Genomic DNA, 144179 nt, shown 5'->3' with positions numbered 1-144179 from the left:
TCCTAAAATTAACATGTTTTATTTCAGTTTATTGACTGACCTGAAATGTTTTGTTTTGAGTCAGTCTAACAGTTAACTGCATTTTCCCATAATGGTGCATTGGCTCATGGGGCTTCTATTTTGGGAGACTGATGCTCCCATTCTTTGATATTTTGGGGCTTTCAAGGCTGACACCTTTTCAGTAGTTGCAGTGTTGGATTTCTGTATGAAAAAGACAGCTTTGTGCTATCAAAAACCTTTACAAACCTAAAGGAAAAATCTCATTCTGATACTGTAGTAAAGGAACTGATACTCTGAGGTGCTGAACTAATTCCCATTTATTTCAGTTAAATAGTTTGATTCAGTGGAACTTGAGAGTGGCAGAAGGGAGGAAAAATGGTCTTATGTTTAAGGCACTGGATTAACACCAATTTCTGACTCAGTCACAGACTTCCTGTGTTACTTCCTGTGTTACTCTGTGCTGCTGTTTCTCACCTGTAAGATACTTCACTAATGTCATGAATTTACATTCATTAATATTTGTGAGCTACTAAAGCCATTGAGGCCATATAAATATCTGGATGGATGGATGGATAGATAGATGAATGGATAGATACCTTTCAGGAGGTACTCATAGGATTGGGACTAACATCTATGATTCTATGATTTACAAACTACTGGCAAGTTCACAATATGTGGTGAAAATTCATTGTTTTTTACATTCTATAACTAGTCATGAAATCTCTGTTTTGCTGCATGCATTTGGCAAAAACAAACCAAAGACCCTGGATGTTTTTCTTTCCTTGTTCTTCCAACAAGAGAGTCGAAGACTAAACAACACAATGTGGTTCAGGCAATTTTCCCACACATTGCCACTCAGTCACTGCAATGGGATTTACAAATCCCATACTGAGCATTGGCAGAAGGGGGAGGAGAGTCTTCACCGCTTACAGGCAGCCAGGTTGATCACACCCCAGCACAACTTCCAAGAACTGCCCAGTCAAGGAGGCCTGCACCCCCAGCTGAGATCAATAGGGAAAACAAGCCCAGCTATAAAAGAGGTGGAACAGAGCAAGATTGAGGAGGAGGCAGAAAGGCCCAGGATAGTGGGAAGCAACAGCCCCATACCAAGCTGCCTCTAAGAAACTGACAGGGAGGCAAAGGAAGACTGCAAGCCCTTGTGGTTACGTTCCGATTCATTTTAGGTTAAGTTGATGGCCTGGGCTAATGAATCAAGGCAGACGAGTTAGGAGGAAGCTGGGAGCTCTAGAGAGACTGCCCCAAGAGCAGTTGACAACATGGTACTGGAAGTGGGACTGACTTTAATGGTTCCTGCAGAAAAGAGAAGCTCAAAAACAAAACAAAAATCATTTCTGTATGTTCAGTTTCTTGAGATAGAGATATACATGCAAGAGAGCTAGGGAGGTGACTTGGCTCCTGCACTGGCTGGCTGACTCTCAAGCACAGCAACAACAGAGGCAGCAACAACTGTTCGAACAGATGGTGTCACACCAGCCACAGTTGTTACAACAGATGGCAGACCTGATACTGGCTGCTATTCCTCAGGGTCCCACCATTGCAGGGAATGCATCCCCTGCACTTCAGAGAACTACTCTGACCCTGAAGCTTCCCAAGATGAAGGCAGACAATGACCTGGAGTCCTTCTTAGTAGTTCTTAAAAGGGTGGCCCAGGCTTCCCAATGGCCCCCAGATCAGTGGGCAATCCTGCTTGCTCCACTCCTCACTGGGAACAGTCAGCATATTGGGGACTAGACAGTGCAGCATGCCAGGACTATGAACAGGTGACAGCTGCCACCTTGGACTGGCTAGGTCTAGATGAAGAAACCTACCGTCAGCATTTCTGCCACAAGCGCTACCTGCCCCCAAAGCACAGTCATGGTTAATCGCCCAAAAGCTAAAGGTCTTCTTCTGGCATTGGTTAAAGCCAGAGACTCTAACAGGACCCCAGATAGCAGAACTCATGGTTATGGAGCAGTTGATACAGATCCTTTCACCAGCGGGCCGAGATTGGGTTTGTAGACATCAACTGCTAACCCTATAAGGACACTACCTGCTGCAGAAGCACCTACTCCAAACAAACACACTGAATATCCGAGGGTGGAGTTAGCCCATATTGGGTAATCCCCAAGAAAATCCAGATCAGGTAGGACAGTTGACAGGTGCCCCTCTCAGTGTCCATGGATAAGATTCCCAGAAGACATCAGGCCCATGACTTTAAACACCTTGTCAGCCCCATGCCAACACAGCAACAAGAGCCCAGTGAAGTTCAGAAAGAAGACAAAGCCATTAGAAGACAAGGGCCAAACTTGATAGTCTGTTACTCCTTTGGAAAACAGGGATACAGGTTTTGCGACTACATGGAGTGTAATTTCAAGCAGGTGTGGACAGGAAAAAATAGGGCCCAAAAGGAAGTCCCAGGGAAAATCATGATTCCAGTAGAGATGAACGGTCAAGAAACACTGGCCCTCACAGACTCAAGGTGTGGCCGGACATATGTTAGGTAGCAGATATTGGGACAGTAGGGAAGCCTTCCACATCCAACTCTAAGTCGGAAGTTTGTATGACAATGACAATTTTCTGTCAGGAGAAGTAGCTTTCACTATTGTTGGCCTAAAGGGGGAGGATACGTAATAGGGTTTACAAACTACATACCGAGCACAGGTAGAAAAGAGAGGAGTCTTCTGGATTTACAGGCAAGCAGGCTGACCATACCCCAACCCAGCTGTCAGAAGTACCAGACATGGAGGCATGCAATCACAGCTGGGGTCAGTAAGGAGAACAAGCCCAGCTACAAAGGAAGAATAGAGAGAAAGGAGGAGTCAAAAAGGTCTGGGGCAACAAAGATGCAACAGCCCCATGCCAGGCTGCTTCTAAAAAACTGACAGGGAGATAAAGGAAGACTGCAAGCCCAAGAGGTTAAGGACTGATTAATTAACCTTAATTAGGTTAAGTTGATGGTCTGAGCTAATTTGAGATGAATCAAAGGAGACTAGTTATGAGAAACCTGGGATCTTTAAAGAGACTGCCCCAAGAGCAGTTGACAACCACCCTGTTCATGAGTGGCCTCACTGTTGCTGACCAAGATGTAATATGTGCAGGCTGTATTACAAAACAAAGCTATTTCTATGGTTTAATCAAAGCCGGGGATTCCTTCTGCCTGCGGTTGAAACTCATGCTGAAATGTACAGTTAAATAAACCCTTCCCAGATACCAGCAGTGTATTGCCATGTATTTTTTATTTCTTTGTTGACAAATGTCATGCAGACAACACCCCCACCTGGTCATACAGAAAAACAGAAGAAAATGTCAGAAAGGTATAGAAATCATTTATTTATAAATAAAATCCTTATTCCATACTCAATGTTGGAAAGTCCACTGTATGTTAATAAGTTACAGGTGAAATCATACAGGCACAGTAGAGAGATTCAAAGTTATGGATATTGTAGCAACTGCAGACCACAATACACTGGGCCAGATCTCCACTCACTTACACTGGGAGAGGCCCATAGTGTTCTATATAAAGTGTTTGTTAACATGTACAATATGTGTATTCTAGATAACTTTAATATTTTAATACCTATGTGCAATGTAACTGGATTACATTTCATGTGAGAGAAGTTCTTCCTTTTGTTCATGTATCTCATGTGAGCCAGTGGCCTGGATGAGCTCTCCCTGCCATCTGCTGATGGGCTGAGGGAAAAGACCACAGGAGCAGTCTGTATTTGCATAGAGACACCTACTTTGCCTAGCTGATCAGCAGCCAGAGGTGGTGTTTAGTTTTCCCAGATTTCTGGGTGGGAACTTGAGTCAGTTGTTTTCTAATGTTAAGAGGAACTCATAGATATTGAACCTGGCCCTTGTTGCTGCTGACACCTGGCAGAATGGTTGCACTCAGTTGTAGCATTACAGAGTAGCTAGTGCAGTAGGGTGACCATACATCTTGTTTTGGTTGAGACAGTCCCTTTTTTAAGCCCTGTCCCAGCCATCCTGACTTTTTTGGCAAAAGTGGACATTTGCTCAGTTGGCAAGAGCAAACGGGACAAATGCCAACTTTTGTAAAAAAAGTTGGGTTCAGAGAAACATGCAGGAGGTGAGCAGCAATGCCAGCTCCATACAGGGGGGGCAAGCAGGGCTCAGACAGGGGGCAGGCAGGGCTCGGGCAAGCAGCAATGCCAGCCCCAGCCTCACACGGGGAACAGGCAGGGCTTGGGTGAGCACCAACCCCAGCTCCACATGAGGAGGAGAGGCAGAGTTCAGGCAAGCAGCTCGGGCAAGCCCTGCACCAGGGAGGGCAAGGGCGGGGGTGGGGGAGCCTTGGAGCCCTCCCTTTATTGATGCAGGCTCACTGCAGTCCTTCCAGACTGCACATCTATCCAAGCAAAGATGTGATCATGTCCTCAATACTGTTCTCATTTGGGTCCCCCAGGATTTAGTGAGTGCCATTTACTACCCTGGGTAAAACTCAACAGATTGGGACTGTTTTTGACCCACGCCACATCAGGCCTGTCTGTAAAGGCCTATACTTTAAGAATTTAGGTATATGTTTATCATTTAGCTAGTTATAGAGGTATAAAAGAAAGAATCTGTGTAAGGGACTTCTCTCACTGTGACAGTCTGAGGCCCTGTTCTTAAGCGAAGGCCTTTGGCTAAGCAGCAGAGGCAGCCATAAGCTGGGAAGCGTACGGTCACATCCTCACATTCCAAACTAGTCATATTGAAATAAGGCAATCTGGGACTGTTAGAAAGGTGATCCGAACTATCACCTGCAGATAAAGGGAAGAGCCTAGAAGATGTAAAAGGAAATTTAGTTTGATAGTTTTCTGTTTGGTAAGAACTCACTTATCAATTGACACAGCTGGGAAACCCTTATGTCTTTATGGATGTAGTTGTGAAATCCTCACTTCTGTATTGTTTTGTCATTATAGTTCCCACTTTGCTATTGTTTATTTGCAAGGTCTGTGTGATTCTGTGATTGTTTCTGTCTGCTGTATAATTAATTTTGCTGGGTGTAAACTAATTAAGGTGGTGGGATATAATTGGTTAGCTAATCATGTTATAATATGTTAGGGTTGGTTAGGTAAATTTCAGTAGAATGGTTGGTTAAGGTATAGCTAAGAATATTACAATATAAATTAGGGGTAAACAGGAAGTAAATTGGGATTTGAAAATAAGGAAAAAGGAACTTGTATTTAAGCTTGCTGGAAGTTCACCCCAATAAACATTGAATTGTTTGCACCTTCGGACTTCGGGTATTGTTGCTCTCTGTTCATGCAAGAAGGACCAGGGAAGTGAGAGGGTGAAGGAATAAGTTCTCTAACAGTACAGTGCTCACTTTATTTTTTATTACAAATATTTACACTGTAAAAAACAAAATAAATAGTATTTTTCAATTCACCTAATGCAAGTACTGTAGTGCAATCTCTTTATCATGAAAGTTGAACTTACAAATGTAGAACTACGTACAAAAAATAACTGCATTCAAAAATAAAATGTAAAACTTTAGATCCTACAAGTCCACCCAGTCCTACTTCTTGTTCAGCCAATCGCTCAGACAAAAAAGTTTGTTTACATTTGCAGGAGATAATGCTGCCTGTTTCCTGTTTACAATGTCACCTGAAAGTGAGAACAGGCATTTGCATGGCACTGTTGTAGCCAGTGTCACAAGATATTTACATGCCAAATACCCTAAAGATTTATATGACCCTTCATGCTTCAACCACCATTCCAGAGAACATGCGTCCATGCTGCTGACGGGTTCTGCTCAATAGCAATCCAAAGCCATGCAGCTCAATGCATGTTCATTTTCATCATCTGAGACAGATGCCACCAGCGGAAGGTTGAGTTTCTTTTTTGGTGGTTTGGGTTCTGTAGTTTCCACATCAAAGTGTTGCTTTTTAAGACTTTGGAAAGCATGCTGCAGAGATTTTAGAAGGCACTTTAGATACTTAAACCTTGGGTCGAGTGCTATAGCTATCTTTAGAAATCTCACATTGGTGCCTTCTTTGCGTTTTGTCAAATTTGCAGTGAAAGTGTTCTTAAAATGAACATGTGCTGGGTCATCATCCGAGACTGCTATAACATGAAATATATGACCGGATGCAGATAAAACAGAGCAGGAGACATAGAATTCCCCCTCAATGAGTTCAGTCACAAATTTAATTAACATTTTTTTTTAAAAAAAACAAGCATCATCAGCATGGAAGCATGTCCTCTGGAATGGTGGCCAAAACATGAAGGGGCATATGAAAGTTTAGCATATCTGGCACGTAAATACCTTGCAATACCAGCTACAAAAGTGCCAAGTGAATGCCTGTTCTCATTTTCAGATGACATTGTAAATAAGATGTGGGCAGCATTATGTGCCGTAAATGTAAAACAAACATACTTGTCTTTGTGATTGGCTGAATAAGAAGTAGGACTGAGTGGACTTGGAGGCTCTAAAGTTTTACCTTGTTTTGTTTTTGAGTGCAGTTATGTAACAAAAAAAATCCACATTTGTAAGTTACACTTTCATGGTAAAGAGATTGCACTACAGTTCTTGTATGAGGTGAATTAAAAAATGCTAATTCTTTTGTTTATCATTTTTAGAGTGCAAATATTTGTAATAAAAATAATAATATAAAGTGAGCATGATACACTCTATATTCTGAGTTTTAATTGAAATCAATACATTTGAAAATAGAAAAACATCCAAAAATATTTAATACATTTTACTTGGTATTCTGTTGCTTAACAGTGCAAGTAAAACTGCGATTAATCAGGATGCATTTTTTTAAGCGCGAATAATTTTTTTGAGTTAATCAGGTGAGTTAACTGTGATTAATCGACAGCCCTAGTAATAAACATTCCAGTCACACCATTTTGTAATAATTACTGATGCAAATATTAACTAGTATCATAATTATAATACCTGTGATTAATAATAAATGTGTATATTGTTGTGAAACTCACTGCTGTCCACTCAGCTTCTTATTTGTGATTTATTAACTTCTTAATCTCACTTTCTCAGGCTCTAACTAGGGAGGTAGTGTCCAGGAATCCAATTCAATTCCCATTGAAGTCAGTCCCATTGGAGTTTTCCCATTGATTTCAGTGGAATTTGGATTGGGCTCCATGTACGTAGTCTCCTTTGGTTAAATAATGGTGATTGACTGTCATAATAATTAATAAAATAAAAGGGTCATGGAAATTAGCAATGCAAACAGCCCTAGAAACTCATCTACAGTCTAATGAAGGGTGATCACTAGAAAGCCTATTGTAAGGTCTTTGTCCAGTTTCACTTTGACAGTCTGATGGAGTTTCCATTGTTTCCCTTGAGAAATTATTCCTGTCTCACTGGTAGGAAGTTTTCCCTGATAGTTAACCTACGTTTTTATTTTCTTAATTTTACCAAGAAGATCTGTCCAGTACTATGCACATATTAGATACACACATGCATGCAGAATTTTCACTTTCTTTTGAAAGAAAAGCAGACAACAAAATTGTCTAGGAATTTAAAATCAATGAGGCCTATTTTATTGACAAAGAGCTCAAATAAGTCATAATTGGATCCTAGTTAGGATTCCAACAAACTCTTAATTTCTTTATTTGTCGCTGAGTGCCATACAAGGAGGTACAGAATTATTTGGCTTCTGGTTCTAGTCCTGAATTCCTTAATCAGTCTTTACTCTCAGTGACTTCATGGGAATTGTACCTGAGTAAGGATGTTAAGTAAGGTCTTCAGGATTGTTTCTGGTCTTGAACAGATGTGCATGAAGATGCAAGGAGCTTCTCCACCCTCCATCCTTTTCTTCCCTTTGAGCAAGGGCTATTTTTATGCATTTGTATTATAGCAGCATCCACAATGGGCTAAATGTTCTCTAAACAAGTGGAAGCTCACAATCTGTGAAGACAAATGGGAGAGAAGAGGAATAAAACATGCAGTGTATTATGTTTAATGTAAATATCAAACATGCCCAGCTGCCCTCTATGTAGCCATTAGCTAACTAGGTGGGTGGGGGTTTTCTTGGGACAGGGGAAGAGTTGGTTTTTTTGTAGGTGCCCTGGTAGAAGTTGGGATTTGAAGGATAGGAGGGTGGAGGCCTTGCAGACTGAACCAGGAAAGGCACTCCAGGCCTGGGGACAGTGCAAAAGAAAGTGAGAGAAGCGCTGTGGGAGTGGTGGGGAAATGGGAGTTTGAGATTGGCATAGGAGGTGTCAAAGTTCCTTCCCCACTCTGAACTCTAGGGTACAGATGTGGGGACCTGCATGAAACACCCCCTAAGCTTATTCTTACCAGCTTAGGTTAAAAACTTTCCTCAAGGTACAAACTTTGCCTTGTCCTTGAACCCTATGCTGCCACCACCAAGCATGTTAAACAAAGAACAGGGAAAGAGCCCACTTGGAGATGTCTTCCCCCCAAAATATGTCCCCAAGCCCTACACCCCCTTTCCTGGGGAAGGCTTGATAAAAATCCACACCAATTTGCACGGGTGAACACAGACCCAAAGCCTTGGATCTTAAGAACAATGAAAAAGCAATCAGGAACTTAAAAGAAGAATTTTAATTAAAGAAAAAGTAAAAGAATCACCTCTGTAAAATCAGGATGGTAAATACTTTACAGGGTAATCAGATTCAAAACATAGAGAATCCCTCTAGACAAAAACCTTAAGTTACAAAAGGACACAAAAACAGAAATATACATTCCATTCAGCACAACCTATTTTACCAGCCATTTAACAAAAGGAAATCTAACGCATTTCTAGCTAGATTACTTACTAACTTAACAGAGGTTCTGAGGAAGTATAAAGAGCATTCCTGATCTGTTCCCGGCAAAAGACAGACAGACATACCCTTTGTATGCCTCCCCCCACCCAGCTTTGAAAGTATCTTGTCTCCTCATTGGTCATTTTGGTCATGTGTCAGCAAGGTTATCTTAGCTTCTTAACCCTTTACAGGTGAAAGGGTTTTGCCTCTGGCCAGGAGGGATTTTATAGTTCTGTATACAGAAAGGTGGTTACCCTTCCCTTTATATTTATGACACGCCCCCCAAATCACAGATAGGGTGAAACACTGGCTGTGATTTCTTCCTGGAGCTCTAGGAGAAAACAGAGTTAATAAGACACATGCACCTCTAAATATACTACCAAGTGTATAAAGACTAACAATATTTTCCACATCTCAAGGACGATTTTAACCAGTTGATTCTTGGAAACTTTCACGGGAGAGTGCATCAGCCACTTTGTTAGAAGCTCCTGAGATGTGTTGTATGTTGAAATCAAAACCTTGGAGAGCTAAACTCCACCGAATAAGTTTTTTGTTATTTCTCATGGTGGTATGACGCCACTGTAGCACAGCATGGTCGGTTTGCAGGTGGAAATGCCGTCCCCAAATGTATGGGCATAGCTTTCCAGAGCGTAGACAATGGAGTAACATTCTTTTTCACTGACTGACGGGTTGCTTTCCCTCTCAGACAGCTTCTTGCTGAGAAACACTACAGGATGGAATTCTTGATCCGGTCCTTCCTGCATTAAAACTGCTCCCACACCACACTCGGACGCATCTGTGGTTACTAGGAATGGTTTGTCAAAGTCTGGGGCCCTTAGCACAGGGTCAGACATGAGTGTCGCTGTAAGCTGGTTAAAGGCCTTCTGACGCTCTTCGGTCCACTGAATGGCATTTGGCTGTTTCTTTTTGGTTAGGTCTGTCAGCGGGGCGGCGATTTGGCTGTATTGCGGTACAAATCGCCTGTAATATTCGGCCAAGCCTAAGAAGGATTGGACCTGTTTCTTTGACTTTGGGACTGGCCACTTTTGGATAGCATCTCTTTGGCCTGTAGGGGGTTGATAGTTCCTTGACCCACCTGGTGTCCAAAGTAAGTCACTCTGTTTAGGCCTATTTGACACTTCTTAGCCTTAACAGTTAGTCCTGGCTCCCTTATGCACTCAAAGACTTTTTGTAGATGTTCCAGGTGTTCTGCCCAGGAGTTCAAAAATATGGCCACATCGTCAAGGTAGGCGACTGCATATTCTCCCAATCCTGCTCGTAGACCATCTACAAGTCTTTGGACGGTGGCGGGTACATTCCGCAGCTCGAAAGGGAGTACATTAAATTCATACAGCCCGACATGTGTGGTGAAGGCTGACCTTTCTTTGGCGGATTCATCTAGTGGTACCTGCCAGTACCCCTTGGCTAAGTCCAAGGTAGAGATGAACTGGGCCCATCCCAGTTTCTCCAATAGTTCATCTGTGCGTGGCATTGGATAGTTGTCTGGGTGAGTTACAGCATTTAGCTTATGCAAAAACGTATCTCCCCATCTGGTTTGGGAACTAGAACCACTGGAGATGCCCATGTGCTGCCAAACAGGCATATTACCCATATCTGTAGCATATCCTGGATCTCCCGTTCTATAGCAGTTTTAGCTTGAGGAGACACCCGGTAAGGTTGGGCTTTAATTGGGTGAGCATTGCCTGTGTCAGTGGAGTGGTATGCCCAGTCAGTCAGTCCTGGGGTGACTGAGAACGTTGGTGCATAGCTAGTGCACAGCTCCTTGATCTGCTGTCGCTGCATACGCCCAAGGGTCATGGAGAGATTCACCTCTACCACGCCACCAGCACTTTTCCCTTCATAGTAGACACCTTCAGGCCACTCAGCGTCATCTCCTCCCTGGGCTGTAAACTGACAAACCTTTAATTTTCGGGAATAAAAGGGCTTTAGAGAATTAATATGGTACACCTTAGGCTTTTGGTTGGAGGTGGGGAATGCTATGAGATAATTAACAGCTCCCAGGTGCTCATGGACCGTGAATGGCCCTTCCCATGATGCTTCCATTTTATGGGCCTGGAGCACATTTAAGACCATGACCTGGTCCCCTACTTTGAAGGAACGCTCTCTGGCATACCAGGCTTTTTGCTCTTTTTGAGCATCCTGTAGGTTTTCTTTAGCAAGGGCTAAAGAGGTTCGGAGGGTGTTTTGTAGGTTGGTTACAAAGTCCAGAATGTTAGTTCCTGGAGAAGGTGTAAATCCCTCCCATTCCCTGCCAACTGTAATGGCCCCTTAACCTCACGGCCATATACAAGTGAAAACCCTAAACTGGGATGTGGTACAGCTCTATAGGCAAAGAGCAACTGCTGCAACACTAGGTACCAATCATTGGAGTGCTCATTTTCAAATTTACGTATCATAGCTCCTAAAGTTCCATTAAATTTCTCCACCAGGCCATTTGTTTGATGATGGTAAGGAGTGGCAACCAAGTGATTCACCCCATGAGCTTCCCAAAGGCTTTCCATAGTTCCTGCCATGAAATTAGTCTGTGAGGATGTCGGAGGGCCAACCTACCCTGGCAAAAATGTCTGTTAGTGCCTGGCACACACTTTTAGCCCTGGTATTGCTTAGAGCTACTGCTTCTGGCCATCGGGTGGCAAAATCCATGAAAGTCAGTATGTACTGCTTCCCTCTGGGTGTCTTTTTCAGAAAATGACCCAGAATATCCACAGCTACTCACTGAAATGGAACCTCAATGATGGGGAGTGGTTGGAGAGGGGCTTTGACTTGGTCTTGGGGTTTTCCCACTCTTTGGCATACCTCACAAGACCGGACATAGGTAGAAACATCCTTGCCCATTCCCTCCCAGTGGAATGACCTCCCCAAATGGTCTTTGGTACTGTTCACTGCAACGTGGCCACTAGGATGATCATGAGCTAAGCTCAAGAGGTTGGCCCGGTATTTAGTTGGAACTACCAACTGTCTCTGCAGGTGCCAGTCTTCCTGGTGTCCACCAGAAAGAGTTTCCTTGTGTAAAAGTCCTCTTTCTACAACAAACCTGGATCGATTAGAAGAGCTGAGAGGCGGTGGGTTGCTCTGTGCCACAGTCCAAGCTCTCTGGAGGCTTTCATCTGCTTCCTGTTTGGTCTGGAACTGTTCCCTTGATGCTGGAGACATCAGTTCCTCATTGGATTGTGGACCTAGGCTTGGTCCCTCTAGAAGCAATGTAGGGGTTGACTCTGAACCGCTCTCTGCTGGTGCACTATGTTGGGGTTCAGGCTCCGGCTGAGCCTCTTGTGTAGGGGTATCGGCTGCTGCCGGTTCAGGTTCGGTGAGGCCCTCTGGTGTTGAGGTTGCAAGTACTGGATTCAGTGCTGGCAATGGGTCTGGTGCTGGTTGTTCCACCGGTTCCGGATCTGGGACTGGGTCTGTCTGGGTCTCTGGGACTGGATCCACTACTGCTGTTGCAGACATTGGCATGGGGTCCGGTTCCATCACCTCTGACCGAGTCCTGGTAGAAGTTTCCAGAATAGATGTGACAGCTTGCTTAGCCTGGATGTAGGTGACCATTCCCACCCTCTTGGCTAGCTTCACATGATTGGCCAAGTGTTCCCCCAGCAGCATGGGAATGGGATAATCATCACAGACTGCAAAAGTCCACGTTCCTGACCAGCCCTTGTACTGGACAGGCAACTTGGCTGTAAGCAAATTGAAAGAGTTGGACTTGAAGGGTTGAATCATCACTTGGATCTCTGGGTCGATTAAATTGGGGTCCACTAAAGAAGCATGGATAGCTGACACTTGTGCTCCGGTGTCCCTCCATGCAGTGACCTTCTTCCCTCACAGTTTCCCTCTGCTCCAAGGGGATCTGGGAGGCATCTGGGCCTGAGGACCTCTGGGTTGATTCCAGTGCAATGAACTGTAATCTGTTTGGGTTCTTGGAGCAGTTGGCCTTCACATGCCCCAGTTTGTTACATTTAAAACATTGTCCAGCTGACGGGTCACTGGGGCGAGGTGGGTTGCTGGAGAATGGTGTGGCAGGACGATAAGGTGACTGGAGTGTTCCTTGGGGTGTAGCTGGGGCCTTGGTCTGCCCCCCGATAATAGGGTGTGGTCTGAGGTTGTCCCGTCTGGTATCCGCTCCAGCTGCGACTAGTTTTTTTTTTTTTATGCCACCTCCACCCATTTGGCTCCAGTCTCCCCTGCCTCAATTACAGTTGTGGGCTTCCCATCTCAGATGTATCTTTCTATTTCCTCAGGAACACCCTCTAAGAACTGCTCCATTTGAATTAGGAAGGGCAAATCTTCTGGAGATTTAACACTTGCTCCTGATATCCAGGCATCCCAATGTTTCACAATGTGGTAGGCATGTCGGGTAAATGACACATCTGGTTTCCACCTTAGGGCTCTGAACCGCCGATGGGAATGCTTGGGTGTTAGCCCCATTCTGACTCTCGCCTGGGTTTTATACAGTTCATACTTGTTCACGTGTTCCCTAGGCATTTCAGCCGCAACCTCTGTTAAGGGTCCACTGAGCTGCAGCCTCAACTCTACCATGTACTGGTCTGTAGAGATGCTGTATCCAAGGCAGGCCCTTTCAAAGTTTTCTAAGAAGGCCTCAGTATCATCGCCTGCCTTGAAGGTGAGGAACTTCCTGGGGTGTGAAGCGGTACCTAGAGAAGGATTGCTATTCTGCTGAGCCTTTGCCTTCTCCATCTCCGATGTATGCTTACTTTCTTTTTCCTTTTCCTCCAGTTCTTTTTCCCTTGCCTCCACAGCTCTCCTGTGGGCAGCCTCTTGGGGTTTTTCTGCCTCTTTCGCTGCCTCCAGTTCTCTCCTGTGGGCAGCCTCCCTTTCCTCCTCAGCATGCTTCCATTCTTTTTCCTTTACCTCCACAGCTCTCCTGTGGGCAGCCTCTTTGGCTTTTCCCCCTTGGATTCTGTCATCTTAGCCTCTATGTTTTTAACTAACTTTACACCCCAGAGTTAATAAAAACAAAAAACTTGGCTTGTAAAATTTTGCTGTGCTGTAATATGATACCTATGTTCTCTGATATCTATTCTCAGCCTACAGAAAAATCCTATAAAAAAAACCTAACACCTTTGTCTCCAGGCAAATAGACAGAAAACCCCTCTAGCTGCTCTTAGCTTAAAAAAAACACAAAACAAAAAACCCAAAAAAACAAAAAAACGCACCTCTTCAGGTCTGTGAAAAACGTGTGAATTTCCCTGCAGGAGGTTAACTACCCTGCCTTCAGGTAGAGAAAACTCCAGCTCAAAAAAGACAAATCCGTTTAGTCTCTGCTGCGGCCCCCAGGCAGAGACAAAATAAACCTCTAACAGCTTTCAGCTTAAAACTTGCTTCCAAGCAGCCCAAAGGAAAAAAAATGTCCTTTTAAAATCCTAGTGTGCTTCTGCTTCAAAATGATCTAAAAAAAAAATCTCAATTATCCCACTGCTCTGCCACCATGTCAAGGTTCCTTCCTCACTCTGAACTCTAGGGTACAGATGTGGGGACCTGCATGAAAGACCCCCCTAAGCTTATTCTTACCAGCTTAGGTTAAAAACTTCCTCAAGGTACAAACTTTGCCTTGTCCTTGAACCCTATGTTGCCACCGCCAAGCCTGTTAAACAAAGAACAGGGAAAGAGCCCGCTTGGAGTTTCCCCCCAAAATATGTCCCCAAGCCCTACACCCCCTTTCCTGGGGAAGGCTTGATAAAAATCCTCACCAATTTGCATAGGTGAACACAGACCCAAAGCCTTGGATCTTAAGAACAATGAAAAAGCAATCAGGATCTTAAAAGAAGAATTTTAGTTAAAGAAAAAGTAAAAGAATCACCTCTGTAAAATCAGGATGGTAAATACTTTACAGGGTAATCAGATTCAAAACATAGAGAATCCCTCTAGACAAAAATCTTAAGTTACAAAAGGACACAAAAACAGGAATATACATCCAATTCAGCACAACCTATTTTACCAGCAATTTAACAAAAGGAAATCTAACGCATTTCTAGCTAGATTACTTACTAACTTAGCAGAAGTTCTGAGGAGTTATGAAGAGCATTCCTAATCTGTTCCTGGAAAAAGCATCACACAGACAGACCCTTTGTTTCCCCCCCACACACTCCGGCTTTGAAAGTATCTTGTCTCTTCATTGGTCATTTTGGTCATGTGCCAGCGAGGTTATCTTAGCTTCTTAACCCTTTACAGGTGAAAGAGTTTTGCCTCTGGTCAGGAGGGATTTTATAGCACTGCATACAGAAAGGTGGTTACCCTTCCCTTTTTATTTATGACAGGGGGTCTTGTAGAAAAAATAGTACATGATCCTGTAATTACAGACTGTAATATAATGCATATTTTCAACAGTGACAACATTTCTTTCACATAGGGTTTTTTTGGTTTTTTTTTTGGTTTTTTTTGCATGTAATGTGCTGTTTTTAAAAAAGGAAGCTGAAAAAACAGAAATACCATCATGTAGCATCACATGGTTCATCAGCGGGATTGGAACTTTCAGAGCACCTCTGCCACTTGTGTTGACCAACTAACTAATGTCAGCGGTTCTCAACTGGGGATCCACAGCCCCTGGGGGGCCTCAATCCAGCTTCAGGGGGTCCACAAAGCAGGGCCAGTGAGAGACTGGCTGGGGCCCAAGGCAGAAAGCCTAGAGCCCTGGCCCCACACAGGGCTAAAGTCCCAAGCCCTGCCCCACAGCTGAAGCCTGGAGCCCTGAGCCCAAGAACCCTATGGGGCAGAAGCCCCAATCTCTCTCCCTCCCCCCCCCCCACTGGGCTAAAATCCAGGGTCCCAAGCCCCACTACCTCACAGGGGCTAAAGCCCTGAGCTCCCTCAGTCCTCATGGCTGAAGCGCAGAACCCTGAACCCACAAGGCAGAAACCCCTAGTCACACTAAGCCCTGAGCTCCCCAACCCCTGCTGCTGAAGCCCTGAGAACCCACCCTCACACTGCACCCTGGAGTTTTATTAGCATGTTTTGGGGACTCAGAAAGAAAAAGGTTAAGGACCCCTGTTCTGTGTGGACCAGCACTAGAGGGCAGTGAGACAGACATTTTGCCAGTGGGTTTCATTGATATTTGCTAACAGTAGAGGAATCTATCCCCTATGCCTTCATTTCCTTCCCTGGCTCCAGTTTCAAGCTCCTTGCCCAACAAACCAGTTGAAATCTCCACCTTCACACCTCTGCAGTCCCAGTTCCCCCCATCACCTCTCCTCCATCCCCACTGGTCCAGTCCTTGTGACTTCTGCATTCTAATCTGACAGGTTCCTCCTTCTTACTACTTGGGACTAGCAAGGGGTGGAGGTGTGGTGGGCAGGCAGGGATAGCACCAGAGAGACAGTCTCTCCCTGTTTTCAGTTCCAGTGTCCAGTTCTGTCCCATTCCCTGGTCCCAGGCTCATTCTCAGCAGCTCAGACCCACAACTGTAGGACAATCCTACTCAGCCTTGGACCAGAGAATGCTCAGTGCAGATGGAATCTTTGGGAAATTTAGATACGAAGCTCTTTCTAGTCTCCTGAGCTTGTACAAATTGCAATTTTTCAAAGGCTTACAACTTGTCTAAATTCGGGCTGATCTTCATGGGGTTGGCAAAGGACACTTGCCTGACACACAGGTTACCATCCTATCAAATGTCAAGTCTTTGCCCCAAAACCCTGGTGGCACTAGAGTTTTTCCAAGAGAAGGCTGCCAGAGGTCTTTAACTTATTTTTCTCTAATCTTTTTTTCAGAACAGCTGAACTGTTTTGGCTGAAATTTTCCAAAAATCAGTCTGAGACAGACACCCAGCATGGAAAATTTTGGCTTAAACAATTAAAGTTTGGCAAAGGTATAAGCAACTAAAAACAGGGTTTTAGGATGGGATGTGTCAGACAACCTTAAAAATAGACAGAACTACCAGCCTGCCTATAATGATTACTGAAGATTTAACAACATGACTTGAGAGATTTAAAAACTATGTAATATGCTACGGGCCTATTATATGTGGTAGGCAATGAAGCCTAATAATTGTAATCAACAGAGATTTATTGGCTATATGATTACTTTCCTATTAATTCTAAATTAAATGTTTAGTTAAGGTATAGTTCAGACATTTTGTTATAATTTAAAGGGTTGCTGATATTTCTTTTCCTATTGGAAAAAGATTACCACTTATTGAAAAGGCAATAAAGCAAATCTGAAAATCTTTAAGCCTGGAGTTCATCTTTCTCACGTAGCCCATAGTGGCATCAATAAAACATGTTGTGGACAGCTCACTGCTAGGCAGAGCTGAGGAGGACTATTAAAAATAGCAGGTATTGATCATTTTCTGTCCTGACCCGTCCTAACAAATGTTTTACTGTTCACATTGCTCTTGGATCACGTCTCACTTCTTTAGGACATGTCAGTTCAGTATCCATGCAGCTGCCCTAGCCAGCATTCCTAACATTACTTGAGTCAAGCCTCACGGGCTGAGATTCTTAAAAAGCCACTTTAACTGACAGGGTACAGTATGAAACTCCCGGTTTGTCTAATCTGTTGCATGAAGTAGTTTCTGGGCTAGGTGGCCTTGCTTTATTGCTCTTGTAAACCATAAAGTACAAGTTACCCCCCCCCCCCCAGGTAATATTGAGTAGCATGAGAGAGGACAAGGGAGTGGTTAAATCTCTCACTAACTGAGTATTAATTCTTACAAATTACTTTGAATTTGCACATGTCCCTCTTCCATATTCAGTGCATATTACAGTCCTATCCTTTGCAAACGTGGTGGTTCCCTTAGCATTATGGGATTTATGCTCAGTGCAGATCTGTATCTCTCAGCCAAAATGATTTAAACGTATTCACTACAGCACCTAGAAACAATGCATTGTTTTTTGACTCAAGCTGGAATTGGCAGAGGAACTTCAGGGAGTGAGGTGTCCAGTCCCCACAATTTTAATGGGAGATGGGTGCCTAACTCCCTTAGGTCCCTTTGAAAATTCCAGCCTTAAATGCTAAAATTTTCTCTCCAATGTACACAATCTGGGTGGGATTTCCAAAAGCTCCTAAGTCACTTAGGGGAACAAGTCCCATTGACTTTCATTTGGGACATCTGAAAGTTAGTGGACCTATTTTCCTAAGTAACATAGGGCTGGTCTTCACTACGGGGAGATGCTGCTGCAATTGATGCAGCAGGGATCAATTTAGCATGTCTAATGAAGTCCCACTAAATCAATAGCAGAGTGCTCTCTGGTCGACCCTGTTACTCCAGCTCTGCGAGAAGAGTAAGGGAAGTCAACCAGAGAGCATCTCCTGTTGACGCAGCACAGTGAAGACACCAGAATAAGTCGACCTAAGCTACGTCAACTCCGACCCATAACCACTGGCCATGCCTCTTCCTGAACCCACAACCATACTCCAAGCTGACTGTTTGTCCAGCACCTCGCACAATTGGATCTTGCCTTCTGAGATACGAGGCAGAAGCCAGGGTCCTCAAATGGGCAGCAATAAGCCAACCAGGTGTGAATCCACTGAGCTACAATACATTGTAGTCATTCCTCCACCATTTAGAAGAACGCTGCTGTTCCAAGTGCAAGTTCACAGACACATCTTCCCAGAAGTAGAATATTCTCCTCCTGTTTGTAAGGTCTGCTATTATTAATATTGATATACAATGATTCTAATGTTTTAAATTTATTGACACCACATGCCCAAGGCATGAATGAATAAAAGAACATAGTTAAGAAATAAATTATGTACCCTAGGATTGGTTTGTTTAAAGTTCTGATTCCTTATGTAGCATAATTAGGTTTTGGTGTTTGAGGTCTTACTCAGAATATATAATGTTCAATTTATTTGCAAGTTAAAATCTTCCAAGAAAATACATTAAAAAGCAGTGAACCTCCCAACTATGAAATGCCTTTGATAATTCACACTGTTGTGACACAAAAGGGAATTGCTGCCATTTCATATGTTATACTGAATTTGGTTTGGTTCACAATCTTAGGGATATAGGATAGCCTAAAGTGGACCCAACCTTAGGAAACTCATATAACTCTATTCTCTTTTGAATTTGAAGTTATTCTCACAGTATTTTATGTTCCAAACATTGTACGTATTTAACTTCTTTAAAAACTGTTTTCTTTTGTTCTTATTTTTCCGCCTTTTGCAGTTTGCTTTACAATGCAACCTCCATGTTATGAACTGTCTCCTAAATTTTGATGAAACCCAATGCTCTTTTAGTTGAAATTCATGTATCGCTGTTACAAATACAGAATAAGGGCCTGCTTCCCTTCTGTTGAAATCAGTGGGAGCAGAATCAAGCCTTACATTTGTTATCGAGAAGGAAAATAGTGAACAGAGACATGTAGGGTTTATAGAACAAAACTTCTCTATAAGGTTGGTGTTGATTTCTCAAGGTTCAGAGATCATTTCTAGCTTTAATAAAGACCCCAGTGAAAAGTTATTTTGTCAGCCAAAGAAGTAGAAGAGCTTTTAAAATTAAATGCAAATTAGGGAGGGGTCCCTTTGGGGGGTAATTGGGGGTCAGTGTGGATTTCATTGAGCCCTAGGGGAAAAGATCCTGAAAAGAATTAGGTGTTTTTTTTTTAAAAAATAAGGATGATAAAAGTATTGGGTAAAAATAATGAATGCAAAGAGGAAAAGTACATGGGTCATGGAGCTGGGACATGGCATTCATTTCCAAGATATGTCTGTTCTGCACTAAAGGGGACCTTTGCTGTATGTTTAAAGAACTTAAAAGTTGCCCCCTCTAACCTTGCAGGAAGTTGTGTGTAGCTTTTCACAGTCCATAATTTAAATGATCCCACTGGGGGGGAAGGTGGTGGGGGATGCATGTGTGCATGCATGCCCTTGGAGCCCTGTCACTGATGGGAAAAAGATTAGACCTGCTTGCAGAGACATGGAGCAACATGATAGGGAAGATAACTCAGCAGAAAGTCTATCCCAAAATGATTTTACAAAATTGCAGCAGTTATAAGGAATGTTTGTCTCGACAGCCCCCCACTAAACTGGGATTAGCATCAAAGCTGCAATGTGGGAACAGCTCCAGAGTGACCAGTACTGAAGACAATAGACAATGCTGCTTTCTTTAATCTTATGGCTAGTGAAACAGACCCTTGACAGGTGATGGATTAGCAGAAACTAACACAACTTCCTAATGTCTTCATAGAACACTGTATGGTTTATCGTCAGGCACACTGTAGCCATTATACTGCCTCTCACAGTCCCGCTTTCTCTAATCCTACTCTTTCCTCTTGCTGCTGATTCCTTCTCTTGGTTTATCCTCCCCTCCAAGCCCCCCAGAATCCCCTTAATCAGCATCTAGCCGGCTGCTGTCACAGCAGGAAAATTGATAGGATCTGCATTGCAGATGAATCGGTAGAGCCAGATTAGCTGCTGATGCTGATGATGAGGCATCCTCTCTCAGCACCGCTGCTCTCTGCAGTTTCCTTTGTCTTCTACTGTCTGTGTGCAGTTAGTCAGATGCTTTCAGCTGCTGGTGCCAGCTAGTTGCATTCCTGCTGACAGATGGCCCAGCCTCTGATACAGCAGCACCACCTAGAGATCAATACAGGGTATATTATGACTGGTAATTTGCACATCTGCTGGATGAGAGGAAGCAAAAAGGGAAAACAATCAATCTCAGCTAATACAGGAGAAAATGGTATATATGTCTCTAGCCTCTGGGGTTTGCAATGCAAGGAACAGAGAGACACCATTCATAGTAAGAGGAAATTAATCTAAAAGGCCTGTGCATTAGGACCCCTAAAAGGGCAAAGTGAGAGATGCTGTTGCTGCTCCCAAGAGTTTCAGGGCCCTTGAGAAAGAGATCATCATGTAGTGGCTTGTATAGACTGAGCTGTGTCACTAATGTGCAATTCACAGTTATAATTCAGGAGGACTTGTGGCACCTTAGAGACTAACAAATTTATTTGAGCATAAGCTTTCGTGAGCTACAGCATCCGATGAAGTGAGCTGTAGCTCACGAAAGCTTATGCTCAAATAAATTTGTTAGTCTCTAAGGTGCCACAAGTACTCCTGTTCTTTTTGGGGATACAGACTAACACGGCTGCTACTCTGAAACCAATTATAATTCAGTACTTTCTAATCACCTTAAGGGAAGCCTTAGGTGACAGATGCACATCAGAGGGATCTAAGCCAAGAATGTCAGACTAAGTAAAGGGCCTCATGGTTTAGGTTCAAAGTACAATTCATTTCAAGCATTTGGTATCACTTGGCTTGTAAGGGAAGGTAAATATCAAATAGGGACTACAGCTGTGTGCAAGTTGTCTGATGAATAGTTTGACCTAAAACTGCATTTTCCTGAGAATCAAAACTATTAATCGATTCAGGCTGAATTCAGCAAAGAGCTTTAGCAAAAAAATATTTGATTGTTTTAAGTCAAAGCATTTGTTTTGACATTTTCAAAAGGAAACAGTTCAACTTTCAAAACATTTCATTTAGAAAATGAGCTAGATTTATTAAAAAAAAAAAAAACAAACAACCAAATAGGTAATCCCTTCCCCACCATAACTGGGCCAGCTGCTTCTCACACATCCCCTCCTGTCATGCTATAGGCAGTCTGTCTCAGTTTCCACTCTTGGACTGTTCAAACAAACTTCACTTCAGACTTTGTCTTGGTCAAAAAATACCCCTACTTGGGGACTGGGTTTATTAAAGTAAAATAAACTGTAAACAAAACTCAAACCCACAAAACAAAGTCCATTCAGAAGTCCACACACCTAACCCAAGGTTTCTCTTCCTACTCACAGACCTTCCAGCCTAGGTTCTTTGCAGTCTCTCCCAGGTGTCTCTAGGTAGAGTACTAGCCTCACTCTGCAGATTCAGCCACAGCTTCCTGAACTGCCCTCTCCCCATATGCTGCAGTGTTCTGTTCCTTTTATATTGAAATCACCTGATTCCTCTCAGATAAGCCTATTCCTGTCATCACAGTAGGTTTAGTGCCAGGCTTTCCAGCCAAGCCACCCTGTTACACACCCATTCCCTCCCTCACCCTGCCCCGCAACCAAATAAACTGGAAAAAAAAATAGTCCAAGTCGAGCAAAATCTCTAGTTAACCCAAAACAAAACAGAAATGTTTCATTTCAAGTTGAATTTAGAATTTTGTTCAACCTGAAACATTTTTCCCCCCAGTTTTTTGTGTAAGTGAGAAAAACTGAAAAAAAAATAAATGGACACAAATCAGATGTCAAGAATTATAACATTCATAAACCAGTCGGAGAACACTTCAATCTCTCTGGTCACTCGATTTCTGATCTAAAAGTGACTATTCTTCAACAAAAAGACTTTGAAAACAGACTCCAATGAGAGACTGCTGAATTGGAATTAATGTGCAAATTGGATACAATTAACTTAGGCTTGAATAGAGACTGGGAGTGGTTGAATCATTATACAAAGTAAAACTATTTCCCGTTGTTTATTCCCCCCCACACACTGTTACTCAGACGTTCTTGAGGAACTCCTGGAAATGTGCGGGAAATGGCCGACCTTGACTATCACTTCAAAAGGTTTTCTCTCCCTCCACTCCACTCTCCTGCTGGTAATAGCTCCTCTTAAGTGATCTCTCTCCTTACAGTGTGTATGATAAACACCCATTTTTTCATGGTCTGTGTGTATATAAATCTTCTCACTGTATTTTCCACTTTATGCATCCGATGAAGTGAGCTGTAGCTCACGAAAGCTTATGCTCAAATAAATTGGTTAGTCTCTAAGGTGCCACAAGTACTCCTTTTCTTTTCGCGAATACAGACTAACATGGCTGCTACTCTGAAACCAGGTAAGGTGAGCTATTACCAGCAGGAGAGTGAAAAAAAAACCCTTTTGTAGCGATAATCAAGGTGGGCCATTTCCAGCAGTTGACAAGAACGTGTGAGGAACAGTGTGTGTGTGTGGGGGGGGGAGGAATAAAGATGGGGAAATAATTTTACTTTGTGTAATGACCCATCCACTCCCAGCCTTTATTCAAGCCTAAGTTACTTGTATCCAGTTTGCAAATTAATTCCAATTCAGCAGTCTCTTGTTGGAGTCTGTTTTTGAAGTTTTTTTGTTGAAGAATTGTCACTTTTAGGTCTGTAATCGAGTGACCAGAAAGATTGAAATGTTTCAGAGTAACAGCCGGGTTCTCTGACTGGTTTTTGAATGTTATAATTCTTGATGTCTGATTTGGGTCCATTTATTCTTTTATGTAGAGACTGTCCAGTTTGGCCAATGTCCATGGCAGAGAGGCATTGCTGGCACATGATGGCATATATCACATTGGTAGATGTGCAGGTGAACGAGCCTCTGATAGCGTGAGTAGCCCCACTGATTTCATTGGCATTACTCATGTAAAGCTTTACCTCATGGCCCTGCACATGTATAGGCATTATATACCCTATTCTATTATTTTTAATTTTTGGTCCTGTGCGTATCACTATGGTATCTGAGAAACTAACTGCCCATTACCATAATATCTGAGCACAACCCAAATTTTAATGAATTTATTCCCACAACACACCTGTGTAGTAGAGTTTTACAAATGGGGACACAGGCACACAGTGATTTAACAGATTTACTCAAGGTATCTCAGGAAGGTAGTATCCTACCTGACAACTGAATCCAGCTCTCATTAGGTCTAGTCAAGTACTTTAGCCAGTGCTCATACCTCTTATCTAACTGGACAAGTACTATGTATCCTGCACTGCAAGCATTCAATTGTCAAGGTTTCTATTCCCTGCCGAGCTGCTTCCATAGGAACAAATGCCTACTACATACCTTTACAGAAGCTTGGTTCGTACTTCAGAGAAACAGACGTTAACTTAGAGCACTGCCCTATGGTACTTGAAGTCCTCTGGGATATAGCACTTCAAACTGATATGTATTAATTAAACAAAAGAATTTAAACCTTAGCTGTCCTCTCTGCACAGCAGTGACTTTACTTTGTGAGCTAAAAAAAGCAGATCTGACAGGAAAGCAGGAAGTTCTGAACCATTTAACCTGGATTATTTCACCAGGTTTCTATTATGTTTCAAATAATGAGACAAGAAAGACCATGTGGGATTAAACAGAGATGTTAGAGGGGAGAGATTAACAGTGTAATTAGTTATAGGCCTTCAAACTGGGTACAGGGAGGCTAGAACTGTATGATGGACTTAAGGAGTAAGTGATGTTTACAAAGAGCTGTTTTTAATGGTGTGTTTTATATGTACAGTTTGAGAGTATGCACGTGTCCATGCCCTTTAAGAATAGTATAGAAAGGTCATTATGGTGCCCTTCATTTATGTTTTAATATAACTGTGTGTTTTCCCTGCAAACACAATTACTAAGTACAGCTACCTTTTCTTTCCCTTGCTTAGTCATAAATCACAGAGAGGACTCAGTGTTTTGTTCTCTGTCCATATGAATGATGGAGGTGGATGATTATTCAGAGGCATAAAAAGCTTGTGGGGGAAAGCAGTGAAAAATAATCCATACTTGTCCCTGATAGACCTTGATTGAGCAGCCATGTATTTTCCTAGTATTCCCAGCATTTCCAAGTCAAGTACACAAAGACTAACACTTCGGCGGAACAGAGCAAAATTGATTAATATGGAAGCCTTCCAGTCAATAGAGCTATATAGCTGACAGGTTTATAAGTCCAAACTTTCAGTCAAACCATGAAAAATGTGTGCTGTGGCATTGCTGAATAATATACTATGATGCTGAACAAGAATGTAAACGATAGCTGGATGGACTGGGGGAAAAATGAAATGGCAGTGAATACAGCTGAGTCGCCTAGGCTTTTAAAGGGAAATTGGCAACTTATTTCTGATTATTAGTTTTCAGAGGATTTCCTTCTAAACTTAGTGATGGCAGCACCTCAAAAGGCTGACAGGGCTGTTTCTGACCAACTGTATGAAGAACATGGCCCTCTGCCATTAGTGTCGATGTTTATATTTCATAGACCTACAATAATTGTATAAAACTGTATTTTGAAATTAGAAGCTCGCCTGCAGCCATGCCACCTCCAATGCTGCTGAAAGAAGTTCAACAGAGTTGGGCTTGGTCAGTCCTTAGAAAACTCAGGTGCTGGTAGAGTTGACTTAAGTGTTAGTCTTCTCATGGAGGGCCCAGTTCTGCAACCATTTATCACCCTGGATAGTAGTTACCTATGCAAGTAATCAGTGAGTTTATTCAGGTAAATTGAATGACATGAGTCAGTATTGTGGCAAGGGGATGGTTAACAGCTTTCTTGAATCAGGGCCTAATTCCCCAATACAATGTCAAGGGAGCTGTAGGACTGGAGGTGTTCTCTTATGGCGCAGTTGTAAATCTGAGGCCCTGACAACGGCGCTCATGAAAAGTTCCCCATGGCACTTTTCATAAGATCAGAGGCCTGGTAAAATTCCAATCTGAGTGATCATGTTCTACCAAACTGTGATTTTAATTGGAGAAATTGGTCTCTGGAGGAAGGATGGTCCAGCAGCTACATTGCTAGCTGAGGAGATAGGTATCTGAGTTCAATTCTCTGCTCTGATAAATAATTCTTGTGTGACTTTGGGCAAAGTCATTTCATTGCCTCAATTTCCCCATCTGCAAAATGGGAATAATAGTACTTCTGTTCCTCACAGGGGTGTTGTGAGAATTAATACTTGTAATGATTCTGAGGTGCTCAGATATTACGGTAATGGTATAAATACCTAAGATGTGTTCCTTCTCAGAGACATTTCAGTAATATGTCAGGGATCCTCTCTATATTAAAGATATATGGAGAGGACTTGATCTTTAAACAGGTTCTCAACTCGTCTTCCCTTTCCCCCAGTGTTCACTCACCAATAAATGTTGGGCAAAGTTGTTTGCAGGAGCAAAAGGAGAGGTTGTTTTTTTCTAAATCAGGTCTACAGTCTTTAAAGTCCTTTGGAATCCAAGCTGTCTTGATATTCTTCAGCAGGCAGAACTGCCACTGAAATAGCCCAGTATAAAGTTACTAGGTTAGATTCTGAAATCCATGGTACTTTGCCTGCCTCAGTAAGGACTGCATAGAACTGAGTCAGGATCTCAGGGTTTGCTTCACTATTGTTACTTAATTAAAGGGACACAGTGAACACGACTATCAGATGTAGTTACAACACAAAACTAGTCTGAGGGTATGTCTATGCTACAGAGTCTGCACCGGCGGAGCAATACTGTCAGAGCCCTGTAGTGTACATCAAGCCTATACAGACAGAACGGTTTGTGGGGGAGGGGGGGTTGTTATTGGTGTAGGAACTCTACCTCCCCAAACGACATTAACTATGTCAACAGAAGCAACATTCTGTCAGCCTCACTGGGTCTGCACTGGGGGTTATGTGACTGCTGCTTCTGATTTTTTCACACCACAGACTGACGTAGCTATGTTGATACAAATTTTAAGTATAGACCAAACCTAATACAGCTCACTTAGCACACAGAAAATTGCAATAGCTTAATTGAAACCACTCACATGAGTGAGGTGAGCAGTATTTTCCCCATCTTTACCTTTGTTACTAATAACATTAACTTATTACTATAACATATTACACCCTATTTAATATTATGAAATCTGTACCAATGTAAGGTAAATTGCATCATCATTTGTGCCAAAGATTAACATAACAAAATCCTTCCCATACAAGCATTCAGATTTCAGCATTTGATTTCACTAGATTTCACCCATCCATACTTGATGGCTTTTTTCAGTTCTCTTAGTCCCTGAAGTAAGGTTTTCTCATTAGTAATGCAAAGGCAGCAATTGCCTCCGTGATTTTTTTTTTAAATCTTATTAGATTTATTTTACCTGATGGAATTACAATTCTCTCTAAGTACATTGATCAGGGAAACCTCAGAGTGGTATTTGGAAATGTTTTTTCCTTGGCTTGGAACAAACCTCCAGCAGCCTTATTGTGAAATGTCTCTGAGGATGACCTCACAGTTCTGCAGCAGATGATACTGAGTAATGCTGAGAAAGCACAATTAGAACAGGTTGCTGCAGGGAGCTGAAAGCTGCTTTCTCCTTCCTCACCCTTATGCTCCCACATGTGGAGTGCATATGATTCTGTGGACTGCCAAGAACTGTTAAGGACAAAGAAAACTAAGGTGGCAAAGGGGTGAGAGAATATAATCCCCCAAAACCACACTGAACTTTCTAGCACTTGTTTATTAAACCCCTGTGCTGATCTCCCCAAAACGTTTCCCCCGCACCCCACACGGTTGAAATTGACATATCTTCATTGATTTCAATGGAATCACATTGCTTTACATCAACTGAGAATTTGGTCCTATGTTTTCCACATTCTCAGCTTGTTATTGATCTTGTGAATTATGTTCTTTTTATGCCATGCATGGTATAAATTACCAGGAACTAGGGGACAACAATTTTTCAAAGCAGGATACTGAATACCAAGGGTGTTTCACTAGCTGACATTTGGATTTGTTCAAGTTCTTATTTGAGTTGCTCCTGGGTCAGCTTGATATTATTTAGCACCTGACAGTGGCTTTGAAATAAAAAGGCATTGTAATATCTAAGAGAAAGAAGAATAAGTTGGAGGGATGAGATACAAGCAGAGATGATATTTCCCTACCTTTACAATTGTTTATGAAGAGTGATCTGCAAAAGGATTTTTTTTTTTGGTGTCTTGTTTATAAGACTGCACAAGGAGGCAGAAGTGAGGTATCTAGCTTTTGTTTAGAACAGGCCCAGTTTGTCCCTGGTCCTTGCACTGATGTGAGGTAGACACATGGAGGCAAGACACCGTCCTCCCCTTGTGCACTCAGTGCTTTGACCAGGGACCTGGGCAAATCCCAGAACCTGGTCTCAGGGTTGTGCAAAGACAATGTGGCCATAGGGATGCACGTCAGGACAAGGAGAAGCTAGGAGAAAGCAGAGTCTTGGGAGTGCATCCCCTGTTATGCCCCCAGAACTGGCCAGGCAAACTACGAAAGCAACCTACACAATCCCATTTCAACCAGATCCAGCTAGAAGCACTGATTAGCAGATCAATGTACTTAGTTCCGGTCTGATGACAGCAGCAGCTGTCAGTAAGAGCAAGGACAGGTGAACAGAACAGAACAGCCAGTATACCAGGTAGCATTTATTCAGTGGATTAAATGCTGTGTGTGGTTTATCCATCCCTGGTTTCTGCTGTTCCTGCTCTAAGGGTCAGAACATAGGATGCTTCCATTCTGTTTATGTCTGAGAGTGCCCCTAGGGATGATCGGATATGTGATCCCAAATATCTGCAATGCTTTTCTTAAAATCATTATACATGAAGTTTGGACCGAGAGACCAAAATGTATAAAAATGTTTATTGCCTTGCTAAAGTTGATGATGTTAAAACCCATCCTGCAGTATCTGACTGTAGCTCCTGGGGAATCTGAAGTATTTGGCTGCTATTGACTGGGTTTAAGCACAATGTTATTGTGGGACTTAATCCCCTTTCATTTATCTTCATTTTGATGAGGAGGAGGAGGAGGAGGAGGAAGAGGCTGCTGGTGCTTTGGGTTCCTATTCATCAGGCAAGCCACTGATGGTGTCAGCAGTTGTGAGTTCAGTGCTCTCTTAGGATCAGATTTTTAAAGGTATTTAGAGGCTTAACACCCATTGATTTCACTGCCAGGAACCACTTTAGGAAAATATTTCCCTGACTCCCAAACCCATCATAGAATCATAGAACCATAGGGTTAGAAGGGATCATGAAGGTCATCTAGTCCAGTGCTTCTCAAGCTATCTGATGTGGGGGACCGGCAATTTTTTTTTCCAATGTGTGTGTAGACCGGCAGCCGATGGCTCGCAGACCGGCACCTGTCCGCGGACCACCACTTTGAGTAGCACTGATCTAGTCTAACCGCCTGCCAAAATGCAGGATTTGTTGTGTCTAAACCATCCAAGACAGATGGCGATCCAGCCTCCTTTTGAAAACCTCAAGTGAAGTAGCTTCCACAAGTTCCCTAGGCGTTGTCGTACTGTTCTTACAGTTAGGAAGTTTTTCCTCTATAGCTACTATGCTGTAGTTTGAACCTGTTGCCTCTTGTCCTGCCCTCTGTGCCTAAAGAGAACAATTTTTCTCCATCTTTTTTATGCCAGCCTTTCAAGTCTCTGAAGATTGCTATCATGCCCCCACCCCCTTAATCTCCTCTTTTCCAAACTAAACCTACCCAGTTCCTTCAGCCTTTGCTCATATGACTGCATTCCATCCCTTTGATCATCTTTGTCACTTGCTTCTGGATCCTTTCTATACATTGTTGACCAAAACTGGACACAGTATTCCATCTGAGCCCTAACCAGCACCAAGTAGACTGGTACTGTCACCTCCCATGACTTGCATGCTGTGCCTCTGTTAATGCAACCTAAAATTGTATTTGCTTTTTTTTTTTTCGTAACAGCATTGCATTGCTCACTCATATTGATGTTGTGATCCACCACAACTCCCAGATCCTTCACAGTAGTGCTGCTGCCAAGCCAGTTTCCCCCCCATTCTGCATTTGTTTTTTTTCTTTCCTAAGTGCAGTAATTTACATTTGTCTTTGTTGAATTTGATTGTTGACTATAGCCGGGTTCTCCAGTTTATCAAGATCCCTCTAAATTTTAGCTCTATCCTCCAAAGTATTGGCAAAAAAAAAAAAAATCAAAGTCCATAAAATCTGTCACCTCCTGTGCCCTGTAGATTTTTGCCATTTTGTTTTATTTTATAGTCTAACACCAAAAATGTTTTTAGGGCACCTATATTGCTGCACAGAGAATTCAATTAAACTATAAACTGACATACTCTTCAGAACTGAATGCTATACTTCTAAAGCCAGATTCTCAGCTGGAGTAGATCAGCATAATCCCATTAAATTCAATGAAGCTATCTTGATTTATGCCAGCTGTGGATCTGGCACAAGATGTGCATCTGATGCAAAGAATGACACGTGAGACTGGAGCACAGGGTCCTGGAAGAATACAGGCAGAAGGTGTAGTAAAAACACCCTTCAAAATTCTGTATGGGAAAGTTCCTGGTTTGAGTGTGTCTGACTAGCGCTGCAAAAAATGCCCACCTGGATACTCCAAAACTACAAATCTTAGGCCCAGTATACATCAAGGGCCTTATTCCCAGATACAACCCTTCTTTTGTGTGTACATAATAACATCAAAGTGTGCATGTTTTGAACACCCTAGATTCTAACACCTGAACGTGTAAGAGGAAAAATGTATGTACACAAAACCCACTTGTCTAATGAAGGTGTTATAATCTGGCAGCTAGGTGTGCAGGTATCTGTTAATACAGCATTACGCAGTCACAAAAGGAGAGTGGGGGAGGTGTTGGTAGAGGGTCTTTTTTTTTGTTAATTCTACCCCTTAGAGCAGTTGTCCCCAAACTTTTTCCATCATGTCCCCCCTTCCTGTAATGGAATCTGTCCATGCTTCCCCCACACACCCTAAGCCTGCCCCATCACTGCACTTTTAGCCTTTCTGTGCATAAAAAGTCCTTGTGCAATGCACGGGGAGCACAGAGACACCTTGCGCATCTGCTCCACTGGCCTCTGCCGCATGCAGCCCCATGGCAGTGTTTAAATTGTGCCCTTACATCTTGCTGAATTTGACTGTAGGTCAGCAGTTTCAATGGAAGATGAGCAAGCCAAATTGATGTGTAAAAGCAGATCACGGCCAATTTATGGCTGAAGGTAAAAAATCTTGCAGTATCTAACTCCAAACAAGGTGAGCTAAGGCCACTCTGCCTACCCTGGAGGCATCCATACCCTACTCTCCACCTCTTTTAAGCCTGGTACTGATTTCATCACAGAGTGGTGTGTGACTGGGTCTGCACCCTATAGAGTATTGGACACCTAGATCATTATGCTGAACTCTGAAAGGAGACTTGCAACTAGCATACTTAGGCTGTGCACCAGACTGACCATCTTGCACACGGTGTGTGGTTTCCCTCCATGGGACACTTAAGCAACAGGATAACCTGCAGAATTATAAAGCCAGATTCATACCTCTTACACTGATGTCAAAATAGTGTAACCCTGTCATGAATATAGGGGGAAGGGTAGCAATGTTTATGTATCCTTGGCAGCTGTACTGGATTGCCTTACCTGTAAAGGGTTAAGCAGTTCAAATAACCTAGTTGGCACCTGACCAGAAGGACCAATGAAAAAGAAGATACTTTGAAATCTGGGGGAAGGATTTGTTTGTTGTTCCCTCTCCGGATGGAGGGAGAAGCCAAGCAGGTACAATATCTCCTGAAAATATACCTTGAATAATCCATCTAAAACCACAGAAACTGTGAGTAGGGTAGGGAAATGTATTAGGTTATCTTTTGTTTTGGCTTGTGAATTTTTCTGTGCTACAGAGGCAGTTTCATTCCTGTTTTTGTAACTGTGAAGCTGAGCCCAGAGGGGAATCCTCTGTGTTTTGAATCTTTTTATTACCCTGTAAAATTAGCTTCCATCCTGATTTTGCAGGTGTGATTTTTTTACTTTTTTCTTTTTAAATAAAGTTCTTCTTTTAAGAACCGGATTGATTTCAGTGTCCTGAAAACAAAGGGTCTGGTCTGTGCTCACATTGCTAAGGGAACTGGTTGGTAGTTTATTCTCAAGCCTCCCCAGGAAAGGGGGTGAAGAGGCTTGGGGGGATATTTTGGGGGGTTAGGGATTTCAAAAGTGACCCTTCCCTAAATATTTTGTATAAATCACTTGGTGGTGGCAGCAATACCAGTCCAAGGACAAGGAAAGGGATTTGTGTCTTGGAGAAGTTTTAACCTAAACTGGTAAAATGTAAGCATAGGGGGTCTTTCATCCAGGTCCCCACATCTGTACCTTAAGAGTTCAGAGTGGGGTGGGGGGAAACCCTGACAAACCCCATTAACTCCAAGGGACTTACTCCAGATTTACATTGGTGTAACTTACAGCATCCGTTGCTCAAAAAAATCACATTACAAAACAGTTGCAGCACAATCACTGCAATTTCAATTGAATTCATTTTCTTCTTCACTTCGTGTCCTAAACTGTTGGGTGGCTTGCTGCATGCTGTTAACTGGCTGCCATGTTTCAGGCTAAGGCTGGCTGCATTTGAGTGGTTAATGGGATGACCATCCTGTGTATCATAAACATGGACATGAGAGGATATGGGCAGGTCTCACCGCTGTCAGCCGGAGGAAAGGAAATAACCCTTTTGAGGTGCACACATTATTATGTATAATACAAGATCTCACCATGACCATGCCACGTTCCTAATTAGTGTACAAACACACAGTAAGTGACACTTCTTGCCCTAGAGAGTTCATAGTCAAAACGTACAAGATAGAGAAAGGGTGGGAGAAAGGAAATAGTATTTTCCTCAATGTAGAGACAAGGAACTAGGGTACTGAGACATTAAGTGACTTGCCCAAGGTCACACTGGAAACCTGTGGCAGACCAAGGTGTTGAACCTAGATCTTCCGAGTCCCACTCTAGTGACTTAATCACAAGGCCATCTATCCTCTACTGCCTTGCTTACACAATCACTTTCTCAGGGGTTTGCTGTCTTTTTTACTAACTGAAGCACTGCTGTGTTCAGTGTGAATATTGTAAACTGTAGAGGGATCCTTTGAATTAAAAGGTACTATAATAACATATCATACACTATTATTATTATGATTGGATTGTGCACTGCTTGTATTTGGCCACACAGTACCTACTCCCTCTGCCTGCCCCTGAACACTGCTGTATAGCCACACAGCACCTTCTTGGGTCCAGGAGTAGTGGGGAAAAGGGAAAAGCAGGAGCTACACATCTAATGCCATATCCCCTTCCTGTGTGCAAGTGGACAGGGAGCAGATGGGACAGGGCAGAGCCATGTCTTCAACCACCCACACACTGGGTAGCAGAGTTGGTTGGCTGTGATGGAGGGACATGTTCTGCCTGATTAAGAGTTTACTCAGCATACTCTTCCCACAGCAGATAAGGGGAGCTCCAAAAAGGAGTATCTCTGAGGCACAATTACTTCCCCATGCTTCTGCTGGGGATTTGCAACTACATACTGCTAGACATGGGGCTGGACCTAACAGTTCACTCTAGTCCTAATTAGAATCATTGAATTGTAGGACTGGAAAGGACCTTGAGAGGTCATCTACTGCAGTCCCCTGCGCTCATGGTAGGAGTGTGTATTATCTAGACCATCCCTGACAGGTGTTTGTCTAACCTGCTCTTAAAAAATTTCCAATGATGGAGATTCCACAACCTCCCTAAGCAATTTATTCCAGTGCTTAACCACCCTGACAGTTAGGAAGTTTTTCCTAATGTCCAACCTAAAGCTCCCTTGCTGCAATTTAAGTCCATTGCTTCTTGTCCTATCCTCAGAGGTTAAGAACAATTTTTCTCCCTCCTCCTTGTAACAACCTTTTATGTACTTGAAAACTGTTATGTCTGCCCCCAGTTTTCTCTTTTCTAGACTAAACAAACAATTTTTTCCAGTCATCCCTCAGAGGTCATGTTTTCTAGACCTTTAATTATTTTTGTTGCTCTTCTCTGGACTTTCTCCAATTTGTCTATGTCTTTCCTGAAATGTGGCACCCAGAACTGGACACAGTACTCAGTAGAGGCCTAATCAGTGTGGTAATTGTTTCTCGTGACTTGCTTACAACACGCCAGCTAATACATCCCAGACTGATGTTTACTTTTTCTGCCACAGGGTTACACTGTTCCTTTCTGCAGTTCTCCTTTCCAGGCAGTCATTTCCCATTTTGTATGTGTGCAACTGATTGTTCCTTCCTAAGCAGAGTACTTTGCATTTGTCCTTACTGAATTTCATCCTATTTACTTCAGACCATTTCTCCAGATCATTTTGAAATTTAATCCTATCCTCCAAAGAACTTGCAACCTCTCCTAGCTTGGTAGCATCTGCAAACTTTATAAGTGTACTCTCTATGCCATTATCTAAATCATTGATGAAGATATTGAATGGAACTGGACCCAAAACTGATCCCTGCAGGATTCCACTTGATATGCCCTTCCAGCTTGACTGTGAATCACTAATAATTACTCTCTGGGAACAGTTTTACAACCCACCTTATGGTAGCTCCATCTAGGTTGTGTTTCCCTAGTTTATTTATGAGAATGTCATACGAGACAGTATCAAAAGTCTTACTAAAGTCAAGATATACCATATCTACTGCTTCCCCCCTATCCATAAGGCTTGTTACCCTGTCAAAGAAAGCTATTAAGTTGGTTTGACATAATTTGTTCTTGACAAATCATGCTGAGTATTACTTATCACCTTATTATCTTCTATGTGTTTGCAAATCGACTGCTTAATTATTTACTCCATTATCTTTCTGGTTACTGAAGTTAAGCTGACTGATCTGTAATTCCACAGGTTGTCCTTATTCCTCTTTTTATAGATGGGCACTATATTTTCCCTTTTCCAGTCCTCCAAAATTCCTCCCATCTTCCATGACTTTCAAAGGTAATTAATTACTAATAGCTCAGATGTCTGCTCTGTCGGAAGAGACTCTCAGGATTATCTGTGATCAGGACCAGATTGTCTTCATAGGTCAAAATATTCACCTTGTTGCTGTACACATTGAAATTGAATAACTGATGTACATTACACATGGATTAATTAACCTCAATATCAGAATCATAGGACTGGAAAGGACCTCGAGAGGTCTTCTAATCCAGTCCCCTGCACTCATGGAAGGACTAAATATTATGTAGACTATCCCTAAAAGGTATTTTTTCTAACCTGCTCTTAAAAATCTCCAATGATGGAGATTCCACAACCTCCTTAGGCAATTTATTCCCGTGCTTAACTACCCTGACAATTAGGAAGTTTTTTCTTATGTCCAAACTGCCCTTGTGACAATTTAAGCCCATTGCTTCTTGTCCCATCGTCACACGTTAAAGGGAACAATTTTTCTTCCTCCTCCTTGTAACAACCTTTTATGTTCTTGCATCATGATCAGTGGTTTGTTTCTGATAGTTCAAAATATGCTTATGAAACCATTAGAGGACATCTAGGATTTAGTTCAGTTCCCAGATTTCTATAAGAAAGAAAGTGTTGATCTTTAGAGCAGAGTTTAGTTTGGCCTGGCTGGCCCCATCCCACCCCTCTTTAACCCACAGTCTAGACAGAACTATTGAGTATGCCAGGAAGTGGAGTTTGAAATATATAGGTTGCCTTTATAATTCCCTTATAAATAGATTAGATAGATTCATATTTGACTGAAGTCACTTCTAAACATGAACGGATAATGGGCCCCCCTTTGATTCTGCATGAAGGCTTTGTGCATTAACCTGGAAATGGTGTAGATTGTTCATTCCAGCCAGACCAAAAATATACCTTAGCCTTGCATTAAGCATCATTAAAACAAAATGTAATAAGTAAATATTATTCATTCCCTAGTGCCCATTGGGGTCATAGGTTATAAATTCTTATATGAACCAGGGGTTGGAAAATGTATAATAAAGGTTCTATTCCATGTTTCTAGGACTAGGATGAATTAAGGAGCTGATTCTGCAAACCTTTACTCACTTAAGTAGTCAACAGGAAATGTAAATCCTCAGCACGTCAGAAAATCTATAATGAAGTGTCACCAAGAAAGTGCAGAACTCTGCACTTGTCCTTCTTGAACCTCACCAGATTTCTTTTGGCCCAATCCTCTAATTTGTCTAGGTCCCTCTGTATCCTGTCCCTACTCTCCAGCATATCTACCACTCCTCCCAGTTTAGGGTCATCTGCAAACTTGCTGAGGGTGCAATCCACGCCATCCTCCAGATCATTAATGAAGATATTGAACAAAACCGGCCCGAGGATCGACCCTTGTGTCCAGACTGCTGCCTTAATGGATCCTATGCCTGTGGAAAATTGGCATAGCTCCATCAGTCACTCTCTCCACCCCATATCCCAGGGTAGGAAAAATAAGTCAGAACCAGCATATCTATGCTCAATCTTTCCTCATGCCAATGGAAGTTTCTGCTGGGAATTTGTGGCCATGGTAATATTTATTTACTTATACGAAGCGGAACAGTTCCAAAAGGAGATATTGAGAGAGATTCTCCCTTCCAATATCCTGTTGCCTGGTGAGCAGGGCATTTCCCTGGGATGTGGAAAACCTTGGCTCAATTTCCTGCTTGAAATCAGGCGGAGTGGCAATTCAAACCTCGGTCTGCCATGTCAGTGCCCTGGTCCACTGGATATTCTGGGTGGGGAAACCCCTGCAGACAGACCCCAAAATTTCTGATTTGATTACTCCAACTGTCTTTTGTACTCCTTAGGTGTACTCTGAGCATGCCTGCCTGATCAGGTCCTACTGGTGAGACAGATTGGGGAAAACAACCAATCTGAGAATCCCACCAAGGCTTAGGCATGAACTAGGGCTCCAAGGAGTTTGCTAGCTGTGGAGTAACTTCAGGACTTAGGTGGCTTTCACATGACCACCAGCATAAATTTAGACACCTATGGGACATTAGGAGGCAGCTGAACAGTGGTTTTGAGTATGCCTATGACACCTAAATTTTGGATTTAGTTGTTTATATAGACAGAAATAATAAGTTGAGACTTTTGCTCCAATGAAGTTTTGATACACTGTAATGAAAGTTATGGAATTCATTATCTACAACAGATCTATCCATTGAAATCCAGGCCCCAAATTTTTCATCTTTATTCATGTGGAGTAGAAGTCCAGGGGAAAGGAGAAAATATGACTGAAGTATACATGGTAACAGAATGAATGCAAATGCAATTTTAGGTTGAATTAACAGAGGCATAGCATGCAAGTCACAGGAGGTTATAGTACTGTTCTGCTCAGCACTGGTTAGGCCTCAGATGGAATACTGTGTCCGGCTTTGGTCACTGATGTATAGAAAGCATATAGAGAAAATGGAAAGGATCCAGAGGCGAGTGACAGGATCAAAAGAATGGAATGCAAGCCCTATGAGCAAAGGCTGAAGGAACTGGGTATGTTTAGTTTGGAAAAGAGGAGATTAAGAAAGGACATGATTGTGGTCTTCAGGTACTTGAAAGGCTGCCACAAAAAAAGATGGCAAAAAGTTGTTATCTTTGCCACAGAGGGCACTACCAGAGGCAATGGGTTCAAACTACAGCATAGCAGATTTAGATTAAATCTCAGGAAAAGCTTCCCAATTGTAAGAACTGTAGGACAACGGAATAGACTGGGTAGATAGGCTGTAGAAGCTTCTTCGCCAGCAGTTTTCAAAAGGAGGCTGGATACTGGATAGCCATCTGTCTGGAATGGGTTAGACACAAAAAATCCCGCATCTTGGTAGGGGGTTAGATTAGATGACTGTTGCGATCCCTTCTAGCCCTATGACTATGATTAAATTTAAAGAAATCTAATTGTGTCTCATACAATTTGGAGGGATACCTGCCTCCAAAAGGCTTGCTTCTTGGAACCGTTTCTCTCTAAAGATATCCTCTTCTGGTAATGGAAGAAAGAAACAAGATTTACCTTTAGCAGAGCAAGATATGAGTGCAAAAAGACAACTAACTATCTTCCTAGAGGTTTGGGTAAAGGAAAACATGATGCCATTTACCTTTTCCCTCTAATGAAACCATCTGATTTAAAATGTAAGGGTTGCTCCATGCTGTACTTCTAGATGCTACTATAAGTACTAAACAATACCTCTGAAGGGTTTAAATGGCACTGAAAGGATACACAGGCTTTCCATTAGCTTCTGGGATGAATATCACCTTTTGTGCCTTATTTTCCCCATCCATAACATAGGGATAATACTAGGCTTGACCAAGGTCATCAGTGGTTTAACACCAAAGTATATGAAAAGACCTCAGGGATGAAATTTGGCCTACTTTCCTTATTTGATCCATCTTCTTTATTCCTAGTTCCACGAGAGTGGTGTGCTACAAATGTTAATTATAATTAATATAATCTGGGAATGTTGTAAAATAAGTGATACTTATAGGCCAAACCTATAATTATTATTATCTACCAGTCAAAGTAATCAATCCAAAAATAAAAGGAAATCCAGTAACTATAATGATGGATTTAGTAAGCATGGATGCAGTATAAAAGCTAAATTATGTGAACAAATCTTTACTTTCATCTCTGCATTCATTGATTTGACCTGGAAAAAAATAAAAAAAAAAAATCTTTCCCTCTTTAGACTAAGTCATTGAGCACAAATATATTTGAAAGCAAGCACTGAATCCGATATGAAGGGCTTTTTTATTTTCTGGGAATCTTTTTTAATGTACCTATAGAGTAAAAGCAAGGACATGTGAGTTACTGCTGACATAGGCTAGACGCTAAACCACCAACCTCACCACCCTGTGGTTTGCTCAGCGGCCAGGGATATAAGGAGCTATTTAGAGAAACTGGTAGGCCTTGCCTGGTGCTGATGTAATGATGCATTCCTGTGGTTTGCAGGCTGTTTTAGAAGAGAGATATGCTGTTCATGTGCAGAGGGGTGGGAGCCCAGGCTCTGCTACATCCTGCCCAGAGGCCAAAAAAGGAAACACAGCAGCAGTAAGAATAAAAAAAGAGAACAGGCAGCATATAAGATTGGGTGGGTGGGGTGGAAAAAAGAGAAAACAACCTTTGAGTGAGTTGGAACAGGGAACAATAAAACTTTATGCAACCCACACTCCATAGAAGATGATGTGCGTATGGCTTAGTGAAGGGTTTTCCTTAACCAAACCCCTCTGTAAACACAGTTTAATGGGCCTGATTCTCTTCTCCTTCACATCAGTTAGATTTTAGTGTAATTCCACTGGCTTTAATGCCATCGAAATGCAATACCCTAAAAAGCACCCCAACCCCCTACAAAAACAAAATACTCCACTGCCCACACATTCCCCCCTTCCCTCCTGGGAAGGAACAAGACAACATATCTCATGTGATAGATGTTCACCATGCCTCTTAATGCACTATTGGAAGGTGCTCAGGTACCATGGTGTTGCGGGAGGTGTCAGAGCATGGACCCAGCCCCAAAGTCACTATCTTGATCAACCTCCCACTCTCTTCTGTGGGAGTTCTGCCTGAGTAAGGATTCAGTACAACCTGAGCCAGGATCCTAGTATTTGGCTAATTATGAATGTACAAAAGGGTACGTTAGAGCAACGCTTCCAGTCAAAGACTCTTAACTGTTCAACTTCATACTTTTTAACTGAAAAAGGAAATACACTTAATAAAACTGGAGACAGTAAATAAGACTGTTTCTAACAGTGTGTAAATATTAATATTAATTTATTTATTAAGTGCTGGCCAAGGGCTTGGTGCTGCCTTGAAGGATGGTCCCTGTTTTAGGGGATTTATAATATAGTTAGAGGGGCGAAACAGTTCAGACACAAATATTACACAGACATAGGAGCAAGATGGTGCAAAGTGAGCCCACAAGTCATCACAGAAGCAAAGTGTGTTGTAAAAAGCAATCACATCTTGAGGCCCATCAGCGATGCTCACAAGAAGTGAATTTAGCAGTAATATTAGACAATAGTAATGAGCCCCAGCTAAGATTTTCCCACTTGCATTCAGTCTTCTGAATGGATATTTGAGAAAGGTCGCGCTTTGGGTGGGGACTGTCTGTTCTGTACAGTCACATGCAATTTTTGGCACTAAATACATTTTTAAAAAGGAAAGGACTCTCTGGGCTAGATTGTTGGAACCTTTGCTCAGCCACACAAGGGAGTACGAAGGAAGTGAGGTGTGAGACCTCCCTTACTTCTTTACTCCAGCTTGCTCAGATGGTGACTCTGGCTGTGGGGTAGAGAACAAAAGCCACTTGCCTGATACTCCCTGGTCAAGAAGCACAAAGAGTGGAAAGGTCTGGGAGATGCTTGGCTGAGCAGATCAGGGTAATAAGCTGCTGCATGAAAAGTGACAAAGTAGCTTATTCCACTTTATTCCCTTCAGCAAGGGGCAGGGGCGCAATTGTGAGTGTCAGTTCATTCTGTACTTTTTTCTGGGGAGGTACAGTTAGGCACCACACTCTATTCAGGGCACAGTGTACAGTTAGTCTAGCCTGATAATATCCTAGTTATATATGGTATATTGTACTACGTACAGCTGCTAAAAGGAGGGATTCCCTCTTCTGCCTTTGAAATCTGAGCTCAAGCATCCTGAATGTCCACCCTGCCCAGATGCCAATATGTTGTCAGATATGCTAGGATTTCACAGTGATGAATACTGTTCAGCCGATGCACCTGTTCGGTGCTGCAGGGGATTCATGTACGAATCAAGATATGTTGTTTCAGTCCAGTATTTATAAACAGGGGCCCGGTATGTAAATGATTGTTCTACCTCCTGGTCATATGACTCATTACAGTTTTAGGTGCCAGTGTTTTGCACAGTCCTGGAAAGTACGACTGTGTGTGTAAGAAAAAAAGATGTAACTGAATGATGGATATTGTAAATCATGAAGGGAAGGTTGTATATATTGGTCCTGCTTCTGCTCCTATGGAAATCAGTTTGACTAAAATGGGTTCAATGTTGAGTTCTGTGCGCTTAAATGATAAGAGTAGCTAGTTTTTTTCCCCCCACTTAAAAGGCTCAGACAATGTTAGAATTTGCAGGCGCCAAGGTGGTTCTACTAAGCCCCAATTTCTCGCCACTACTGCCAGTTTTAAAAAAAAGAGATGGAAACTGTAAAAGGGTGGAAAGAGAGCAGTACTTTCTGCAGAACAAACTGTCACCACTTTTCAAAAACACAGTGGGCATTGGGCATTAATTTAAAAGAGTTTGTTGAAATTTTATTGGCTTACATTTTTTTCTTTAAAATACAGTATGCCTTTTACCTTACTTTTTCTTCCTACAAAGGTCATTCATTTTAGGGAAAATGATCAAAAAGTTACTGGCATTTATGATTATTAAAATAAGTAATTACAGAAAAAGACTTTGCATATTGTTTTCCTGATTAAAATATGAATGCAAACTATATCAGCAGTTTTTTTATGAGCTCCAAGTGGGCTATTATCATAGTATCTGAGTACCTTCCAGATGAGTTTCATGCTAAGTTCATTTCAGGGTTGGGTCCTATCTACCCAGTCCTATTCCCACTGAAGTCAATGGAAGTTTTGCCATTGATGCTAACGGAAGTAGGCTCTGGATTTATTTTAGTTTCCAAATCATTAAAGGACAGGAGGCTTTAAAATTACTTTAATAGGAATATGGAAACTGGCATATCAACACAGAGCAGCGGTACATTTAGGCTAATATACCTAAGATGTTTATACCCGATGTTTCAAAGCAAAGCATAACATCTCCATGATTTACTTAACTGTGTGATTCAGTGTCCTGGGGAAGTGCTGCCTGACCTCTGTGAAAAGCTTTTGCCTGAAAGTATGATGGTGCATAGTTATATTTATCGTATGTAATTTAACTACTAGGACTGTGAATTAATGGCTGTTTAATCACAGCGTTAAGAGTGCAAACAAACAATAGAATACCAATGGAAATTAAATATTTTTGGATTTCTCTCTACATTTTCAAATATTGATTTCAGTTACAACACAGAATACAAAGTGTACAGTGCTCACTTTGTTTTTTATTACAAATATTTGCACTGTAAAAATGATTAAATAGTACTTTTCAATTCACCTCATACAAGTATTGTAATGCAATCTCTTTATCATGAAAGTTGCACTTACAAATGTAGAATTATTTTTGAATGCAGTTATATTTTTTGTACATAAAACAATGTAAAACTTGAGAGCCCACAAGTCCACTCAGTCCTATTTCTTGTTCAGCCAATTGCTAAGAGAAACAAGTTTGTTTACATTTACAGAAGATAATGCTGTCCACTTTCAATTTACAATGTCACCTGAAAGCAAAAACAGGCATTTGCACGTCACTATTGTAGCCGGCACTGCAATATATTTATGTGCCATATGAGCTAAAGATTCATATGTCCCTTCATGTTTCAACCACCATTCCAGAGGACATGCGTCCATGCTGATGACGGGTTCTGCACGATAATGATCCAAAGCAATGCGGACCAACAGATGTTCTTTTTCATCATTTGAGTCAGATGCCACCAGCAAAAGGTTGATTTTTACATTTAATCATTTTTACAGTGCAAATATTTATAATCAAAATATAAAGTGAGCACTGTACACTTTGTATTCTGTGTTATAATTCAAATCAATATATTTGAAAATGTAGAAAAAACATCCAAAATATTCAAATAAATGGTATTCTATTATTGTTTAACAGCACATTTGTGATTAATATTTTAATTGCTTGATAGCATATGTAGTTACTAGGGCTACCATTATTCATTTAAACATTTTATCTATTTTTAATATCTTATTCAGCTATTTGCCTCAAGAATATCCTATTGTAGTGAGTTCTACAGGGTAATTACATATGACATTAAAGTAGTTTTCTATTTTAAATTGGGTACATTTTAGTGTGTAGGTCCCTTTTGTTTTTGTAATATTACAATTGATTTCAACCTTTTCACTATACATAAACACACTGATGGTGCTACTTTTTCCTACTACCAGTATCTCCTTTGTGTCTTTGGTCCATTTTAATGCCCTTTAAAATCTTGTAGCCCTTTAATATTTTCTTCTGAGATAGAGCAAGTTTCTTTTTACTTTGAATTTAACTACCCTCACTTACATTGACATAACTCTGGAGTAAATTCTCAGGTTAACAGAGTTTTATTGGTGTAATGCTGGTGGGGAGAAGAATCAGGCCCTTTGTTTCTATGTATTAAATAAAAGCTAAATGGTTTTGCAAAGCCTCCCGAGTTTATTATATAGCTCTAAAGGCTTTGTGAAACCCAAAAGTCTCTATGTTCCCTTGTCCGTAGTTGCTTGCATTCACATTTCACATTCAGATTTCACTGCATAAAGGGCAAGGAAAGTTTACTGAATGGAAAGACCTTCGAGTCTACAATATCAAACAGTTGAGTGACCTCAAAGGAAAACATATTTCATTTAAAAAATAAAAAAAAGGTTTCATTGCAAATCCTGCTTGTTTTACCCACCCAGCTCTGACTCTTTGCTGCCTCTGTGGTAACACATGTTTTATATGAATCAATATAAAGATGAATTTTAACATACAAATAACTAGATGCAGCTATGCAGTAGGAAGGAATTCCTACAGGATGATGTCAAGCTTTTTAAGCAGTAAAAATTCAAAATAGCGCATAAAACCTGACCAGTCAACTTGGCTTTGAACCAAGTCAACACATTTGGGAAACATTATCAAGTTTATCAGGGGTAATGTATCGCAGAAAATCTGCTTCTGTTTATATACCATTTATTATTCATTTTTGACATTTTCCTTTTTTCCTTCAACCTTTTTCCCCCCTAAGCAAAGCTATGCTAGACTGAGCTGAAACATGAGATAACATAATGGCTTTTTTCCCTCCTTCTACATAAGACAAAAGCAGATCTGACTAGAAGCAGAAACTCTTAAGTGAAAAGTTATGATTTGCTATTTTTCCCTTCTAAGAAATAACTGCAGGAAGCACATTTGGGTTGACAGGGAATATCATTTGGTAATAAAGGAGAAAACTGACTCAATGAAAAACCTGACGAAAAATCAAAGGCTTAGGTAGGTGAGACTATAGATCATAGTGTATAATATTCAGTAGCATCTGTAGCAAACGTTTCTTTTTCTACAGTGGACCACATTCTACCCTGCTCTATGCTATGATATATGTATATATGATATACCGTATGACTGACACAGAGCTCATTGTCAACCTCTTGCTCATAGGAGTATTGACATATTTTAGTCAAGATGTCAAATTCTCTGCTGGGGTAAGTACTTTGAGTTCAGTGGGGTTATTTCAGTAGAGAATATGGTCCATGAGTTGCAGGAGTTTTACAATAAGAAAAGGTTTTTAGGAGACAGGCCTAAGTCAGAGCAGAATGTGACCCAATGAAAGGAAGTTACCAACATGGTAAACACCTTATTTAGACTTCATGGGCCCAATTTACAATCCTTACTCAAACAAATTCCCATACTTTTAATGGGAACTTTGCTGGAAAATATGCAAAATTCATTGAGGACCTGATCCCAATCCAAACAAGGTCAATGGAAAAAACTCATTTATTTCTCAGGCTTTGGAGCAGGCTCTACTTTCATCCAGCTCTACTATGAAGGCTGACCAGAAAGCGAATATAAAATCTGAGTGTTTAATCTCAGTAAGGCAATTTGTCCATCAATGGATCATAGTTTTCTTCAACATTCATAATTCAAAATTATTCACCTTTTTTAAAATAAATAATTTGACGGTAGCTTGTGAGCATTTTATTGCAAATGTCCAATATTCAAATTTCAAGTCGGACAGCATGAGGTGTTTCCTGTTCCCTGTAAGGATGAGCAGAAGTCTTAGAATCAGATTTTTGGAGCAATTCCTCATAATTAAAAAAATAAAATTCACTTTCTATGAATATTCTAAAAAACACAGTCCATAACCCTATCCACAGACATTCTTACCAGTAAACTTGTTTCCCAGAAAGATAAAGCAAAGCATATGCAACAAGGGGCATGAAAATGACTGAGGCCAATTTATTTTGAAACTCAAATATTCTCAGAACATTTTATTCAATATTTGGAACTCTACTGAATGCTGTAGGGATGATATAGTGGGTTGTTTGTTTGTTTTTTAAATCAGGAATAAGCATAGTTCCTTAAATATTTGGTGTGATGTGTTCTCTTTGCTGATGGGGAAAATAGATTAACTGATTTTCTCTATTTCTTTTATTAAACCAGAAAAATTCTCAAAGATACTTAAAATTATGATGTGTGATGAGTGTACACATTCATGTTCAGATTGCTATTTGGGGTATTTTTGGTCAGCTCTAAACAATTATGGCTGGTTATAAAACTTGTGCTGCTGCAAATGGAGCATGTCTTAAAACATAGTAGCATTGGACAGGATCTCTGTTCAAAGCGGACACAGATGGAAGAGAGACCCAGAGAGAGTAAGTGAAAAGGAGTTCCAAGTAACCCAGTAAGGATGAACTGCTGAACCCTTCTGGAGAAGCTAGCATTGCTGGTTAACCTGTCAGGTAGCCTGTTGCCACCAGAGAGAAAAAGGAAGATTCATTGGGGTACATGAAGAATAAGCAAAAATGTTAGAACTTGAAATAACTGCTTTTTAGTTGTGTTTTCTTTTTAAAGTTCATAACAGGCTCAGTCCAAAACACATTGACTTCAAGGGGCTTTAGATCAGATTCTAAGGAAACAGCTACATGGGAGCCAGGTCACTGGCTTTATTGTCCGTTGTTCCCACTGTGATCCAAGCGCTTCTGCTTTGGCAATTGCTGTCACCTCAGCCTGGTAGGACTCAGAGTACTAGGCGCATATACACCAATCATTTTGGGGGGGAGGGTGTCTATGTATTATAATTGTTAATATGTGCTGTTGGTTAAACACTAATCCAATCATAGTCATGAAGTTCCATCCATCAGCTTGCAGGAGAGCAGCCCAAGTTTCAGACACACCAGGGTGAGTGAAGGTGACCAGTGTAGGTGAGTTTGCAGTCATGGTACATTTTCCTTTGATTGCACACCCACAATCAGTTAATTCAGTCTGTCATTTAAATGTGTCCCTGACTTCCTCATTGATGCTAAGCTGTTACATAGCAGTATCTGCACGTAATGCTTTCCACCATCTCTACGTGGCTAGGGAAGGAGATTCCATCCCATCCTGTTATACACAGCTTTGTCACCTCCCATCTGGACTCCAGCAATGCAATGTACCTGGGCGTGAAGCTGCCAACCCTTAGCAAACTCCAACTACCTCAGAATGGAGCAGCACTTCTCCTCAGCTACTCAAGCTACCAACAGCACATCAAGCTTGTCTACCGCCATCTATACTAGCTTCTTAGGCATATAGATTAAAGTTTAAGCTCTCAATCCTTATTTTAAGGCACTCCATGGCCTGGGCCCAGCATATCTAGAAGATCAGCCAAAGCTCTGGAATGAGGACCATAGTGGAATGTCTCTGCTTCTTTGGGCACAATGGGACTTCCTACCATAAGAATATAGCTTATCTGCGCAGGAGAGCGCCTCCTCAGAGGGAGATCAGCTTGCAGAACAACATTTCACAGGAACTCTCGTCACAATCCTCCCCTCCTGCTGCTGCAAGTCCAAGGTGCACCTCTTTGGCCTGCCTTCCCAACACATATGCAGAGTAGCATGTACATGAAAAACTAAAAAACAAGACCTCTCCAACAACAAAGAAACCGACTTCCCTGTGCACACAATTCTCTTCCTGGGGAGAGAATGAGCCCCCTGGTAGTCACATCATTTAATGCATTTCAGGAAGGTGCTCAGACATGATGATAATAAGGATGGTTAAGACCCTGAATAGAATGGAAAAGAAAGGAAGAGACAGCATGAGAAAGGACAGACCACCAAACAGATGCTCCGATTATGCATGGACATATCTTAGTGGATATCTTATTTATTTATTGTCAATAAAAGATAATAAAGCTAGACTTAACATAAGAACGGCCATGCTGGGTCAAACCAATAGTCCATCTAGCCCAGTATCCTGTCTTCTGGTGGTGGCCAGTGCCAGATGCTGAAGAGGGAATGAACAGAACATGGCAATCATCAAGTGATCCATCCCATTATCTAGTCCCAGTTTCTTTCGTTCAGAGGTCTAGGGTTACCCTTATCATGGGGTTGTGTCCCTGACCATCTTGGCTACCAGCCATTGATGGACTATCTTCCATGAACTTATGTTTATTTTAACTCAGTTATACTTTTGGCATTCACAACATCCACCGTGCTTCCTTAGGTTTTAAACCTGCTGCCTATTCATTTCATTGTGCGATCCCTGGTTTGTGTGAAGATGTGAAGCGGTAAATAACACTTCCTTATTCACTTTCTCAACACCATTCATGATTTTATAGACCTGTATCTATCCCCCTTTAGTCATCTCTTCAAAGCTGAAGAGTCACAGTCTTTCTAATCTCCCCTTGTGCTGAAGGTATTCTGTACACCAAATGATTTTTGTTGCCCTTCTCTGTACTTCTTCCAATTCCAATATGCCTTTTTTGAGATGGGGCAACCAGAACTGCAGGCAGTATTCAAGGCGTAGGCATACCATAGATTTATATAGTGCCATTATGATTTTTTTGTCTTATCGTCTATTCCAGTGCTAATGATTCCTAACATTGTTCGCTCTTTTACTACTGCTGCACATTGAGCAGTTTTCAGAGATCTATCCATGACGGCTCCAAGATCTCTTTCTTGAGTGGTAACATCTAAAAAAAACCATATCATTTTTATGTACGGTTGGGATTATTTATTCCGGTGTGTATTTCTTTGCACTTATCAGCATTGAAATTGATCTGCCATTTTGTTGCCCGGTCCCCCAGTTTAGTGAGATCCCTTTATAACTCTTCAGTGTCAGCTTTGGACTTAACTATCTTGAATAATTTTGTGTTGTCTTCAAACTTTACTATCGTACTGCTCACCCCTTTCCCCAGATCATTTATGAATATATTGAACAGCACAGGTCCCAGTACAGATCCCCATGGGACCCTACTATTTACTTTTCTCCACTGCAAAAATTGACCATTTATTCCAACCCTTTGTTTCTGGTCTTTTAACCAGTTACTTATCCATGAGAAGACTGTCCTTCTTATCTCATGACAGCTTAGTTTGCTTTAGAGCCTTGGGTGAGGGCCCTTGTCAAAAACTTTCTGAAAGTCCAACTACACTATAGCTACTAGATCATTCTTGTCCATATGCTCATTAATCCCCTCAAAGAATTTTAATATATTGGGGAGGCTTGATTTTACTTTACAAAACCATCTTAACTTTTCCCCAACAAATTGTGTTCATCTATGTGTCTGATAATTCTTTACTGGAGTTTTCAGCCAATTTGCCTGGTAGTGAATTTGGCCTATAAGTACCAGGATTGCCTCTGGAGCCTTTTTTAAAAATGAGCATTACTTTAGCTATCTTTCAGTCATCTGGTACAGAGGCTGATTTAAACAATAGGATACATTCCACAGTTCGTAATTCTTCATTTCATATTTGGGTGAATACCCTCCCCTCCTGGTGATTTATTACTGTTTAATTTATCAATTTGTTCCCAAAAATCTTCTCTGTTGACACCTCAATCTGGGACAGTTCCACAGATTTGTCATCTATAAAGACTGGTGAAGATGTGGGAATCTTGCTCACATACTCTGCAATGGATAATTCATTTAACTTCTGCGCCAGGGCCTTGTCTTCCTTGAGTGGTCCTTTACTACTATGATCGTCCAGTGGCCCCACTGATTGTTTGACAGACTTCCTGCTTCTGGTGTACTTAAATATTTTGCTGTTAGTTTTTGTGTCTGTTGCTAGCTGCCATTGAAATTGTTTTTTTGGCTGCCTAATCATACTTTTACACTTGACTTGCTACAGTTTATGCTCCTTTGTATTTTCCTCACGAAGATTCAACTTCCAATATTTAAAGGATGCTTTTTTGCTTCTGATCACCTTTTACCCTGCTCTTTAGTTTTGGTCCTCTTACTCCAAATTTAAAAAAAAAATGTATGTTTAGTTTGAGCCTCTGTTAGGAAGTTTTTGGTAGTTTCTATGCAGCTTGCAGGCATTTCACTCACGTGACGATTCCTTTTAATTTCCACTTAACTAGCCTCCTCATTTTTGTGTAGTTCCTCTTTTTTGAAGTTAAATACTACTGTGGTGGGTTTCTTTGGTATTCTCTCCGCCCCTCTTAAGGATGTTAAATTTAATTACATTATGGTTGCTATTATCAAGCAATTCAGTTATATTCACCTCTTGGACCAGATCCTGTGCTTCACTTAGCACTAAATCAAGAATTGCCTCTCCCCTTGTGGGCTCCAGGACTAGCTGCTCCAAGAAGCAGGCATTATAATGGGGTTTAGAAATTTTATCTCTACATCCCATCCTGAGGTGACATATTCCCAGTCAATATGGGGATGGTTGAAACTCCCCATTATTATGGAGCTTTGTTTCTGTAGTCTCTCCCATTGACACACACCGGGGGGATCTGAATGAACAGAGGGATTATTATGAGAGGAAATTATGGAGGAGAGGGCAACAGTTGTCATGGTGCTAGTTATGGCTGCCTGATTTGATGGGCCAGTCGATCTTAGAGACAGTTCTAACATATGCCAGTGGATCAATAGGGTGGAACAGAGCTCTGCTCTTCCCCTGATATATCTTCTCACATCTTTGATGTACTCCCTATGCTGTGCTGGAGGTGGGGCAGTTATCACAGGACCCAATAAGCACAACAGGATGCCAGGAATGTGGTTTAACTGGGCTGCCATTTTATTAATTTATGCATTTGGCAATATCCAGCATAACTCATCCAGTGCAGGTCCTCCTTCCATTCCACCTGCTAGAGTGGCAGCCATCAGTCCCACACCCTATTAACCTGGTCCCAGCACCATTGGTGAGCCCCTATTACCATCCCTTTATCTGAAGACTAAGGGAGTGAGGAAAAACCCTCTTCCTCACCTTCTTTAGGAGATGTCTTCCTCTAATCCACTTCTAATTCCAACCCCTTCTTGAACAAGTACCTGCAGTGGGCACATGCCAACTTGCAACAAAATGAATATTACAGCCTCACCTACTCACAAGGTCTCTGGGCTGCTGAGTTGAAGGCAAAAAACCCCCACCCCTCCCAGACTATTCTGGCAGTGAGGAAAAATTCCCTTCCCAGCCCCGAAAAGGCAACTAGCATGATGCTCACAGCAAAGGAAAAAAAAAAAAACAGTCCTATTGTAATCCCAAGGAGGCAAAAGGTTTTATAAATCCTCCCCTTGGGTGCATAGGAGCTAATAGACTTATGCTGAATCCTTCTGCCGAACCAATCAGCCTAAGCCATCCTCCTCAGGCCCATGAGGAGGGGTCCATGAGGAGGGGAGGAAAACAAGGGTCTGAGTGCCATCTGTAGAGAGGCCAGGGGGTTTCTTTTCCATGCTGACCCAGACAAAGCCACCTCTGAGTCTGCTGGGAGTCCAGGAGGAGAGGGCCATTCCCAGAATTGTGCTGATATTGGTGCATAAACAAAGCAGGGAACAACCACAGTTAGGGTTCCCCTTTTGTGCTGGGAATCATATGTAATATATTTCATGCGATGTCTTTTGCTGGCAGCATTCAGAAGTATAGACTTCCAAGGGTTCACTTCAGTTCCCTTGGACATACTGCAAAAGAGGACTTGGAAGAAATAAACCCTGCACCAGATGACAAGGAGAGAATAGGCCAGGGAAAGGGGTTTTATTTTCAAGTTTTTAAGTGGAGGAGGAGGAGGCAGCTAGTAAAAATAATATTAAATCCCATTAAAAAGTAGTTGAGAGAATGTCTTTTTAACTGCTCTCCTACCAGCACTCTGGCCATGAATTGTTTTCATACTGCTTTAGAGATCACAGAGGTAAGTGGCCACCACTGTAGGGGTTAAAACACTATCTTTCATTTTTATGCTTCTTGACCTGGGAAGTCAATAAAAGCTATGTCAAAGGAGTACACCCAGCAAGAGGCAGTTACAATTACCATAGTGTGTAATACAATGGAACAAGAACCCCATGAAAAATGAGCTTCCCAGGCACACACAGAGCCTTAAGAGAGTTTCCGCACTAGGATAAAAATTGCTATTTCACTGGGAGCTGTGCCTACTTACTTGACTCTTGTTTCACACTGAATCTGATAAGATATGAAAGAATCCTCATCTGAATTAGTCTAAATTCAGCATCCCCTATCCTGCTAAGGAGTATCGATTCTTCTTTTCCGCTTGTTATTCTTCAGTTACGATATGTAAAAAGAAAGCAAGCTGCAACTTTCACTCAGCTTAATAACTTTGATGGCTGATTACTTGTAGGCACCATACCTGATTGATTCTTGGGGAGGGATTTGAAGGAAGAGAAGCAAGAAGCTTTGCAGACTAGCTGAGGCTGTATCTACACTACAGCCTATGTTGGCATAATTTAGATTACTCAGCGGGGTGAATAAACCACTCCCTCTGAGAGACGCAAGTTTCACCGACATAGTACTGTCTACATCAATGCTTGTCTGTATGACAACTTCACCTGCTGACATAGCTTCTGTCACTCAAAGAGGTGGTTTTATTATGCTGATAGGTGAGCTCTCTCTCATTGGTATGGAGATGTGATGCAGAGGCATTGTATGTATAGATGTGTCCTGAAGGTATGTTTTATATATTCCCTGACAGAGCCATTGTTTCAGACTCCCAGCAAACTCAGGCAGAGAGCACTTATAAAGTTTGTGCCACAACCATGAGGACTAGAAGCTTTCACTCCTATAAAAAGTGACATCTTAGATTCTGCAGAATAAATGTGAGCTACATAAATACTAGTGTTCATTGAAAAATTTTAATGGAAAAGATATTATGGTTACAGACTGGGCTTTCTTCAAAAGCAATATTTTCCATGAAAATATTGTTGACACTCAATTCTCGATTTTCACACAAAAGGTCTCTTTCCACAGAAATTCTCATTTCATTTTAAATCTTTTTTCTGACAAAGCAAAACTGAAAATTTTGTTCCCTTTGCTGGTCAAAGCGGAAAGCTACTTAATTGTATTTTTTCCACAGAGAATACTATCTATACTGAATTACAATCCTAATTCAGAATAATAGCTGCTGACTGTAGTGGCTAAAATAAGGACTTGTGTCAGAGAACCATTATGGTGCCTCCTCCTGGTTGCTCTGGAGAACTTTGCTCCTTTCAGGGCTGATACCCCTTTTTGCCATCTCTCTCTGTGACTCAAGGTATTCTCTTCATGGCTTGGCCCTCCAGCTAGGTCACTATAGTCCTTCTCTTCTAGGGTAGAGAAGTCCTATTAGACAACAGTCCCAGGCAATCTTCTTCTCCACTGCCCAGTCTGTACCACTTGCCCAGTGGCTGGTAGGAGAACCCAGGCCTACCCTCTATTACAGGTTCTGTCCCAGGGACTCTGTGTCTAGCAACTGTAGTCTGTTTTTTTCCCCCCAAACCCTGTTGTTCTTTCCCTGGAATCCTTCCTACATCTTTTGGCTCCCTGGGTTTACCAGCCCAAATCCCAAGGAGTAACTACTCAACTCCAAAGCCCTAAAACACACCTCTCTTCTCCCAAAGGTTGACTGAAAACTACTTCCTTACAGCCTTTTTTACTGCCAACTTCCTGGCTTTATAGCAGACCCACCTGTTCCTCCTCAGCTGGACTCCATCATGAATCAGTCTTTCAATGGCTGGCTCTCCCCAGGTGCAGCCTATCAGATTAATTAACCTACTTTAACCATCTCTGCCTTGTGTGGAGTGGACACCTCATCATAGTTTCTCTACACAATTAGTTCAATGCAAGCTGGGTGCAAATCTACCCCACACTAGCCTTCTTTGGCTTAGTTGTGTGTGTGTACCCCACATGTTAACAATTCATTAGAGCACTTTGAGCCAGTCCTGTTTCAAAGATGACTAGATCAAAGTGTTCTAAAGAGCTGTTAATGTGCTTCAGAAGGGTGCAGGTGGTCAGTTGGTCCGCAGCAGACTACTGCAGAGCAGATTCACACCCCAGCTTGCCACAAACTGAATGTGCATGTAGGCAAGTCCTAAATGTTTACTGTATTTTACTCCTGTTCACTTTGTGTAGCCAACACATGTACTGTGAGCTGGATTTTATTCCGATTTGTGCATTATCCACAGACTTGTTTATTAAGTTCCATTCAGTTACAGCTAGACAAACCTATTGAAGGCAAAAATGCTTTAGCACTGTCTCACAAGACCTAGTTGTCATTCCAAAGTCTAATAGTGTAAAAACTTCATATAACCTAAACAATGGAAACAAGACTGTTTTATTATCAGTTAAAAAGCAAATGACAACAAGGAGATCATTAGTCACATCAAAACTGGAGCCATAAGATCTAATTCTGATATCGCTCACACCAGTATAAATCAAGAGCATTACCACTGATGTCAATGGCCAAATGGCCATTGATTTCAATGAAGCCAGGAACTTACACTATGTAAAATGTCTGTAAGTGAGAGAATTGGACCCCACACATCCTCATGTGCACTAGACTCTCAGTATTCAGAGTGGGCCATCAGTTATTAAAGTCATTAATTTCTCTTTTCTATATAACTTTGGCTGTATTATCTTAATGCTAGCACCATAAAAAACCCATTGAGAACAAACAGCAGGAAAGCAGGCAGAGCCACAAGGTCAATGCACTTATAAAGGGGAGTAGCTCTTTATTTTTTTATTGGGTTCCTATCTACTATTCATTACCAAATGTAAAATCCTTGACATTTAATTATCTCTAGATGTTCTGATATGAATCATTGCCACTGTAAAATAAAAAAGACTGGTGGTAGCTGGTTTGACCTCAAATCAGCTTAAATTATTTGGGTCAAATGTAAATTGAAATAGCTTTATTCACTTCACTGGCACAAGAGCAATTTGCATCAGTTGAGGATCTGGGCAATTATGTCATGAGTGATAAAAATAAATATTAATTATTCAAGCGTAAATGCATATCCCACTAAATTAATTAAAATAATCATAGCTGTGCAAGATATCATCAGAATGGTAAGCCTTAACATGAAACCATTGAACAAAGAAATCTTCATTAGCTTATTTAACTCATTAATTAATAAAACAAATGTCATTTTGACAGATTAAATTAAACAAATGTGGCCTTTACTTTGTAATTTTAAAACACAGCTACACAGAATTGGCTGAGCTAGGAGCTGGAAATAATCTTTAAGGGTATACATATTAAGATATTATTATGAACAAATATTTCAATAAAAATGTATGCAATCAAAATATCAACATAATGAATACATACTTTTAATCTAATACACATAATAAGAATTTAATGTAAATCCTAATAAGGTTGGTCTGGGGTCACAAAAGTTTTGTTCCACAATTAGTTATTACTTTTACAAGCGTTTAAATGGCTGACCTCACCATGGCATCTATCACCTTAGAAAGCATAAACTGAGCTAGCCAAATATCAGTAACTGAGACCAGATACACTATTTTCTGTAAAACTCATATAAGATCCTGGTCCACTCTAAGGAATCCTATGTTAGAAATCATAGAATCATAGAATACTGTGGTTGGAAGGGACCTCAGGAGGTCATCTAGTCCAACCCCCTGCTCAAAGCAGGACCAATCCCCAACTAAATCATCCCAGCCAGGGCTTTGTGAAGCCTGACTTTTAAAACCTCTAAGGAAGGAGATTCCACCACCTCCCTATGTAACCCATTCCAGTGCTTCACCACCCTCCTAGTGAAAAAGGTTTTCCTAATATCCAACCTAAACCTCCCTCCCTGGAACTTGAGACCATTACTCCTTGTTCTGTCATCTGCTACCACTGAGAACAGTCTAGATCCATCCTCTTTGGAACCCCCTTTCAGGTAGTTGAAAACAGCTATCAAATCCCCCCTCATTCTTCTCTTCGGCAGAATAAACAATCCCAGTTCCCTCAGCCTCTCCTCATAAGTCATGTGTTCCAGTCCCCTAATCATTTTTGTTGCCCTCTGCTGGACGCTTTCCATTTTTTCCACATCCTTCTTGTAGCGTGGGGCCCAAAACTGGACACAGTACTCCAGATGAGGCCTCCCCAAATAGAGGGGAATGATCATGTCCCTCGATCTGCTGGCAATGCCCCTATTTATACATCCCAAAATGCCATTGGCCTTCTTGGCAACAACGGCACACTGTCGACTCATATCCAGCTTCTCGTCCACTGTCACCCCTAGGTCCTTTTCCGCAGAACTGCTGCCTAGCCATTCAGTCCCTAGTCTGTAGCTGTGCATTGGGTTCTTCCGTCCTAAGTGCAGGACCCTGCACTTATCCTTATTGAACCTCATCAGATTTCTTTTGGCCCAATCCTCCAATTTGTCTAGGTCCTTCTGTATCCTATCCCTCCCCTCCAGCGTATCTACCACTCCTCCCAGTTTAGTATCATCCGCAAATTTGCTGAGAGTGCAATCCACACCATCCTCCAGATCATTTATGAAGATATTGAACAAAACCGGCCCCAGGACCGACCCTTGGGGCACTCCACTTGATACCGGCTGCCAACTAGACATGGAGCCATTGATCACTACCCGTTGAACCCGACAATCTAGCCAGCTTTCTACCCACCTTGTAGTGCATTCATCCAGCCCATACTTCCTTAACTTGCTGACAAGAATACTGTGGGAGACCGTGTCAAAAGCTTTGCTAAAGTCAAGAAACAATACATCCACTGCTTTCCCTTCATCCACAGAACCAGTAATCTCATCATAAAAGGCGATTAGATTAGTGAGGCATGACCTTCCCTTGGTGAATCCATGCTGGCTGTTCCTGATCACCTTCCTCTCATGCAAGTGCTTCAGGATTGATTCTTTGAGGACCTGTTCCATGATTTTTCCAGGGACTGAGGTGAGGCTGACTGGCCTGTAGTTCCCAGGATCCTCCTTCTTCCCTTTTTTAAAGATTGGCACTACATTAGCCTTTTTCCAGTCATCCGGGACTTCCCCGGTTCGCCACGAGTTTTCAAAGATAATGGCCAATGGCTCTGCAATCACAGCCGCCAATTCCTTCAGCACTCTCGGATGCAACTCGTCCGGCCCCATGGACTTGTGCACGTCCAGCTTTTCTAAATAGTCCCTAACCACCTCTATCTCCACAGAGGGCTGGCCATCTCTTCCCCATTTTGTGATGCCCAGCGCAGCAGTCTGGGAGCTGACCTTGTTAGTGAAAACAGAGGCAAAAAAAGCATTGAGTACATTAGCTTTTTCCACATCCTCTGTCACTAGGTGCCTCCCTCATTCAGTAAGGGGCCCACACTTTCCTTGGCTTTCTTCTTGTTGCCAACATACCTGAAGAAACCCTTCTTGTTACTCTTGACATCTCTGGCTAGCTGCAGCTCCAGGTGCGATTTGGCTCTCCTGATATCATTCCTACATGCCCGAGCAATATTTTTATACTCTTCCCTGGTCATATGTCCAACCTTCCACTTCTTGTAAGCTTCTTTTTTATGTTTAAGATCCGCTAGGATTTCACCATTAAGCCAAGCTGGTCGCCTGCCATATTTACTATTCTTTCGACTCATCGGGATGGTTTGTCCCTGTAACCTCAACAGGGATTCCTTGAAATACAGCCAGCTCTCCTGGACTCCTTTCCCCTTCAAGTTAGTCCCACAGGGGATCCTGGCCATCCGTTCCCTGAGGGAGTCGAAGTCTGCTTTCCTGAAGTCCAGGGTCCGTATCCTGCTGCTTACCTTTCTTCCCTGCGTCAGGATCCTGAACTCAACCAACTCATGGTCACTGCCTCCCAGATTCCCATACACTTTTGCTTCCCCCACTAATTCTACCCGGTTTGTGAGCAGCAGGTCAAGAAAAGCGCCCCCCCTAGTTGGCTCCTCTAGCACTTGCGCCAGGATAATTGCCAATGGCTCTGCAAATACATCTGCCAACTCCTTTCGCACTCTCAAATGCAGCACTTCTGGCCCCATGGATTTGTGCTTGTCCAGCTTTTCTAAATAGTCCTGAAACACTTCTTTCTCCACAAAGTGCTAGTCACCTCCTCCCCATGCTGTGCTGCGCAGTGCAGTAGTCTGGGAGCTGACCTTGTTCGTGAAGACAGAGGCAAAAAAAAGCATTGAGTACATTTTTCCACATCATCTGTCACTAGGTTGCCTCTCTCATTCAGTAAGGGGGCCACACTTTCCTTGACTTTCTTCTTGTTGCTAACATACCTGAAGAAACCCTTCTTGTTACTCTTAACATCTCTTGCTAGCTGTACCTCCAGGTATGATTTGGCCTTTCTGATTTCACTCCCGCATGCCTGAGCAATATTTTTTAAATATTTTTAGCAAGGATTCTTTAAAATACAGCCAGCTCTCCGGGACTCCTTTCCCCCTCATGTTATTCTCCCAGGGGATCCTGCCCATCAGTTCCCTGAGGGAGTCAAAGTCTGCTTTTCTGAATTCTTCTATTGGGGATAGGGTGACCAGATAGCAAGTGTGAAAAATCGAGACAGGGTGGGGGGTAATAGGTGCCTATATAAGACAAAGCCCTGAATATCAGGTTTATCCCTATAAAATTGGGGTATTTCATCACCCTAGTTGGGGAGGATGATTTCTAAGGCCCTGATTCTGCAAGGGTACTTATGCTTGATTTAACTGGAACAGATTGAGGGACGTGATCGTTCCCCTCTATTCGACATTGGTGAGGCCTCATCTGGAGTACTGTGTCCAGTTTTAGGCCCCACACTACAAGAAGGATGTGGAAAAATTGGAAAGAGTCCAATGGGGGGCAACAAAAATGATTAGGGGACTGGAACACATGACTTATGAGGAGAGGCTGAGGGAACTGGGTTTGTTTCATCTGCGGAAGAGAAGAATGAGGGGGGGATTTGATAGTTGCTTTCAGTTACCTGAAAGGGGGTTCCAAAGAGGATGGATCTAGACTGTTCTCAGTGGTAGCAGATGACAGAACAAGGAGTAATGGTCTCAAGTTGCAGTGGGGAAGGTTTAGGTTGGATATTAGGAAAAACTTTTTCACTAGGAGGGTGGTGAAACACTGGAATGCGTTACCTAGGGAGGTGGTGGAATCTCCTTCCTTAGATATTCTTAAGGTCAGGCTTGAGACAGCCCTGGCTGGGATGATTTAGTTGGGGATTGGTCCTGCTTTGAGGAGGGGTTGGACTAGATGACCTCCTGAGGTCCCTTCCAACCCTGAGATTCTATGATTCTATACTACTATCTCTGTGTGCACTATAAAACAGTGAGTTTAATTCAGGTATGGAGAAACTTGGTTGTAATACAATTCGCTCCAGCTTGTGTTGGTTGGGCACAAATAAGTTAAAACATACATGTTTTAACCGATGTCTGACCTAACGATGGGTGAATCGTGTGATAGGCCGATCTAGGTGCTGCTCATATAGTTGAGGAATATTCAGATGTGGAAAAAGTTGTAACAGAACTAAACAGGAGTAAAATATGAACTACAGCAGAGAAGAGAAGAGTTAGTGAACAGGACATAGCAGCAGAGGTGGTAAATGGAGATGGCTGGGAGGTGGAGAGTAGGTAATCTACTCGATACAGCTGGTCAAAAAATGTATTTCCTTCCCTCCAGCACCCGGAAAGCTTTGACAAAAACTTTTTTGTTTTTGTCAAAAGTTTCACTAGAAAATCTCAACTTCAGTTGACAAGTTGCTGAAATGTTTTCAGCAACCAAAACCCCAAAATGTTCACCCAAAGTCTTCTGAGAACTTAAAAAAAAAAAAAAAAAGCTTTCAAATAAAACCAGAGCAGATATTTTCAAGAAAAATTTTCATTGAGTCAAAAACTAAATTTTCCAATAGAAATTAAGTTTAAACGGAAACTTTTTGTCTAATCCTAGGGCTCAGACCTTTACTCAGTGAGTCAAGGGAACGTTGCCAGTTACATGGACAGGTGCAGGCTCAGTCCTTTGGCAAGCAAGCAGCAGGGATTCAACACACACACACACCCACAAACCCAGATCCACAAAGGCACCTTGGCATACCCCACACACTTAGGCGCCTAAGTCTCAGGCGTAGGGTCCTAAGTCACAGTTTTGGCCCCACTGCAATCACAACACTCCTGCCAAATCATGTAGGTGCCTATACTTACTCAGTGCCCAAGTTCTCAAATAAAAGTTCCCTTGATACCTATGGTTCAGCCTTTTCGTATGCATGGTCCTACCTCCCTTTAGATGTCCAGATGCCTCTCTCCTGCCTAAGTCCCAGAGCAATTCACAGCCCAGGGAAAGACAGAGATTCAGTCGCCTAAGTCTCAGGTGGGGTCTGATTTGGTAGTTATGCCCCACGCCCACCTACCAGATCAGGGTTTATTCAAAACTCAGCCGGAGAAGGTGCCCGTTTTATAACCTTTAGCCCAATGCTTAGAGCACTCACCTGGGGTATGGGAGACATAAGTGCAATTCACCCCCACACCCCACCTAAAGGAGAGAAAGGATTTGAACAGGAGTCTCCCATCTCTCAGGAGAGGGATCTGAGATACTCTGATGTGGGCCTCCCCCAGTCTCTCCTGTTGAGGGTTGGGGGAAGAATGAGTATGAATCTGTAGCCCAATGGGTAAAGCCCTCCGCTGAGAGGTGGAAGATCACAGTTCAAATCCTTTCTTCCCTTGTGGTAGAGAGGGGCAATTTGAACCTGAGTCGCCTACATCCCAGGCAGGTGCACTAACCACTGAGCTAAATGTGATAAGGTAGGTACCTTCTCTGGCCATTTCAAGTAGAGCAAGGCAGGCTCCTAACTCATCCTTCAAGACGCACCTTAGGCACTGACTCCAGGTAGCTAGGCACCTCCCTGAAGCCTGGATTTAGCTTTGCTCACATTCCATTGGTTGGTATCCCCCATTGATGAGCTTAGGTGGCTTCCCACCTAGTGGGCTGGCTTTTGCAGATTGCATTTTTAGGCATGATTTCCCCCCATTCATAGAATTGGGAGCGTAGGTGCCTAATTCAGCTTTGTGGATTACAGTGTTGTTCCTGTGATTTTTCTATGTGCCTAAAAGTTAGGCGCTATCATGCTCAGCCTAACTACCTTTGTGGATCCCACCCATGGTCCTCAGCCTAAGATATTCCAATGTGCTGAACTGAGCTGCAGTACTCTTTGCCTGTGACCTAGTTTACGAAAATGTAAAATGATCACTCTGTGCCCAATTGAGAATGTGGTGTTCCCAAACAAACTATTCAATTAGAAAATCATTCTGGTTGAAAGGAGATTAACACTTACTGCAGTTAGCACCCAACCACATAAAAGTGTGCGTTGACATGGTAATCTTACTGTTGTCCAATCATAAATAACAGAGATACTAAAAAAAAAACAGGATTTGAAGGCAAAAGAAAAAAAAGCAGTATTATAAAACAGGGCATTTTTTAACCTTGTGTCTTGCTTAACAATTTTACAAAGTGGGGTAAATAAAGCATTTCCCAAATTTACATCCGCTGGCCCTAAATTTAGATCAACTGGAAAAAGTCTAGGATATTATCATCATTATCTTCATTAAACTCAGCCTTATTCAGTCTAGTTCAGCAAATAAAGCATTTTGTAAACATCTATTAATTTTTCTGAAACATTTTCTTGGCTGTTAATTTCTAGATTCCATTTACAGACAGATTATGAGTAGAAGATTTCAACAAGGTTCTTATGTTATACATTGATCTGCACTAACAGAAGCCTCGATTTTATAGTAATAAGTAACTAAAGAGGTTTCAGAGTGGTAGCCATGTTAGTCGGTATCAGCAAATATAACGAGAAGTCCTTGTGGCAATTTAGAGATTAACAAATTTATTTGGGCATAAGCTTTCTTGGGTTAGAACCCACTTCATCAGATGCATGGAGTGGGTTCTAACCCACGAAAGCTTATGCCCAAATAAATTTGTTAGTCTCTAAGGTGCCATAAGGACTCCTCGTTATTTTAACTAAAGAGGAAGATCATGAGTGAGAAAACACAAAGCGTAACATTTATACTAGCATCTATTAGAATTATTTCTACTGGAATTAGTTGAGTTACACTGGTGTAAAACTGATGTGATGATAGAATCAGGCTTAAAGAATTTTGTTAATATTGCAGTCACAGATTATTGTATTTAGTCTGTAAAGGAGCCATTAGAGTTGACTATTGCTTTGGCTAATGATCTCTGAGGAGAACTGGAGTCATATTTCAATGCAAACAAAATGGTTTTCATTCACTTATTTGCAAGTGGAAATCTTATAATTGTTTCAGCCCACTGGTTCCCATATTGTAGTGTGTGTTGCCTGTAATTACAACCATGGGCCCTGGAATTCTTCTGCATTCCAGGACTTGGCTTTTCAAATTCCCATGCCCATACAATCAAATAGTTCCGAGCAGTCCATTGGCCATGGAATATATGCAACTCTTTCAGCATACACAACTATAATACTGGCAAGAGGTGGTTTTGTGAGAGGCCTAGAATATGTGAACTCCTAAACTCTAATCCTTGCTCTGACAATACCTCACTCGGTGGCATGGAATATGTCTCATCCTCCTACGGTTAGTTTCATCATCTGCATAATAAGGTTGAAAATTTGATTTACCTACACCAAAATGGGTGTTGTGTGGCTATTAATTTATGCTTGTAAAGTACACATGGACATTGTTAAGCATTATATAGGTAAAAACTGGTGGGGAATGAAAGAAAGACACAACACAAGATTGCCCAATTTATTGCACTCATCCTTAGGTCATTATAGTTTTGTTCCTAAAATACTGAAAAGTTTTAAGTGATCTCCACCAATTCCACTGTGGTATGGAGCTTTAATCTGGGTGGTGAATTCTAAGGGCTCTGTACTGCCCAGTTCATGGGTACTAGTCCCATTTATTTCAGTTATCCCCTTATGATAGCACTAGATATCAACTAAGCCAGCTGGCAGGAGAATACAAAAAGCTGAAAGGGAGAAGAGTCCTCATTAAAAAAAATAGCAAAGTATTTTTATCATAATTTTTCACCTACCCATAAAAATACAAACACCAGAGCACTTCAGTCTGCTCTCCCATCTGTTTTACAGCAGAATAATCCCCGATTTACAGGTGAGGGATCAATCAGAACCAGATTGTTGTTTTGGAGTGTAATTATGAGAGATGGCAATTATTTATTGTCTTTTTATATATGATATTTTGAAAGTTATAACTTCATAGATTCATAACTTTTTAAGGTCAGGCAGGAAAATTATGACCATCTAATCTGACTTCATGAACGACACAGGGCCACAGATTTAATCCAGTGATTTCTGCATATAGCCCAGCAGCTTGTGGTTGAACTAGATCATGTCTTTTAGAAGGACATATAATCTTGAATTAAAGGTTCCAAGTGATGGAGAATTTATGACTGTAAGCTCTTTTAGGCAGGGACCATCTCTTTGCTATATGTTTGTACAGAGCCAACCACAGTGAGGCCCTTCCCCCAAGGTGCTACTATAATACAAATGGACAGTTGATAATAATACTGCATCCATACATAAACTGTTCCAATGGTTAGCCATCCTCGCTGTCCAATTTTGCCTTTTGCTGATCCACCTGGTGTATCTTGAGTGTCACGGGACTGTGGGAGACGTGAGGGAGCCAACCCCATAAGGGAGAGTAGGAGTAAAAGATACCCAAACTACAACTCTCTTGAGGCACTACTACACCAAAAGGAGATGTTCTTTAATGCCAAACTAACATGAAATGCAACATTATGCTAAGTCTGAGTAAACACTTTTGGGGAACTTTTTCTTCTTCAAAATATTTCATTACTTCAACTTTACATCCTGTTTTAAGACAAAGACAAGTGTCAAAATATCTGATCTTCCCGTAAGATGGAAATTCAATTTTCGGTGAGCTCTACTGAAAAAGAATCCCGTAACTGAATTTGTCAAAAGCTCTTCAGAACAGTTTGCCTGAATAAAGGGGTGTCACTGAACCCTGAGAGGTTCTGTCCGATCCAGCCTCTCTCCTTCAGTTTCATTGGTCCTGACCCCATGGACCGGGGAGCAACCATTTCGCCAGTTATATCATTACTAATAGCCCACTGGGGATGGCATCACCGTCAACGGGAGTCTGAATGAGGAAGGAAAGACACAGTTCTGATACAGGGGCCAACTGGTGTTTTACCAGTTTGTGTCAGCAATTCTTGTCAGGCCTGACATATTCACCACACCTAACACAGTGTTGTCATGATTTGCATCTAAAAGGCGTCAAGTAAGGTATCATATATGAACTAGTAACATGCTGGTCCTGAAAATCATTGTGTGGTGTATGAATAGGGTGTGTACAACTAGATGCTAGAATTATGTTTTTTAAATGTGTTTGGGCTTGTGAATTGCTTGTCAGTCTGCCCTAGACAAAGGAACGTGTATTTGCTTGTCTGACCAGTCTGGTCATCAGAAACAATGAAGGCACCTTTACACATAAGGTAAACAAAGCTATCAAGCAGGGAAAAACACAGCATGGCATCTACATTCCAGCAGGAGTGAGAACCTTTGAGCTTATTTTTCAAAGAATACATTTCAAAGGTTTACTATAAAAAGAAAAGGAACAAACCCCATAGTTAGCCTTCACCTGAGGAGTCACAGAAACCAAGTGCTTTGAGCACTGTGTGATGGGTCCTGGCTGAGGAACAGGGTAGCCAGGCTGGAAGAATGACTGGTGAGAAAAACTTCTTTGAACAAATGACTCTAGGTTGTTGAGTTTTAGTCTCAGAAATGTATTTTTCCCTGTTTGTTTGCAATGCTTTCTATACCAATTCCTCATACTTGGTATCACTTAAACCTATGTCCTTTTCTTAATAAAATTGTTTTACTTTTACCATAATCCAACTCAGTGCTTTGACTGAAGTGGAGGATTTGTCAATCCCACTTAATACGCTGCTGTGTACAGTCTCTTGAAAGGAACGGCAAAGTTGAGAAGGTTTTGTGGGTGCTACAATAGGAAGGGCTGGGCACTGCAGAGACAGACATTCTTGGGGAGAACTCAGAACTGGGAGAGAGTTGGTGTCACTCTGCAAGGAGTAACCAGGCTGGTGGAAACCAGGATGAGGCTACTGTGCTGTGAGCATGCTGTTGGTGTCAGGGCTCTGATACACAGGGCAGGCAGTGATAAAATCCCTAACTAGTCGGGGTTGGACCCCAAAGTGTCAAACCAGTCAATGTCGCATAGACGTTTACATTATTATAACAAGAATGCTAATTTGTTTCCACATGTCCTCAGCACAAGCATCCTCAGTCTATACACAGAGAGGGAGCCGGACGAGCGATTGGAGCCCATTAGCAAGGCCATCATTCCATAATGGGACAGTACAGTGAGCGTGCTTTGCTCTCACACAACAGAAGGAAGATCACATGGAATTTTCCTGTTTGGATTTGTTTTGTGTAAGCGCACAGTTCATTGGAGGGACTGTCCCTACCCTCTCCTGCCTCCCATTTTCACTGCCAAATAAAGGCCATAACTCCTTCCCTTTCCCCTGTTCATTCCCTCCCTTCGTGGGCTCTGGAAAGAACAGGAATTGCCCTCATCATGTACATAACACTTGCCGCTCTGCATTTAGTCAATCACTACAATCTAACCTCAGGCTTCAGAAGGTCACCTACAAGGGTCAGGAAGGAATTTTTTCCCTGATTCACATTTGGCCAGCTGCATTCTGGGTCTTTTTGCCCCTCAAACTTCATCTGATCTGAAGCATCAGATATTGGCCGCAGCTGGAATCAGGCCACAGGATGAGATCAACCAATGCTCCAAGGACATACAGAGAATCCTCTCTCCCAGATGCTTAGCAGATGCTCCCATGCTCAGGCTCACACTGATTACCCAATATGGTACCAGGAAAGAATTTTCACCCAGCTCAGATTGACAGGAACCTTGCAACTTTTTAGCCTTCCTCTGCCGCATGGAGCACTGATAATCTGCAAGGGTTATCTGAGCAGGTCATCTAAATCAATTCCCTTCTGCCATAGGGGCCTCAGGCATTGGTTGCTCCATAATATTTCCTGGTCTCTGGCTCTGGCACACAACTGTTTAGTCTCCTGAACACTGAAATGTGAACTAAAACCTGGATTCTAATTTGGTCAAATAAAACTCCTTTGGAAAGATGCAGCAGCAAGTTGTCTTTTAATCTCATCTTATTTAAGTGGGGCAAAAACTGGGTGAGTGGTTTACCGCAGTTTGTCAATGGCAAGGCTGGGAAGAGAACCCAGGAATCCTCGTTGAGACTCACTGCACCTGAGAGTTGGAGCATTAGCTACATGAGGCAAGAATGTCTTCGATCAATAGGAGAAAAGGGAGACCTGATGGGAACAGGAGAGAGAGAAAGAGAGAGAGAGAGAGAAAAGTCCCAGCATGGCTGCCTACTAGATCAGGCCCACAGAAAACAGCTGAGGAGGAGTGCGGGATACCTTTTTTTAGGTTATTGCTTAGAACACTGGCCCATGATACAAGAGACCAAGGGACAGATTCAGAGCTAGGACATGAATCCGTCTCCCAGCTGAGTTCTTTAACTACTGCATTGTAGGATATTGTGGGATGGGTCTCTCCTGTTGAAGCTGTTCTACTTTGTATGAAATACTTAAATAGTCATTGAGTGAGAGAATGACTATAGCTCAGTGGTTAGGGGCATCACCTGGAAGATGGAGGTTCAGTCCCTGCTCTAATTAATATGTAAGTACTTGCACTTGTTCTACGATAAACAGTGGTGTGACGCAGGACTAGAAAGGGTGAAGGATGAAGGACTCGAATTCAGCCCTTAGACAGATGATGTAGTAGTAATCGAATGTCAAGCCGCTTAAAAACAATTAAAAATGTAAAGTAAAAGTTGGAGGCTTTTTCTTGTATAATGCCCACCACACAGAAAGGTATATTACATACTCCTGGGGCAATTCTGCGCCAAAAAGTTAAAAACTTTGCTAAAAAATTTAAAATTCTGCACACAGTTTTAAAATTCTGCAGATTTTATTTGCTAAAATAACACTATATAATCATTCCAGTTTAAATTATTATGGTAATTTATTTCAAAATACCTATCAGCAACTATGTTTAACAATACAGATATAAAAAATTGCCAGAGGAGCAGAGAGTTAAGGAAACCCCTACAGCAACTCAGTTCCTGTTTCTCTACCCTCTCCCCCCCGCCCCGAGCCCAGCTGGTGGGCCAGACACTCACAACCATTCTTCCCAGAGGCCAGCTGCAGGACCTCCCCCAACCCAGATTCCTAGAACCCTTGCACTCAAAGCTCAGGTGTGCCACCCTCAGCCAGATACTCGCACGCACCTCCTATCCCACTAGAGCCCAGGGATCCAGAGGGAGAAACATCCTGATGCTGGGTTCTGGGCTTGAATGTAGTTTCCTGCATGCTGCCTCCTTCCTTCAGGGCATGCTGGGAACTGTAGCTACCAGGAATCCTACAGCTCCCTCTCCACAGCAGCGTCTTCTATTTGTGAGTTGGGCTCTGCTGGATCTAGTGCTCCCTAGTGGCAGCTGGCAGCTCTGAAGCCCATTTCTTGGGGGAGGGGGGGAGAAACACATTCTGAGCATAATACTAATTTCTGCGCAAATCCTGCACTGCGCAATAGTGCAGACTTTCCCTAAGAGTAATTATATAGGATAGATTCAACCAGCAGAGCTGTTCAAGTGTCCAACAACTGTAGTATCTATAATATTACTGGTATAAAAAGTATAACATTTATAAATTGGGTATATTTAGGGATACTGAATGGAACTTTCAAATGTCAATCCATATCCTCCTTTCTTATTACCCACTGTATAAATTACAGACAATCCAAATGCTGTGAAGGTACCAAACTTTTTATTATTTCAAACAAACTTCTGTACAAAATAGCCCCGTCACATCAGGCAAAGAAATGCATTGACATTTGCGAACAGCACATGACAACTTTAAGAACGCTTTCAGGTTTACATTTTTCTTTATTATACAGCTCTCCTCTTTTGACTCTTAAAAGACTTCAATGTTTAACAATTATAATTACAGATAGGCAAGTATTAACTTTAGGAAATTTAGCAAATAAAGAATCTACCAGATCCACTACAAATCTATAGTCCATTTAGCTAACAATGGCAAAAGTACTTTTTTCAAGAACATTTGGTAAATATCCTTATATTAAACTGTTTCTGATGACACTTGAGTACTCAGCAGCAGCTGTATAGTAGAATCAGAAAGATTATTATCTGCATTACGTTAGCTTCTTGAGGCCCCAATCAGAATTGAAGCCTCAGAGTAATAAGTGCTGTGTAAATATAAAACAGAAGGCAATCCCCTACCCCAAAGAGCTTGCAAACTAAATACTGCCTAGGAACTGACATTGATAAGTAACTTCGTAGCAGTGCAGTACAGTTTCTAGCGTGCAACATTACACCTCGAAAACATTAAAGGGCCACATTTTCTGAAGTACATTCATGAAAACTCCAGTGACTGCACACAAACTCCGACATATATACGGATACACAAATCAGGGTTTATGCATATGCCTTAGAGTTTACATGCAACATGTAAGCCAAGCATGCAAAATTTAGTGCACGTTTTTGAAAACGTGATCCTCTCTGCTAGAAAATTCACAGCTGCTGCAGGTCACTCAGACACTCAAAAGAGCACTTTTCTGGTTTTTGCAAAAGACCTTTATTCCTTCGACTGGAGAAAATAAGAACAAATGTAACTCAGTGAGGAACTCAACTTCTTGAAAGTATAAGTCACATTTGAAAACAACAGCTAAGTAAGCAACTGAAACTTCTCAGTTTTCACATGGTATTGGCTGATAAGAAGTCCTATAAAGGAGTTTGACTCAAATAGCTCAACTCCCAAACACAGTCAAACCCTCTTTATATCACTCCTGCTCTAATAAGGCCAGGTTTACACTAGAAACTTTTGCTGGTATAATAATGTCAGTTAGGGGTGAGAGAGTCTTTACAATGTTTTTATATCAGCAGAAGGCTCTAGTACAGACAGTTATACCAGCAAAAAGGCTTTTTGCCCATTTAAGGTATGTCTACACTACAAAGAGACCTGTGGCTGGCCCGTGTTGTGGGGATTGGGGATATAAAATAGCAGTGTAGACATTCAGGCTTGGGTTAGAACCCAGGGTTTGGGACTCTACGAGCCCAAGACCCAACATCTACACTGCTATTTTATAGCCTGCAGCCCATGCCCTTTGAGACCGTGTCAGCTGACCTGGGCCAGCTGCAGGTGTTTTATTTCAGTATAGACAGACCCTTAGATTTTATTTGGGAAATTGGCATAAGATTTCAAGTGTACACAAAGCTTTAGTACTTCCTCCTTATTCTCCAAGCTTCAGGCATTAGGCCTAAGAGTATTTTTCTTCTTCAGTAATACAAAGTTGTCTGAATAGGAGGATAGTCTTGAACTGCATTTTACAAGTAAGTACATTAAACCTGAAACAGGATATTAATTTCTCAACTGTGGAATGGAAAGGGTTACATCATAAACCGAAGAGACAAAATGTCGTCTTTGGCAAGAGAATTTGTTGGCTGTTATCAGCCAGGCAAGAATGAGCAGTAAGTGGCCACTTTTCCTTCTGCCTAATACAAAACATGTTGCGTCTCATGCAATGGTGCTGAACATTCAAATAACCTTCATTCCATAAAAATTCAATGGAGAACTTTATGTAAAACTAAATTTCCAACTAAACAGCACACTAAAAAAGAAAATGAGACAATTTCACTTTTATTTTAATTCATATTAAATTTCTCCTGCAAGATTTCACCCCTATGGTTTAGTCCATTTTGTCCTTACTACTGCTTACTTCTGTGAAAGAGGCGGCTTTTTTTGGATTAAACAAACACAGACGACAACAGACTGTTATAGATGTAGCTGATGTAAAAAGATAAGGCGGACATGTAAATGGAGATTGTGCTACATAAAGTCAGTCATATTATGACTAAAGATTCATAGATTTCAGTGATGTGAAGAACATACACACAAGTATTAACACCAATCTGTATTAAATTATGTAAACATACACATCTTCTGTGATCAATACATAGATCCACTTGTCTCAGAAGGGACTACTGAAGCAAAGCTCGAATTTGCTTGGAAGTAGACTCATCATTCAGGTGTTTTGTAGTGAACCTAGGAATACAAAGTGAAAGTGTAATATACAAATAATGAACATGAATTAGGACATCCTCAAAGCTTTGTTAGCGGTTCTGCAAATTAATATGAAGTTTTACTAAATATAGTAGGTTTATGTATATTAAACATAGTTTCCTCATTTTCCCTATGGAAAACAAAGCTACTGCTGGGAACATAACTCTAAAATGGATGGTGTAGTTGTATGGTTGGATATTAACACTTTCATAGAAGACAGTCAGTGGTTCCATTACCATTCACCCATTTCATCTCCATGCTCTCAAAACAGTCTCATTAATTTTGCTTAGAAATAATCAAAATATATTCTGCTCTTTTGGAATCCTCGTTTAGTACATCTACGTACCTTAGATCTGTGCATGCCTCCCTGCCCCCTTACCATATGGCCTGAGCACTTCACACTATACTCTTCTATCTACCCCTGTACATACCTGAGAGCATTCAGAAGGCCTTCCACGGTATCAGGAGGCTGTTCCTTTAAAACTTTTATGTACCCCTTCATCTGGGAACAGAAGCATATGACTATTGAACAATATAGAATTTGCAGTATCTGAAAACAGATAAAAACCTAACCAATACAGGTCAGCTTTATTTCCAGATACGTTTCATACAGCCAGTGAACATGAACAGTAAAATGTCATTATACTAAATAACGGGCAAGAGTGGAGGGTCCCAGAGTTCAGGCTCCAGCCCAAGCCGGAATGTCTACATAGCAATTTTTAAGCCCTACAACCCGTGCCAGAGAAGAGCAGCTCTGCGTGGCTCAAAAGCTTGTCTCTCTCACCAACAGATGTTGGTTGGCCCAATAAAATGTATTACCGCACCCACCTTGTGTCTCTAATATCCTGGGACCGACACGATTACAACTGAACTGAATACCACATTATGGAGATGTGTATTTCTCTAAAACTCTAATTAGGAAAGGGTTATTTTATTTTATTTTGGAGGGTGGGGGGGCAGAGAGAGAGAAGAGGAGACTATAGTTTAATGGTTTGGGCATGGCTGGAATGTGGGAAACACAGGTTAAGTCCCTGCCCCACCTGATTCCAAACAAAATTTTTCATCCCAGATCACTTCAAAATCACGCAGAGCAGGGACTTGAATCTGGGTCTCCCACATCCCCAGCCACTATCCTAACCACCAGGTGGTGGCCATACAGAACCCCTACTGTTTCCCCTGACAATTTTGTTTTTTGCAAAAACATTTAAAATGTTTTGGTTTTGTTCCTATGCAGAATGAAAACAAAATTTCAAAACTTCAAAATCTGGGAAACAGAATCGTCTGGACAGCTCTACTGCCAAGACCCATTGCAGAGTTTTAACCACAGGTCAGTCTTTCCTCTCAATTTGAGATACCAATGCGTGTCTAAATCTGTAGGTGAATAAATGGAGGTTCAGTTAAGCACTTCCCAGATGCTCTTAACTAGTGCCAGGTCTATGGATTAGCTGCACAAGATGATCTGGAAAATGTCTGTCTCAGCCTTTACTCACTGAGTAATCAAATGGACATTAGCCAGTTACTCATTCTCCCTGTATGGGAAATCCAGTCGAGCTCACAGCAATCCACAGATAGATGGGTGCAGCTTAAGGCAGAAGCTCTGCCCAAAACAGTCACCCAAGTTACTCGGCAGGAAAGCAGCGTTTTTCAAGAACAGAAACAATCAGAACCTAGGAAACTCAGAGGGCAAGAAATGGCTCATTTTCTCCACTGTCTGTAGAGTGCGCCAAAACTTTTCCCAAGAGATTGCTGGCTTGGAGAGGAGAATTGTCTTCTACAGAAAACTGACCTTCCATTTGAATAGACGAGTCTGAAATACTGGAAGTATTCATACTAGGACATGCACTTTACACTTGAAATTAAGATTTGGGTCCCCTTTGCACACTCTAAAAACTGACTTGAGTGTCTCCTGCCTACCAATTCCTTTTTACTTTGTATCTAGCTACCTATACTGTTATAAACTTGGATTAGAATACATAATAAAGTGCCAGGCAAATGATTCACATTTATTTGATAACAGCATTGTGAAACAATCGTCATATATATTAGGAAAGCTAATCATATACAATTGGGCTTTTGGCAACATTTCAAGTGTTGTATTTCTGTGGCAGCATGGTCCATTGGGTAAGACACTGGAATAAGGAAATCTGGTCTCACCTCTACCACTGTCCTGCTCTGTGACCTTGAGAAAGTCAATTTGCCTATATGTGCCTCAATTTCCTCACTGTAATACGGAGTCAGTGAAAGAGTCTTTGTAACGTGCTTTGAGATCAACAGATGAAATAGACTATGAAAGCTAATATCACCAATATTATAAAAAAAAAAACACAGATGCCCAAATTTTTTTTGTATGTGGGAGGGGAAACTGCTAGGGAAAACTTTTTTTCTTTTGTCAGTTGTAGTTTAGTTTTGTTGAAGGTTAGCTGTTTAACTGATTGTAGAATTAAATTTGTCCAAAGCACCTTGTGTAAATAGGTAGGTACTTTTTCCTGTATATATGTAAGACATTAAAGGTTGATTTCACTTCATTACTATGCTCACCAAAACTTAAGCTAAAAGTTCTCAGTCAGCATTAAACAGATAAACTTTAGGCTTAGTTTGGGTCTCAGCCAAACTAGTAACCGCATGGAATAGCTGGTTATTTAGATTAAAAACACTTCCAAAAAGTGAGTTTTAGAACTGACAAATTACAGGGTTAGTTTATCCCAGAATGTCTACACTGCAATTTTACTGTAATAGAACATCTAGTAAAGCAACAGAACTGCTTAATACACGACAAATGAGCACCAGTGTCCGATACAAAATTTGAAAACAACTGAAAATGAGTCGTATAAAAGCCTAAACTTCTATGGAAGAAATCTATAGACAAATATTTAGCTAATCTACAGAGCATTAAAAAAATCTTCTTTGTAAATTACGCTTACGTCAATCTTTGATGTCTTAGAAAAAGCTCCCACGGGATGAACGTGATCATAGAGAATAATAACACCCACCATTACTCTCATGCAGAACATAAGAGTCTTTTCACTGGTGAACCGACTTCTGTATTCTCTGGAAAAAAAGAATTCTTGACTGATTCTGCATAGCACAATTTATTCTTTCATGTGTTTCACATGAGAACTTTATTCTCAAACTAGAGTATTAGTGCATGGAAATCAATAAATGTAAATCAATAAGCTTTTAAGGAAACCAACACCAGTAATGATCCTTGAATCAATCAACTTGGCAGTTTACAGGGAGAGAGAGAGAAAAAAAAAACAGAAAACAACTGATGGTACAGTAAAATCTTCCACTACTTCTTCAAAGATCATATTATCATCTCTATCAAACCCTGAATTTTAGACATTTGCTGGAGGTCTCCACAGATATGGAAGGTTATAAAGATAGACAGTGCTCATTATTCACTATTAGAATGCCAAAACGATAGGAATTCAAAGTAAAGCTACTTCTGTTGTTTAAATATGAGTAGTGAACAGGTAACATTCCTATCAAGATTTCATTTGCCTTTCAAATGGAAGCCTCAGCCCTGGCCTACACTAGGACTTTAGGTCGAATTTAGCAGCGTTAAATCGATGTAAACCTGCACCCGTCCACATGATGAAGCCTTAACTTGACTTAAAAGGCTCTTAAAATCGATTTCCTTACTCCACCCCGACAAGTGGGTTAGCGCTTAAATTGGCCTTGCCGGGTCGAATTTGGGGTACTGTGGACACAATTTGACGGTATTGGCCTCTGGGAGCTACCCCAGAGTGCTCCATTGTGACCGCTCTGGACAGCACTCTCAACTCAGATACACTGGCCAGGTAGACAGGAAAAGAACCGCAAACTTTTGAATCTCATTTCCTCAAGAAAAAAGGCGCGAAACGATTGTCTGCTGCTACTTTCAGGGAGGGAGGGAGGGAATGGGGGCCTGACGATATGTACCCAGAACCACCCGTGACAATGTTTTAGCCCCATCAGGCATTGGGATCTCAACTCAGAATTCCAATGGGCAGCGGAGACTGCGGGAACTGTGGGATAGCTACCCACAGTGCAACACTCCGGAAGTCGACGCTTGCCTTGGTACTGTGGAAGCACTCCGCCGAGTTAATACACTTAAAGCATTTTCTATGGGGACACACACACTCGAATATATAAAAACGATTTCTAAAAAAACGACTTCTATAAATTCAACCTAATTTCGTAGTGTAGACATACCCTTATATGTGGATGGCAAAGTTAAAACAGTCACTACAACAGTTACTCCTTGAAATCATCATCAGGGAGGTGAAAAATGAATTGAGCAAAAAAGAGGCCTGAGACTAGTCTATGCTATATTTCTCAACCACTACCTACATCAGAGGTTCAGATTAACTCCTTTATTGTTTTAATTGGCGACTTTTCTGCTGATTTCTTAAATGAAAGTCACCAATAGGAGAATGGTGAACCTTGTTAATTTTCAAAAACTAGAAGCTGTACTTCACAATTCCTTTACTTTGAGTTCCTGAACTCTATTTTTTTCTTGTTTAAATAATGTAGTAACAATAATAGCATATAATCAGAAACCAGCTATGAGCACTGACATTGGGAAATGTCTGATAACTATTCATCTGTCTCCTTTATGATTTAAAAATCAATGTTAAAATTATGCTTTTAAAAAAGTTTTCAGTTGGTATTTTTGAAAGCAATCAGCATTTGCCTAACTCTGCTTCCAATGAAGTCAGTGGTAAAACTTATATGAAGCAGACAGGACAAAGCTGTGCAATTTTGAAAATGTCCCATTCCTTATTTTATTGTCTTTAAAAACCAACAGTTGTACCAGGATGGCAATACAATCTCTTGCGAAGAATAACTGTAACTAGTATAGGGATAGGCATATTTTCAGTGAAAACATCTGCTCCTGACCCAAGTGGCCAGCAAATACAAAACAAACACCCCTTTAGCTTATCAACTGGAATTCCATTATACCTATTAGCCACTCTATCTGAATGATTTTAATCCCTTAAAATTCTCCTGAATTATGCTACCTCTTTCTGTAAGCTCATGGGCCTAAATTCTGAAAAGCAACTGATTAAGGTGTCAAGATGGGTACGAAAAATTTAATGCACTCAAAATAAAGTGGCAGATGCTCAACACTTATGAAAATCAGCTTCCTATCAGATGTCAAGATGGGCAACAAAAACTGAATCATCTAACATAAGTTACTTTTTCTTGCTCTCTTCTGAACGAAGAACATGTTTAACTGTAATTCCCAGCGCATCTTTTTAAGAAAAAACATCTAATCTTGATTTAAAAATTGTCAGTGATGGAGAAACCACCACAACCCTCGGTAATAACCCTTAGCTAAGATTAAGGGTCACTAAGATATGAAATATGGAACAGAGGGAGGATGAATTAAAAAAGGTCACGAGATTTTTTTTCCCCATCAGTAAGAATAAAATATTGTATCTTACATTTTATCATATTTAAGGCTTTGTTAATTCAATTCCTAGGACAATGATAATTTTTAGTATGTCATAGCTCCTGGAATGTTAGGGTAAATGGAAGGAGAGTTCACTGGAGATGTACTACTATTACCTTCTTTGACCTTCAATATCTCCTCCCACCATCTGCCTAAAAGCATCATGCCAGGACATTTTAGAACTGGTAGATAAACTGCAGCAGAAGCCATAACAGTAAGTAAAATTAAAGGATTCCTTTCATAAAGATGGATTGTACAAAACGAAAACTACAACTAGACTACAATTAAAAAAGGCCAAAAAATAAGCACTGGCTTCCTCATCACACAATCTTTAGCTTATTTTATTTAAATAAATCCCTTGGACCCAGTAAAATTATGTAATAGTCCCTTTCTAAAAGGAGTAATGACATTTGAGTTAAAGGTAAAGACAATATAGTCTATGTTCCTTTTGTCATTTTAGTATACTCTCCCTTTGTTCTTGTCAACTGAGTACAGAAACTGAGCAGAGGGATTCTCAGTTCGGATACCAACTCCCTATATGGCTTTAGGCATTTTCTTTTGCAGCTATGCTTTCCCAATGTGAAAATATTGATCTAGGAGTTCACAGCTGTATTATGAGGATTGAATTAATGTTTGCAGAATATTGGACACATGTACTCCTTGCTAACGTACAACGGGGTCCTGTGCTTGGGAAGAAATCAGTTATTCTGTTATTTACATCCCTCTCTTCTACAATGGGGGTACTGATAATATTTGCTGTTTATATTGTGGTAATGCCTAGAGGACCAAACCCATTGTACTAGGCACTGTACAAGCATATAATGAGAAGATGGTCTCTACTTCCAAGAGTTTCCTTAATCTGAATAGGAAATGGATACAAACAAATTGGGGAGGGAGCACAGAGTAACCAATGACTAGGATCAACTTGGTAAGCCATGGTCATATCACAGCCGTTTTTGTAGGCATCAAAGCAGAGGAGCATTTCAAGATGTCTTTTTTTGTTGTTGTTCTATTTATCTTCTATCTATTTAGATAAATTTTATATAAAAACTGTTGCAATGAAGGTAGACTTGACCAAACATCACAACTGAGTGAAAACTCTCTCCATTGGCTGATTTACAGCAAAATGGAGATTCAATTCAAATAAACGAGTTCCCTGATCAAGAAATAGAATATATACTTCTCCAGACCCTCCAGTATTTTCAGAAACAAACAAAAACCCAAACCACCACCCAAAAAGACTATCTTTGTTTCCACCAGTTTGTCTATAAAAATGTCATAGCTCAGACTGAAGTATCTGGTTTTGTGATATCAACTACAGGAAGATTACCTCATATACAATTGTTTGGGAATCTTCTAAGAAATTAGACCTCCAATCCAGCAAAACACAGGAGTATGCACATAACTTTATGGATGCAAGTAGTCCCACTGAAGTCTATGTACCAATTCTAACACTCTGCTGAATCAGAGCCTTATGCTGTGAACCTCCCTGGGCAAAACTGTTAATGTATTAATGAAAAATATTCATACTAGTCAAGACAGGAGGCATGACTTGCTTATATTAGTTCTTTGTCTACTCATAAGTCTCGTATGTATGCTTTAAATTAAAATATCTATCTTAAACTTTTATAGAGCAACTACCAGGCTGGTTGCTCTATAAAAATCTAAGATATTAGAAAGATATTTTAATTTAAGGCATACATACTAGACTTAGTTTGCAAAAACTGCTCACATGCTAGATGGCTACTTAAGCAGACCCCTCCCCCCTCCCCCAAAAAGATTGAACTGATAAATAAACTTACGGTGTTTCCAACATTACTTTACATACACTGGCCATAGTACTTAAACAATCTGTTGTATTCTCAATCGGTAGGGTTTTGTTCTAGAAAAATTAAACACAACCATGATCATTAAACCAAATTGTACAACTAAATGTTAGAAAATAATGCAAAAAATCTTATCACTTACTTCTGATACAAAGTGTGTTGTGGCATTGCTGAGTGTTTTGAGCATTGGTGTGGCTTCTGCATAAAATAGAGACATTCTGTTGGCCATTTCATTATTTACTTCATTCTCAATGTCTATCTGATAAAAATATGAAGAAAAAATAGTTAATAAATGACACTCCTTTCAAAAATGTTACCAGCAGGGAGAAACAGATAAACTGTATACTCACACCAGTGAGCCGTTATTTACGTGAGTAGTCTCATTACAGTCAATGGTACAACTTGTCTGATTAATTGCTCACCAATGTAAGGAGTTGACAATATGGCCTTTAATGTAGGCATCTTGTAAACCACTGCAAAAAACGTTACCACCAGTGGCGGGAATGCACATCCATAAACTCCAGAGTGAAAACAAAAAGTCCAAGTTCCATTTACTTACATGCATATTGTTTATTCTGTTGCGATTTATTGTCCGTCTGTAGTAACTGAAGTCATTTTGAATGGCTGGGTTTCTCATCTTAATGGATAAAAAGAATCAGTATATAACACACTTCAAAATGCAAGGAAATGTTTCAGTGTATATTTAAAAAATATTTTTAACCTTAAGTTCATCAAAGCGGAGAGTAAAATGTAATATTTCTGCAAACTCCTTGGCTAGAGCCTGTTCTCGTTCCAGGTGTTGAGTTGGAGTATAGGGTGGACAGGTCAATGATTCTAATAAGCTCTGTAGTGTTTTCTCTAAGGAAGATAAAAAGCACAATGTGTAGTAAGTCATGGCTTTTGCATTTTTGACACAATGTCAATTTGTATCTTGATGCTTTATGCCATATGTATAACTATTTTTGTAACAAACTTGATTTCTAAATAAGAATTTTTCAAGAAGAAAGGCCCTCTGTAAACTGCGGAGCCCTAAGGACATAATTAGTAATTGTCCTTAGGATTCTAAAATGAGGGATAGGGTCAAAACCAACAACCACCACCACCAACTGGCTCCTCACTCTCTGCCATCACTCCCAGTTCTTCACATCATCTTGGTCTTCTCTCTCCTCTCTCAAAAGAGACCTTCCACATCCCTAATTTTTTGACAGTCCTTCCCATACACAAATGCTAAAGAAAGATCTATTGCACGCAGTCCCTCAGACTTTTCATCCACCTTACTCCCCCTAATGGTCACCCCCACCCTTCAATATGAAGATGCTTCTGGGACTCTGCCAAAAAAGTATCCAACCTTCGTCACCGATGCCACTGGGATCCAACATGAGGATTATGAGTGCAAAGTGAGGGACCTGGCAATACAGGATGCAGGGATAATCTCCTACAAAGGCTTTGGGAGGGGAAAACGCAGCCTAGTGGACCTGAAGGTTGTCTATACTTGTTCCCCATTCCACTCAGGAATCCTAACCCAGACCCTCTTTCCCAGCTCTTTCTAGATGCTCTCTCTTAGTGAAAACATACTCAAGGGCTGGCTAGAACCCTAAATGTTAACGCATATGGCTTCATGCTGCTTCTAATAAATTCCAAAAATTACATCTGGATATATTTATGTTCAGATGTGTGAAAACAGAACCTACAGGCTTCACAGAAGATAGAAATCTAGGCACTATAGTCGAATTAATGGTACAACTCTCTAAGCCAGTGGTTCCCAAACTTGTTCTGCCGCTTGTGCGGGGAAAGTCCCTGCCGGGCCAGTTTGTTTACCTGCCCTGTCCACAGGTTCGGCTGATCGCGGCTCCCAGTGGCTGCGGTTTGCTGCTCCAGGCCAACAGGAGCTGCTGAAAGCAGCGCGGGCCGAGGGACCAACTGGCCGCTGCTTCCAGTGGCTCCCATTGGCCTGGAGCAGCGAACCGCAGCCACTGGGAGCCACGATCGGCCGAACCTGTGGATGTGGCAGGTAAACAAACTGGCCCGGCCCGCCAGGGGCTTTCCGTGCACAAGCGGCGGAACAAGTTTGGGAACCACTGCTCTAAGCTTTCAGAAAAAGAGAAAATTTGCATATCTGTATATGAAAATAATATCGGTTAAAAGAAATATATGAGGCACTCACCTAGTCTGAGTGAAAACTCATAAAACTGCTTCAACCTCAGAACCAGAGGACACACTGAATTCCAAGCTTTTTCTTGAAGTTGGATATCATTTGGGTTTTGTATTGCCTGCAATGACAATATTACTGTAAATATACATATGACACTGGAATAAAGAACCAGGCTTTTAAATATAAATATAGGAAGATTTCCAATATGGTAGTTTTTAAAATATTTCTTGAAAAAGATCTAGAACAATTGTAAGACAAAAGCTATTGTGTGAAAGAAAAAAAAAAGAGCCAAAAATACAAGGTCAAGGGCTTTTTAAAAAATAGCAAAACAAAAATATCAAGGCATCTGTTTCAGCTGTGGTAGAAACTATCATTTAATGAAGTCCTGGGAACTATTTTAAAACTATTCATTCAAAATGCAGCACCCACATACAGCAGCATGCTTCAGAAGCATCATCAAGGATCTACAACCTATCCTGAAGGACAACTCATCACTCTCACAGATCTTGGGAGACAGGCCAGTCCTTGCTTACAGACAGCCCCCCAACCTGAAGCAAATACTCACCAGCAACCACACACCACACAACAAAAACACTAACCCAGGAACCTATCCTTGCAACAAAGCCCGTTGCCAACTATGTCTACATATCTATTCAGGGGACAACATCATAGGGCCTAATCACATCAGCCACACTATCAGAGGCTCGTTCACCTGCACATCTACCAATGTGATATATGCCATCATGTGCCAGCAATGCCCCTCTGCCATGTACATTGGCCAAACTGGACAGTCTCTATGTAAAAGAATAAATGGACACAAATCAGATGTCAAGAATTATAACATTCAAAAACCAGTCGGAGAACACTTCAATCTCTTTGGTCACTCGATTACAGACCTAAAAGTGGCAATTCTTCAACAAAAAAACTTCAAAAACAGACTCCCATGAGAGACTGCTGAATTGGAATTAATTTGTAAACTGGACACCATTAACTTCGGCTTGAATAAGACTGGGAGTGGATGTGTCATTACACAAAGTAAAATGATTTCCCCATGTTTATTCCCCCCTCCCACCACATGGTTCCTCACACGTTCTTGTCAACTGCTGGAAATGGCCCACCTTGATTATCACTACAAAAGGTTCCCCGCCCGCCCGCCACCTCTCTCCTGCTGCTAATAGCTCACCTTACCTGATGACTCTTGTTACAATATGTATGGTAACACCCATTGTTTCATGTTCTTTGTGTATATAAAATCTCGCCACTGTATTTTCTGCTGCATGCATCCGATGAAGTGAGCTGTAGCTCACGAAAGCTTATGCTCAAATAAATTTGTTAGTCTCTAAGATGCCACAAGTCCTCTTTTTCTTTTTAGGTCAAATTATCCATAGCAGAAACATTAACGAAGGCCATTTGTACTACACTCACACTGAAAAGGGTTTACAGGGTCAAAGCTTGGGCCCTTCGCAGTGAATGGGAGTTCCGTCACTACTTTAGAACTAGGTTTTGGCTGTTAAGTAACCAACTGCTCTCACTAATGATAATCATGAAGATCTTGTATCAGAGACCCTCACCCCTAACTTGGAAAACACCCCAGGTCAAGTGAGAGCTAAAGTAGATCGATACAATTCTGAATGCTAGCAGATAATTGGAGCATTTCAGAAGCTTTTCCTTAGATGATCATCTGTAGAATTGTAATTGTGATGTATTTTTATGGTGTCATTTTACAGTCTTACATAGAACAGAAACTATTTTGCATTTTTCCTAATTTTACAGTGCCTTAATGATATTGAAATTTTTTCTAAATATGGACGTTAATTTTTTCCCCCATAAGGGTACATAAAATGTGTTCTCAGAAGCAAAGTACAGTATTTAATTGTATTAACATTAAGATGTCTAAATGAAACACTACTAACCGTACTGTACCTATCATTGAGTGAGCTGTAGCTCACGAAAGCTTATGCTCAAATAAATTGGTTAGTCTCTAAGGTGCCACAAGTACTCTTTTTCTTTTATCATTGAAAGAGTTAGTGTAAATTCTAAATATCTAATGTATTTTATAAGTACAGTTTTACTGAGTACTTTTAATATAAATAACTTTTGTGAACTATCTGGCATGCAAAGTAGAAATAAATACTGCAGGCTATTACTTGATGTTTCTTCAAGAGAAATGTCATTGCTATATTATCATACATCTCTTATTTCTTGTCCAGCTCCTTTGTAAGCCTGAAGGTCTGCAAGCAAGCTTTCAGAATCCTGTAAAACTGCATTGATCTGATTCCATACCTCCCTTTCTCCATCTGTAGGCTGTGCATCTAAGAAACATAAAGAGCAAATACACAATGTCACATTATAAATGAAATATGAATGTCAACATAATTCAGTTCCATTTATGGAGTTAACTCCAATTGGATCAGTCATAATTGATTCTGATTTTATTCTGGTATGACTCCACTAACTTCAAAGAAGTTATTCCTTTATATCAAAGAAAGGAAGATCAGAATCAGGCTCTGATCCAAAGCTGATCCAAGTCAATTCCCATTGATTTTGGTGGGCTTTAGATCAGAACCAGTGGCTTTGCTCAATTCCCCCCCACTCCTCTCAAGACAATAAACTCAAATGTTCAAAATATTGAGAGAGAAGGTGGGTGAGGTACTCTCTCTCTTCTTGGACCAACTTCTGTTGGTGAGAGAGACAAGCTTTCAAGCTTACACCTGAACAAGAGCTCTTCATGTGTAAGCTCGAGAACTTCTCTCTCTCACCAACAGAAGTTGGTCCAATAAGAGATATACCCTCATCCAACTGGTCTCTCTACCATGCTGGGACTCACATGGCTACAACAACATTGCACAGAAAAAAGTTAAAGGCATTTTTCAGAAGTAAATAAATTAGAAACTAGGACAACCTAACTGTGCTTAACTGAAAGTTTCCTTTCTTTGAGTAATAAGGTCCAAAAATCCATTACAATGGCTACTTCAGCCTCCTTGCAGCTTGAGAGTAGAACCAGACCTGTCAGTCCCTGGCAGCAGGAGACATCCCCATCCATGAAATTCCCTCTAGTTAGGACAACTGTGACAGCCCAGATAATTCACTTCTATTTTCCGAAATTAATACAAGACTTTAATTAATTAAAACTGTATTAAGTCAACGTTCAGTTGTAAACTTTTAAAAGAACCATAATATTTTGTTCAGAGTTACAAGCATTTCAGAGTTACGAACCACCTCCATTCTCAAGGTGTTCATAACTCTGAGTTCTACTGTAAAAGTATGAACACAGCCAAGAGAGCCAACAAGCACCCATGCTAGATACAACTGCCTTCAGTGACACATCAGGTGCTGATGTTTCAAGTGATGCTGGTGAAGTCTCGTTGCCTATATGCTCACTGGTTATCATTGAAAGTTCACTGCATCTCTCTTGGAGGAAATAAAATAGACATCACCAGCTTCAAGTGATGCTTGCCTAATATGAATTGCCAGCACTACCAACTGGTAAATCCTGTATCAAAGCCTCCAAAGTGGCCAGATTGGCTTTGCCTTTTACAGCCTCCACCAGCAAATTGTCATGGGGAAGGTGGTAAGCATAACTATTGTAACCCCTTGAGAAAAAAATACTTCATCAGCCCCATTAGAGATAAACAGGGAGATGCAAGGATGTTGTTATTCAACGAACTAGTCATGAACAGACCAGTGGTAATCATTTACGCTATCTGTAAGAGCAGCCTCTTGATGTACTCCTCAAAATGCTTGCCATGGGGTCCTAATGGCTATGAAGCAGAAGGGACAATCCAGGCCATTTTCCTACTAACACTGGAGTCAGATGTTCTGGGGAAAAAAATCATTGTGTCTCCTCCTTCTTTATAGAGGGGTAAAAACCCAACTTGCCTTCAGTTTCCTCAGAGTCTAACATCCCTGATTCAAATGATGTTTCAGACCATGCAATTGCTGGAAGTGTAGCAACTGCCAAGTATGCATCAACATTAGCTGTGCAAAAGCCACTGTCAGGCAGCACCTTGCTTATCAGTCAAATATACAAAAGGATGGTCTCTGTGGTGAAGCTGGTGCAAATATCTGGGATATCACTAAAATTGTACGACATGAGGACAATATAAAGCCAATCAATACATCCTGCTGTCCCAAAGAAATTTGTGATGTGGAGCAAAGGCACTGAAGTTAATGAGGCTGGGGTAATGCAAGGTCTTGGGTGGCCTCTTCAGGGAGTTGAAAATGAAGCCAAATGCAAGTTAAAATGTCTCCTTTTAAAGCAGACCAATCTTGGCATGTCACTGGGTGAGGCATCATATCTGCCAAAAGCATCACACCTGTCTGGCTTTGACTGACATGAACATTAAGAGAGCATGATGCCTTGAAGGCATTGCTTTGAGCCCAACTTGTCAACACTGCCCATTACTGCACAGCTGTAATGCATAGCTCATCACCCAGCACTAATAATACAGAAAACAGCATAGAATGAAAGATACTGTATGTATGCTGTAGTCATGTCTTTAAGTTTAACGTCACAGTAACATTGAGTCCCCACCCTCATTTATCAAAAGCAATTATACAAAAGGTATTTTATGAGCTTGAATACTCCTCTCTCCCAGCATTACTTGTTACAGCAAATACTATACTTAAAAGGACTCCAAACACCATTAAATGCAATGATTTTTTTCCCCTAAAAAGTATTAGGATACAGATGTTAACCTCTCTATGGTTAAGATTTAAATCAGCTTTCCTTATAAACTCGATTAGAAGGTAGGAAACTCAAATTAGTCAAAATGAAACCAAGTAACCAGAAATTTCATGAGTATGAGCATGTGCAAGGAGAATTTATTTTGGATGCTTGCAGCGAAGGCATTTCATTGAGGTGCTTACAAAAAAGTAAGAGGCAGTGGTTTCACTTTTTCTGGTTCCAACTCCAAACGCAGCTTTCCCTTCTAAACTTGTTGGTCTTTCAAGGACCAATGCACCTTTTGTGAGGTTTTTTGTTTTGAAGGGTGAAGGAACACATAAGGGAGAAATTATTGCTACTTAAAAGCACTTTTATGTATGTTAAAGGAACTTGCATGTCTGTTTTTTCAGAGTCTAGGAAGTTCACAACACCCGCATACCAACTTCTTGAACTTTAAGTAGCCCTGGTACTTTCCTTGAGCAGAAGTACCCAATAGGCCATTAAGGGAGTGTCAACCTCACAACACACATTACTTCCTGGATGCAATGCATTTGCAAAGGAACAGAACCTGGGATTCATGGGAGAACTGCATTCCCCAGTGTGAAGCTGCAAAAGTGGATGCCTAAGCAAAGGGCCTGGTCAAACCCATTCAGCATCCGCATGCTCTCAGGCCTTCACTCTGCAGATCTGAGGGGAATAGGAGGAGCATAAGTTCCAACTGTCTTAAGTTCTTAGAACATAATGTACTACAGATATCTACTACTTCTTCTAATGGTTGATGCCTCTATTCATGTATTAACAGGAGACTTGATTCTCCATCCAGAAGTTGCAAATGCTTCGAGCAATGGGGCTGACAATATCTGACCACAGTCAAGTTGGTAGCTAGCCCGAAGAGGGGATCCTTGGAAGCTTTATGACTATTTCTGCAAATTGTAGTTAGCTGACAATCTAACTAACTGAGACCCAATAACTTTTCTAACTGAATTGAACTGAAGCTCCACTGTTTTTTTGCTCGGAAATCACTGGGATATGAATAAAAAGTGTCTTGGATGACAGCATACCAGTCGGGGTGTTTAAAATTAAAAAAAAAAAGAAAAAGAAAAAAAGAAGAAGAAGAGTTCAGGAAGGTCAACATTTTCAGACCCTTGTGTCTCAAATTAGGCACATAAATTCCCATTTAGGCAGCTAGTCACCAGCTTGATTTTCAAAGATGCTAAACACCCACAACTATAATTGGCCTGGAAGAAGAAGAAAGAAAAATGCTGCTTACTTAGGTGCCTAAATACAGACCTAAGACCATCTACTTCGAAAGTGTTGGTCTTAGGTTTAGCATCTCTTGGGAATAAAATGGTTATTTGTACTAACAGTCCCAAATTCTCTCCTCTGTTGTTCCAAAGTTAATCATAATTTTTGAAAGTCACCTGAATAGAAATCAGAACAAATATTGGCTAATAGTTCAAAAATGGAGTGTCAAGTTCTGTAGGGCACTTTTTAACTTACCATTTGGAACTGAACGTTTTGGAAGAGCCCCTGCTTTTAGAAAAAAAGTATTTTAAGGGCAGGGGGAGAGAAGAGAAGCAGTACATGGAAGAGAAGACCTGCTCAAGAAAAAACTTCCAAAATAACTTGTGAAGCTGCTATAAAACAGAACTCCTTCAAAGTTCAAAATTGACTCTTTTTGTTGCTTTAAGAAAACTCCAAAGTATTCCCTAAGAATTCCCAGAAAGATATTTTGTTCAGCTTTCTTTGTACCCCCTGAAGAAGGGCCTCCACGGGCAGCAATAAACTCTGGCAGTAAATCCTTTATGAGAAAGAGAAAATTCAGAGCCTGCTGAGAATAGCCTCAGGTACTCAGGATTCAGTCTATTAGCCATTAATTTAAACATGGTCAGACCCAAACAGTACAGTGCCCCTTGAATTAACAAAATGCACATCATGAAATTCACCATAAGTGATAATAAAAGTTTTCATTAGTTGTGATACCGAAGATTCACATGACCAATTGGGAGTTAAGATTCTGGTTCTGTATCATTTACCTATTAACTCCAAATTTGATGGGGTAAGGGGAAGAAGTATAGGAGGTGTCTAATCAATCCAAGTCCAAATCTGTTTGAATGAGAATGCCCGCATCACCAATGCCTCGTGCTTCAAGAAGAATGCTCATTTGTTTTATTGCTGGAAGTAATGAAAGATTATACTGGTAGTCCTTTATCAAAGTGATATGGCTTATGTTTATTTGGTCTGCATCCTACTCTTACAGAAGGGCTTTTGAAATTACTTCCCCCCCCCCCACTCTCAGGAGATAAGACTTGCTTCCTGAAGTGGATATCATTTGCTGGAGAGACTGTCTTGGGCACTGCTATTTGGTTTCAAGTCTGGAGTGAAAGATGATGATGGAAGCTGCTGAATCTACTCAGCTATTATATTGAGATATGTGCTGTGATTCACAGCTTTAATTTTTGCCTGTCTAGTTTTTTTTAAAAAATTTGTCTAGGTTCTTATGGCACTGATCATCACAGTACCTGCCCAACTCAGGAAAACTACTCCTGTGTATGCAGAACTCCCTTTGCTTGCAAGACAATATTACAGAGAAGTATAAATAAAGTATTACCTCCTTAGCTCCTACTTCCAGCTCCAGTTTAGAAGTATACTTCCTTGTCAAGATAATGCAGGAAAACACCAGAAGAAAAATTAAACTGATCACATAGTTGGTTACATGAAAAAAAATTATTAGAGAGGTAAAGGATTCTTCTGTACCTGAAATCCCTAAGCACCACAGAGGAAATGTAAGAAAATGGAGCTGGTCAACATTTTTGAAATTAATGAAATTTCAAAATTTGGATAAAGAAAAAGCTGAGAGGATTTCCATCCTTCTCACCTATTTTTCAGCCAACAGTAGAGCTAGTCAAAATTTTACAAATTTTGAATTAAAAAGGAGTGTGTGTGAGAGAGAATTTTCACACAAATATTCAAGAATCCCCAGCTCATTTTTTTTCCCAAATAGCCCTAGTAAGAAAGTCAAGAATTTTATGTCAAAAGAGTTTGAGACACTAAGGACAAAAAGATGAAAAGAGCAGGCTGGTGATAGATGTTTGAGACAATAGTGAGATCCTTCAACTGATGAAAAGAAAGAGCAGTTGGAAGTAGACTGGAGTCTTATGTATTGTTAATTGAAAATTACATAGTAGGATTTTTCAAATCCTAAAGTGAAGATGTCCTGCTATTAATCTGTATCAAATTATAGGATTACTGGTCAACCCAGAAACAACAGCTATGGAGAATCAGCATTTAACAAACATGTAATATGCTACTTTGCTGGGAGAAGATAGCTGGCTGTAAGTAAGATCTGCACTACCTCAACTACCTCAAAAAGATTGGTTTGCCAAAGAAAGCATTAGGGACTGCAATCCAGTGGGACATTTTGTATCCATGACATGAAGTGATATGTCATCTCACATAAGCCCCACTTTTCAGCTGATATATCCCGAGGGCTGGTGAAGAATTGCAAGATAATTTACAAAGATATATATTTCTGAGTTGATGCAGAGATTACATTTTGAGAGTACAGTGTCCTGTTAAGTTACAAAATGCAGTAAACAGAATTTGCTGTCCCCAAATACCTTTTTTTTAAAAAAGGTAACATTCTCCAGACTGCTTTTCCAAATCACAGTGCTGTATGTTTGTCTGCAAATTAACTTCACACCCAAGGAAGCTATTGAAGAGCAGTTATTCTGTGCAATGGCTGAAACAACATTTTTTGCCTCAGTTGGACTTCATTTTAATAACTGTAGGAAAAGAGAACCCAAAGAAGGAATGCACGGAGCTAAAACACTTCCCCTTTTAACGAGAAGCATCACTTTGTAGAGATCTAGCTGCCCTGGCACACAGGTGATATGTGCTTAGAATAAAACCCTGTAAATGCATACATGCAGATTATCATTCCTCTAAATTTATCCAAGATTCATTCATGAATCTGGTAAAAAAATGTTTAAGAAAGAGGATAGCTAATTTGACCCATTTTATACATTGTATTTGATACTGAATGAACTGAGATAACCAATACTGACTTGATTTAAATACAGTATAGTCAAATATATGCTGAACAAGAAAAGGAATCTTTGCAGCCTTGAGAAAATTAACATAAGTAACCAACTTGTCCTTATTTACCTAGATATATGTGCATATTTTCTGAAACCTATATTTGTACTTCTGGTTATCAACAAAAATCTTAACTAACGGAGTTAATGTTCAAATGCACATCCCACTTAACACAACAAATTAAAAATAATCAAGGAAATCATCAGTTAAGCAAACAGTCATATCAAACCAGCCTTAATTCCCAGGTCTTCCCACACAAAACACACAATTCACTGCACAACAAACTTCACAGCTATACCACAAACTCTTTCAATTATAACATCACTCACAATGCACACACTCTATGATTAGAGAGCACTTATACAAAACATGAACTCAGACCTGGGCCAGATTAAGATATTTTGTTAGTAGAAATACCTGTAACAACATGTTACATCCATAAAGTATGAATTTGGAATGTCTGCACTGAGGCACTGGCATATCAAGAGCTCTCCATGTGCTGCTTTGTAGATACTCTAGGGAGCCCTTCATTTACTGATGACTTAGCACAGGACACCCTCTTCCCTGTCCACATGCTTCTTGCTCACCTACATCCTTACACAGTCTCAGCTCAACCATTTGTCCTCAACCCATATCTTGATTCTCACACATACACACACACACCCCGGACTTCAGCCTGTTTTCTAACAGCATAATTGGGAGTGGCAGTGTGTTTAGTATAAGATCATTTAACCTCCAGCCATGTTCCAGAGGCGCTCCCCTCCCACCCATCTTTGTAGGGTGCAGCTAACATGCTCAGGTTTGTCACATTGGGACTCCTCTTCAGCAAGCCATGGGAAGTTCAGAGGAAAGAGCACCCTCAGGACCTGAGCTATTAAGCTCTGCTCCTCAGGTATATTAATTTGCAAGTCTCCTTCTCTATCTGATCTTTTACACCATCTAATAGTGAGCAGAGAGGGAAGAGATTCTTACAAACACAGTGTGCACCGCAGGCCATCACCTAAACTCTGGAGGCAATTTTTTTCTTGGGGTCCACTTGTAGTTTGCCAGAAAAAGGCTTCAGTCTTTTGGAACCAAGCAGATGTGTCAGGTGCAGACATTCATTGGTGGAAGCGATCACATCTGCCAGGGGCCCGGAATGAGTGGGCCAGGGAGCTAGAGAAAGGCTAGAGTGGTGGTTGGCTTGAGTCTGTTTACAGGCAGGACTACTCAGCCAAACCAAAAGATGCCACATCATTTTAAAGCAGATAGGGGACAAATTAAGCAGCACATCTGGGGAGCAGCCGTATCAAGTAATACTGCATGTATGTCATTCTACTTTCATCATGCCACAGCTCAGTCTACATCCCCATGATCAGGCTAGTGAATTCGGAGGAGTGGAGATAGGAAGCAGGGAGACAGGCCAAGCAGCAGGGCCAGGAAGAAAGTGCCTGAAAACAGAAGTAATCCTACAGTGGGATAGTTCCATCTGCTTCTTTTGGTGGAAATAATGCTTCTTATAATGAATAACTTTCTTTAATTTGTTTGAATTTTAAATTTCAGTGGTGGCCCGTGCCTAAGAAAAGACACTGGTATAGAACATATGTGAACTCTGCAGTTTGTAGTGACTGTGATTGTGCAGCTATAGTTAACAATAAATATCAGACATACTTAGGGCTAAAATTTCATAGATGGTTGATTTTTTTAAAAAAATCTGTTTTCTCCAGAGAAGTTGGCAAGTATTTTATCCAGAAAACGTTCCATAAAATTTACTTCTCCCCTGAACAATAGTGGTGTTAAATTTTGAGACTGAATTCAATAATTAATATGTGAAACGCAGCAAATTTAGTCCTGCTTTAAGTGAAAAGCTCAACACTACCTTAACAATGGACTCCTCCATAATATTTGACAGTATTAATACATCAAGGGTCCAAATGCATTGGAGAGTGCCATCTGCACTCCATTATAGAATGTATGGGGTAGGATTTGGCTTTTAGCATGAATGTATCTTACCACTTTGAAAGCATCCTGATTTGTCATACATTTCCTGTATCCTTGTCTGCATTACCCTCAGCCTCGTTTTCTTGGCAAGATAATTGAGACAGCGGTAACACCCAAGCTCCATTGGTATCTATTCTCTGCCAGCATCCCTGAAGTCATCATAAATCAGCTGTCAGATATCTAGATATGGCACTGAAATAGTTCTGCTGGTACTCATTGTTTACCCAAACCCACTGAGAAGTTGGGGGAGGGGCCTTTACTCCCGGGCACCAAGGCACTAGCATAGGGAGTACTGCAAGGCTCAATATGCACTCAATTTCTCCAAGCTCTGTTATGCAGATATTGAAGAACCCCAGAACCTCTGATGCTGGTGACACTCCGCTGTCTATTTCCTTCTCTGAGGAGGCAGGCCATGCCATCACCAACATGTCCCAGTGCCTAGAGAGGTCAGCAGGTGGATGAAGAGCAAATGGCTCGAGCCAGGTAAGAAATAATGGTGTCAGGAAGGGAGAAATGCATTGAGGAATCTGCCAATATTACCAGTTATTGGAGGTCCTCAAACCATAGACTATCAAGATAATACAAAGCCGTGGAGTCAGGGAAAACACTGTCATGCCAGAAATTCCAATCTGGAGACCATACAATCACAAAATAAAATAGCTTTACCAAAGGCAGTTGTCCCAAACAAAATTAATATTGACTAAGAGGGCAGTAAATCAGACATGTCATTACAGTACGTTAAGTGTACTAAGACCTTTCTGGACTTAGATGATTACCTAAGCTTGAGGAATACAGAGCTGGTTTGGGTTTATGATTTCAGTTGACACATTTAGAGTAACATCTGAGTAACAAAGATCTAACGTTTATTAGCCCTTCCCTACTGGTTCTCATCATAATCTCTAAAGCAGTAGAACATGGTCAGATTCATTAAAGTCTCAGCACTTTTAAAGTTACATTCCAGATATGTTGGACAACACTCAAGGTGAAAATTGTTTTTACTGTTTAATTGCTACATAACAATCTCACTTTAAGAACTATAAATCTAAAACCAAGACTACACATACACTGTATGCATCCCCTATCTCCAAACCATCCTGACACATCGCTTGGCTATTCTGCACCTGTGATAAACAGGAAGGTCTGTGACACAAAGCCTGTGTGTTTCACGCAATGAAGTGTAGAAAGAGTTCTGATAGTCCTAAAATAAATGTGTTAACTTCATAAAAAGCTGAAAGATGACTGAACTCAACTGTTTTCAGATGTAAAAGAATAGCTATAATATATATCTTAATAAAATGTAAAGATACAATTGAAAACTTGCCCCTATATAAATAATGAGGAGTGATGGGGGCACAGAGGCTATAAAAGAGGGTGTGTGTGTGAGTGAGACAGTTCTATTTTTTCCTGTTTCTATTGTTTGCTTTTTAGGCAAATTAATTTTCTGAGTGAAAATTATCTTATTATTGAAATACAGTGAAGACAGTCTTAATCATGCAAGGGACCAACAACAACTGGTTGCAGAACAGAGCTGGTCTCTTAATGAACATGGAACAGAATTGTGCTCAATATAGCCCCAGTCCTCCACCACTTATGAGTGTGTTTACCACTATGTGAGTAGTCCCATAGAACTGACTGCATTACTCAGACTTAAATATGAGCAAAGTGCTTGCAGGATCAGGGCATACATTTGGGAATTCTTTAGGGTGGTCTCTAAAGCGAGGAGGTTCCCATGAAGGGCAGTATCTTGTTTCACTGTGTATCAAAATAAACTGGGCCACTTCCCAAGTCCAGAAGTATGGTGGATGAGTTCCTGGTAACTTTACAGTATGCTCGCCCCCTCAAATAAAATTCAACAATGCAAAAAAAGTAGTTGGGGGAGGATATTGGTTAGTGTGTATTTTAGAAAAGCCTTCTGAAGTGTCAGCTTTGGTGGCATTTTAATTGACTTAAACCTAAAACTAGAAACCTTAAGAATACAGGAAGTTAGAAAACAAGAACAGCAAGAATTCAAGTACATTCTTATGCATACACATTAGTTTAAGAGCCTCTTTTTTATGCTATAATGGGGTAAATGTAAAGTACATTCAAGCATGCAGCTAAGGGAATCTTCTGATGTATTTATTTTATACATTTTAGACTTCACCCAATTCAATCATGTAGTACCTTTAAAAGTAATAACAAAACCACAGAATTATTAACCTTTCACTCAGCAGTGTCAACTAATTTAAATTTGTAGGCACTTTTGCTCCTCCATAGTTGGGAGTGGCAGACAAGTATATACATGTGCCTATAATAATAACTAGTCGCTGTCCTTGGGGAGTGGGTGTTCTCTGCATTACCCCACTTCATTTCTTGTTGGCAACATACTTCAGGAAAATCCAGTTCCAGTGCCAAGATTTTAAAAATAGGTATTTTTTCCTTCAAGGCCTCCTACAGCCAGACCACCTGTCTCCTGCCAAGTCTGCAGTTCTGGCAGAAATACCGTTTTTTTCCAATCCATGACATGATGGTACTGATTGAACAGTGCATCCCCAAGGCAGTAAGATGCCCCTATAAAAGCATAGAGGCAGGTGTAGAGCTCAATTAGAATACTCTAATGTTTGATAGACCGGATTACAAAGGTTTGACACCCCAGTTTTACAATAAAAAGTATTTACATTAATTGGACAAGAGAGAGGATGCAAGGCTTACAAACTCAAATTTCTACTTGCGCTATTTATTTATTTGTTTATTTATTGGAACTAACAGATTAAACTCTACAGGTAGTACCAACATGATTCTTCATAACTTAGTAAATTAAGCTCTGGGAGGGGAAATTGTTGTATGTCCAACTAACACTATTTCCAAGCTGTAGCCTCAATTCAGGAAAGCACACTCAAGTGGTTTCTTGAACAGGCACTGATTTAAGAACATGTTGACCTGAGTGTGTAAATAATGCCATTGTTTTTCTGTTAAGAATTAAAAATAAATGACTAGATTTTTTTTAAGTGGATCTAATCTTTTAAAAGTATGACTTTAGAAAACAGGTGGGTATCAAATTCTTTAAGCAGAGTATTTTAGGACAAGTAGAAATTTGGACTCAGACTGAAATTGTCCTTGTCATTCTTCCAAAAGAACTTGATAGAAGTCTGTAATTAATTATTTCTGCCAGAACCATTGTTTAATAAAGGTATTTAAATACTCTAAGAAAAAAGCCATGCCAACATGCATTGGTATAATTTAAAAAGGCATTTAACATAAGTAGCAAAATTAAGATTCAATCTATGTTTTAAAATGTGATGGCCAGTTTTCAAGAGAATGCCTAGAATACATGCAGGAGAACTAACCAGTAAAAAATGAATTATCTTGCATCAAGGTACAGATGTGGTGAGAAAATTAGCATGTAACATTACATTTTGCAAGCTGACAGACGTGTGACAAAGAGATGCAATAAAGCATATATACAGACCACATTTTCATTTTTAGGAGTTATAAAAATCACCCAGTTTATTCAGTATTGAACAATGCAAAGAAGAGTGCCATCTGAACAATTTATGTTGTAGTTATTGATATATTTGGTACTTATTTTAAAAAAAAAACTTTTATATGATGAAGTAACAAAATAAAATATTGTGGTTTTAAAAAAAAACAAAAAAAACACCACCACATGATCCTTAAAAAAAAAGGATAAGGCAATCAAAGCCTTTCATCAGAAACATTAGTATTTGTGTGTTTACTTTTAGGATAGATACGATTTGTACTGAAACCAAGTCAGGACGAGACTTTACTCTTACATTTATCCTCTTTGCCCAACAAGATTTTAGCCATTTTACAGTAAAATGTTTTACAAGTATTTATCGGAATTCAATATTCAACAGAAGCATACATGAATTTGTTTACAAATCTCTTTTGAAATACTGTATGATGCATAAATCCATTCACTATTAGGAAAAAATTATTAGGAATAAAGGCGGCAAGCCAGGCAAGAAGTTTTGCTCACTTTCAAAGTCAAGGAAAAAATTTGCCCCCTGATCAAGTTCTGTGCAAGTGAGTACTTTTAAAAAGCTTTCACATGTGGTTACTGAAAAACAGAAAAGAAAGAACAGGCATTCTGAGTGAATGAATTATCTTAGACATAGATTTGGATATTCTGATTCTGCTAGAAACTTGCCACTCTATTTGATCATTAAAAAGTTCTCTCTACTAGCTTTTAAGTCATGGAAAAGATTCTCTCATTGTATTGTAATTTTTTGAACTTACTTTCAAAATCCAGGAAAAAATGTGGATAGTTTTCAATTTCCCTGGTAAGGACCTTAAGAAGATTACCCATCCCAGCAAACCTAGTGAATGCAACAAAATCATAAAATAATTATACCGCATATGCAAAATTAGAAAGTTAAAACTAAGGGCTTGACACAGTCTGCAACATCTATTAAATTTCATGGTAATAATAAACATTTTCTGTAAGGTCCAGAACTTAATTGTGTGGTATTTATTTACATACCAATGCGGAAAGAGTGAGGCCTTGTCTATACTTGGAAATACCTCCGATCGAGAAACAGACGGTCAGCAGTCAGGGTACATGCATTTGTACTGACCCTTACATTTAGGCGAAGATACGTCGGAGTTACTTCACTTTGCAGAACTGACAAACCCTGAATGGTTGTGAATCCTCCCGATTGCTGAATCAGGAATATTCCAAAGAAAAACAAGGTCTCAGTCCTGGATTTATATTTAAAAATAGAAACCCAAGAAGTCATCTATTGAAAAAAAAACACCAAAAAACAAAAAACCCACCATCCATTAATCTAAGGAACAGAACCAAAAAGTTACAGTTCTCTGTGTTTCTAAATAGCATTATCATCATAAGCACTACTACAAAAACTGTAGAACTTTACCCCTTCATTGTAGTATCATTTTTTTTTAAATGGATAACCCCTTAAACCTCATATGCATCGTTAGCGATTTAAGAAACACCCAGGCCCCATCTTAACGAAAAAAGACTCCCACTGTCAGAGAAAAAAATTGACAGAAATTCCTGAAAAAGTGGAGTGTCTCATTGACAGAGATGAAAGAGGACCTCAGTATGGCCTTGTCTTTGCTGGAAAGTTTTACCAATTATACCAGTTAAATCTTTCTATATGGAGACTCTTATTCTGGCAGATTATAAAAAGACTTTTTTCAGGTTAGTTTAACCCCACTTCCAGAGAGAGAGAGATAAGCTAAACTGAAAAAGGGTTATAATAGGAGAGAAAGTGTTAAACAAAGTTAATATGGAAAACTTCCATGTTTAGACAAAACCCATAGCAATCTAGGACCACAATATTTCCCTTTACCTTCATCTACACAATTACCTCTTTCAGAAGTACTATATTATAAGATAAGTGAGGCACTACATTAATGACAATTTTAGCATGGCATATATGTTTGTCAAACCCTATCATCCATAGATCTTCGGACTGGCACCTGATAGTCATCCGTTTTTTAAGTTTAATCTCTCTCTCTCTCCCCCTCCTCCTTTCTTCATTTAAAGGAGTATTAGACCACACACAAGACTGACTTATTAAGCACACATACAGTGTTCATATACCCAATTTGAGGAGCGAGGTTTTTTCCAATGGTCCTATAAACCTTGGGAATGAAAGGTGACATGACACCTGCCTGTTACACATTTAAAGGATGTTTTTCCATGACAAGGAAGAATAGGAATAGCTTTGTAGTGGAATGTTTCTAGGATTTTAAAGCAGCCCTGTTTATTTCATAAAGTGTTATAAATGAAATTAACAGCCAATGATATATGATCTCACTTCATCTAGGAAGCCATATTAGGCTTTAAATGGCTGTATATTTTTCATGGAATTCAACTATCCAGAAGTTTCCTTTCCAGAACACCTCTAACAAGCAGACTGTCAAGCCCTTTACAATTAGCAACATATTGCATTCAAAATATTAAAACGTGAACATCAGTTTTTTCAGAAAGTTATACCAGCTCATATGTAAAAACAAAGATTTTTTTTTAAACTTTCAAAGCAAGGTCTGTATTATAACTATTGAGTTTAATGTTCCAAATTTGATTATAAAAATGAACAAAATGCAAATGGAACCAAAATTAGTTTAGTAGTAAATCATGTATCAGTAGTAAATCATGTATTTCTTCAGTAATTTAACATTTCTTCCCAGCAATGGTAATACATTGCTACCGGAATCATGCAGAAGAAACAATATGCAGATCTCAATTTCCTTTTCATAATCATGGAAGAAGCAATGCACTATTATTGAACCTCTGCTTTAAGAAAATAGTTAACATGACCCAGTTAGTCCCACTTTGGATTCCTCACTTCCAACTCCTTTTAAATTTTGTCTTACCTCACTGTTCAGACAGCATCTGATGAAGCAATTTCTTCTAGTTCCAAAGTCAGCACTACATCCAAAGAGTGGCTTGCTTGATAGCATGCTAGAAACAGCAAGAAAGCAGTTCCCTTTCCAAAAAACAAACACACTAGTCTGAGACTAAAATTCTTATTTCTCACCCTAGATATGTTATGAATTCACTGTAGTGCAGCACTCCAGGGCTAAGGAAAAAAAAATTCTAAATACATTTCATGCAAGTAAATTTTCCTGGACTTAAGTTACATATACCCGAGCTTCCATTTTAATGCATTTTCCTTCCCCCATTCGGAATAGTCAGGTAATTAAATTATTTTGACCTCAAGTTTCATTTGCTCCCCGTCATAAAGAAGGATCGTTTAACAAATAGTGATTTCATAGTGATCACTGCTGATGGTCATGCTACCACTTCTGATGTTCTAGAAGGGGAGACTTCAACATCCTCTATCACTGGTGTCTAAAGCTACATAAACAAAAACATGAAAACTCCTATATCAAAAAGATTTGGTGATGCTGATTACTCAATGTTGCTCCTTGTTTTGTAGTACTAAAATCAAAAGGACAATAAAAACCAAAGAGATATGGGGTTGAAACAAAATCTTGTCCCAAATTACTGAACTTACAGACTAGAATACAACGTTCAACATCCTCTTAAGGGTTTCTGTTCATGGATTAAATGGAAAATCCAACTTCAACTATTTTAAAAAAAAACTAAACATCCTATTTCCCAGTCTTCACATTGGGCCCATTCTTTCCTTCTACATAGCACTCCACTTCTTCCACTATGAGAATAGTAAACCAGATGGAGTTAGTAGATTTGTTTGGCAGCAGTCTTTAGACTCAGACCAGTACTTTATGTGCATACACACCACAGTAGCTCAACATACATGGAAGCTTTTAAAGAACTAAATTCCACCTACAATCATCCTCACAAACTAAACATAATCACAAGTTCTCACAAAAAGCAAAAGATTATAAACAAGTTGGGAGTCTCTATATACCAAGTTAGTTAGCTTGGAGCTATGAGAAACCAAACACACTTTAGGATAGTGTTGAAAAAGTGAGATTACCTTATCTTTGAATACTCATAATTCCCAAAAACTCTATGTAAGATTTGCTTTAGACTTTGCAGGGGGGAGAGGGGGGAAACAAAAAACAAACAAACAAAAAAAACTATGTTGAGCTAAGATCATATACATGAAATTTCAGGCAGACTGGTTTAATTCTGGAGATGGTGGGAGAGACCTCTAACGTAGTCACCTTCAACCCTCTAGAGAAACTAGCATCTATCCATTTATCCATCTTGGTATCCCAACCTGAAACATAAATATAGCTCTTCCTAATTAGAAAGCCCATAAATCTCAGGAATAAGAGACATTGTGTATCTGTTGGAAACACTCACAAAGCCTGTCAAGCCAATAAGTTATTGAAGTTCAATTTGGATTTTAGGCACAGTCTTCTCAGCATATGCGCAATGTGCCTCACATGGCACGTGACCAGGCAGAGTGTGAGACTATTACACCAGAAGGGATGAAATCACGCTAGGGCAGGGGTGGGCAAACTACGGTCAGGGGGCCGCATCCGGCCCTTCAGACGTTTTAATCTGACCCTTGAGCTCCCGCTGGGTAGCAGGGTATGGGAGGTGCCCTGCTCTGGCGCTCCAGCCAGAGAGTGGGGTCGGGGGCGTGCCCCACTCTGCGCGTGCCGTGGCTCTACGCGGCTTCTGGAAGCAGCGGCATGTTCCCCCTCCAGCTCCTACATGTAGGGGCAGCCAGGGGGTTTTGCACACTGTCTCTGCCCCAAGTGCCGCCCCCGCAGCTCCCACTGGCTGGGAACTGAGGCCAATGGTAGCTGGAGTGGGGGGAGGGGAGGCACCTGCAGATGGGGCAGCACACAGAGCCACCTGGCCACGCCTCCACATAGGAGCTGGAGGGGGGACACACCACTGCTTCCAGGAGTTGTTTGAGGTAAGTGCTGCCCGGAGCCTCCAACTCTGACCCCCTCCCGTGCCCCAACCGCATGCCCCAGCCCTGATCTCCCTCCCACCCCGTCGGTCCCAGCCCGGAGCACCCTCCTGCACCCCCAACCCCTCATATCCAGCCCCATCCCAGAGCCCGCACCCTCAGCCGGAACCCTCACCCCCTCCCACACCCCAACCCCCAATTTTGTGAGCATTCCTGGCCCGCTATACAATTTCCATACCCAGATGGGGCCCTCAGGCCAAAAAGTTTGCCCACTGCTGTGCTAGGGACAGCTAACTTTAAGCAAGGTTCCTAAGCAAGGTTCTACCACAGTTTTCAGGGATATGAATAGAAAGGTTTTGAACAAGGAGGTGAGGGGGAAGGATGTTTCAGAAAAGAAAAAATGCAGGACTCCCCCCCGCCCTAAACATCCGCCCCTCCCCTCAGGGTGCCTGCCTTTAGTTTTTGACTCAAAGTCACTCAAAAAATTTATGTGCATATAATATTTGACTACAGTATGTTAAAAATGCCTGTAACTCTGAGCTACATTAAACTACAATTTTCAACGTTGTTTCCACCAGTTGAAACATTCTAATATAGGAAAGGCCTATTCAGGATCCTTACTGGGGCAGGGGAAGCTATGAGTGTTGCTAGCATAAGGTCAACAGCAGTGTTAACAGTTAATAAATACAACATGTTAATACGTCTCATATTTCACAATTGTTCTAGCTCAAACCTCAGACAAATACATTTGTGTGGAGAGTTATAAAATGCAGAATTTCTACAAAATAACTTCCACTGGAAAAATCTCAAATGCAGTATTTTAAGCTTTATCGTGAAGGAAGATGTAGAAGTGTAGAAGTTTACCAGTTTGCTTGTAAACTTTATCAGATTAAAGAATCTTTTGTAGTAATGGTGAACTCTACAAAATAGCAGCTAATTACTTCAGCTCAGGGGTGTCACTATAACTTGTCTCCTCGATCATCCAGAGTAGATACTCAAGTGAAAAGCTGACAGACTAGCAAATCATGTATAATCATTAGTTTAGTTTTAGAAGAGCACAATGTTCTATTTCACTAACCTGGAAAGTATTTGCTCTCTAGTACTGTGGACTCAGTTTAAAAGATGAGCTCCAGCTCAACATACACTTGATTAAAATGTGTGTACTGTAATACTCCTAAATGGGGTTCCAAATTCTGTTTAGAGTCCAAACCACTTAAAATTCTAGAAATAACTTACCTTTCAGTGGTATGCTTTAAATCAATGAAGTGCTGACATCAGAATCTCAGCTATATATTTATGCTTTCTTCGGCTCTCCAAACAGTTCAAATTTAGTTATGAATTTACACAAGCATATAAGAAAAATCTCTTTTCTATTTCATTTACATAATTTTTCAGGACAGTTATCAAGTCCCAATTTATTCCTTAAGTGCTCCATTTTGAAGCTCTAGACAAAAAAACAAATCAAAACAAAAAACAATAAAACCAGAGAGGTCATAATAAAAAGCAGTGAGGGTTGAGGAGGTTATGTCGTTATATACGCTTATAAATGGGCATCTGGGATCAGACCTGAAGAAGATCTCTGTGTAGCTTGAAACCTTGTCTCTTTCACGTACAGAAGGTGATCCAATAAAAGATATTACCTCACTCACCTTGTCTCTCTACATTCATTGAAATCGATGGAGCGGGGGGGGGGGGGGGGGGGGGAGAAGAGGAGGACACTTACTGCCTCAGGCCTTGCATGCATGGTGGAAACTGACCAGAATAGCTAAATTATACAGGAATATTTACTTCTAAATAGTTAAACTACAGGAATAGTTAAATCTTTGCAGGACTGGGGGTCTTTGGGAGAGCGTCCAGTCTTGAGAATTTGCTCTCACATATATGACTGCCTTCAGGGCACGATGTAAAATTTACTTTGTTTTCATTGTTTTAAAATAAAATTTGTTTCTAATTTTATAACTTAATATATCAGTAGCAAAATATACCAATGTGCTACAAGTAATAATGAAGGGAAAAAGTGATCATTACATCACCTGCCCTAAAAAAATTAAGTGGGAAAACATTCAGCTAAACTGAAACTAGAGCTGGGAGGGAAAGTTTAACCATTACTGGGAAGGGGGAGGGGGCAAAGGAGAACAATAGAAAAGATTTAAAAAAAAAAAATCTACAAACTCTGTGCCTTAACACTAGATTGTGGAAGGATGTTCTCAGACTCCTACCAACCTCTTTGTAGGACTCACCAACATCTATTCTGCCTCATGAAAGAAAGAATGGGCGGGAGGGAAATCAGATTTTCAGAGTTTACTGAAAGTGATGTCTATTCTGGTGCACAACCAGATAATGTTCCCCTGAGCTTCACCACCCACACGTCAGTCAGTCAAGAAGCCCAGTAAACAAGCCAATGAGCACATTCAAGGAAGCCAAGCTCAAGGAACTCAGAGACCACACAAAATCATATTTTGATAATCAGCAATTATTCATATATGCACAGAGTTTAAGGCCAGAAAGAACTATCAGATCATCTAGCCCGACCTCCTGTATAACACAGTTCATATAATTTCACCCAGTTATCCCTGCATTAAGTCCAATAACTTATGTTTGGCTAAAGCATATGTCAAGGTTCCTCCCCCACTCTGAACTCTAGGGTACAGATGTGGGGACCTGCATGAAAAAACCTCCTAAGCTTATCTTTACCAGCTTAGGTCAAAACTTCCCCAAGGTACAAAATATTCCCCCCGTTGTCCTTGGACTGGCCGCTACCACCATCAAACTAATACTGGTTACTGGGGAAGAGCTGTTTGGACGTGTCCTTCCCCCCAAAATACTTCCCAAAACCCTGCACCCCACTTCCTGGACAAGGTTTGGTAAAAAGCCTCACCAATTTACCTAGGTGACTACAGACCCAGACCCTTGGATCTTAAGAACAATGAACAATCCTCCCAACACTTGCACCCCCCCCTTTTCTGGGAAATGTTGGATAAAAAGCCTCACCAATTTGCATAGGTGACCACAGACCCAAACCCTTGGATCTGAGAATAATGAAAAAGCATTCAGTTTTTTACAAGACGACTTTTAATAAAAAATAGAAGTAAACAGAAATAAAGAAATCCCCCCTGTAAAATCAGGATGGTAGATATCTTACAGGGTAATTAGATTCAAAAACATAGAGAACCCCTCTAGGCAAAACCTTAAGTTACAAAAAAGATACACAGACAGAAATAGTTATTCTATTCAGCACAATTCTTTTCTCAGCCATTTAAAGAAATCATAATCTAACACATACCTAGCTAGATTACTTATTAAAAGTTCTAAGACTCCATTCCTGGTCTATCCCCGGTAAAAACCAGCATACAGACAGACACAGACCCTTTGTTTCTCCCCCTCCTCCCAGCTTTTGAAAATATCTTGACTCCTCATTGGTCATTTTGGTCAGGTGCCAGCGAGGTTACCTTTAGCTTCTTAACCCTTTACAGGTGAGAGGAGCTTTCCCCTGGCCAGGAGGGATTTCAAAGGGGTTTACCCTTCCCTTTATATTTATGACAGCATACCTTCCGGAAAAGCATTCAGTCTTGATTTGAAGATATCAAGAGATGGAGAATCCATTACTTTATGTTTGTAGTTTGTTCCAATGGTTAAACACTCACTATTACATTTTCTGCTCAGATTTCCCATTTGATTTTTTCTGCTTTAACTTTCAGCCATTGGTTCTTGGTATAGCCTCTCTGTGACAGAGTAAATATCACTTTAGTACCTGGTATTTTGTCCTCATTAAGGTACTTATACATTGTAATCAAGACACCTCTCAATCTTTCTGATAAGCTAAGCAGAGAAATTTAAGTCTCTCACTACAAGGCATTTTTTCTCATCTTTGAATCATTTCCACGGGTCTTTCCTGCGCCATCTCCAAATTTTTCAAAACCCTTTTAAAAATGATGACAGAACCGGACCAAGCTTTCCAGTATTTGTCTCACCAATGCTATAAAACACAAGTAAAATCGCCTCCCCAGAGTCACTGCTTTCCAGTATATTTCCCCCCCCCCATAGGAATGGCCTACATTCTTTCTTCCTAGACTTATGTAGGTAGAGCTTGCAAGAGTATTACCAACTTCCCCCGCACTGTCCAATCTGACCCATCTCAAACGGCTTAGATATCTGAAATTTTAGCTGTAGTTCTGGGCTACAATGATTAGTGGTCAAGTGACTAGATTGAAAGGTGCATACTAATTTCAGTCTGTCACATTATTAGAGCAGACACTTATCAGCTAAGGTTGCAAATAAGTTTTCATTATAAGCCTGAAACTGATTTACCCTTTAGAATCCATTAAAAAGGCTTTTTTGCCTCAAAACTGTTGTATTAAATCTGAAGCATAAGTACAATTTCTCAATTTATTCTGAACAGAATCCAACAAGGGATATTGTCTTCAATAGCTGAGGTTCAAGAAAGAGACCACAGACGACAAAGAACATGGAGTGGATAAAATGTGTGACGGAAATACTCCCCAAGACGAGACTGATTTTTTCCTGACATAAAAGCAGCCAGATCACTTGTTATTGATAACTCTTAATAATCAATATATAGATGAAGACACATGCATACAGAGGTGGGACCTTATAAGAGACAGAAGAATGGCCATAGTAGGTCACCAGAATATCACTGGAACTAATCCTACAGTATAAAAAGAGTGTGCATTTCTCTGATAAGGCTAGAGGCTGTTCCTAGAGAACTTTCATACTGCACTACCTACACCTATCCTCAGCAACAAACTGATCATTCTGATTACACACCAAAGGCAACACCATTACACATTCCCAAAGAGCCAGTCATTTCAGCCCCACTACGACCCATAAACATATCCTTTTAAAAAAACTGCATAAATAATTTCACAACAAAAACTAAAATCAATAATAATCGGGAAAGATTTACCCACACATTAACTGGTAGCAGGGTGTAACATACCTGAATTACAACAAAATAACAAATGAAAAAAGGAAAGCAGGGCTATGTGATCTGCACAGAGTAGGCCACAAGATTGAGAGTAAGAGTGGATGGAACAAGACATACATCATTGCTAAAGAGCAAGTTGCAAACAATCCCAAATAGAAGAGTAACCATTCAAAGAGGAGAGAACTGCCATACTACAGAGCTAGACAGATAATGCTCCAAGTCTGGAATCCACACGCAGACTGTTGGCATACAATCAGGAGAGAGAACTATAGGAAGCATTCTACAGATCTGAAGGGATTAACATATCACTGCGTAATAAATAACCCACTATGATAAATAATTCCCCTGATTCCATCACACCAGAGAGCTGGCCAGCATTGTCAGAGCCTGCAACAACAGAAATACACACTCCAAAGATACCTCACCAAAATCATGAAATAAAAAGGGATGACCTCAGATTATAAATACCTTAATTTTTCTGAACTGGAAGTCTTTTGTCTAGTGTTAATGTTTTTTTGTTCCACATCCAACCCCCTCCAGGTATGTTTTATCTTGAAACAATACCTCCTCCCCCCCAATACTTCCTACATACTTTGTCCTGGGCTTCGGAGGCTGCAGCATCCCAGAAGGAGCTATCTTGATGGCATGGAAATGAGGTTGTGACATATCTTAGTCCTGATGGATTTGCAGGTCAGGACCAGGACCTTACATAGTTAATAGAAGTGGAATGGAAGCCAGTGGAGGCACTGGAGCACCAGACTAATGTATTTGTGGTTGAGATGGCAGGATGGGAACATTTTGCACAGGTTCTTCACTGCTTCCTCAATCAGCTTTATGTACCGTGTACCCAGTTTCAATCTAATGGACATACAGATCAAGAAGAGGTAAAGTTTGTATGCAGGCAGGCAGGAAGTGAAAGAGGTTCTTTCTCCTAATCCCATCATCAATGTTATTTGGTCACCCAAACTAAGAGGAAAGCAAAGAAGAATGTCAAGGCTTTGGCTCACTTTGAGAAATGGGGAAGATGCCTTTGATAGAAAAAGGAATACAATGTTTTGCCTAATTCAAAGTCCCGCCCCCTTCAAATCAGATCATGTAAGATATGTTCGTCAATGGCAGGGATTGAGTCCCTTGTCTTTGTTTACCAGAAGTTGGGAATGGGAGATGGATCACTTGCGGATTACCTGTTCTGTTCATTCCCTCTAAAGCACCCGGCATTGACCACTGTTGGAAGACAGGATACCGGGCTAGATGGATCCGGTAGGGCCCGTTCTTATGTAACCACATTGTGTAGACCTGGGTTGAGTTTGAGTCAGCTGTTCTTCAGCCAGGGATAAGTCTTACAGAGGATATCACAGGATGTTCCTCCACTTAACCCACAACAAGATCACAGTGAAAGAAGAGAGAAGCCATCTCAATAAATGCCCTCCCCAGAAATTTGCAAGTTTAACTGGTTGAAGTGATTTATTTGGAAAATATCCTATAGAACATGCAGCGGTAGAAAATGCAAGTGTATCATTGCTGATCAAATGCGGTGTACAAATACAGAAGAAAATTAGGAACAGAAGGACTTACACAGTACTCTAATAATGTAACTTTTTGTCCACCATTGATTGTCTTATCTGTTATTCAAGCTCTTGATGGTGCTTTATGGAGTTTACGGAACTGTACTCAGAGCAAATTCAATACAAATGCTTTAAAAAAAAAAAAAAGATGAGCCTTTTCATACCCTAGAGCTTTGAGAGAAATCTTACCCTAGTTCTACAGAAATGAATAAATATTTTAATCACCATTGTTATGCATGTGTCAAAATATCAAATCTAATTTCAATCAAACCTGCCATATTAATCCTGAGGTAATTGGTGACGTGCACTTCAAATGTCAGCACCAAGTAGCTAATGCTTGTATTATCCCCAGTCTGAACATGTATATTATTATTTATTTGTAGTATTTATGAATAAGGTAAACTATGGAGCACAAATCTGAACTAATACTTGCAAGTATTCCACCTTGACAAATGCTAAGCAAGCAATTTATTTGGACAAGAAATTCTGTGATAGCACCAGAATTCTGAAATAGTGGTTATTGACACACTGTATGCAATAATATTGCAAGACATTGTGATTAAGGATGAAATGTTAAGTCTTTATAAAGACTTTATAAAGTCGGTTTAGTATTTTAATATGCAAGGTGGTGACTATATTTGATAGTTCTGTTACACAAAGTAACAATGGTCATTGACTCCTGTGTAATATTACCCTTTCATATTCCATTGACACTTCCAGAGAATAAAATGCATTATTCTACAACATTGCAAATAGGTTAGTGGGGCACTTAGATCATACATATTTTGACTGCTACTATTAAGATTCTAATTCACCTGGAAGTTTCAAATTAGTTAGTTTAAGACCTGGCACTATTTCTGAGTGATAGCAAGGGAAAGATATGAGAGCGGGAGAGAGAGAGAGAGAGAACACGAACACACATTCCTATTTTTTCTTATGTATATTACATTAATGTAAGGAAGCCCCAAAAGTGATTGGGGCTCCATTGTGCAGTACCAGCAAAGTAAAAGGATAGACCTACTCTGAAGAGTTTACAGCCTAATTTAAATCAAGATGCAGCAGTAAGTATAACTAGCACTAAGGAGGACTGGGAAGGGTAGAGAGATTAAGGAAGCAGCATTAAGAACATGCATTACCATAGGCCAGGTAGATTTTTTTTTTAAATAAGATATGAATAACAAATATAAGGAGGGTAGGTTGATGACTGGCACTGACATTACTGATTGACAATTTATAAGGAGGGCATGAAAGTTTTGTTTTACCCTCTTTTTTACTTCAGAAATATTAGAAGCAGCATTCTAGAGTTTTACAAGGCAAAAGCAGTAATTCTTCAGCTCATCTCCACATGGATTAGATCTCAACTGGAGTACTGTGTCCAGTTCTGGGTACCACATTTCAGGGAAGATGTGGACAAATTGGAGAAAGTCCAGAGAAAAGCAACAAAAATGATTAAAAGGTCTAGAAAACATGACGGAGGGAAGATTGAAAAAATTGGGCTTGCTTAGTCCTACTTGTAACAAAAAGTTGTTACAAGTAGGAGGGAGAAAAACTGTTCTCCTTAACCTCTGGGGATAGGACAAGAAGCAATGGGTTTAAAATTGCAGAAAGGGCGGTTTAGCTTGAACACTAGGAAAAACTTCCTGTCAGGGTGTTTAAGCACTGGAATAAATTACCTAAGGAGGTTGTGGAATCTCCATCATTGGAGATTTTTAAGAGCAGGTTACACAAACACCCGTCAGGGATGGTCTAGATAATACTTAGTCCTGCCATGAGTGCAGGGGACTGGACTAGATGACCTCTCGAGGTGCCTTCCAATTCTATGAATACCTACTGGATGTCTCAAAAGGTGTATACTGTGAACAATCACACTTTAATCTAGGGACCAAGATATTGACTCTTTAGGACTTTCTTCCTCCAAAATGTTAGCCAGCCATTCAAGTTAAACAGTTAAGAACAGCCCCCTCCACCCTACCTCCAAGTTTTAGACAGTTTAACTCTTCCCCCTACCCCACCCTCAATTGTTCAAATTTAAAATTTTCTTGACTCTTTTGCTGTTACTTTACTAACTCTCAGTCTTCTCCACTGGAAGTTCAAGTCCTGTCTAATATCAGCCTAAGCAGACCTCCCTATGCATGCACTTTGAAGACAGGAGAAGTCGAAGAACAAACAAAACAAAAACACTCAGGGCCATTTCTCTCTCCTTGCATATCACCTTTTGCTAATTGCCACATTAGCTTCCTTAAAGGGCAAAATAAAGATCCACATAAAGATCGAACTGCTCTAATAGCAGACATCCTAGAAACTCCTAGCTAGGTAAGACAAAACTTGAACCTTCTTTAATAAAATAGAATGTAAAATATCAGCTTCACAAGACTGCTCATGCGGGGGGGAAATCTTACAGTCTTATTTTTCCAAAGTCGTCATAAAAGAAAATCTGCAATGTGAAGAAGGCAGTTAAATAATCCCACAGATTGTCTGGAAATAAAAATCCAGCAACTGATCAAATACAAAGCACCTTGTCACAGCACACGATGAGATTTAGCAATTCAAAGTTAAATTTGTTAAAATGGTAAAGGAAATTTAAAATATGTGGACAGACTTAACTGTGGCAAATCACTATCAGACACTGCTGTTAATTTAGCTATGAAAATTGCAATGATTTTTTATTAAGACAATAAAATTGATACACAGTAGAGCTTAAGTTCAAGTTCAGCTTTGTTATACACTACTATTTTAGATCAATTCACTACTATTAGGTCAAATTTGCATAGTAACTAATCATATAAACCCATTTATGATTCTCAGTTTACTCCCTTCATATTACAAGATGCCCATGACCAGAAAGCTCCATTATACAAAGAAAACATATTGTTCAGTGATGTGAGAAAAGTTAAACACATGCACAAAAGTGGACATTGTGCAGTTGTTTTGACAACCCTGCAATGCTACTCAGTGGATTTCCTGTGAAGGAGACATTTAAAACTCACAGACCAGTCTATAGACATTTGCTCATTCAATATGGCTTCATGTGAAAAAGGGATAAAACAAGCTTCGGAATGAGACATTTGTTGATTATATAGTGCCCTCTGCTGTTTTCAAGGGCAACTACAAGGAAGAGACATATTTCAAGTATTTTGTATTATTCCAAACATTCCATACTATTACTGTATTACAACTGTCAAAAAAGCTTGAAGTATGAAAACATACTCTGAAGAGACTAAAAATATGGAGTTATACGTTTTTTGCCTAAGTAACTTCCACAGCAATCTTGATCAGTTTAGGGGCGGGGCAGGAATCTTTAATCAATAACTCATCCTGGGTTTTGAAAATCAAATTGCGTTCTTTCCTGTTGATGCATTAAAAATTCTGCAGTTGAAACCCAGGGCCTGTTCCAAAGCCCACTAAAGCAATTAGAAAAAAAAAGAAAACAGCCAGGCTTGTGAGAAGCAATGGAAATGTATTTAGGGAAAATGCGTCCAGAAAACAGCACACAAGAATATATTCAAGACAGTAGAGAAAAAAAGTGTAACTTCCCCTTATTATTTGCTCCCCCCCCCTTCTATTAGGAATCATTTTTTCATAGTGTAAGGGATATATTCCATTGAGGCCATCCAAACTTCTATTTGTTTTTGAACATTTAGTTTACAATTTTTTAAAAGCGGGTGCCTAAGCTAGGCAATGAGAGCTTTTCGGTGCTCAGCACTGCAGAAAGATCAGGCCACTTATTTCGGCCCCTAAAAAAGGATTTATGAGTCTAACCATACATCCAGATTTTAAGACTTCAGCTTTAAAATTCAGAAGCCATGATCTAACAATACAAGTCATATCAGGGTGTACGTTAATAGAATGCACTTCGAGTGGCTTTGATGCACAAGGTCAAAAGCAGAATGCTTCTCCTTCATCCCAAAGCATCTCTGCAGACAAGGGGAGCTGTGAAGAGTCACAATTCATTCCTGTCCTGGCTTGTTCCTCCGATAAGTCCACCCTGGTTGTGTCCCTGCATACAGTGTCCTGACATCACACCGGTTGCATTTGCACTATTTTCTTTGGCTTCCTATCATGTTTGTCTTCTCCTCACCATCCTAATCTTTTCGATTATCGCCAATCCCATATCCTGATTTCACACTGTATTCTGCTCCTAACAATTTATCTTAAAATCAGAACATTTTACATCAGCCATCTTTAAAACAAACAAAAAAACCCCACACCTCATCTTTACTACTTCCAGCCTTATGATGTCTGTTTCGTTTAAAGCAGCTGCTTCTAAACTATCGCATAATACTGTCAGCATGCTTTGGAAGCAAAATGAATGTTTATAGCAGCCACTATTTTTTCAATGTCTATGCAGCACTTGAAGCTGTGGCCCAATTCCTTAGAACCTTTATGGAGCCATTGGCACTAACCAAGTTTTCTAGGTACACAAGATTTTACTTGTTTATGACTTCACCGTTGCTGTATTTCAACACTGTCTACTGCCCCTTTTCCAAGATGCAACCACTTAAATCTTCTTGGCATTTATTGCAAGTACAAGTCAAGTACACAAATTTTCCAGAGGAGTGAAGAGTATCATAAATTCAAACAAGCATGCCTACCAGTTGTACAATGCACAAACTAAGGAGCTCAACTCTATGTCATCTAATGTCACACCCTCCAACATTTTTCCATTTTCATCCAGTTTAAAAACCACAATGAAAATCAATGATGATTCCCTGTCCCAATGTCTTACATTGAACTTTGATTTGAAACAGTTGCTTCATTTTCCGCCAATTCTTATAGCAGTGCAAGAGTCTTCATATACAGCTTTTATAACTACAATGATCTTATCTGGAATGCCATAGGATTTTGCTACTTTCGATAATGCTTACCTCCAAACTGAATCAAATGCCTTCATGAAGTAGAGGAGAACAGCAAACCAGCCTTAAGTTCTTTCTCTCTCCTCCCATAACTGTCAGAGCATAAATATCTGACCGACGCAACCGTTGCCTGGTCTAAAGCCGCACTGCTCCTCACCTCAAAAACTGGCCTTAATCTATTAATAATTAATTACTTTCATCATGATTTTTGGACACATCCAAAATCTCATACCATAGCTTGCTCAGATACACTGGTATAGGTTATTACTTTGCTGGGCAGTGGAAAGTACTAGAGAACATACTTCTAATAGGGCATCTGCATCTTATCACACAATTCTGTGTTTAGAAAAAAATATATTCAATTCCTCTCTAGATTTCATAGCAAACCAAAGGAGGACTCCATTAGAATTTGAAAGAACTATTTCCATCCCCATCCTGCACTTCTAAAAATTTTACTTTTTTCCAAACCTCTTCTCCACTCATACCATCTTCTCCTTTTACCAGAGTGTTGGACCTGTGTAATGTCATTTGAAAAAGTGACACTTTTAGCATATTCTATCTAGAAATAAAAGAAAATGACAGTATAAGTGAGCTGTAGCTCACAAAATCTTATGCTCAAATCAATTGGTTAGTCTCTAAGGTGCCACAAGTACTCCTTTTCTTTTTAGTATAAAGAACCATATTTAATTCTTCATAAGAAGCTGTAGTGATAGCAGTCATCCACTAAGTGGCATTATTTACTCAACTATAGCAATACAGCAAAAATCATCATCTGAACACAATGCAAATATTTTCCTAAAAATAGACTGAGGAACAGTATTTTGGATAATCAAAGATTTAAGCATTATTCCAATTTAACTAACAGGTTTCAAGCTTATTAGTAACCTGGCACTACCAGGTAATTCTTTCAGTCAACACAATTGTAAATACATAGCAGAAATGTCCAGGCACAAAGCAATCATGAAAAAGATGCAAAACAGAAATGTCATATCATGCTGTGATAATTTGGGAATCTGTCTGTATGATTTATAAAATTATGAACTATATATCTGCATGAGGCTGCAAACTTAATTTTGAATGTGCAGCTTTTCACCCTCTCTATTGCCTCTTCACCTCCACAGTGGACTGAAGCCCCAATATACAGAGATACAGGGCTGACCAATAGCGGATAGTTGACTAACTACTTAATTGCTGGAAATCTATCCACTCTAGATAGAGTGACTCCTGCCCAGGACAGACATAGCCAGGTGGAGGTCATCTTGGCAACAAAGTCATTTGACAGGGTTTGTCATGTGGGAAAGTTGATCAAGGGTGTCATCTGAATCGGGGAGGTAGAGGAGGGGGAAGGTTTTAAAAAGAGCAGTAATTGGTCTGCACACGGGCCATTTTTCTCCAGTCCACAACGGAAAAGCAATCCAGCATGTGGCAGCCATGAACCATGCACTAGCATGGAAGCAGAAGAGCTCTGGACAACCTGCGACAGGCCAAAAACTGTCCTGAAGTAGTGAGGAACGCTGGGACACAAGTGCAGTGTTTATTGTTTTCTATGATCTGCACTCTCCTGTGCATTAAATGATTAAGTAAAAGAGCATAAATGTATTAGAGAGCTACTGTGCAGAGAGTCTTTCTATAAGAGAACTGCTTCTCTACCATTGTTTGCCACTGTCAAGGTTCCTCCCCCACTCTGAACTCTAGGGTACAGATGTGGGGACCTGCATGAAAAACCTCCTAAGCTTATCTTTACCAGCTTAGGTCAAAACTTCCCCAAGGTACTAAATATTCCACCCTTTGTCCTTGGATTGGCCGCTACCACCACCAAACTAATACTGGTTCCTGGGGAAGAGCTGTTTGGACGCGTCCTTCCCCCCAAAATACTTCCCAAAACCTTGCACCCCACTTCCTGGACAAGGTTTGGTAAAAAGCCTCACCAATTTGCATAGGTGACCACAGACCCAAACCCTTGGATCTGAGAACAATGAAAAAGCATTCAGTTTTCTTACAAGAAGACTTTTAATAAAAATAGAAGTAAATAGAAATAAAGAAATCCCCCCTGTAAAATCAGGATGGTAGATACCTTACAGGGTAATTAGATTCAAAACATAGAGAACCCCTTTAGGCAAAACCTTAAGTTACAAAAAAGATACACAGACAGAAATAGTTATTCTATTCAGCACAGTTCTGTTCTCAGCCATTTAAAGAAATCATAATCTAACACGTACCTAGCTAGATTACTTACTAAAAGTTCTAAGACTCCATTCCTGGTCTATCCCCGCCAAAGACAGAATATAGACAGATCCACAGACCCTTTGTTTCTCTCCCTCCTCCCAGCTTTTGAAAGTATCTGGTCTCCTCATTGGTCATTTTGGTCAGGTGCCAGCGAGGGTACCTTTAGCTTCTTAACCCTTTACGGGTGAGAGGAGCTTTCCCCTGGCCAGGAGGGATTTCAAAGGGGTTTACCCTTCCCTTTATATTTATGACAGCCCCTGAGAGAGTTAAACTATAAACGAGATGCTTCACACCTTTTGGGTGGAATCTGGGATAGCAGGTGTTTAAGCAGAGAGGAATCTGCTCCCTGCTGGACCAAGAGGGAGTAGGCAGCTGGAAGGCAGGCTCCAGCTCTCTCAAGGGGGTATCATATAGAAGATCTGTATTCTGAGAGCGTGCCTAGAAACCCAGGGACTGGCTAGACTCTGGTTCAGGTTTACGGGTTTAAAAACACCCAGGAATCTCTTGAAACAGCTCTTGAATTAATTGATGTGAAGAATTGGTTGCAGATTCGCCCATGTGCACTAAATGTTTGTGGTAGGTGGATGTGTAAAATAGGCTGTTGGCCTGGTGTGAACTCTGCTGTGCCTACACAAATCATAAAAAATCCATTTTTAAAAACAGCATGTGGCAGCCCCTCCGCCATGTACATTGACCAAACCAGACAGTCGCTACACAAAAGAATAAATGGACACAAATATGACATCAGGAATCATAACACATTCAAAAACCAGTAGGAGAACACATCAATCTCTCTGGTCACTCAACACACTTAAAAGTGGCAATTCTTCAACAACAAAAACTTCAAAAACAGAGTTCAACGTGAAGCTGCAGAACTGGAATTAATTTGCAAACTGGATACCATCTGATTAGGCCTGAATAGAGACTGGGAGTGGGGTTGGGTCATTACAAATCCTAAACTTAAATTTCCCCAATACTAATTTCTCCCTACTGTTACTCACACCTTCTTGTCAACTGTCTGTAATGGGTGACTCTTACCACTTCAAAAGTTATTTTTCCTCCCTTGGTATCCCGCGGTTAATTGATTTAACTCATTAGACTGACCTCACACTTGGTAAAGCAACCCCCCATCCTTTCATGTATTTTCACTCCATGCATCCGATGAAGTGGGTTCTAGCCCACCAAAGCTTATGCCCTAAAAATTTGTTAGTCTCTAAGGTGCCACAAGGACTCCTCGTTGTTTTTGCTGATGCAGACTAACATGGCTACCACTCTGAAATTAGTACAATGGAAGCAGAGTGCTCAACCAAGGACTGTATAATATTTTCATACATTGATACTTACAGATGCCTTGATATGCATCTAGGTTTCTAAATTTGAGGTAAGTGCTGAAAACTCACAACTCTAGCTAATTCAAGTTGTGGGTGCTCAACACCTCTAAAAATCATGCCAGCTATTTAGATGCCTAATTTTAGGCAGCAATATTTGAAGATTTTGCCCTTAGTATTTCCAAAAGTTATTATACTACACTTAGAGTGAAGTATTTTCAGACTAAGATGCACTCACAGTGTTTACAGGCAAAGAGCTAGTTCATTAGAATTAGCTTAGCCTCTGAATGGGCCTGATTTGCCTCGTGTAGTCATTTACCGCTGCAAAGAGTAAGTGCAAGTAGGCATGAAACACTACTATTTGGTTTTGGTAGCACTTTATGTCCATTTTGCACAACTGTAAATGACTACATTAGGCACAAACAGAAGGCAGTGGAGAATTTGCATCAGTATGTACAAGAGCAGAGTGCAGTCTTGGATCTGACTTGTGGCCTAGATAACGACTACCTTATTTAGGCCCCAATTTTGGGAATACATAAGCATGTGCATAGCTAAATTTGCATGCTTCAACGCTTGCAGGAGTGAGGCCATTCTGTTTTTAAAAATGGACTTTTCCTGATTTGTGTAGGCACAGCAGAGTTCACACCAGGCCAATAAAAATGAGTTCCATTAAAAAAAAATTCACACTGTACTCACTCCCTAAGGCCTCTCAGTTTGCTTCTGGTGACAGTTCAAAGCCCTGGTTTTGGGGCATGAAAACTCAATGGGACTTGTGCCCCTAAGTCACGAAGGTGCCTTTGAAAACCCTACCCATAATATTTTAAGCTATCAATAGGCTGGGCACAAGCTGCATCAGAGAACACCTCTCCATTCATGCCCACTGAGACAGCTCCAGTCTTGAGAGTATAACCAGGGTGATACTCTCAAAGGACTCAAAGGTATTCTCCAATCCAGGCACTTGACTGTGAAACAACCTAGCAGAGAAGATAAAATTGAGCATAAGTCTATGCCTCCCCATTTTCTAAAAATCCTACACCTTTTTGCAAAATCCTTCCTCCAAAGAAACACATAACAAGGCATTACAATTACATTACTCTCCTTAAGACTCGCTTATGTCACAATGCTGACAGAACATTTGACAATGACTAGACAGTGTGTGTGATTAGAAAGCTGCTTATTTATTATGTATTTGTATTGAAATAGCACCCAAGAATTCCAGTCATGGACCAGGGTCCAACATGCTAGGCACTGTACAAACAGAACAAGAAGAATAGTCCCTGCCCCAGAAATCTTACAATGCAATGATTATACTAATCTTGATCTCACTATTGTAAACAGTGCACAAGGTATCTAAACATTCTTTTTTGTCCGATATTTTAACTGTAAGCTCTTTGAGAAAGGGACTAGTTTTTCACTTTATCTGGGCTCAGATGGTAAAAAAAAAAAAAATGCATTTGTAGTTCTCTCACCAGTTCTTTAAGAATCTTAGTTTTCCAGAAATACATATTAAAAGGTAAGAATTGAAACTTTCAAACAAAATACTTCATTAAGAAAAACTGCAAAAAAAACAAACAATGTCAAAGTGATGTCAGTTCCACACAGTGTTTGGTAACAATAGCTCTGGAAGTTTTCATTTGCCAATTAAAAAAAAAAAAAAACCACCACACACACACACGGTTCTTTTTAAACCCTGCCAAGTAGAAACTGCTTTTCAAATTTATTTTTTGCAATTTTTCTTCATTTTTCAAATAGCTCTACTGGAACCCACTTTTGGTAGCAAATGGAGTGAAGTGGCAAAAGTCTTCAAAGTTTCATGAGCACACCTCTGAGTAAGAAAAGTATCCAACAAACTATGAAAGTTCAGATAAACAATCAGCAACTCATTTAGAACTTAAAACAAGTTCCTGCAAATGTAGACAACATATACACACACTTATGTGTCATCTGGTAAGAAGTTACTGAAGTGTTAGATATATAATTTATTGGAAACAAATGAACAAATAATCAGGGCTTGCAGAATTTTCACAAACACCAGTATCTCAAGTGAAAAAAAATAATTATATCAAAAGAGCCTTTATAAGCCACAACCCTGACACTTAACAGAACAAAGACAATAGTGTTTTGTATTTGACCAGAATGCTGTTTAACTTTATTCAATAAACTTTAAAAAATGGTTATTAACTATATCTTATGCTTTTGTTATTCCTCATTACCCCTTACTACCTTTACTCCACATTTTATTATAGATCAGACTCTCTGTGTTAGACCCTCTTCGTTTTTGTTCTTCCTTCACCCACCTATATCCTTTCCTCTTTCAACAGTACTTTCACCTTAGTCCTCTTCCTTCTCCTCCTTGCCTCACTCCCTCCCACCCAAAATATCTCTGTCCTGTGCCTTAATTAATCCCCCCTCTTCTCTTTTTCTCCATCCTACACAGACGCACACACCCCTCCACCTTCAGCCATTCACTCACTGGCTCACTCAACTTCCTCTCCCCCATTCAGCTGAGAGCAATAGCTTCTGGCTATGCAGCCCCTCAGCTCCTGCCTGTGAAAGTGGCAGCAGCACATGAGCTGCACTGCTGCCCAGCCCCCATTCCCTCTCTCAAAGAAGCATGAGCCCTAGATTTAATTGAGAGCAATATCCTCTCTATACCCTTTCTATACTTTTATGTCTTTTTATACTTAAAAAAAAATCCTGTGGAAAGCTGCCAGTAATAATTTTCTGTTAAATCCCATAGGATTCTTTCATGAAGGACCCCCGTAATGTGGGCCAAGAAAGAAAAATAAGTGAGACCCAAATGCCAAAGCATCTATGTTGATTACTGACTGCACCTCAGTATGTATTTACTTATGGACTTGATGGCGTCATATTACATGGTAGAGAATACTTCCCTCTACGGCAGGACTCACTGAGTGAAATTCTATTGCTTATGTTATAAAGAAGGTCAGACTAGATGATCATTTTAGTCCCTTCTGGCCTTAAAAAAGTGAATCCTTAAATTTGCTGGTGGTTCTATTCTGTTCCTTTTACATCACATCTATAATATTAGCATTGAGTTCCCTGCGTTTATCTGAGTGTGGCTGAACCAAATCTGTTTTGTTGATATCCCCAATGACACAGACTTCTGATGTGATGAACTGATTTGTTTCTGCTCATAACACTGATTTTTCTTTGATGTTTCTTTTGGGAATCACTTGCTCATAGCATACCATGCTGGATAATGCAAAACAGCTGTCCTGTTGACAGAGTAGAGAAGAGCTATCCTAAAGACTCATTTCCACACAGCTGCAGGCTCTTTTTCTTTCTGCTAGGAACCACTAGCCCAAACTGACTTCCTCTAATGAGCCTTGTCCCACAAAAATAAACACTATGCAAAGAAAACAAAAAATTGTCCCTCCCTTTAGGATTTGACAAGAAGTCACTATCTGAGGGACAGTCCGCTTCAAACACCAACATCTGCCAAAGTTTTCAAACAAGCTAAGAATAAGAACTGGTGAAGAGCAGCTTGTCTAAGTCAGAGCTGATGAGAACAGTTGGGCGACATGCTGCCCTAGAGATCCAGAACATTTCCTATCAAGAACTTGTACATCATTAATAGTGCTAACAGGAGCATTATATTTTCCTCTTCAGTTTTTGTTCCCCTGAAGGGTGAACAGCAGTAGCCAAATAGCAAGGCTTTCCCCCACAGAGAAGTGTGATGGGAGAAGTCATCGTCAAGGAGAGAGTACCATGGAGTCTGTAGGGTCTTTCAGACCAGGCTCCCTTCTCATTCATGATGCCTCAAAAGTCTTTTCTTGGAGGGAGACCAAAAGATTATCTATAAGGCAACTTAGAGCATCACAAGCTGGGGTATAAATCTACAGTGCTCTAACATGCTGGGAACTAAAAGTTCCATAGTAGACTTTGACGTTTCCAGCTGTTTCAAAGTTGTCCATGCAGAGCTGTTGCTGTTGTCTCTCTCGTGGGGACACTGTACCAATCATTTAAGAAGTGCAGGCACTCCAATAAAGCCAAACACATTTAACAAAAATACACGCTCTACAAGTTTACAATATGCTACATTTCAGAATATATATTTACTTTCATTTAAACACTGCAAAGGGGGAGGCATATAAATCACTCACACACTTAGCAATTTCTTACCTAGTAAGGTAGTAGTTCCAGTTCAGGTTCAATAATCTAGAATAATGGACTTAGAAACTCTGCATCCGTCTGTCACATAAAACACACAGGAATCACACCCAGAATCACTATGCTTTTCCTTTCCTTCAACTTTGCAGATGACACTTCCCTACCTTAAAAAGAAAACAAACTGGGTTATCAAAGAAAGCCTTTACTCATTCTTTAAAAAGTGAAATTTGGAACATTGTTAAAACAGACTTAGAACAACAATTTTAAACCTGTGGTGGAGCTGAATTTTTTAAATATTTAATCTGAATTTTTATTCATGCAAATATTTAACTATTGTTGAACTGTCTCAACACATTAGTTGGGAATAAATTGGTGAATTGCTGCCAAGATTGGTGCAGGTTGTTTTCATGCAGCTGAGGCATATGCATTATGTTAAGAATTCAACTAAATTATGGGAATGCGTGAGACACATGCCTTGTAAAATTTAGCTGCTCATCATAATATCTATACTCATTTAAAACAAGTATTTATGTAAACGAACTGCTTTTGCCAAAATCCTTTGCATAGTGGAAGATTTCTGAGATTGGCTCTCATACTTTCAGAAGATTACCAAAGCTTTAAAAATAATAAATAAAATAATAATAAATAATAATAATAATAATAATAAAAAAATCACAAGTCACTATTAGGGAAAAACAAAGTAACCACACACCAGGGTTATTTCTAGCGTATCAATCTCTCTTTTTTATGGCTAAAAATCCACCATTCATTCCATACTCAAGAATTCAAGAACAGCAGCATAGTTGTTTTTTTTTGTTTACAAAGTTACTTTTGAAGGCTCATGTTTTTCCTAGTACAGACACAAAATCAACTTAAAGTTACTAGCCACTAAACAAAAGGTTTGAATTCAAATGCCAGTTCACCCATAACCACAATATTTCTAATATGGTAGTAGAAAAGAGAAGTCTCTTCTCTAAGTATCCAGGTTTACTATTCCCTCTGCTGTGCAAGTTTAGAGGCAGAGGTAATCAGGCAAATAAGCTACTGGGAGAAAACTTGACTCTTGAAATCCCAGAGCTGCACTTCTATAGCTGTCATTACAGTAGAATCTAAAGTAACTGTTTCCAATCTAATCACAGGTTTTCACTCTCTGAAATTTTTCATGCTTGATCTCTGCCTGAAGGTGAATTTTGTTCTCAAAACTCTGAAGGGAAAACAGATCCATATGGAGGAAAGGAAGAAACCATTATTGATAAAAGCCACCCATCCCCCATCATGCAAAACAGAATTGGTTAGGCTCTTTCTGCCTTGGTAGTTTTTCCTTCAGTGGCTTATCTGCCCTTTTAGAATCTCTTCTGAAGGGAAGCTGATGTAGAGCAGGGAAAAACCCTTTCTGGGAGCAGTGAGTCTGGGGGCCACACATGAGTGGGGCTTCATAAGGCAGTGGCGCCAATTCCTGCATCACTGCTAGAGTGTTATGGTTCTGCCTGCACGTCTGCACACCCGAACAAAACTCCATGATAGAAAGAAAGAGAGAGAGAATCTGTCTCCTTTCGCCTAACCAGAGTCCAAGAATTTACTGCATGAGAGAAAACAATCAGTCTTTCTAATTAGTCATTCTATGCCGGCCTCAAAAAAGGTCTTGGAATATCATAGCTAGTAAGAATTTTGAAGGCATCAGTAGGTTACAGCACTCAATAGCAGATTTTTCAGAGATGCTGAGAATTAACAGCGGAAACCATTTTCTGGAAAACTGAGATACATTAAAAAGCAACATTTTTGTGGCGTGAGCTAAACCCTACCTCCGTAGAGATGTTCCATAGCCTTGTAGACATCTAGGCAGAGACTGCAATTTGTCAGTTTTAGAGATCAGGTTAAAATAATTGTTACCAATAAGATAAGTAAGTCTGAAAACGCATCCTTTTATCATTAACGAAATGTAAGAGAATTTGACCAAATGCCTACAAGACATTAGAGCAAGTCTTCTTGGTAACAAACTCTGTTGCACAATAATTCATCATAAAGGAACCTACATCTCAAGTAAAGAGTCATTTATCTCAGAACATGAAAGTTGACTATTAATAATGCATTTTTAAAGTGCTAAATAAAAAATTTCAGAGCTTTGCCATGTTACACCACAGTTAAAGCTGACCAGAGTCTTGTCAGTTTCCATTGCAGCTATTGAGAACCATGAAGGCAGAAGTGAAACTGACAAAACACTGGGCAATTTTATTCTGCTTGTCATTGCAGCTTCTCATAGTATAATCAAACAACAGCATTGATTGAAGCTATTCACTGGTGAGGACAACAGAAAAAGTGGAGTTATGGGATGGATACAGTATTGGACACTCTCCTCTTGCAGCAGAAGGCTAAGAACATCCCGAGGAAGAAGCAGAATAACTACCACCATATTTACTCTCATCAGCCAGGCCAGGACGGGAACAAGAAGAATGTCCTTTCCCCCTTCCAGTAGCCAAAGGATGGCTGGGGGTTTCAGGTTTATCAGAAACTTAAAAACCAAAACATGTGAAAATGGAGACATTTCCCCCACACACACACAAGCAAATTCTAGGGACAGAACCTGGTAGTAATCCAGGACCACTTCCTTTACCCAACAGTGGACAAGGAAGGGAACATTGGATTCTCAAATGGGTATTACCACTGGGCAGTGAAGCACCTCCTTTTAAAAACATAGTCCTCCAGTTATTAGGCATCTGGGATCTTTTTCAAGCTCTTTGTAGGAGGACATGCGAAAAAGAGAGGACGAACTGAAAGCTATGCAAATAAAAATACAGCACAATTATATCCGGTTGTCATGGGGAAAAGTTCAAAATTTTAGTTTAGAAAAGAAGTCTGGCACACAGTATTTTGATATCAAATTGTTTGCTACGGAAAATGAGAAAAAAAAGTCATGGTTTGGCCATGGGAGAGAAAATATATCATTTTGTAGAAAAACTGTTTAAAAGTGGTTAGCTAGTTAGCTAACTTTAAAAAACACTCTTTACGACTTGGACACATATGGAGCTAAATTTGTCAGATTCTTGCTTAAAAGAAGCTGATCAAGGTGAAAGACTATAATCTTTTAATTGCAGAAGTCATAATCATCAGTCTTACAGCCGTAACAGCAACCTAGTACTGCATGAAAGAAAACAGAAGACTGATGTCAGGAAGGGAAAGAAAGTACAAAAACAGAAAGGGAGACTTAGTAAGTTAGTTTTAATGTTTCATTTAATTTTCCACTAAATTGAAAGTAGGCTAATAATGTCATAATTAAATATACTGTAGTTCAAAACGGTCTCATTCCTTTAAAATGCTCAGGATATGTTTGTTTTGGAGGGAGTAGAGATTTGTATGAAAACGCAGATATATTTTCAAGCTGCCTTCATCTTCAAAGTGGTAGGTGTCAAATTTTTCAAGTCCTGTCCAAGAATTAAAAAAGCCATTGATGGAAATCTTTAAATTCATTGCAGTCAAAGAAAAAAATCCCCACATTTAAATGCATAAAGAATTAAACCAAACAGCTTCTGTATGATTGATACTGGAATAGGGTACATCACAGGCAATACATTTATAAAGAACAGAGGAATAAAAAGATGCTCAAAAGGAATTTAAACAGGAAATAACTAACATGTTTGAATTGAGGCTTAGGCTGGAACTAGGCTCTGAAGCATGAATGGGGGTGGTTTCAAAAGCCTGAGCCTCAACTTCAAAGCAATAGCTACACAGCTATTTTTAGAGCGCTTGCATGAGCTCTGCTAGCCCGAGTCTGTCAGCCTAGGCTGGGAGGCTTGCTCGCTCCTGTGGGATGTGTAGACATACCATAAGAAATAGTGAGGAGGTGGATTTCCAGAATGTAAGGCCTGATCAGGGAGAGGTTTATATATCTAGAAGAGAATTAGGAAGCAATTTAAAATGAAGCATATAAAAACCACAGAGGCAGTGACACAGATCGTGCCACCACAACACTGTCTTATTATCTGTGCAGAGGCATAAAATGAAAAATTTAAAGAAGAGTGCAAACAGATGTCAGGAAATACTTTTCATAAAGCAAGCAATGAATGTGTGAATGGCCTGCAAGGCAAAAGTTGTTGAGGCAAGAAACATTTTACTCCTGGGGAAATTCTGTGTCAAAAAATTAAAAATTCTGCACATAATATTTTAAAATTCTGCAAATTTTATTTGTCAAAGTAACACTAACACCAGTTTCAATTATTTGGCAATTTATTTCAAAATACCTATCAGCAAGTATGTCTGTAACAATACAGACACACACAAAAATTCCCACAGGATTAGAGAATTAAAGAAGCCCTTAGGACAGAGGCGGTCAAACTACGGCCCGTGGGACTGTCCTGCCTGGCCCTTGAGCTCCTGGCCGGGGAGACTAGCTCCCCGGCCTCTCTCCTGCTGTCCCCCCGCCCCTGCAGCCACGCCGGCACCGCGGCTTGCTCCATCCAGGCGGTAGGGCTGCTAGCTCCTGCTGCTTTGAGCAGCATGGTAAGGGGGCGGTGGCAGCGGGGTGGATAAGGGAGCAGGAGGTGTGTGTGGGGTGGAGAGGTTGGATAGGGTGTGGGAGTCCTGGAGAGAATCTGCCAGAGGGCAGGGGTGTGGATGGGGGTCAGTCAGGGGAGAGAGAGTGGGGGGGTAATAGGATGGGGGGGGGGAAATCAGTCAGGGGACAAAGAGCAGGGGGGGTTGGATGGGTCAGAGGTTCTGAGGGGGGCAGGAAGTGGGAGGGGGTAGGTAGGGGGCAGGGGCCAGGCTGTTTGGGGAGGCACAGCCTTCCCTACCCAGCCCTCCATACAGTTTCACACCCCAAGGTGGCCCTCAAAAAGAAAAAAAGCTTGCCCACCCCTGCCTTAGGGCAACCCAGCTCCTACTTCCCCCTCGCCACAGAGCCCAGCTGGGGAGCCAGATACTTACGCCCCTTCCCCCGCAGAGCCCAGCCACCCCTTCCCCTCGCCCAGACACTCACAGCCCCCTTCCCCCCAGAGACCAGCTGCAGGCTCCTGGCCCAGACGCTCACACCCTCTACTTCCCAGAGGCCAGCTGCAGAGCTTCATCTGTCCCACTCAGACACTCACACCCCTTACCCTCCTAGAGCCAAGAGATTCAGAGGGAGAAACAGGCTGATGCTGGTCCCAGGCTTGCACAAAGGTTCCTGTGCGCCGCTGCCTCCTTCCTTCAGGTCATGCTGGGACCTATAGCTGCCGGGAACCCTCCAGCTCCCTTGCTCTCCCCCGATAGTGTATTTTATTTACAAGCGGGGCTCTGCCGGGTCCAATGGCCCCTAGTGTTGGCCAGCAACTCTGCAACCCATTTCTGTGGGGGGAAAGAGGAAATTCTGCATGCACAACATGAATTTCTGCAAAATTCTGCATTGTCCAGTGGTGCAGAATTCCCCACGGAGTAACATTTGGGTTGTTTGAGAGAAAAATGCCAACCATTGGGAAACTGCACAGTGAGAGAGGGGAGCAAAGTCTCTAAGAACTGAATATTCCTCAAAGATTCTTATGTTGTCAATTAAAGCAGAATACTTAACACATACCAGTCTTCTTTACATGCAAAATTGTAAATAAACTTTCAATACTACTTTAAAAGTGGCTGCAGTGGAGCCCCAGATAGATTACAAAGAAACAAGAAAATAGTTAAAGTATGTTATCAAAATTATTACCCTTTCTGTAGTATTCTGTCCTAAGTAGGAATGAGCAAAGATATGTACAAGTAACTGTTACATCAGATTCATACAGTATGTTGAAACCTCTCTCACAGCTGCCAGTACTTGTAGGTTTCTCTTTCACTGTAAGGCCAATAAAATGCAATATCACTACACTTTCAAATTTAGCAAAAGCATTATGCCAAATTAACGTGTGATGTTTGTCCTCTTTGAGTTACCCTTAGTTTTGTTACTATTTTGGTGCCACCTAGCAACTCAATTTAATGCTGGTTAAAATGTACTTTAAAATGAAGCATAGGAGGAATCAGTTCAGTATCTTCAGCACAACAGTCGAGTGAACCTGCCTGGAGCCAAGCTTATTACACAGATTTCTGAACAGTCTTACTCTGCACCCAGTTTAACTTAAGACAATACACAGCTGCTACAATGAAAGTTTCCCACTGTTTAAGAAATAACGAAAGCCATATGATCAGTATTCAACAGAGCATAAATAGTGAAGTACTTACATGTACAGAGCAAAGCAAAGTAGATTAAACACAGGACTGCAAATTTGACTGTTGCAGACCACAGACAAAAACAGAATGGTTAAATAAGGTAGTATGCAATATGAAGACGACACCAGATTCTAAATAAGGGCACTACAAAATTACCTCAAAATTCAGAATTTCATTACTTAAGGTACCAAGTTTCATGGTCTAAAATCAAGTTACATTTTCTGTATTTTGATTTCAGAAAACAAAAAGATAGAAGCTCTTAAGGGTATGTTGAAGTTGTAAAGATTTATGGTTTCAATAAGGTAAGGATTTGGCCATACCAGACATGTATTATTTAACTATTATGTAAAGGAATGTAGGGGAGATCCTGCACCTGTCATTAGGGGTCTTCTGTTAAGTCATTTGGATACCAACAGTATGAACCCTACTTAAGAAGCAGAGGTATTTTTGCCAAATCTTTGAGGTTAGGTAAGCTTGTCCAGTTGGTTTAAGCTTAGTATAATAAAAAGCAGTACGAGCATCTCCAAAAAGCAGGGAGATTCTGCAGAGGAAATCCTAGGAACAGCCACACTAAGGTTATGTGTGTGTGTTGGTGCTGTTATTTTAACTAACTACAAAGCAAACCTGAAGATTTGGACTCTAGTCAGCATGCATATCCTCTGCACAGAGCAGGGTAAAAATCTGCTAACAGATTTTTATTTAAAAGTTTGAAGTGACTAGAAGTGTTTTGGTTTTTAAATGAGAAACCTTTTTCAAAAGGCTGGCTGTACATAAAACATGCCCCAAAGAAACCACTTACACAATACTGAGTCCCTCAAATTATTTTTAATACTAACAGTTTTTTCCAGATATCACTTCTTACTTTCTAAATGTGGCTAGAATCCCTCCTACAGCCAGCTTCTTCTCTTCAACACTTAGCCAATTGGCCGTAGCAATCATTCGCCATTTGGTCCGTTCCTGTGCAATCACAAAGGCTTGACAGCCTGAGTCCAACATCAGAACTGACTTGATGAACCCAAGTATTAGGAGGTCTGCTTCTGCCTCCACCCCACAATTGGTGGAATTTTATCCTAGATGTTACAAGTTACCTGGAGAATGGCATTCACTGGAACGTCTTGTCGCAAGGATGCCACATGTCTGAAAAGCATAAGGTGTCGCCCGCTGACAATAGCCCCAGCAGTCTGTAGACTCAAACAAACAAACAAACAAACATCTGCATTACAGATGAAGTCATTCCACTTTATGCCCAGGGTAGACATTGACATTTTGTGTAGAAAGTCTCCAGGTTTGTCCAGTCTGCGAAACATGGACACTGTGCCATGCAATCGAACAACAGTATGGGAAGGATACAGCTCAAATACATACTGAATTTGGTCATCATATTAAGATGAAGATGTTGATTCCATATCCATTGTAAACGGCCCATGGCAGATGCTGTGATGCCAATCCGATGGAGAAATTCCACCTGAGAACTGGAGGAGCTGGTAAGTACAGAATCCAGATAGCAAAAGCGAGAAACTGATTCTACGGTTTCGTTGTTCAAAGAGATTGGAGTCGCAGGTGGACCTGGTCCTAGATTTTTCAGTTTTGTCTTTGACCACGAAACATGGAGATCTATCTTCGCTGACTCCTCCTCCATATGCTGGAGTGTCTCATGAAACCTGTCAGGGCTCTGTACTAAAAGAACAACGTCTTCAGCGTAGTCAAGGTCTGTGAGCGAGAGATCACCGATCTCAGTGGCTATGGACTTGACAGAATGCTGCATTATGAAATCCATTGCCTGACAAAAGAGTGCAGAGGCCAGAACACAATCCTGCCTAACACCAGATACTGATGTAAAAGGTGCTGACATCCAGTTCCCTAGACAAACATGGGCCCTTATAGAGTGAAATCATAAAACTGTCCTTCCAGGCAGTTGGCAGGGTTCCAGTTCTCCACACCAGAGGAAAGATGGCCAGAAGTGATTCTGCTATAGAAGCAATAGCACATTTTAGCAGCTCTGAGGGGATGCCATCAGCACTGGCTGCATGTCTGTTTTTCAGCTTGAGATGGCACACTTCACTTCATCCACTGTACAAATGTCTGGATCTGGAACAGCAGTGACTGCCAGATCATCCAACTCTGAATAAGCAGCAGCTGGAAGATGGTTCAGGACACTGTGATAATGTTCCACCCACCATGAGAGACGGTCATCATCCGATTTACATGGGTGGCCTTGGCTCTCATTCAGGATGCAGTTTGTAGTGACTACCTCTTGACCGCTGAGGTTGCAAATGGCACAGAATGCTGGCTTCAAGTCACCCCGGCTAAGCCAAATTCGACATCATCCGCCACTTGGTTATAATATGCCTCGTGATTGTGGAGTGTAAGCTGTTAAATTTTCGCTTCAGCTGATTATGAGTGTGCCTATCACCATGCAGCCAAGCTGCGGCCTTCAATTTAATTATCTGGAAGGCCTCCTCCAATAGCCATAGTCGGCATGCTGGATGCCTATAGCCAATCGTTTGAGAAGTCTAAAGATAAACCAGTCATAGCTTACCCCACAGCACCAATGGGGGGTTTGTGAATCACAATTTCCTGAAAAGTGATACTTCACATAATACTCTTGAGTGGGGGTTGCTGCAATTCCATTTCTGGAGACACTGCTTTCCAGAAGCAACAATTCTGAAAATTAACTAGGGACACAGCAGACAGTATCTTTTTGAGTTTCCAGGTATATCACAGGGGTACTCAGCAGCTCCTTTTTACATTTCATTAAAAGTGTTATTAGAGGTTTGCTATATTTTGTTAGATAAAAGTTAAAGGTCCTGATCCTCAGCGAGTGTATATCAATCCACATATTGCAGTGATCAAAGGCAACAGTCTCTCTACACTTTTGGCACTTTGGGGAATATCTGGAATTTTAAGTACATCTTCTATCCTAGAAGCCTGGAAATTCTCAATCTCTGTTTAATAATAAAAATAACTAGTGTACCCACCTCTATTGTATTTGAGCATCTGACTCCTCATTCTAATCGCCTTGGATTGCTTCCAATACCAGAAGAGACTCTGGGCCAAATTGTCAGTTGCTATAAATTGGCATAGGTCCACTAGCTTCAATGAAGGTACGCCAAGACAGAGCAGCTGACCGTATGGCCTTCCATTGCCACTCATTAGGATGGCTGGTTGTTATGTGGGGATCTGGAGTGAACACTTGATCTCTTTGAGAAGCTAATGAGAATGTAAAATAAAATCACCAATTTTTAGGAGTTTGTATGTTTGCTACTGTTTATGAATAATGGGGCGGGGGTGACATCTACTTATGTTTTCACTTGTTTCAAAAACAGATTAGTAGATGTAGACGATAGCAGTTAGTTCAGACTAGATAATCCTTTTCGTTTGTTAATATCAATTTGTTAAAAGAACTTTTTTCCCCCTAAAGAAAAGTCACAACCTCAAGATTTTTAAGATTTTAATTTCATAGTTAATACAATAGTTTCCCCTCGATTTGTGATGAAAAGAAACAAAACAATGGCTCTTTAATCACCAGTGGTGTGATTTTCCAGTGGTTTACATAAATGGCTACACAAGGTACAAAGTGGGTATCAATTGCTGCCTATTTCAGACATACTCAGACTAAGTGAGAGGCTCTTCAATGCATCTCCTGCGACTATTTGCAGCATGTGATATTCAAACTCTGGGTGATTTTATTAACCGATCAGGATGCTTTTACTATGTTATTAACCAATTGTAAGTGATTAAAATAATAATACTTCGTCATTTTACTGTGAGAATGTTTATTATATAATTATACACACACTAAATATTTCCTGTCATATTGTTTAAACATGAATATATACTACTAAAGTAAATGAAACGAATTCACACTACTGTAGCTCTTTTGGGTAATGTTGATCATTAATTTGGCTCCTGAACCACAGAGGTCTGAGTATCATTGGCCTAGTCAAAAAAACATGCTTTAACCCACTCTGCATAAGTGTAAATGATTACACAGGGTTGCAAGGCAGCAAAGAATCTGGTTCCCACTGTGCAATGTATATGCAATTTTTTGACAGTATACAAATATTCACACAATGGAAGGATTTTGTACAGCTGCTAATCTATAATCCCAGTTTTTTGCTATATATTTTCAAATTGCTGGTCTATTTTAGCTTAAAGTAGCCAAAACAACAATGCTATTGACAAAACTGTATGGTACGCTGTAAAATCCAAGTGATTCTTGAGTGATTGTGTGTGTAGTCACTGACACAGGATGGGAGAATGCTCTGGAAAGCTTTTCTTCTCAGCCCCAGAAGAAATGTTTCTGCAAGGTTTAGAAATGGGTGGTGAAAGAGCTGGAATTTACCTCCCACCCTCTTTACATCCAGCTCCCCATCAGAATCCTCTCTCATCAGGGGAAAGAACGAGCAATTGGGGCCTCAGTTCAAAGTTGTTTAACAAAAAAATTCATCAGAACAAAATATATTTCAATTCTGCAGATGTTCATTCAAGATGTTACTATCAAATATTCCCAGGAAGAATTAAAGCTGTTCTTCACTTTACCAGTAATATGGCCTTTCTATTTTTAAAAAAAATTGTTAAGAACGGAGATGCACAAAACTGGGAGGGGGGGGGGGAGGGAAGGGGAGTATAAAAAGACCTCAGATCTGAGTTACTTTAGACATTTTTACCAAAGTAGAAACATGAAATAGAATACAGCAAGCAATGTAACAGAATAAACTTCCTAAAGCGATTTTTAAAACGTGCATTTTTTGCCTTGTGATTCTCTCCAGTGCAAGTCATATGGTAGCGTTTTTCTCCTTTTATGGTCAAAAGAATAGAAGGAAGTCAGCACCACTACAAGAGCTGCTCCCTTCAGCACCGACATATGAAAAAGGATGTTGTGAGCTGCTCTCCTATTCACTCATCCCTATTTCAGTGGGGAAAAAAAAGTGCATACACTGAAAGCACAAACGTAGAACACAAAAATCAACATTTTTGCTAATACATATGCAGTTACTTGTCACAAAATATATCATGATTTCTGGGCTAGACTTTAAAGACTATATTAAGAACTAAAAGATGCAGGACATTTATTTGTATTTGCTTACCTAACATTCCCTTCTTGTATTAATGCCATATCACTAGTATATGAATTTATCTTTTGGAGTCAAATGTACTGACAATGATTCAGAACTGCAAGTAAAATACAAAACTGTGTAATACAGTATTTACTAGGCTACATTACTATATGTGTTCTATAATGTTTTGGTGTCTACCTCCACATCCTCTTATTGAACAAATGCAGCTCAACAAAAAGGGACCAGAAAAGAGACTAATAATGTAAGTTACAAAACTTTGGCTTTCTAGAAAACACTGTCAACCTCTTAAGGCTCCAAACTGTAGAAAGGTAAATGCCATTCCACACCGTTGTGGCATGCCTTCAGTGAGTGTTGTTGACCTGCATTATTAGCAAGACAAAGTTCAGTTTGGGGCCTCAGTAACTCATACAACAATTAGGAAGCCTGGCCCAACTCATAAGATGATGCGCCTGATATGCACACATTTGCATAACTATAGCTGCTTATACAGATTACTTCTAGGTCCAGCCTAGTCACCAGCCCCATAGGATGTGAGCTGCAGACTCAGATCCAAAATCCACCTGTTGTCACTCAGCTATTTTCACTTAATATTGTAACTAAGCTGTCTCTGCTTTCTTGGGCACTGATGCAGCAAACAAAGTTAATCAAGTGTAAGTGTTTGCAGGATCACAGGCCAACTTAAGAACATGTGTAAGCATTTGAAATAACAGCCTTAAAACTAACCGAAAGAAATGCAAACTTTTAACAAGGGACACTGTTGGGTCAAATATGATTCAAAATGCAGGGTTATGTGACCATTTTTAAACAACTTGGTTTTGGGTTTTTTTTGCGAGCCTATCACTGCTAGTACATGAGAACCTAAAAGTGAAATTTGTTAGAAAACTTACTAGTCTAATTTTTAGAGCCATAGGATTTGCTCTTTGCATTTAGCAGCATAAATAGTGACAAATGTTTTTAATTTTGTTTTCATAATCAAATATTATTTCAAACATAAGCAAGGAATATGCTTCTTAAATGTGAATTTTAACCTGACAGTAACCCTTTGATTTATAAATAAAACAGATCATACTGAATAACTGCTTTCACAAAAGTATAAACATTTACTACAATTGTGGTGACTGCAAGGACTTGGCAGCCCACAGAGTTAGTCAGTAGCAGAACAAAAAGGAATTTTTTTAGGTAGATTTTCTTTAAGTTCAGTAAAAGACACTATGCAAATATCTATGACATAATGAACAAATAAATAGTCCAATCCCAACCATGCTTGTCAAAATGTAACTAATTGGTTTTACATCCATTATATTAATGGATAAGCAACTAGCCACACACCTAAAACCTTTATGATCTGTTCACAAAACCTATACAATTAAAAGGAAAATATTCAAACCATGAGCCTCTCTACTCATAGAAAATTTAATCAATCAATCAGTTAATCAAACAATATAGCCTAAACTCACCTCAAGATCTGAAATCAACCAACATAAATGATTAAAAGCACACAACAGAAATTTTTTTAAAAAGAGGTAATATTTGATGCAAAAATATAAAGGAAAAAGATAAAGAACCTCAAGACATACACCATATAGACACTAATCTGTTCAATACTTATCACACTAACAGGGATTCTCAAATGGACTACCTTTGAGAGAGTCTCATGGACCCCGTTTTCCAATATCCCAGTCCTGATCTTATTTGTAATCACTAACTATCCTTGTGGTAATTATGATTGTTTATATGGAAATGTAACATTAGGAAAGTATTTAGATATTGTTTACTGTGTTTGCTATGTTTGTTATTTTGTCCTGTTACTGGAGGGAAGTCACACTTTTTCCCCTTGCTACGTGCAACTATTTCTCTCCCAACTCATTGATTCTTCCCCCACTCCCTTGCAATACTAGCCTGCCACACCCAGAACTATGTGCAGGAAGAAGGGGACTGCCACAAGAGAGTTATGTAGTGGTAGGGGTTGCTCCCGTCTCACTGACAGCTCCTGATACAATTGGTAGCTCCATTCTAGCTGGTAGATGACAGTTCCTGTCCCTGAAGCCTTGTCTACACTACAGAATTTCATACACACTCTCCAGCACAGATACAGTTGCACTGGTGATAGCGTCTGACATTTTCAGTACCATGTTGTGAAACCCTACTCTGAGACAGTGCTGAAAATGCCTAAGCATGGTCTATACTAGAGCTTACATCACTGATATTAAAAATGTAATGTAGATGAACATAAAACAGCTCCCATTTCCTCTTCTATGCAGGAGGAGCCTCTACTGGAATCCGTTATGGTGGCTCTGCCTTGTTTCCAGCTGTTCCTACAGGTGTCCAAGCCCTTCAGATCTGAAAACAAGGCTGAAGCAGCACACAACATCCTCTATGGAAATCACCAGCAGTCTACTCTACACCACAGTTTGAGAACTGCAGAACTACAAAATTACATAATGATATACTAATAGAGGAAATCAAATTACACTGAAGGAGGGGATTATCAGGCTGAAGAAGCATTAGACACTAATAGTTTCTAGAAATAATGACAACTCAGAAGAGAAACAATCCTAGCAATTTCAACTTCCAGATTTTATGTAGAGGATCCAATCTAGAAACAAGCCATTTAAATAAATAATATTAAATACTATGAGAAAATCCTTCCTCCCTGTTTCCAAGTCACTGATAACTCAAAAGAAAATGATCTTGAATGCTTATGCATCAATGTTCTAACAGACCACCAAATCACAATAGGGAAAAGGCTAACCGCCTTATGCACCCTATCCATAATACATAGGAGAAAAGGTATGTGATCATGGGGGGCTTCAATTTAAATGATATATGTTGGAGGTCTCATGTTGCCAGTACTAAAATTTCTTCGGAACTTCTAAACATTACAGATTACAAATTTCCCAACTACAAAATTGTACTGCCAACATGGGGAAAAAATGTATTAGTGTAGAACTTGTCCTAACAAGGAGATGATCACAGAACAAAAAATTAATGTTCGCTTAGCTACAAGTAATCATAATTTGGTATAAATCATATTTATAATGTACAAGCAGAATGAGTCCAACCCAGTAATTAATTTATATATTTATTTATTTTGCTTTAACAGGGCCAATTTCACAAAGCTGAAAACAAACAATCATGAGCCAATTAGCTGGAAGGAAGAACTGACTCAGAACAATGTGAATGATAATTGGGAATCACTTAAGAACACCTTACTAGATTCCCAAAAAGCCACAATCCAATGATTAAGGAAGAAGACTGTGCTGGTTAAAAAACCAGTTAGAGGGGAAGTGAAGACAGCTACAAAAAAATTAAAAATAATATATAACAAAAGAAAGGGAAAGCTCATTGTTAGGAATATAAACCAGAAGTTAGAAAATTATAGAAAACGGATTATGGAAGCCAAGGGACACAAGAAGAAGTCTATGGCCAGTAGAGTTAAGGACAATAAGGAGGTTTTTAAAAAATATATATATTAGGAACAATAATATGGGTCCATAACAACATTATTGTAATGTAATGTAATTGTAATGTCCATAATACATTATTAATAATGCAAAAAAGGCAGAAGTGTTCAGTAAATATTTCTGTTCTGTATTTGAGGGAAAAGATGATGTAGTTTCATCATGCAATAAAAATACTCTTCATCCTACATCCTTCATCCTAGTACCTCTGGAGGATATTAAACAAAAGCTAATAAAGTCCAGATAAATTGCATACAAGAATTTTAAGAGAGCTAGCTGAGGAAGTCACTGGAAGATTAATTATGATTTTCAATCAGCTCTGGAGCACTGGAGAAGTTCCAGAAGATGGGAAGAAAGCTAATATTGTGTCAATTTTTATAAAGGGTAAATGGGATGACCTCAGTAATTATAGGCCCATCAGCCTGACATCAATCCCAGCAAGATAATAGGACTCAGTTAATAAGAATTTAAGGAGAGTAATGGAATTAACGTAATCAACATGAGTTTATGGAAAAATAGATCTTGTCAAACTAACTTGATAACTTTTTTGATGAGATTATAAATTTGGTTGATAAAGGTTATAGTGCTGACATAATATATTCAAACTTTTGTAATGTGTGTGTCTTGGTACTGCACAGTATTTGGATTTAAAAACCAGAATGATATACAATTAACATATCACACATTAAATGGATTAAAAACTGCAAAAGTAATTCTAAACAGTAAATCATCACTGAGTGCATGTGTTTTCAGTGGCATCCCATAGGGGTCAGTTCTTGGCCTTACAATATTTAACATTTTATCAATGACCTGAAAGAAAACAAACAAAACACACACACACACACACACACACAAAATCATTGCTGATTACACAAAAGTTTGAGTAAATAATGTGGAGGATAGGTCACTGATTCAGAGCAATATAGATAACTTAGTAAACAGGGCACAAGCATAGAATATCAGGGTTGGAAGGGACCTCAGGAGGTCATCTAGTCCAACCCCTGCTCAAAGCAGGGCCAATCCCCAACTAAATCATCCCAGCCAGGGCTGTCTCAAGCCTGACCTTAAAAATATCTAAGGAAGGAGATTCTACCACCTCCCTAGGTAACCCATTCCAGTGTTTCACCACCCTCCTAGTGAAAAAGGTTTTCCTAATATCCAACCTAAACCTCCCCCACTGCAACTTGAGACCATTACTCCTCGTTCTGTCATCAGCTACCACTGAGAACAGTCCAGAGCCATCCTCTTTGGAACCCCCTTTCAGGTAGTTGAAAACAGCTATCAAATCCCCCCTCATTCTTCTCTTCTGCAGACTAAATAATCCCAGTTCCCTCAGCCTCCCCTCATAAGTCATGTGCTCCAACCCCCTATCATTTTTGTTGCCCTCCACTGGACTCTTTCCAATTTTTCCACATCCTTCTTGTTGTGTGGGGCCCAAAACTGGACACAGTACTCCAGATGAGGCCTCACTAATGCCAAATAGAGGGGAAATGATCACGTCCCTCAATCTGTTGGCAATGTTCCTACTTATACAGCCCAAAATGCCGTAAGCCTTCTTGGCAACAAGGGTACACTGTTGACTCATATCCAGCTTCTCGTCCACTGTAACCCCTAGGTCCTTTTCTGCAGAACTGCTGCCTAGCCACTCAGTCCCTTGTCTGTAGCAGTGCATGGGATTCTTCTGTCCTAAGTGCAGGACTCTGCACTTGTTCTTCTTGAACCTCATCAGATTTCTTTTGGCCCATTCCTCTAATTTGTCTAAGTCCCTCTGTATCCTACCCCTATCCTCCAGCATATCTATCACTCCTCCTAGTTTAGTGTGGGTGCAATCCACGCCATCCTCCAGATCATTAATGAAGATATTTAACCAAACTGGCCATAGGACCAACCCTTGGGGCACTCTGCTTGATACCAGCTGCCAACTAGACATGGAATCATTGATCACTACTCGTTGAGCCAGACAATCTAGCCAGCTTTCTGTTCACCTTATAGTCCATTCATCCAGCCCATACTTCTTTAACTTGCTGGAAAGAATACTGTGGGACACCATATCGAAAGCTTTGCTAAAGTCAAGGAACAACATGTCCACTGCTTTCCCCTCATCTACAAGTCCAGTTATCTCGTCACAGAAAGCAATTAGGTTAGTCAGGCATGACTTGCCCTTGATGAATCCATGCTGACTGTTCCTGATCACTTTCCGCTCTTCTAAGAGCTTCAAGATTGATCCCTTGAGGACCTGCTCCATGGTTTTTCCAGGGACTGAGGTGAGGCAAACAATAAGTATTTTAACATGACTAAATGTAAGTGTACACATATAGGAACAAAGAATGTAAGCCATACTTATAGAATAGGGGAATCTATCCTGGGAAGTAGTGACTCTTCTAATTAGTTCTAAGGAACTAATGCCATCCTGGGATGCATGAACAGGAGAATCTGGAGTAGGAGTACAAAGGTTATTTTACCTCTGCATTTGGCACTAGTACAACCACAGCCGGAATAACGTGTCAAGCTCTCATGCCCATAATTCAAGAAGGATGTTGATAAATTGGAAAGGGTTCAGAGACGAGCCATGAGAATGATTAAAGGATTAGAAAATATTCCTTATAGAAATTGAGCTCCTGGAGCCTATCTATTTAACTTAACAAAGAGAAGGACAACAAGTAACTTGACTACAGACTATAATAATGGGCTCTTCAGCCTAGCATAGAAAGATATAATACAATCCAATGGCTTGTAGCTGCAAGCTAGACAAATTCAGACTGGAAATAAGGTGTAAATGTTTGACAGTGAGGGTAATTAACCACTGGAACAAGTTACCTAGGTTCATATTCAATTCTGTATCACTGACAATTTTTCAATCAAGATTGGATGTTTTTCTAAAAGATATGTTCTAGGAATTATTTGGGAGGAGATCTGTGGCCTATGTTATACAGGAGGTCCAACTAGATCATCACAATGGTCCCTTCTGGCCTTGGAGCCTATGTAACCTGTCTTCAGACATTTCCATTCCAATCTATTATTTCAAATAAAATCCACAGAAAATTAGACCCAACAAATCCCAAATAATATATCAAAGGAAAATTTCAATCTTATTACTGTGCACACCTAGAAGACTTATAGGAACTGTTTCAACATAGTTCTGGAGTCCATTTATCTGAGACAGGCTAACCACCATGCTGGGACTGCTTCAGCCCTCAAAAACAGATTCTTCTGTATTAGAAGAAATGTCAGTAAGAGATTCAAGTTACTTGATCATCATCAAAAGATGAGCCAATATCATCGGACTACACAAAACCCAGAACAGATTCTCCCTATCTTTGCACTACAGAATGGTAATCAACATATAAAAAGACAAAATTAGGAAGTGTATTTCAAGTTTCTCTTTCCCCCCAAAAGCCTTTGATTCAATCTATGCAGTGTCGTCGTAGCTGTGTTGGTCCAAGGATATCAGAGATACAAGGTGGGTGAGGCAATATATTTTATTGGACCAGTGCCAGTTGGTGAGAGATACAAGCTTTTGAGCTTACACTGAGCTTTTCTTCAATGTGACAACCTAGATGGAACTTTGGGCTTCTGGAAAATGGAAATGATGGTGGATTAATTAGCGTATGTACCAATTCATTCTCTCTGAAACAAAATACTACATGTTCAAACACATGCCTTCAAGTGACACATAGGAGAAAGGACCATGGTATCAATCCAAACAGCCATGGTCAACCTACAAATCAATGATTGAATTACACTGCTCAAACTGTGCTCTTACCCAGAGCTCTCACTAAAAACAAAACTTCAAGAAAAAAAAAAAGAAGTCAGTTGATGTACAAATGATCTTGTCATAATCTGGCCAAGTCTTGCCTTAGACTTACTGAAGCACAATGCCCCTAAAAGGTAAGCTAGAGAGAGAGAAAAAATGCCATGTTTTCCACAAAAAACTCCTACTAAAAAAACCTCCAAACCATGCATTAAATTTGCTTCAAAATGAAAGCATCAGGGAACTACAGTATACCATGGACCTTCTATGTCTTAAAACGCCAATGTATGCCTACAATTCCCCCCTTAAGAACACTGAACTATCACGACAGTATAATGGATACTCCTGGGGGAATTCTGCACCAGTGTGCATGTGCAGAATTCATGTGTCCTGCATAATTTTTATTTTTCCCCACAGAAAATACGTTCTGCCCAAGAAGTGCTGTAGTTCCTTTCTGCCTTTTGCCCACCAGAAGTTGCTCTGGCATCGGAACAGCCAGCAGCATGAACTCAGCCAGCTGTTCTGACACCACAGCGGCCTCTAGTTAGCAAAAGGAAGAACTGCAGCACTTCTGGGGCAGAACGTGTTTTCTCTGGGCAAAAAAAATCTGTGTGCGCACAGTTGCACAGAATTCTCCCAGGAGTAGAAGTTCATCACAGCACCTTGCCCATTGAGCCAGGTTACAACAGACAGAGTGGGGCACGCAGGGCTGCTGTGGGAGGTCACGGACTGGGGTTCAGAAGCCTGTGGGGTGACAGCGTTGAGCCAGGGGCTGAATGGGAGTGCGAGGGCAAGGTCACATGGTAATAGGGGAGGAGGCTGCAGAGACCCATGGGGGTGTGGGAACAGAGGAACACATGCCTGACTGAATGGGAGCAGCTTGGGCTCAGCCAGGGTCTGCATAGGGGAGTCTTCCCAACTCCCTCACAATCCCACCTCTCTCACCCCCTCAAAAACCTGTTCCATACTTCTCCCACCCCTACCCAACAACCCTCCAGGTTCACTCCAGGCTCCTTCTCCCTCTCTCAGGTCCTCCATTACCCCTGACTCCCCCAAGCCTTTGCACTGCTTCTGACAGGTGAAGGAAATACAGTTATGTACTGTAATTTAAATTACTCAAAAGTTCTGTATTAATGTGCCTAGTAAGAAATCTGTCAAAAAAATTACTAGAATCTTTTTATTTGGTCTGTATTGTTATGAACATATTTGCTGAGAGATATTTTAAAATAAATTACCAAAATAATAGAAACCGGCATGATTATATTGTGTTATTTTGACAAATAAAATATGCAGAATTTTAAAATATATAAAAATTTATATATATATATATATATATATATAAATAAATTTTTAGGTGCAGAATTCCCCCAGGAGCAAATGGAGTAGGAAGGTTTATGAATGCAAAATCTAAGGCCCAATTAGGACTCATTAATTTACAAGTCACCACAGAGCGCTAGAGAACTAAGCCCAGGAATCTGATAAACACACTCCACAACATATATAAGCAATCATTCTCATGCCACATCAATACTGTCCTCCAGATCAAAGTAGGACACGGATGGCCAACCTGTGGCTCCAGAACCACATGTGGCTCTTCAGAAGTTAATATGCGGCTCCTTGTACAGGCACCGACTCTGAGGCTGGAGCTACAGGTGCCAACTTTCTAATGCGCCAAGGGGTGCTCAGTACTCAACCTCTGGCTCTGCCACAGGCCCTGTCCCCACTCCACCCCTTCCTGCGCCCTCCTCCAAGCCTGCCATGCCCTCGCTCCTTCCCCTTCCTGCCCCAGAGCCTCCTGCATGCCATGAAACAGCTGATCGGGAGGGAGGGGGAGGCGCTGATTGGCAGGGCTACCAGTGGGTGGGAGTTTCTAGGAGCCGGGGGGGAGCTGATGAGAGGCTGCTGACGTATTACTGTGGCTCTTTGGCAATGTACATTGGTAAATTCTGGCTCCTTCTCAGGTTGGCCACCCCTGAAGGAGGAATACATTCACAAACTGAGCCAATATTTATTCCCACAATAAAGTGCCACAACGAACAGGATTAGTGATAGTTTTGGGTAGAATGGCTTCCAATACTAGCAGAATCGTACCGTAGACCAGTGGTTCTCAACTTTCTTTTTGGAGGATCACTTGAAAATTTCTGAGGGTCTCAGCAGACCACTTAATGATCTTTCCAAATGTCGTTTGTACCACCAGTTAACTATTGTAAGCACTTTGGATAAAAGCTCTATAAATATATATAAAAAAACCTTTAACATTTTTTGGTCTACAAATAAAAGTACACAACTCATATTTTAATATCAGTAATCTTATCTTTCTAATGAGATAGATGTGCCCCCTCTCCCCCGCTGAGGCAGCCCCCGAGCTGGGACTGGGAAGGAGGCAGGGTCTCTCCCTCTCCCCCGTGCTGCGTCAGCCTCCAAGCTGGGGCTAGGAAGGATGGGGTCTCTCCCTCTTCCCCCCTCCCACACCGCAGCAGCCTTTGAGCTGGGGCTGGGAAGGAGGGGGTCTCTCCCCTGCCACGGCGGCCACAGAGCTGAGGCTGGGAAGGAGGGCTGTCTCTCCCAGGCAGCCACAGTCCTGCAGCTGGGGAAAGTCGCCTCTTTCTCTGGCCGCCGCAGCCCTACACATCCCACATTCCCTCCACCCCCTCTTCTCACCCCACTGCCCCCACCCACCTACCCCTTATTCCCCCCAGGGCCACCACCTCCCCTTACATGTGCTTCTTCTCCAGGGTCCAGGCCTCTAATTAGTGGAGCCACACCTGCACGGCTCCACTAATTAGGTGGGTGGCCCTTCATTCTTCTGTGTGCGACTGCCCAGGCGTGCACCTTAGAGGGAACTATCCACGGACTACCTGAATGGAGCTCGCGGACCACTGGTGGTCCATGGACCACAGTTTGAGAATCTCTGCCATAGACAATGGCACATACACAAAAAGGAATCTCTCAAACATCTAGGGCTCAATCTGGCAAAGATTTATTGTGCACTTCACTTCAAGCACAGTGACTATTCCTATTGACTAAGGCCCCTAATCCTGCAAGCTGATTTGCATGGAGACACACAGAACTATAAACTAGGAGAGCGAACAAACAGTGAAATCCCAGAGAAATGACTGTAATCAGTATAACTCAGGAGCTAAGTTAGATAATCATACCTCAGCAGTTTCTAAAGTGCTTTACTGATTTGTATATTATTAAAGCAGTTTGTGAAATAAAACTGATTATTCATATGAATCTCACTGGGATTGACTGATATTTATTTAGGCTAAAATAAAAATTACCCCTGTTTTGGCCATTTCTAGAACTCAAAATTAACAAAACTTTACAAACAGTTAAAAACACCTGAATTGAGTATGAGTGTCCCCATAGTCAATCAGATATGGCCCCCAAAAAACTGTCCTATGTAAATAAATAATTTGTATTGTGGTAGCATCAAAAAACTCCAGTTAGGATTGGGCACCATACAAACATATAGAAAAATAAAAGCATGCTCTTCATTTTCACTGAAATGGAGGTCACTCAGTGGCTCGCAGTATTATGTCCTACACCCTTTTCTATGGAAACTATTGTCTATCATAGTTTGACTTTATAACTACAAATAAGAACCCAATAGCCTGCACCATATGTATAATTTCAGAGAAATTCCATTTTACCCCATTTTTCTTTAGCTTTTGGACTAGTTCAGTATAGAATATTTTAACTCACCTATTTCAAATTATTTTCTCTATTCACCATACCCAGGAATAAGAGTAAAACGGAATGAGTTTCATGAAATGTACTACTAGCAGAGTGTTAATAACGGGCCAAAACCATGACATGCAGTGAAGTCAGTAGAACTACATACATAGATAGCACTAGCAGGTCTTGGCCCCCAAATCCCCATCTATTTACTACATGTTTTATTGTCCACTTGGGACATTAAAGTTAAGGGTTAACATTAGCATAATAAATTTATTTTCAGGATTTTATTTTCAGAATTACAGCTAAATAATCTGATTAAGTTGTGAAAAGTGAAATCTTGTGATTTTGAATATTACAAAAACAGAAAAATATTAATTAGCAAATGAATGATCAAACTTTATATATGTAGCAGAAAGGGAGTTTCTGAATGTAGTCTTAAAACTGTTTTAAAGAAGGCCACTAGCATTTTGCATCATGCCCAACACAAACAAATTAAATTAAAAGCTATTATTACAGGATATTCAGATATACATATAAATATGACTGATAGGAGAGGACTAACCAGTCTGAAGTTATTCATACATAAGCAAAAAAGGATTTCTATTTTAAGGTGGAAATTTTCATTCTAGTCTAAATGATTTGCACTGTTTAGCCCAGATACTTTGGAGATGTATTTTTAAACACTAATTTTAAACAACATGTTTTTTGGGGCCTGACAAAAGCAGAACATATAAAGTAGTGTTATGAAGACATTCTAAACCTCAGCACACTGACCATAAAGAATTCTCCCCAGCACTATGACAATTACAGCTACTCTGATGGCCATTACAGTGTCAATATTTGCCAACGGTTAGTACGCAATGGTATCCAACTAATCCAACATCACTACAGTTTCCCCCTATGCGTTACCTTTATTTTTTTCTTTTGACTAACAAGTACTGACTTTTTAATGGCTTCTAATGTTTCATTTTTTTTTTTTAAATTGAGGGTGGAAGGAAACAGGAATTCAAGAGTTACTACATAAAGGATACAAGAGAGTAGCATAAAAGGAAATTAAAATATGAAGTACGCAGAACGCAAATAAATTAATAAGCAATCCTAAAACTCTTAGATATCGTTAGCTGCATTTAGGTACAATCTTATAAACTAGATGTGCTGCAGTAGTTAGGCGAAAATGTAATGTTCGGAAGAATTTTAGCCTTAACTGTTAGTTTCCACTTTTGTGGGTTTAAATCAAGCTCTTAATGTTACTCTCATGTAATCTGTAATTTTCTTTTATGCCCACGAACAAATTACAGTATAGCCTTGGGAGGGTTAAGAAATTCCTGGTCTCTATAGAGTTTCATAGTTTTATTTATTTAAACTAAACATATGGGGAGTTAGGAAAGAAACTTTCTCATCACACAGAAATCATGTCTAAGAGAAAAATGACAAAACTGCTGGTGTACAAGTATTTTCTATACTTTACCAAAAAGGAAAATTTAATAACATCACACCTTACAGAACAGGCAAGGAATTAGCTTTATTTTTCTCCAGTCTTATGTGACAAATGCATTTCATTCCTCCAGGTAGGAGCTCACAGTGAAAATGATGTTTAGATTATTATACATTTCTAACTAAGCAGTTGGAGAGATGCTGGGAGAAGAGAAGGGGGAAAATAATAATAAATAATAATAATAATAATAAAAAAGACAGGACAACACAAAAATAAAAAAGGGAAAAAAGTGCAAAGTGAAAGTCTTTCTAGTGCTTTATGGAACATACAATGTCAGTACATAAAACAGGAATGCTGAGAGCTTAGCATATTGAAAGCCAGATCAATAAAATAAAAGGAAGACTGCCTTAAAGCTAAATTAGAAAAAATAAATAAAATCAAGTGTGGTATCAGTTCAACATCAGATACATCACAATATGGAGAGGTGTTTAGGGATTCAACCAGGAGGGTGGAGTCAATGTTACAGAAGTCTTTTCCACCCATCCTCATAACTAACTTCAGTATTTTCATGTTTAGTCTAGGAAAAGTCAAGACACTTTACAGTCAGATGTCACAGCAGCTAGAAGAAAAAGATTTTTTCAGGATAACCTGAGAATGAATTAAAACCATTAGTTGTATCGGTAGTACACTCCACTCTGGTACAAGAGGCAGTTTTTGGTTTAGTTTACCTTACTTGGAAAAAGGTTTAAGCTAAAAAAAGAAAAGCACCCTTATACCAGAATAGGAATGTCCTCATAGGGCTTAGACAGATATAACTATCCCAATGTAACTGGTAAAACTTTCCTGCATTGGTGAGGCCTGAGCAGTCTCAATGATCACAGGGGGACAATAAAAACAAAGTACATTTTGTTTTTAAAAGAAAAGAGGGTGAATGGAGTCTCAGCTTGGTACTGCCTCGCCTTATTTATAGGCAAATGGTGAGTTCAAAGCCTAAAATACATTTTGCAGTGTTCTGGATGCACAAGTTATAATAAAGGAGGGAAGGACACCAACACAGAGCCCAGTGGACACGAAGGACCCACTCCTTCAACCACCCAAATAGGTGTGCCGTTATTCCCTCCCCCCTCCACTTTGCTTGCCTCATCCACCTGCTATAGTTTGAAATAAACGTGTCCACGCTTTGGGGATGTGACTGCCCACCTATTTGCTTAAGTGTCTGTGCGGTGCTAGCCCCGCAGGTGCTCCAGGAGAGCAGACCAGGCCCTGCGGCCCCCGCGTACGCGGGGAGGGGGAGCAGACTGGGCCCTGCAGCGCCCGCCCCACCCCTAATGTACCGGGGGCGGGAAGACACAAATTAGCCCCGCATTCCCCACCCAAAGCCCAGTGAAGTGGCGGGGGGGGGGGGGAGGGAGGGCAGCAGCCCAGTACGCCGGTTGCCACCCGCCTCCACAGCGAATGAGGTGGGGGGGGGGGGGGGGGAGCCCGGAGCCAGCAGGACCCCCACCTCATTCGGGGGGGGGGGGCAGTTCGTGGCGGGGGCAGCTCGCAGGGAAGAGCGCAGCCGTAGCCTGGTCTGCGCCCACATGTCCCAGCGCCCACCCGCACGGTCTCCCGGGGCAACGCAAGCGGCGACGCGGGCCCAGGGCCACCTCTCCCCACGCGGGGCGCAGGGACCTCGCCCGGACGCCGCCCCCTCACCCCTTACCTGAGCCGCGGTGCTCCGCCGGCAGCAGGGACCCGCACCAACGCCTCCCCCGCGCGCGACAGCAGCCCCAGCGCCCGCCCAGCCAAGGGGGCGCGGCACACACTGCTCCACCCCCTCCGCCTGGTGGCCTATCACAGCCTCCCAGCCGGCGATGGGCGGGCACTTCGCCCCCAGCCCCGCCTCCTCGCGCCTGACAGACGGGGCGGCGGGTTCGCACCTCCCCACTCACCGAGCTAACGGGCAGACATTGGGCATTGGGACCAACCAAACCCGGGGGGAGAGGGGGGTGAAGAACAGGCCCTGGGGCCCTCCCCAAACCCAGCGTAAGGGAGCGGAACAAGCTCTGAGATCCCCCCCCCCCAACTGTAGTGCAAGGGGGGGAACTGGTACTGGAAACCCCAAACCCCAGTGTAAAGGGGGGACAAGCCCTGGGACCCCCCCATCCCAATGTAAGGTGAAGAAACAGGCACTGGGACCCCCCAGGCCCAGTGTAAGCGGAGGAGTAAACCATGCACTGACCCAGCCTTCTCAGTCAATATTCCCTCAGCTTTTCCATGATAGCGGCTACCTGCATCATGGCCGGTACCATTTCATTGCATAGCTTATCACCTCATCTCACCCAGCACCCACAAAGCATTCCCATTTTGGCAGCGCAAAGCAGTTGTTCTTCTCTCTGCCTCATTGGCCATCATTCCGACCCATACGTCACGGCTGACCTAACCTTTCTTATTATTATTATTATTATTATTTATTATTATTTTAGTTTTCTTTGCATAGTTTTGCCACAGAGAATTCCCGTCCGCTCCCTCCATTTCCATCCAGTGCTGTTCCTGTGACTTCTAACATCCGCAGTCAGATTTCCATCAGAGCTCAACACTGAACCAAGATATTTATATTGTTGCACAGACTATAAACGTCACAGTTGTATTCTATCCCGATAAAAACTGTAGTGAAGACAAGACCTATGGCTGGTACTGGAGTGGTTCTAATGAATGAGGGAAGGCAAGATTTGGGATGCCTATTTTGGGGCTGTGTATGATGGTGGGGCAGGAAGGTCCGATCTGCTGCTAAATGGATTCTCTAGCCTAGCGTTTCTCAAACTGGTGGTCCCAGCCCAAAAGGGGGGTTACGAGAGTGACAGCTGCTGGCCAGGTGCCCAGCTCTGAAGGCAGCGCCGACACCAGCAGTAGCACAGAGGTAAAGGTGGCAATTGCATATCAAACCACCCTAACTTCTATGCTGCTGGTGGCGGTGGCTCTGCCTTCAGAGCTGGGCATTCCATGACAACAAGGCCATTTTGATTGTATCATTTCCCTAAGCAATGGCCTTGTTGTCATGGAATGTGACCCTTTTGTAGCATATTTGTAAGCAGGGTTTGAATGAATTCTCCCCTGACAGCTAGCTGGGCGCGGGAGAGACTTCAGGAGCGGGGGAGAGACTTCAGGAGCAGACTGTATTTACATAAACACATCTACTCTGCTTAGATATCCAGCAGATAGAGCAATGTTGCTCAAAGTAATCAACTTTGGCTGGTGTTGGGTTACAAATCACTTGCAGGGGTAGTGAAATGCTGTTATCAGTGTAGCTATTGTCGGTATTGTATGAATAAAGGGGAGCAGAACTGTGCTTAACTTGTCCCAAATGAGGGGGGTCAACTTCAGCTGAAAGAACCTTGTTAAGCCAGGGGCTTGAATGCCAGAGCCCTGTGAAAGTAAGAGGGGTGGGGACAGGTGTCCTAGGCAGGAAATGTGGACACTCCCGAAGGGTCCCCAGCCTGGTTTAACCTATTCCTCCCCACTGTTCAAAGATAGAGCTAAATAGGCTTCATGAGGAGCATTTTTGTTATGTTAATGAGCTCAGAGGAGAGGTGAAATTGCTTCTGATAGGGCAGTGTTTCTGCCCAGCCTGCAAAGAGCTGAAAATCACTAAGAAACTGACCTGCAGAGGTCACAGCAGAGAGGCCGGTGGCAGCAGAAGGTGACTGACAGTGGGCTGGCGAGGTGGCCAGGCAGTGAGCCAGAGCAAGTGCTCAGCTGACAGAGCAAGCAAGGTGCCCTTTTCCTTGGGTGAGAGCTGAATTGACACACGTATGCACCTCTGAACCCCAGGGTCCTCACTGACAAAGGAAACCACTCTGAGCGGTAAAAAAGCCCAAAAAACAGAAAATACTCATTTTTCTTTGGCATTTGGATTTACTTACACTGGCTCAGAAGATATTCAAGTCCCCAGCGTGTTTTGTGCAGTGAAGTTTTGGGCAGTAACACCCTAAAACCAAATGAAATTCAGTGACTTATATATGTTGAATTTTTTAAAAGAATTCTTCATGAACTTGAGCAACAAAAAACTGTTAAACATAAATCAGCAACTGTGACAGCCAAAACTCTGGAGGCATCTTATGGTGTTTCACTTTTAATCACCAGGGCAAAAAAGCCTCTCTTATTCTTCCTGCAGCTAAACAAATATGTGAGATTATGATTGGCAAAGATTCTGCCACTCAGCTGAGCTCTATTCCACTATGAAATGATACAATGAGTTGTCATACTGACAATATGTCCAATGACATATGAGAGCGAGTGATGGAAAGGATTAACAAGAGCAGTTCTTTTCCTTACAGACTGATGAATCCACCGATGTTTCAGGAGCAGCACAGTTACTGTTCTATGTTCGGTACATTTGAGAAAACACAGGTAAAGAAGACTTTCTCTTCTGCAAGGCACTGCCTTTATAATGGGGTAACACATTAACTGGAACAGCTCTGTAGGAATCTGCACAGATGCTGCAAAAGCTATGCCTGGTACCAAGCATGGACTTCTAGGCAGACTTACAGAAGTGGCCCCAGAAGCCTAGTGGACACCGAATGATTCACAGGGAGGCTCTTGCTAGCATGAACATGGATCCTTATCTTAAATCAATTTTGAATCAAGATGTAGCAATTGATATTTTTATTAAAGCAAAGCCACTGAATTCATGACCTTTTAAAAGTCTCTTTGGAGAAATGGGTTTGGAGCATCAGCACTTATTACTGCACACAGAGGTTTGCTGGCTGACACAGGAAAGGGTTCAACTCATCTGTTTGAATTGA

The 144179-nt window shown here is 40.7% G+C and overlaps 1 protein-coding gene across 6 annotated transcripts; it reads right to left on the bottom strand.

Annotated features, from left to right (window-relative positions):
- Positions 1–65940: 65940 nt before the first annotated feature.
- On the bottom strand, positions 65941–141177 carry CYRIA (CYFIP related Rac1 interactor A). 6 transcript variants are annotated; one of them, XM_073335967.1, is made up of 13 exons: positions 141098–141177; positions 115825–115976; positions 94777–94889; positions 92671–92750; positions 79878–79999; positions 77700–77805; positions 76257–76393; positions 76095–76172; positions 75678–75794; positions 75512–75591; positions 71194–71320; positions 68704–68774; positions 65941–68254 (listed from the first exon to the last, which is right to left on the bottom strand). In XM_073335967.1, exons 4-13 carry the CDS (start codon positions 92738–92740, stop codon positions 68191–68193), a joined length of 972 nt encoding a protein of 323 aa, XP_073192068.1. In that variant the 5' UTR covers positions 92741–92750; positions 94777–94889; positions 115825–115976; positions 141098–141177; the 3' UTR covers positions 65941–68190. The 6 variants fall into 6 exon arrangements, with proteins under 6 accessions (XP_073192068.1, XP_073192067.1, XP_073192070.1 ...); XM_073335966.1 differs by lacking the exon at positions 94777–94889; XM_073335969.1 differs by lacking the exon at positions 115825–115976 and having other exon boundaries at positions 141098–141120.
- Between the last annotated feature and the right edge of the window lie 3002 nt (positions 141178–144179).

This window comes from Lepidochelys kempii, chromosome 3 (genome assembly GCF_965140265.1).
Source record: "Lepidochelys kempii isolate rLepKem1 chromosome 3, rLepKem1.hap2, whole genome shotgun sequence".
In the NCBI taxonomy this organism is placed as follows: Eukaryota; Metazoa; Chordata; order Testudines; family Cheloniidae; genus Lepidochelys; species Lepidochelys kempii.
This window is presented reverse-complemented; position numbering and strand designations above follow the sequence as displayed.

Excerpts from the sequence above, each read along its gene's own strand:
- CYRIA (XM_073335967.1), bottom strand. The coding sequence starts at position 92,740 with ATGGGTAATCTTCTTAAGGTCCTTACCAGGGAAATTGAAAACTATCCA. Across the intron at positions 75,795-76,094 it reads ACAGAATAAACAATATGCAT|ATAGACATTGAGAATGAAGT; the intron begins GTAAGTAAATGG and ends TATTTTTATCAG. Across the intron at positions 68,775-71,193 it reads CTAAGACATCAAAGATTGAC|ATGAAGGGGTACATAAAAGT; the intron begins GTAAGCGTAATT and ends TTCTGTTCCCAG.